Source organism: Cherax quadricarinatus, chromosome 9 (genome assembly GCF_038502225.1).
Source record: "Cherax quadricarinatus isolate ZL_2023a chromosome 9, ASM3850222v1, whole genome shotgun sequence".
Classification (NCBI taxonomy): domain Eukaryota; kingdom Metazoa; phylum Arthropoda; class Malacostraca; order Decapoda; family Parastacidae; genus Cherax; species Cherax quadricarinatus.
This window is the reverse complement of record NC_091300.1, coordinates 25,098,021-25,242,199: the sequence shown is the minus strand read 5'-3', so window position 1 is coordinate 25,242,199 and position 144,179 is coordinate 25,098,021. Positions and strand designations below refer to the sequence as shown.

At 39.1% G+C, this 144,179-nt stretch overlaps 1 protein-coding gene across 2 annotated transcripts; it reads right to left on the bottom strand.

Annotated features, from left to right (window-relative positions):
* Window positions 1–52,126: 52,126 nt before the first annotated feature.
* LOC128685963 (cyclin-dependent kinase 9) lies at window positions 52,127–120,450 on the bottom strand. Of its 2 annotated transcripts, XM_070083360.1 has the most exons (10): window positions 120,277–120,448; window positions 116,508–116,589; window positions 111,941–112,031; window positions 108,448–108,483; window positions 106,457–106,575; window positions 96,658–96,821; window positions 72,678–72,816; window positions 66,050–66,220; window positions 54,689–54,826; window positions 52,127–52,491 (listed from the first exon to the last, which is right to left on the bottom strand). In XM_070083360.1, exons 1-10 carry the CDS (start codon window positions 120,372–120,374, stop codon window positions 52,381–52,383), a joined length of 1,149 nt encoding a protein of 382 aa, XP_069939461.1. In that variant the 5' UTR covers window positions 120,375–120,448; the 3' UTR covers window positions 52,127–52,380. The 2 variants fall into 2 exon arrangements, with proteins under 2 accessions (XP_069939461.1, XP_069939462.1); XM_070083361.1 differs by lacking the exon at window positions 108,448–108,483 and having other exon boundaries at window positions 52,232–52,491; window positions 120,277–120,450.
* Window positions 120,451–144,179: the final 23,729 nt, after the last annotated feature.

Sequence of the window (144,179 nt, the reverse complement as noted above, 5' to 3'; positions counted from 1 at the left end):
CCATCATGACAGATGTGTTCAGTCCATCATGATTGATGTGTTCAGTCCATCATGACAGATGTGTTCAGTCCATCATGACAGATGTGTTCAGTCCATCATGATTGATGTGTTCAGTCCATCATGACAGATGTGTTCAGTCCATCATGATTGATGTGTTCAGTCCATCATGGCAGATGTGTTCAGTCCATCATGACAGATGTGTTCAGTCCATCATGATTGATGTGTTCAGTCCATCATGACAGATGTGTTCAGTCCATCATGATTGATACGTTCAGTCCATCCTGACAGATGTGTTCAGTCCATCATGATTGATGTGTTCAGCCCATCATGACAGATGTGTTCAGTCCATCACGACAGATGTGTTCAGTCCATCATGATTGATGTGTTCAGTCCATCATGACAGATGTGTTCAGTCCATCATGATTGATGTGTTCAGTCCATCATGACAGAGTGTTTAGTCCATCATGATTGATGTGTTCAGTCCATCATGACTGATGTGTTCAGTCCATCATGACAGAGTGTTTAGTCCATCATGACTGATGTGTTCAGTCCATCATGACAGATGTGTTCAGTCCATCATGACAGAGTGCTTAGTCCATCATGATTGATGTGTTCAGTCCATCATGACTGATGTGTTCAGTCCATCATGACAGAGTGTTTAGTCCATCATGATTGATGTGTTCAGTCCATCATGACAGATGTGTTCAGTCCATCATGACAGAGTGTTTAGTCCATCATGACTGATGTGTTCAGTCCATCATGACAGATGTGTTCAGTCCATCATGACAGATGTGTTCAGTCCATCATGACTGACGGACTGAACACATCGACTCAGTCTTCCTCAAACTCCTCCCCGGATATTCCATCTCCTCTGCACTGGACTAAAGAAGTCACTGGCTGGCGAAACGTCTCCAGTCTAATCATTTATCAACTTATCGGTTCTCTAAACCATTCATTCACGAAACATGTAACAAGTTCAATAACTTAGCAATGTTTAGTGTTCCATTACAACTTACTCTGAGGAAGATAAACATCGACATTCCTAGTATTCAATCTATACCATAGGAATAATCGGAAGAATATGTTCTGGTACTATGAATAATATAATGATCTTAGCACATAGCTCACTGAGTGGTCGCTGAATCATAACATCAGTTATATCAAGAAATTTTGAAGATGTATACATACATGCTATGTGTAGACTATAATGTCAAGTACCACACGAGCCGGGCTCAGAAAGTAGAGAAACTCTCGAAACTATTCAAAGGTTTCAAAGGTATATCAAAGGTATATGCTGTAGTCAAATATCTCAGGCCTAGAACATCGTTTGAGTAAAATATCTAAGTCACTTATAAGTTTGAAGCCTAATGTTGTAACAACATAGGTTTACACTTCACTCATCGGTTGTAACTACGAGAAAATTCGGTGTAATGATATAAGTTGCGTAAGATTACGATTTCGTATTATTTACTTTTTTTTTCAATTTTAGAGTTTTTTTTTTAATATATAAACAAAATGAACGTGTGGACTCGAGTAATGTTCTAGGTCAGATGTTGACTCCTGAACCTTCACATTCAATCCTCCTGATTCACAATACTTGATCCTTCTCCGTAACACTCGATCATCTTCCACAATACTCGATCCTCCTTCACAGTACTCGATCCTCTCCACAATACTCGATCCTCCTTCACAATACTCGATCCTCTCCACAATACTCGATCCTCCTTCACAATACTAGATCCTCCTCCACAATACTAGATCCTCCTCCACAATACTCGATCCTCCTCCACAATACTAGATCCTCCTCCACAATACTCGATCCTCCTCCACAATACTAGATCCTCCTCCACAATATTAGATCCTCCTCCATAATACTCGATCCTCCTCCACAATACTCGATCCTCCTTCACAATACTCGATCCTCCTCCACAATACTCGATCCTCTCCACAATACTCGATCCTCCTCCACAATACTAGATCCTCCTCCACAATACTCGATCCTCCTCCACAATACTCGATCCTCTCCACAATACTCGATCCTCCCCCACAATACTAGATCCTCCTCCACAATACTCGATCCTCCTCCACAATACTAGATCCTCCTCCACAATACTAGATCCTCCTCCACAATACTCGATCCTCTCCACAATACTAGATCCTCTTCCACAATACTCGATCCTCAACAATACTTGATCCTCCTCCACAATACTAGATCCTCCTCCACAATACTCGATCCTCCTCCACAATACTCGATCCTCCTTCACACTGATCTTGTGATGCTCAGACCCTCGAGTCTTCATCTTAGGACTACTTCAACGTTTATCTACCGACACTGAAAAACAAAACACTGCCTAAAGTGATGCTCTTGAGACCAACTAAAGGTTCCTCTAATGTCATGAATTATTGCAGATGAAAGTATTCATCACACTGAAGTTTTTTAATGTCCCTCACAAAACGTACTCTTTCTTCTATACCCAAAGCTCGATTTAAATCGAACAAAACTGGAAAAATGTAACTCTGAGTTAAATGAAACATTAGCCATGATGCAGCAAAACAAAAATATATGCACTTGTTAATGCCTTAGACTTGTATAAACGATATATATATATATATATATATATATATATATATATATATATATATATATATATATATATATATATATATATATATATATATATATATATATATATATATATATATATATATATTACACCATCTGCTTAGAAGAAAAGTAGCACGATAAATTAAGAAAATTATGATTTGCAAAATCAGTTTGACGTATGTCCATAACTTCACTTTAGTATGATTCAGATTTATATTAGACAGCATCTGCACGTCCTAAATAAGGCAGCCTTCTGGGCTCTCAAGCCTCTAAATTGCTACTCATTTACAAATGATTGGCTTGCTGTCACAAAAGTGACGAAAAAAATATATATCAATGTGCTCCTAAGTCACACCAAATTATTTGATAAATTCCATTTCAGAATCTTGAAGGATTTTGTGTGTAGATGAGACTAGAATCAGTACAGAACCCGTGCTGGTGTCCCGGTCAAGCAAATAGTTGTCTTCACCGGGGATGTAATGGCTGGTCTCCCGTGACATAGTGAATGCTCTCACTAGGAGTAAGATAACTGGCCTCCAGTAAGCTAGTGTTCGCTCCCACCGTGGATACGACTACCTTTAGTGACCTTGTTTGGCATCATTGGTGGACTATAGTAACCTGACCTCGCGTACACCGCCAGCGGGGACCTGGTGACTGATCTCGTTGTTAATATGTCTTGCTGTGTTCGTTAGTGATAGGCAAGGGTAACCCCTGTACAGTGGACACCGCTTTAACCCGACACGCTTGGTAGGAGTCACGTTAGTGCGGTAAAGCCGTACTCAGATATCTAATCATTTCTATTAGTGTGTAGGAAAGAAGGTGAGAGGCGCTTTTGACTCCCATACTGGTAGAGCTGCTCGCAACACGTTTTATACAATACAAGCGAGACATCTGGAAGCGGTGTCTCCTGTGCCATAGTCCAACCATCTACCTCGTCCACAACCCGGTACCTCATAGCCCAGATACAAGCCCAGTAGCCGAGTAGTGGGGTTACAACCAGTAGTTCCTTACTCAATACTATGATTCCTAATGTCTCCTGATGGCCCAGTCTAGCCTATAGCCTGCCATAGCCCAGTTCCCCTGGTAGTAAAAACAAGTTACCCCTCGCCCGCCTCCCAGTTGCCTCCACTAGTGTAGTCAGGGTCCAGCTGCGTCCCATTTAGTCAGACCAGCACACGGTCTGTACTCCAAACCAAACCTCAGCCAACCTTTGCCTTCCTAATTGTATCGTAATTTAAAACAAAGCAGCCAAGCTTCATTCATAGTGCCATATCTCATGCCTACTTCTGTTTATTCTTGGGTACCGTCTTGAACAAGAGTGCATTCATTAACATATTTTTCTCCCAGAGCATATCTTGGCCATCATCTCTAGTTCGTCTACAAACAGGAGTTGACTGACCCCCATGTATCATATATCATATTGTTCATAATCAATAGTCTTAATAGATTATTCAAGCCATATTATATCCTGCCTCAATAGTACATAGTTACAGAATCCATATACCAACTTTTATTACCAAGTAATATCCACATGAATCCAACGTCCACTGCCTCTCCCTTGTATTTTCCTAGTTACGATTTCTGAAATACCTGTAAATCGTCACTCAGTCACTATTTCTGCTATTGAAAAAACAACCAATCAAAGCTTAAAGAGTGAAAAAAGACACGTTTTGTGCTATTTTAGATTTCTGGTCTCAGTTACTTGCTGATTAAGCATTATCAGCTGAAAAACTAGATTTGGAAAGACTCATGTAACTGTGACTTGTTGTTTGATACTCGATGATAGCGGAACAACCGGGACACCAGCTTATACAAGTCAGTTGATAATAGGGTTATTCGCTGCCGATGGATCATTTGAGTGTGAAGTTGAACATTGTTGGAAAACGATGGGGTTAAACATTAGTCCGTGCAAGCTTGATGTTGGTAAATATATCACAGCTCCTGTTCTTTGGCCTTGTATTATATCACTATCACGAATTATCACAAACTTTTTCACTCTGTACTTGATTAAACTGTGATTATGAATAAATTTCTAAGTAAATTAACTTGACCTCAGATGACCAAAATGGCAGCATCAAGCAAATCCTTGATCCCTCCTGTGCTTGACCCTGTCTCCCCGTCCCATGGTGGCTCTCCTACCTCCCCGGCCCATGGTGGCCCTCCCACCTCCCCATCCCATGGTGGTACTCCCACTTCCTCGTCCCATGGTGGCCCTCCCACCTCCCCATCCCATGGTGGTACTCCCACTTCCTCGTTCCATGGTGGCCCTCCCACCTCCCCATCCCATGGTGGTACTCCCACTTCCTCGTCCCATGGTGGCACACCCACCTCCCCATCCCATGGTGGCACTCCCACTTCCTCGTCCCATGGTGTCACACCCACCTCCCCATCCCATGGTGGCACTCCCACTTCCTCGTCCCATGGTGGCACACCCACCTCCCCGCCCCATGGTGACCCTCCCCCCTCCTCGTCCCATGGTGGCCCTCCCTAAGTCCTTGTCCCGTGCTATTGTATAACTTCAACGAACCTTCAATAACATTTCTGATAATAGTTCCGTCCTAAGGCTTAAAATTATCTACTTTTGCCGTTCTGCACATCCTACCCTCTTCAGCAATCTCATGCATCTGATCTTACATTCACTCTACTTAATTAATAATTCATGTTCTATTCACAACCAAAGATTAATGAAAGCAAAAATTAGGGGAAATTCCATTATTTCTGCCTTTTATCGCCTTGGCTTATCACTTCACTGTTATTATTAAGTGCTAAACCCGTAAGGGTCACAGCGCTGCCCAACTATCAAGAGTAACAAAGTCATAGGTTTTTAACTGCTGGTCCTCTCGAGGAGCACCTTGATGCTGGTGAAGGCTCTTGATTCTAGGAAGTGGAGCTACCAGACCTTCCTCGGATCAAAACTGATTTCCTCCCATCCCCCAGGGGGCTCTAGGACGCTTACAGTTTAAAATACTTTCTTTCTGAATATGGTTAGTTATAATTGCTTAGTCTTCAGCACTTCCTTTATCCAATTCTTGTCATTTCCTTTAAAAATAATGATTATCAAAACTAAGCTCTAAATCTTCAAAAGATGCTTCAAGTTTTTTCAATTGCTATGTTTTTACCTTATTTTTACCTTCAGCACATTTTTTTTTTTTTGAGAAAATAGTAATAATCTATCGTTTTCATGGTCAATACTGAACCAAGTTTTTCTTTCTCCCCTGATATTCTTAATCATTTTTTAAAATAGCTCTACCCCCTCTACTCACCTCGATTACATCCATGTCTTGCCCCTGTCAACACACAACTATGGATAGCCTTGCCTATGGCCCATTATTTCCCTTTAAATTGAAAACAGCCTTCCCAAGACCCAACCAGTCCTGCTAAGACTACAATGTCTTCAGCTTGTAACCCTCGCCACCCATGTTCCCTTCCTTCTCAGCTCGCTGTATCATTTACTGTACCTGTGCACTTATTTCTCTATCGTGCGACGACTCTAGCTCCTCGTCGGTGCGTTGTATCGTGCCTCAGGTAGTTCAGTCAGCTGATGTGTAGCATTAAGGAAATGTAACAAAATTGGTGGTGAGAACGACCTGCGGCCACCGAGTGTGTTGGTCTTAAACGCCTGACTCTGCTTAGTTAAAATTCCTGCAAAGACTCATTGTCCGCGGGTAGCTGAACTGGTAAATTATTGATCGAGAATACACAAAAGCAGGCGAATTATGATTAACTCTGTCAGGGTTTAACACCAATGCAAGAATCTCAAAGAGTGAGCAGGTACTGCTTCACACTGATCGAAAAGTGACACGTAAAGTCCGGGTTCACCCTGTGATTGTGTAAAAGTTTAGATATTTATCAAAATTGTCTATTGCAATTGTAATTTCTAATTAACTTAGTCTCGAAGATAAATTAAGTAATAAATGGTACACATCCTAGACTCTACGTTCTTTTCAGCACAAATTAAAAAAAAAGTGTAACTAGACAAGACTCCAAGAGCCAGGCCCATAATTGTGTTAACAGGCTTCCAGTAGAGGGCCTACACAGGTTTAAGTCCTGTTTACTGCCTAAAACACTATGCACGTCACTCTTAGAGCAAGCAAACACCAATAATTTATATATATATATATATATATATATATATATATATATATATATATATATATATATATATATATATATATATATATATATATATATATATATATATATCACAAAACAACTGTAGACAGGAGATCTTAACAATGCAAAACAAGCCACAGGGGGTGGAAATCTTTAGCTCAAGTACTTTCACACTTTTCAGTGCATCATCAGGAGCTGTGCAATGTTGCAAGGGCAGCAAGAGGAGAAATAGGGTAAGCTTTTTCAGAGTACGGTAGCGCGGTGGCAACAGCCAATGTGACTCATATTGGCTGGTGCCACCGCACTACCAGACTCTGAAAAAACTTACCCTATTTCTCCTCTTGCTGCCCTTGCAAAATTGCATAGCTCTTGATGACGCACTGAGAAGTATGAAATTACTTGAGCTAAAGATTTCCACCCCTCGTGGCTTGTCTTGCATTGTTAACTTAAGATCGCCTGTCTATATATATATATATATATATATATATATATATATATATATATATATATATATATATATATATATATATATATATATATATATGCAATAAGATCACAGTAAACAGGTGATTTCAGAATATGCAAAACAACCACTCTGAAAGAATAGAGAAATTCCAAGCGCTTTCGTGACTACTCACATTATCAAGGAACTATGATAGTTCCTTGATAATGTGAGTAGTCACGAAAGCGCTTGGAATTTCTCTATTCTTTCAGAGTGGTTGTTTTGCATATATATATATATATATATATATATATATATATATATATATATATATATATATATATATATATATATATATATATTATAATGCCTACACCCATCATTCTTCTGTTTTCAGCAAACAGCATTAGATATTCATTATAATTAAAATACATGTAGTTTTCTTAGTTGCATATGGGTTGCCTTGTTACCTTGCAACTTCAACACAAATGTATCTATTAATGGGTATTGCTATAACATATTGAAATCATTATTCTAACGATGAATGTGGCATCAGGTAGACCAGTGGCATATGCTGTGTAGTTTTGTATGATCAGTGCTTCCACAAAATAAAGAAAATAATGTGATTAAATGTATTTTTAACCTCTGACAACAATACATGCATTCGATTCCATAGCATTTTTTGGGGGGGGGGGGAGAATAATTTAGTCAGCCCTTTTACATATTATTAAATTCAAAATTAAGTGTTAAACCCATAAGGGTCATACAGCACTGCAGGCTAGGGTGTGCTGTTCAAAAAGAAGCACTAAACCTACATGATGCTTGATCAGAGACTAGCGAGGGTGGAGAGTATAACAGAGGTAAGAGTTAGTATGGACAGAGAGGAGTGCTGAAACGAGTATAATCAAAGGTTGTGTAAAAAATCAGATGCTGACAAAGAGGGAGTCTGCCCTATTACATAATTATTATGATTATGGAGGAGTGCTAAACCCATAAGATTATACAGCGCATCTGGGGAGGATGGAAGGTATTCAGGCTCAATTCAAGGAACTGGAGCACAGATCCAGTTCCCTAGATAAAGAGCCCCTCACCAGTGTCAAGGAACCTCCCTCGAGGGGTTTACATAATAATGAATGTGACATGCTGGGTAAGAAGAGAAGTGTGCAGGGTGAGCTAGTATGCTAAAGAGGGATGATTATTGTGAGGAGCGCCAAACCCGTAGGGATTATACAACACCCATGGAGGGAGGATGGAAGGCATTCAGGAGTAGGAGGATACGCGCAAAAACCATGCTCTCAGGACCGACTAAACTCGGTCCTGCCCTCTAAAGGGTTCAGGGAAGTGAAGCACATTTCCAATTCCCTAGATCAAGAGCCCCTCACCAGCGTCAAGAATTATTATAATCAAAACTAAGCGCTGAACCCACTAGGGTCATATAGCACTACATAGCATCAAGGAACCTCCCTTGAGGGGCAAGAGATGGAAATAAAGGTTAGTGCAAAAGCCAATTTCATAAGTCAAGAAAGTCTGCACTGAAGGCAAACCTCTCACAGTAGGGCAGCCAGGGGTGACATTATCATAATGTTAAAGGAGAGGTCTGGAATATTCAATAAATCAATCACATAATACAATTAAGTTCATCGCTAAACCCAAAGGGGTTATACAGCAACACTGAATGACAGGATGTTAGTCAGAAATACTTGCCAGTTTTCACCGAGGCACTGGGCATGTATCCAGGAAATGATTGTGCGAGTCATGTGTCAGATATTTATGTGAAAGCAATGAGAGGTGATCAACCAGGAATGCATTTTACAGTTGGACTGAAATCAGTTTCTTGTTAATCACTAATTTAGTCTGACATTGCTGCCAGCGATCTGAAATGCACCTGGAACAGACCTGAAAAAGTCTGAAAAAGGCAACTCCTTGTGGGATTATTTTCCAGGTGCTGTGTCCTCTACAAGTTTAGCACTTCCCAGTGACTGAGAGAATGCCAGCATTGAATTTGAAAAAAAGATAGGATATGAGCTATCAAAGCTCTGTATTGCTTGTAATATAGTCTAGGAGTCTGAGACTATAACACATGGAGACAGTAGAAGCAGCTCGAATCATGAGTGCATACGTATATATAACTTAGATGTAAAAAATACCTGTACTGGCTATTTCAGATGTCCCCTGGACTATAATACAAAAAAAATGCCATGCATCCTACCCCTCATTGGAGAATTAGAAATAATCAGCATAGACAGTAGTACCATGTGAGTGGGAGCATGTGCCAAGAGCAAAGATGCAAGATTTCAGGAATAGAAGGGAGAAGGGCTGATTCAAGCTTCTGGGTCTTCCTAAAGTGAAAGGTGGAAAAGCAAATGACAGGCTTAATTCAGGGAAGTGGAGCACAGATCTAATTCTGTAGATCAAGAGCCCCTCACCAACATAGGTCTCAAGAGGACCATTTCATGAATTGGAACAGCTCAAAAATGGTTTACAAAGACCTTGACAGGAGTAGGCCCCAGTGTAGTATAGAGGTATCCTCAGTTGTTACTTCTAACACCATAGACTGAATTTTATTATCACGGGTGAACACTAAACCCGTAGGGATTATACAGTGCCTGTGGGGAAAGGGATTGAAGGTATTCATTCTCAGTTCAGGGAACTGGAACACAGATCTAATTCCCTAGATCAAGAGCCCCCCACCAACACCATAGACTGAGGGGCTGGCGACTACTAAATTTCCACAACTCTGGCACACGATGCTGCTGCATGCTGCTTCAACAGCCACATGACACAACAATCAGATGATCCCATGCCTTCACTTGAATATCACCTGTGACTTGCATTCTCCACTATACAAAGTACAGTGGACCCCCGGTTAACGATATTTTTTCACTCCAATAGTATGTTCAGGTGCCAGTACTGACCAAATTTGTTCCCATAAGGAATATTGTGAAGTAGATTAGTCCATTTCAGAGCCCCAAACATACACGTACAAACGCACTTACATAATTGGTCACATTCGGAGGTGATCGTTATGCGGGGGTCCACTGTATATACTTTGCTTTTTAATTCTCTTGTATCATTTGGAAAGATCAGAGTCCCTAGACCAAATTGTATCCATTAAAATATGTCCTAAATTATCTGTTGGTAATATTTTACCTTCTACCAATGTATTTTGATGACACAATACAGTACTTAAATGACAAACTCAATAAAATATTACAGTGGTAAACTATTGATACATGAATACATTCCTATATTCTTTTCACCATTACTATAATTAAAAAAAAAATGACTTATACAGAAATAATAAAAAAAGTTAAAGATGCAAGTACCAATTAGCATTGTAGGCAAGCTTAATATCAAATTTCTTGGAATTAAGCAAGTAAGGTAAACTAATGTGTATTTGACAGATTAAAATAATTTGTTTTTAACAAATTATTTTGCCCAAGTCAATGAAAAATCAATAATCTAATATATCATGATGGGATAATAAAACAAAGAATAAAATGCCAGATTTACTTAGACCCAACAAGAGTCACAAGTACAAAGGTCTTAATATGCTTTTGGTATCACAGATGTATATTTAGTGTGAATAAAAAAGTATATATTCTAATAATAATCCTAGATAATAAGAACACACTCAAGGCCAAAGAAATAATTTTCTTGTTGTCTATATGGCAAAATGCCATATTAGGACCTATGGACAAGAACAGATCTCAAAAATTAATCTCTTCAATATAAACATGTAGTAACGTGATGTATTCACATCTTAATCACAATTCATCATGACAACCAAGAATGTAAATAAACTTATTTATTTATGAATAATACGAGGCCTTATTTTCAACTGTGTGTGTGTGTCATACGCCCGCATGTGTGCACACACACAGTGTATGCACACTCACATAAAAATGTGTGCACACATGCAGACTTACAAATACAAACACTTTCAAGTACACACACACATGTATGCATGTATGCAGGCATGCACACAGTCACACACACAAAATAAAATATACATTATGGCAAAATGTTGAGCTCAAGCTAAATTTTCTACCACTATTACCCATGTTAAATATTCAGTATCACTACTACATTAGTTAAGGCTTGGATTATGCCAAATGACTTAAAAAGCTATACAGCACTTTTAAAGCATATGGTTAAAAAACATAACTTGAGATAAGATGAATAACTACCAGTTTTGCAAAATACTTATCCTTGAAAGTTTTAGAAATATTACTTGACAACAAATATGTCTTAATAATTTAAGATAATCGTTTTAATTTTTGCTAACAGTACAGTACAGAATCTTTAATATCTAAAACAAGTCCATTGGATACTTAATTGAACTTACAAATTTATTCAATTAAAAATTGTTTAAGTAAGCAAGAGAGTACATATATCTTTAGATGAAAGACCTGAATAAATGGAAGAAAAATGCAAAAAATTACATTTCATCTGCTAATTAATGTATAATCAAGTTGCTTTATGTAACTGAATTGTATAATACATGGTTATTCTTCACCTCAGTTCAAAATGTGTACTTTATAGACATAATGATGTCATTATCGTCAACAATGAACTAAACTTTATTTAAAGAAAATTCATTTTTTGTGAAGGTCTAGCAAGACCATCTAATACCAAGCCAATTACTGTATAAAAGTTTATGGAATGCAAGCAATGCATTATGATCAGTTCACTTTTACATTTTAAAACTAAAAATTCTTAAACTTTTCAGACCAACAAATATGCATCAATATGGTGAAAATCAGTATCACTGATGTGTGATATAAATGATTTTGAAAACCAACAAGTTGAAGAATGAGACTTTTGTGCAACATCTGGGAATCTTTATTGAGGAAATGTTTCTTCAGTAAAGATACCTAAACATTGCACAAGTGTCTCATTCATCAGTGATGTGTAGAAAAACAACGTAGGTAAAATTCCTATTACTTGCGATGAGGTAAGAGTGCAGCATTGTGGTAAATTTGTACATTGTGCCAAGATTTCCAGATGTCTTGTGATTGGTACCAAGTAATCAATAAATGAAATGAAATATTGTATTAAAATACCTAAAGCAGTGTTTCTCAGGCAATTTGCCTTACATTCAGTTAGTCATTTAAGGTTTACCCTGCTAACAATATCTAAGAAACACTGATGTGGGATGCATTAAATAACCCAGTGCATATCAAAAAAGCAAGGAATTACAAATTTTGATGAATACTATGTGGGTTAATCTCAGTAAATATTTCCATTCACACTATAGTCATTAATAATTATAAATATTCAAGCTGACAGTCTGCAACATTTTTGGATAGCAAAAGTGAAATGGCTTCTACAGCAGTATATCATTATAATATTGTATTCATGGGGAAGCGCTAAACCTATAAAGGTCATACAGCACCTTGGAAATAAATGGTAATCTTGACTGATGCAATTCCTTGGACCAGAAGCCCTTCATCAGCCTCAAGGTATCCCCTTAACTAGAATCAGTATGAAAAAATCAAATAGGAAACATATTCCTAATTGAAATAAGCAACACATGCAACAGTATAAAACGAGTCTTAAATTTTATAAGTGATATTCCAGCCAAACGATGAATATGCAAGTGCCGACACAATCAACATACAGTGTATAGAGACCACAGGTTAGTGATGAGGTGAGGAACTTTCTCTTTGAGCCCAAGTTAGTTTCATATGAACAATACTAATCTATGCCATCAGCATACAAGCACACAAAACAATGAAAAATTACACAGAGTAAGCACTCTTATGAAGCTCGGGTATGGTGTAATTTCTCATGTGAGTAAAGAAAAGCTCATAAAAAATTAAATAGCACTTGCTTTGAGGACTTCTCCATGCACTATTTAATTTTGGATCTACTTTTCCATTTGCATTTACCAAAAAATTCACACTGTATTGAGGAGCATTATAAGAGAGCTTACAATAAACATATTTTAATGTAATACAGTAGAGAATACTGAAGTATTGTAAATTTAAAACTTCATCTACAGAGCAAATTCAAGCTGGGCAATCCAGCTTTGCAACATTCACATAGAATGAACTTTGAGAGCATGAATGCATATACAGTATGTCATCTACAAATGTGATGATGAATTGAAACAAGTACATGACTAGACAAACCTCACATAAGAATGTTTTTTTTTTTTTCAGAAATATATCCAATGGATTTTCCTGACTCAAAATGTTGTCTTAACTTAATTTTCCACATGAATCTTAACATTAAGGCAATTTGAGCAATATTTAAAGAAATGCAGGCCTTCTCTTATGGGCTGGGATCACAATGTTCTGCTCAGGCTTACAAAGTGAATTGCTGCATTATCATACCTGGAGGAGGGAAGAGGGAAGCACGAAACCCAAAGGGGTAGTCCAGCACCTTTGAAATATGAGGCAATTAGGTTTGATCCAATGAAGAAGAGGATAAGTCATGTTAATGCTGTACCGTGAACCCACCCTATGAAAGAACAATGCACATATTTTTTTAAATATCACTCAAAATTAAAACCTGTCATGAAACCTTATAAGAATATGATCAATAAATTTACTGAATCTAATAAGGTTTGCTTTATAATGTTTTTATGAATGCCATTAATAAAAAAGCAGGAAAACTAATTTTTACTAGCAATAAACATTTGGTTCTGTTTCTTAAGTAATTTTCTTCTTACACTTTGCCCCACTGCACTCCTTATCATTCAACTTTTCAGAATTAATTTAGCATGCAAAGAAACAATTTAAATTATATAAGTGGTCCAAAACAAAGGTAACAAATCACTAGTAACTAATCCACTGAGATGGGTTGGCATCTGTTTCAAAACCAATAATAATGAACAAGTGTACAGTAGAGACTGGTGCAGCCAAAGTAAGAGCTGCAAGTCACTGTTGCCCCAGCAAGTGTTACAATGTAAGAAATTACATAAACCAAATCAAGCATTCATTGAACACATTGGTTCCCTAACATCTCACCTTTTGGCAAATTTTCATAAAGTGAGATTGTGAGGAGGGAACTGCTTTTATTGCACCTCACTGCTAAAGGGGGTGCTGTAGCATGTATGCATTTCAATCATTAGAATCTTCAAGAATATACACTATCATTATGGTAAAATTAACTAAATGCTTTTCTAGCCACATAGATCAGAAATAATGGAGAGCAAGAACTGCACAATTACCGAGACACCAATTCTATTGTTCACATATTCCTCCACACAATACAAAGCCTTTGCAACAGATATTGCCCATTAAAAACCAAACAGGTGACTACAAAGAAATTAAATAACCTAGGGCATCCTCAGGTCCACTGAGAAGCAGTACAGGTTAGGATCAATACCCAAAGAATTAGTCAAGAGATATTCTATTACATTTGCAAAGTTCATAAAGAAATAAGAACAGATATATTATACCAACAGATTCAGCCTTCATGAAGGAAATAAGAAAAAGAACTAGAAAACACTTTCTCAGATACTGGGTACTAGTAAGCTCACCAAATCCAAAGAAATAGTCCTAAATAAATCTAATGAACCCCCCTTCATGCCTTGGAGACAGCAAATATATTTAATGACTTCTTTTCAACTACTGGAACAAATTTAGACAGGAAAATTCCTAACTCCTCTGCCCAAATTAGAGATTACACCACTGATAACCACCCAGGCTTGCTGTACCTATCTCTACCTACTACAAAAATTTCCCCAACATACTCAAACCGGTAAGAGTTAAACCAATGTACAAAAGTACAGACCCAACAGAAGTTAATTATTACAGACCACTTTCAAACTTGCCACTGTCTAAAATTTTTGAAACTAAAAAAAAAAAAAAAAAACAGTAATATACAAACAAATATAAAAAATACAGTATGTAATTTATAAACAAATATGAGACTTCATAACTAGTGACAGTGATGAAGTACTGATGATGCCATAATAAAAATGTTTGGCTGAATCCATTCCTCTCTTGAAAATAAAAAATATCCATGGGCCACTTTATCAACCTTTAAAGCAGCATTCAATACATAAACAACAACATTCTGCTGCAAAAATTAGAAGATTATGGAATAAAACATGCTTTATCATACCTAAAATCTTACCTGAGGGACAGATATCAACATGTGACCATTAATGGCTGTTCTTCAGCAACCCAACTGATCAAAATAGGGGTTCCACAAGGTTGTGTCGTGGGCCCTCTGCTATTCCCTAACTACATCAATGACCCTCCTAATACTTCACAGGGACTTAAACCAATTCTCTTTGCAGAAGATACAACTTTTGTCACCTCAAATGCCGATCTAGCTGCACTTGACAATACTAGACACGGAACTTGCAAAAATACCTACAGCTAACAAACTCATTCTAAATATTAACAGGACCAAAGAAAACTAAGAATGTTCATATAAACATAAAGATTAATAACATGCCAATCGATAGACAGGATGAGGGTAAATTCTTGGGAATACAAGTGGACAGTAACTAAAATTCAACACATTCAGAATGTTGCTAAAAAAAAAAAATCCAAAACTAGACATTTTCTCAAAAATATGCTGTTATGTCCCCTAAGCATCCCCACTCACTTTGTACTACTCTATAAAGAACCCATACTTCACCTATGGTATCTGTGCATGGGAATCAACAACAGCTAATCATCTTAAACCAGTTGTCATTCAGCAAAAATCAACTCTCAAAATAATCATTCATTCAGGTTCCAGGCAACACACACTCCTTTATTTAACTCTTCCAGGGTTGCAACTCTCCGGGTCAAAAAAAAAAAAAAAAGATACAGAATCTTTTCCCGGTGGTAATGACATCAAAAGTAGGATATTTGATGGAAAACTTATGAAATTACACTCTTGCGAAGTTAGCGATATCGGCGATATTTACGCACTGGCAATTTCACCTACTATGAGCCCTGTTTTCAGCCAATTCCATTGTTCCAGTCGACTAAAATCAAAGCTACGTATTTCACTAGAACTCCATTTGGTCTATCGACTGAGTACAAGAAACCGCCCATTTACCGATTTCAACTACCCAATAAAGTGGTCAGAAATTGGCAATTTGGCCAATTTCACACAAATTAAAAAAAAAATACCAATATCAAAACAGGGTCCAAAATAAACAACAGACATTCCTGGCACTAAAATAACATTTTCTCTGTTCATTAGTCACGTTTCCAGGCCCCTCTTATATTACTCTTGTTTCCCATTTTGAACTTTTATTTTAAAAAAAAAAAAAAAAAAAAAAAAAAAAAGAAGATTTACTGTTATGCAGACTACTGCATTATTGTAAAAATGGTATAAATGATATCAGCGCACTTGTGAAAGAATATTAGACTCAACAGTTGACGTGTGTTGGATGCATGGCATGATTTGTTTACTTTTGAACATCGGCAAAAATCGAACATTTCCACTGCTTTGAGCTCAATTTCAAGGTACTTTTCATCGTGAAACCAATCAAAATCATTTCTATTTCTGTAATATATCTTCCATTCTACCAAATGAGACCAAGAAAACGAGAATACACCCATAAATAATATACAAAAATACACTGCAAATTTGCTGTTTTAAACCAAAAACACGGTCGGAGTTTTTTTCTCTCATTATGCACTGCGTGCTGCAGGATTTTTTTATACTTCGCACACTGACCACACAGACCCATTTTTTCATATGTAGGCCTACCAGCTTTCTTCTGCTCGATTTGAAGGTGCTAGAATCTTGGCGTATAAGTACGGCTCTCAAGCCATACATGTACGGCACTGACTCTGAAAGAGTTAAAAGTTCAGATTTGCTTCACATACACAGCATTCACATTTTCTACTGTACAAACTGTCTACAAGACTCTCAACATTAACTCAGAGCTTAAACTGTGCCTGGAGAGCTATGCTACAAGGAATTAGTATCTCTTCGACATTCCACGAGCATTTCTCAAACTTTTCAAAAACTCCATGCAAAAAAAGGCCTAAAAATTTTGAAGTCACTGCCTGAAAATACCAAAAGCCCCCATCTACCTATACATTTAATATGCTAAAAACCACCTGTTATATCTCACATAAACTGTCTGTAAATTCTCATGTTTTGATTTCAGCACCTCAGTTCAATCACTCCAGAAAATGGAGATCAATGAACTTATTGTAAATACGTATGTAATTTATTTGTACTTGGCCACCATGTCATTCACAACCTGTCTCATTGTATTTGTGAGCGTAGTGATTTACATAAGCTGTACTGATACCCAATGTCTTGCATGTTACACTAAGTGAGGGGTCCCCAAACTCTTCAGCTCAACGACACCATCATGTTTCAGATTGTCTATTGACCCCCAAACATTTATTACATGAAAATAATTTAATAAATAGTACTTTTAACCAATAGTATGTATTGCAAATAATATTGAGAGATGATAATAATGACCTCAAAAAATAGATAACATTTAACTTATGAAATATATAAGATTTAACATACCCTCTTTTTACTGAAACTGTTGATATCATTAATGGGAAGGAAGCATCTGATGAGCACCAACAAGGGTACTGATATTTGGTTGGAAATTGGTGAGTTTTAATTGTAAGTCAGCATGATCTTCAAGGTTCAGTCTGTCCCTCTGATTAGTGAAAACTGCATTTACATGGTTAAAACCAGATTCAATCATGTTTGAACTTGGGAAAACAAGTAAAAATGTACTGGCTCTCCAACAGTCTGAGGTGAGGGAGTACACTCGGTACGGGATGTGAACAGGACTACTACACATATGTAAATCCTTCCTGGGACAGGATAGACGAGAGACAAGTGGGAGGGTGGAAGGTCACAGATACACACCACAAAATACGTCCCAAGACATTTACTGACCCCCTTTTGACCCCTAGCCAAAAAGGTTAATATCAACCTGCACTAGGACTAGATTAAAGTGGTTTACTAAAAATGCAAAGAATAATCTTCTGTGGCTACGTCTGTATCAAACTGAATAACAATTTATATATAGTACAGTGGACCACCGGTTAACGATATTTTTTCACTCCAGAAGTATGTTCAGGTGCCAGTACTGACCGAATTTGTTCCCATAAGGAATATTGTGAAGTAGATTAGTCCATTTCAGACCCCCAAACATACACGTACAAACACACTTACATAAATACACTTACATAATTGGTCGCATTCGGAGGTGATCGTTATGCGGGGGTCCACTGTATATATATATATACATATATATATAATATATATATATATATATATATACATATATAATATATATATATATATATATATATATATATATATATATACAGTGGACCCCCGGTTAACGATTTTAATCCGTGCAAGAGGGCTCATCGTTATGCGAAATAATCGTTATGCGAATTAATTTTCCCCATAAGAAATAATGGAAATAAAATTAATCCGTGCAAGACGCCCAAAAGTATGAAAAAAAATTTTTTTTACCACATGAAATGTTAATTTTAATACACACAAACTGAAAAAGGCATGCACAATTACATGACACTTACTTTTATTGAAGATCTGGTGATGATTGATGGGATGGGAGGAGGGGAGAGCATTATCTTCTTACTGTTTAGAAGGGGAATCCCCTTCCATTAGGACTTGAGGTAGCAAGTCCTTTTCTGGGGTTACTTCCCTTCTTCTTTTAATGCCACTAGGACCAGCTTCAGAGTCACTGGACCTCTGTCGCACAACAAATCTGTCCATAGAGCTCTGTACCTCCCGTTTCTTCAAGACTTTCCTAAAATGGGCCATAACATTGTCATTGAAATAGTCACAAGCACGACTTGCAACAGCTGTGTCAGGGTGATTTTCATCTATAAAGGTTTGCAGTTCAAACCACTCTGCACACATTTCCTTAATCTTTGAAGTAGGCACAATGGATTCCACAACTGGCATAGGCTTCTCAGGGTTAGCCCCAATTCTCACCCTTTTTACCACAGGGTTGGCACTAGAAGCTTTCTTGGGGCCCATGGTCACTTATTTTCCAGAAACACCACCGAAAACACTGTAATAATACGAAATATTCCGAGTGTATGCTTGGATGTTACCGCGGAGGCTGGCTGGTAAACAATGGGACGGCCGGCACATGTGAGGGCACATTGGACGCGTCTCGGACGAAAATCGGTATGCGGGTTTTTAATCGGTATGCGGGGCAAAAATTTTGCGATAAAAGTAATCGTTATGCGGAAAAATCGCTATGCGATGCCATCGTTATGCGGGGGTCCACTGTATATATATAATATATATATACATATATATATAATATATATAAACATATATATATAATATATATATACATACATATATATATATATATATATATATACAGTGGTCCCTCGCTTTTCGTAGTTCTCGGCAATCGTAAATTTCGCCAATCATAGGGGTATTTTCGTATAAACATGGACTCGCTTTTCATAGGTTGACTCGCGAATAGTAGTTTGTCCGGGACGCGTAAGCACGGTGTGAGCCGGGGAGGCCTCCCTACCCAGCCAGTCTGGCATTGTTTACCAGTGAGTGAAGGTCCCCTCAAGTGCTCCTACGAAATATTTCATAATATTCCACTCATTTTAGTGCTTGCAAGTACTAAATAAGCTACCATGGCTCGAAAGAAAGCTCCTAGTGCCAAGCCTGTGGTAAAGAAGGTGAGAAATATGTACAGTGACAAAGTCTTGGGCCATTTTAGGGAAGTGTTAAAGAGACACCAGAAACAGAGCTCTCTCCACAGTTATTTTGCGAGACAGGACTCCAGTGACTCTCATGGTGGTCCTAGTGGCATTAAGAAACAGAGAAGAGAAGTAACCCCAGAAAAGCAATTGGTACCTGAGGTGTTGCTGGAAGGGGATTCCCCTTCCAAACTGTAAACAATCCAATCTCTCTCCTCCTCCTCCAGTCTCCCATACACTAAGAAGAATCTCCAATAAAGGTAAGCATTATGCTGTTAATGTTTCATTCATCATTTCCCATTGTATTGTTTATGTACTACATGTATATTTTATGTAAAAATTTTTTTTGTTTTAATACTTCTGGGTGTCAGGAACGGATTATTTGTATTTACATTATTTCTTATGGGGAAAATTGATTCGCAAATCGTAAATTTCGTTTATAGTAGCTCCTCCAGGAACGGATTAATTACGAAAAACGAGGGACCACTGTATTTATATATATATATATATACAGTGGACCCCCGCATAACGATTACCTCCGAATGCGACCAATTATGTAAGTGTATTTATGTAAGTGCGTTTGTAAGTGTATGTTTGGGGGTCTGAAATGGACTAATTCACAATATTTCTTATGGGAACAAATTCGGTCAGTACTGGCACCTGAACATACTTCTGGAGTGAAAAAATATCGTTAACCGGGGGTCCACTGTATGTATATATATATATATATATATATATATATATATATATATATATATATATATATATATATATATATATATATATATATATATATATATATATATATATATATATATAGTATATATATATAGTGGACCCCCGCATAACGCTATTAATCCGTTCCTGAGAGCTCAATGTTATGCGAAATTATCATTATGCGAATTAATTTTCCCCATAAGAAATAATGGAAATCAAATTAATCCGTGCAAGGCACCCAAAAGTATGAAAAAAAAAAATTTACCACATGAAATATTAATTTTAATACACACAAGCTTAAGAAAACATACACAGTTACATGACACTTACCTTTATTGAAGATGTGGTGATGATTGATGGGATGGGAGGAGGGGAGACTGGATGGTTTTAGTGTTTAGAAGGGGAATCCCCTTCCATTAGGACTTGAGGTGTCAAGTCCTTTTCCGGGGTTGCTTCCCTTCTTCTTTTAATGCCACTAGGACCAGCTTCAGAGTCACTGGACTTCTGTCGCACAACATATCTGTCCATAGTGGCCTGTACCTCTTGTTCCTTTATGACTTTCCTAAAGTGTTTCACAACAGTGTCAGTGTAAAAGTCACCAGCACGGCTTGCAATAGCTGTCTCAGGGTGATTTTCATCCATGAAGATTTGCACTTCAAGCCACTTTGCACAGATTTCCTTAATCTTTGAAGTAGGCAACTTCTTCAATTTCTCTCTCCCCTCCTCCGAAGCAATTTCCTCAGGTCTGGCCTCTTGCTGTTGAAGTTGATCTAGCAGCTCATCAGTGGTTAGTTCTTCATTGTCCTCCTCCACCAACTCTTCCACATCCTCCCAACTAACCTCCAACCCCAAGGACTTCCCCAATGCCACAATTGATTCCTCAACTGGCAAAGGATTCTCAGGGTTAGCCTCAAATCCTTCAGAATCCCTTTGGTCTACACATTCTGGCCACAGTTTCTTCCAAGCAGAGTTCAAGGTCCTCTTAGTCACTCCCTCCCAAGCCTTACCTATAAGGTTTACACAATTGAGGATATTAAAGTGCTCTCTCCAAAACTCTCTTAGAGTCAATTGAGTTTCTGAGGTCACTACAAAGCACCTTTCAAACAGAGCTTTTGTGTACAGTTTTTTGAAGTTTGCAATAACCTGCTGGTCCATGGGCTGCAGGAGAGGAATGGTATTACAAGGCAAAAACTTCACCTTAATGAAGCTTATGTCCCCACAAAGTCGCTCTGCCAAGTCTGTAGGATGACCAGGGGCACTGTCTAACACCAGGAGGCACTTAAGGACTAATTTCTTTTCAGTTAGGTAATTTTTCACAGTGGGGGCAAATGCTTGGTGTAACCAGTCATAGAAAAAGTCCCTAGTGACCCATGCCTTATTGTTTGCCCTCCACAGCACACACAAATTAGCCTTGAGGATATTCTTTTGCCTGAATGCTCTGGGAGTTTCAGAGTGATACACTAATAAAGGCTTCACTTTGCAATCACCACTAGCATTGGCACACATGAGAAGAGTAAGCCTGTCTTTCATAGGCTTATGTCCTGGGAGTGCCTTTTCCTCCTGAGAAATGTAGGTCCTGCTTGGCATTTTCTTTCAAAACAGGCCTGTTTCGTCACAATTAAACACTTGTTCAGGTTTGAGTCCTTCACTGTCTGTGTACTCCTTGAATTCATGCACATATTTTTCAGCCTCTTTTTGGTCCGAACTGGCAGCCTCACCATGCCTTATCACACTATGTATGCCACTACGCCTCTTAAATCTCTCAAACCAACCTTTGCTGGCCTTAAATTCACTCGCATCACCACTAGTTGCAGGCATTTTTCTAATTAAATCCTCGTGCAACTTCCTAGCCTTTTCACTTATGATCGCTTGAGAGATGCTATCGCCTGCTATCTGTTTTTCGTTTATCCACACCAATAAGTCTCTCAACCTCTTCTATCACTTGTGATCTCTGTTTCGAAAACACAGTTAAACCTTTGGCAAGAACAGCTTCCTTGATTGCCATTCTCTTGGACACAATAAAAGCGATGGTTGATTGGCGTTTACTATACAACCTGGCCAGCTCGGAGACACGCACTCCACTTTCATACTTAGCAATGATCTCTTTCTTCATCTCCATAGTAATTCTCACCCTTATTCCTGTAGGGTTGGCACTAGAAGCTTTCTTGGGGCCCATAGTCACTTATTTTTCAGGTGAAATCACTATAAAAAGGCTGTAATAATACGAAATGTTCCGATTGTATGCTTGAATGTTACCGCGGAGGCTGGCTTGTAAACAATGCCACTGGCAGAACAAGTGAGGTTGGCTCAGGCCGCATGGACGTGTCTCGGACGAATCGCGTTGAGCGAATTTTTTAGCACTATGCGAGGCAAAATTTTAGCGATAAAATGTATCGCTATGCGGATTTAACACTATGGGATGCCAACATTATGCGGGGGTCCACTGTATATACAGGTCTCCCTCAACATTCACGTTTTCAACTTTCACGGGCTTCATACATTCGCGAATTCCCAACCGCCAAATTCCCAGCCACCAAATTCCCAGCCGCCAAATCATATTTAAGTTTCCCGCCACCTGCGAGTCCCTACTACCCTCCCTCCGACCCCCACAACTGGCAACCAGCCCTCCCACCACTCAGTGTGGTGAATGTTTTGTTTGTTCATTATTTGCTATTAAACTACAGTATAAATAATGTAAACCCATTCATGACTGCATATTGGAATGGCTATTCGGACAGGTATTAGACGGTGACATCATGTGTTTACTCTTGAGCACTGCAAAGAATTAAACATTTCTGCTACAGCTAATAATAACAATAGTAATAATAATAATAATAATAATAATAATAATAATAATAATAATAATAATAATAATATGATATAATTGAAGAAGGAAATTGTACAAAAACACAAGGGAGTGGTTGACACATCGTCAGTGTGACTTTGAATATGCTGTAGTGAACATTAGTCTCCCTGCTCTTCCAAACATTTCACAATAATTCATTGTGTTTGGTGCTTGTAGATTGAGTGTGACTGGAGTGGTAGAGGCAGTGATTGAGGCAATGGTATTTAACCCTTTGAGGGTTTTGGTCGTACTAGTACGTTTTACGCGTAGGGGTTTTTGACGTACTAGTACTCATAAATTCTAGCGGCCTCAAATCTAGTGGGAGAAAGCTGGTAGGCCTTCATATGAAAGAATGGGTCTATGTGGTCAGTGTGCACAGTCTAAAAAAAATCCTGCAGCACACAGTGCATAATGAGAAAAAAAAACTTTGACCATTTTTTTTTAATAAATCGGCGACTTTGCAGTGTATTTTCGTATGGTATTTATTGTTGTATTCTAGTTTTCTTGGTCTCATTTTATAGAATGGAAGACATATTACAGAAATTGAGATGATTTTGACTGGTTTTACAATGAAAGGTGCCTTGAAATTGAGCTCAAAGTAGCAGAAATGTTTGATTTTTACCAAACTTCAAAAGTAAACAAATCGTGCCAAGCGTGCAATACACGTCAACTGGTGAGTCTAATATTCTTTTACAAGTGCACCAATAATATTTATACCATTTTTTACACTAATGCAGTAGTCTGCATAACAGTAAATCTTATATTTTTTGTGAGAATAAAAATTCAAAGTGGAAAGCAAAAGAATATAAGAGGGGCCTTGAGACGTGACTAATGACTAGAGGAAATGTCATTTTAGTGCCAGGAATGTCTTTCTTGTTTATTCTGGACCCTATTTGGAAATTGGCATCTTTTGAAATTTGTGTGAAATTGGTAAAATTGCTAAATTCTGACCACTGTACTGGATAGTTGAATTTATAAATGGGTGGTTTCTTGCACCCATTCGATAGAAAAAATGGAGTTCTAGCGAAATATTCATGTTTTTTGTCGACTAGTACAGTGAAATTGGCCGAAAATGGGGCTCAAAGTGGGCAAAATCGCCGATGCGTAAACGTCGCCGAGACCGCTAACTTTGCGAGAGCATAATTCCGTAAGTTTTCTATCAAATTTCAAACTTTTGGTGTCTTTATGATCGGGAAAAGATTCTCTATCTTTTCATAAGAGAAAATATTTTTTTTTTTTTTAAATTTGGCCGACCCTGAGAACGAGTTTCGGAGAGGGCCTGTCGACCCTCAAAGGGTTAATAACATACATGTTAATAATAATACATGCTATTAATAATATGTACTATTATTATTTATAACATATATGTTATTAAATACATACATGTTAATAATAATACATGTTATTAATAATAACATGTACTATTATTATTTATAGCATATATGTTATTAAATACCACTGCCTCAACCGCTGAATTATTGTGAAATGTTTGGAAGAGCAAGGAGACTAATGTTCACTCCAGCATAAACAAAGTCACACTGACGATGTGTCAACCACTCCCTTGTATTTTTGTACAATTTCCTTCTTCAATTATATCGCATTTATTATTATTATTATTATTATTATTATTATTATTACTATTGTTATTATTAGCAATAACAGAAATGTTCGATTCTTTGCTGTGTTCAAGAGTAAACACATGATGTCACCGTCTAATACCTTTCCTAATAGCCATTCCAATATGCAGTCATGAATGGGTTTACATTATTTATACTGTAGTTTAATAGCAAATAATGAACAAACAAAACACTCACCACACTGAGTGGTGGGAGGGCTGGCTGCCAGTTGTGGGGGTCGGAGGGAGGGTAGTAGGGACTCGCAGGTGGCGGGACTTCCAGCAAGCGTGCATGAGCGTGTTAGATAGGAGTGAATGGAGACGAATGATACTTGGGACCTGACGATCTGTTGGAGTGTGAGCAGGGTAATATTTATTGAAGGGATTCAGGGAAACCGGTTATTTTCATATAGTCGGACTTGAGTCCTGGAAATGGGAAGTACAGTGGACCCCCGCATAACGATATTAATCCGTTCCTGAGAGCTCATTGTTATGCGAAATTATCGTCATGCGAATGAATTTTCCCCATAAGAAATAATGGAAATCAAATTAATCCGTGCAAGACACCCAAATGTATGAAAAAAAAAATTTTTACCACATGAAATATACATTTTCCTACACACAAAGAGAAGGATACATGCACAATAGTAGAGCAGTACATGCACAATATATATTGTGCATGTACTACTCTACTAAATGAAGAATAAATGACACTTACCTTTATTGAAGATGCAGCAATGACTGATGAGACATTGTGTCCTGGGAGTGCCTTTTCCTCCTGAGTACTGTAGGTCCTGTTTGGCATTTTCTTCCAGAACAGGCCTTATCACACTGTGTATGCCACTACGATTCTTAAATCTCTCAAACCAACCTCTGCTGGCTTTAAATTCACCAATACGAGCACTAGTTCCAGGCATTTTTCCCTGTTCACCTGGGTGTTAGTCGACTGGTGTGAGTTGCATCCTGGGAGACAAGATTAAGGACCCCAATGGAAATAAGTTAGACAGTCTTCGATGACACTGACTTTTTTGGGTTATCCTGGGTGGCTAAACCTCTGGGGTTAATTGTTTCTTGGTATTCTCAATAAGCCACACCAGCAACGGTGCTACAGCAGCAGCAGCAGCAGCTAACAGTGCTGCAGCAGCAGCTGACAGTGCTACAGCAGCAGCAGACGGTGCTACAGCAGCAGCAGACAGTACTACAGCAGCAGCAGCAGCTGACGGTGGTACAGCAGCAGCAGCAGCTGACGGTGCTACAGCAGCAGCAGCTGACAGTGCTACAGCAGCAGCAGAAGCAGCTGACAGTGCAGCAGCAGCAGCAGCAGCAGCTGACAGTGCTACAGCAGCAGCAGAAGCAGCTGACAGTGTAGCAGCAGCAGCTGACAGTGCTACAGCAGCAGCAGACGGTGCTACAGCAGCAGCAGATGGTACTACAGCAGCAACAGCAGCTGATGGTGGTACAGCAGCAGCAGCAGCTGATGGTGCTACAGCAGCAGCAGCACCTGACAGTGCTACAGCAGCTGCAGATGGTGCTACAGCAGCAGCAGACGGTGCTACAGCAGCAGCAGACAGTACTACAGCAGCAGCAGCAGCTGACGGTGGTACAGCAGCAGCAGCAGCAGGTGATGGTGCTACAGCAGCAGCACCAGCTGACAGTGCTACAGCAGTAGCAGCATCAGCAGTTGACCATGGTACCACAGTATTTCGATAATATTTCTCACCCTTTTTACCACAGGGTTGGCACTAGAAGTTTTCTTGGGGCCCATGGTCACTTATTTTGCAGATAAAATCACCAAAAACGCTGTAATAATACGAAATGTTCCGATTGTATGCTTGGATGTTACCATGGAGGCTGGCTTGTAAACAATGCCACCGGTGGAACATGTGAGGCTGGCTCAGGCCGCACATTAGACGCGTCGTGGACGAATAGCATTGAGCGGGTTTTTTAGCGGTATGCGAGGCAAAATCTTAGCGATAAAATGTATCGGTATGCGGATTTAACGTTATGTGATGCCAACGGTATGCGGGGGTCCACTGTACAATGCCTGCACTTTAAAGGAGGGGTTTGGGATATTGGCAGTTTGGAGGGATATGTACATGCTTCTAAACTGCTGTATTCTGAGCACCTCTGCAAAAACAGTGATAATGTGTGAGTGTGGTGAAAGTGTTGAATGATGATGAAAGTATTTTCTTTTTGGGGATTTTCTTTCTTTTTTGGGTCGCCCTGCCTCGGTGAGAGACGGCCGACTTGTTAAATATATATATATATATATATATATATATATATATATATATATATATATATATATATATATATATATATATATATATATATATATATATATAAAGTGGACCCCCGGTTTACGATATTATTTCATTCCAGAAGTATGTTCAGGTGCCAGTACTGAACGAATTTGTTCCCATATGGAATATTGTGAATTAGATTAGTCCATTTCAGACCCCCAAACATACACGTACAAACGCACTTACATAAATACACTTACATAATTGGTCGCATTGGGAGCTGATCGTAAAGCGGGGGTCCACTGTATATATATATATTTTTTTATGGTAGCATATATATATATATATATATATATATATATATATATATATATATATATATATATATATAAATATACTATATATATATATATACATACATGTATATATATATATATATGTATCTCCTGCTAATTGTTTCTCGTTTATCCACACCAATAATAACTTATCAACATCTTCGAGTACTGGTGATCTCATTTTTGTCAGCATAGTTACCCCCTTTGATTTCCTTTTTCTTGGCCACTATGGAACATATGGTTGTGTAGGGTTTCTTATACATCCTGGCCAGGTCAGCCGCACTTGTGCCACTTTCATATTGTTCAATGATGTTTTTCTTTAATTCAATCGTATTTCTCACCTTCTTTACCACAGGCTTGGCACTAGGAGCTTTCTTTGGAGCCATGGTAGCTTATTTAGTACAGTGGACCCCCGGTTAACGAACTTTTTTCATTCCAGTAGTATGTTCAGGTGCCAGTACTGACCGAATTTTTTCCCATAAGGAATATTGTGAAGTAGATTAGTCCATTTCAGACCCCCAAACATACACGTACAAACGCACTTACATAAATACACTTACATAATTGGTCGCATTTGGAGGTGATCGTTAAGCGGGGGTCCACTGTACTTGCAAACACTAAAATGAGTGGAATATTATGAAATATTTCGTAGAAGCACGTGAGGGGACCTTCGCTCACTGGTAAACAATGCCAGACTGGCTGGGTAGGGAAGCCACCCCAGCTCACACCGTGCGTACGCGTCCCGGACGAACTACTATTTACGAGTCAACCTATGATTAGCGAGCCCATGTTTATACGAAAATATCCCTATGATTTCCGAAATCTATGATTCCTGAGAACTACAAAAAACGAGGGACCACTGTATATATACAGTGGTCCCTCAATAATCGTCCATAATCCGTTCCTGGAAGTGGGACTATTATCGAAATGGACGATTTACAAATCAATTTTCCCCATAAGAAATAATGTAAATTCAATTAATCCGTTCCTGACACCCAGAAGTATTAAAACAAAAAAATTTTTTACATGAAATATAGATGTAGTACATAAACAATACAGTGGCACATGATGAATTAAACATTAACAGAATAACACTTACCTTTATTGGCGATTCTTCTTTGTGTATGGAAGACTGGAGAAGGAGACTGATTGGATGAATTACTGTTTGGAAGGGGAATCCCCTTCCATCAACACCTCGGGTACCAATTGCTTTTCTGGGGTTACTTCTCTTCTCTGTTTCTTAATGCCACTAGGACCACCTTGAGAGTCACTGGAGTCCTGTCTCGCAAAAAAACTGTCCAGAGAGCTCTGTTTCTGGCGTCCCTTTAAAACTTCCCTAAAATGGGCCAAGACTCTGTCACTATACAAGTTGGCGATATGGCTTGCAACATCCTTCTCTGGGTGATGTTTCTCCATAAATCTTTACATCCTACCCCACATTTCAAAAATCTCCTTAATTTCTGAAGAAGGCACCTTCCTCCATCTCTCTTCCTCCTCCTCTGCAGCAAGATTCAGAGCTGCGATCTGTTGCTGTTCCTGTTGAAGCTCTTGCAGCTCCTCAGTGGTTAGCTCTTCATTGTGGTCCTCCACCAACTCTTCCACATCCTCCAGACTCACATCCAACCCCATGGAAGTCCCCAGTGCCACAATGGATTTAACAACTGACATAGTCTCATCAGGGTCAGCCCCAAACCCTTCAAAATCCCTCTTGTGGACACAATCTGGCCACAATTTTCTTCAAGCAGAGTTCAAAGTCCTGGTAGTCACTCCCTCCCAAGCCTTACCTATAAGGCTTACGCAATGGAGAATACTGAAATGTTCTTTCCAAAAATCAGTTACACAACCCAGGGCAACATGGGTTTAGAACAGGTCGCTCCTGTCTGTCTCAACTACTGGATCACTACGACAAGGTCCTAAATGCACTAGAAGACAAAAAGAATGCAGATGTAATATATACAGACTTTGCAAAAGCCTTCGACAAGTGTGACCATGGCGTAATAGCGCACAAAATGCGCGCTAAAGGAATAACAGGAAAAGTCGGTCGATGGATCTATAATTTCCTCACTAACAGAACACAGAGAGTAGTCGTCAACAGAGTAAAGTCCGAGGCAGCTACGGTGAAAAGCTCTGTCCCACAAGGCACAGTACTAGCTCCCATCTTGTTCCTCATCCTCATATCCGACATAGACAAGGATGTCAGCCACAGCACCGTGTCTTCCTTTGCAGATGACACCCGAATCTGCATGACAGTGTCTTCCATTGCAGACACTGCAAGGCTCCAGGCGGACATCAACCAAATCTTTCAGTGGGCTGCAGAAAACAATATGAAGTTCAACGATGAGAAATTTCAATTACTCAGATATGGTAAACATGAGGAAATTAAATCTTCATCAGAGTACAAAACAAATTCTGGCCACAAAATAGAGCGAAACACCAACGTCAAAGACCTAGGAGTGATTATGTCGGAGGATCTCACCTTCAAGGACCATAACATTGTATCAATCGCATCTGCTAGAAAAATGACAGGATGGATAATGAGAACCTTCAAAACTAGGGAGGCCAAGCCCATGATGACACTCTTCAGGTCACTTGTTCTATCTAGGCTGGAATATTGCTGCACTCTAACAGCACCTTTCAAGGCAGGTGAAATTGCCGACCTAGAAAATGTACAGAGAACTTTCACGGCGCGCATAACGGAGATAAAACACCTCAATTACTGGGAGCGCTTGAGGTTTCTAAACCTGTATTCCCTGGAACGCAGGAGGGAGAGATACATGATTATATACACCTGGAAAATCCTAGAGGGACTAGTACCAAACTTGCACACGAAAATCACTCACTACGAAAGCAAAAGACTTGGCAGACGATGCACCATCCCCCCAATGAAAAGCAGGGGTGTCACTAGCACGTTAAGAGACCATACAATAAGTGTCAGGGGCCCGAGACTGTTCAACTGCCTCCCAGCACACATAAGGGGGATTACCAACAGACCCCTGGCAGTCTTCAAGCTGGCACTGGACAAGCACCTAAAGACAGTTCCTGATCAGCCGGGCTGTGGCTCGTACGTTGGTTTGCGTGCAGCCTGCAGCAACAGCCTGGTTGATCAGGCGCTGATCCACCAGGAGGCCTGGTCACAGACCGGGCCGCGGGGGCGTTGACCCCCGAAACTCTCTCCAGGTAAACTCCAGGTAAGGTCAAGTGAGTGTCTGAGGTCACATTAAAGCACCTTTCAAACATTGCTTTGGTGTAGAGTTTTTTAAAGTTTGCAATGACCTGCTGATCCATGGGCTGGAGGAGAGGAGTGGTATTCGGGGGCAAGAACTTTACTGTGATGAACCCAAACTCCTTCAGAATTAGGTCATCCAAGTTTGGAGGATGAGCAGGTGCATTGTCCATTACTAGGAGGCACTTGAGATCCAATTTCTTTTCCAGGAGGTAATTCTTCACACTAGGGCCAAACACTTCATTGAACCACTCTACAAAAATTTCCCTCGTGACCCATGCCTTACTATTAGATTTCCAAAACACACACAATTTACTCTTCATAACATTGTTTTTCTTGAACACTCTGGGATTTTCAGAATGGTACACTAGTAACGGTTTCACTTTGAAATCCCCACTAGCATTAGCACAGAGCATTAGCATCAGTCTGTCTTTCATAGGCTTGTGTCCTGGTAGCGCCTTTTCTTCCTGAGTAATGTAGGTCCTCTTTGGCATTTTCTTCCAAAAGAGGCCTATTTCATCACAATTGAATACTTGTTCAGGTTTCAGTCCTTCATCCTCTATGTACTCCTGGAATTCATGCACATATTTTTCAGCCGCCTTGTGGTCCGGACTGGCAGCTTCACCATGCCTTACCACACTGTGTATGCCAGTACGCTTCTTAAATCTCTCAAACCATCCTTTGCTGGCCTTAAATTCACTCACATCATCACTAGTTGCAGGCAATTTCTTTACCAAATCGTCATGCAACTGCCTAGCCTTTTCACAAATAAGCAATGTCATAAGACTATCTCCTGCTAATTGTTTCTCATTTATCCACACCAATAATAACTTCTCAACATCTTCGAGTACTGGTGATCTCATTTTTGTCAGTATATTTACCCCCTTTGCAACAACAGCATCCTTGATTTCCTTTTTCTTGGCTATGATGGAAGATATGGTTGTACGGGATTTGTTATACATCCTGGCCAGTTCGCCCACACGTACGCCACTATCATATTGTTCAATGATGTTTTTCTTAAATTCAATCATATTTCTCACCTTCTTTACCAAAGGCTTGGCACTAGGAGCTTTCTTTGGAGCCATGGTAGCTTATTTAGCACTTAAATAACTTGCAAGCACTAAAATAAATTAAATATTATGAAATATTTCACTGGAGCACGTGAGGGGACCGTCGCTCACTGGTAAACAATGGCACACTGGCTGGGAAGGAAAGGCCGAGGCGGCTCGAGGCGGCTTAGACCGTGAGTACGTGTGCGGGACGAAGGACTATTAGCGAGTTACCGGACCATTTCCGAGCCAATATTTTGACGAAAAAACAGGACTATTTCCGAAATGGACGACTTTCAGGCCGGACGATTATTGAGGGACCACTGTATATATATATATATATATATATATATATATATATATATATATATATATATATATATATATATATATATATATAGATATATATATATATATATATATATATATATATATATATATATATATATATATATATATATATATATATATATATATATATATATATATATATATATATATATATATATATAATTTATTTATTTATTTATATTTTGTAACCCCTGTATGACTCTTAAATAAAAAAAAAATTAATATTTAAACTTTTAATTTGAATGTGAATGAAAATCAACCAAACAGGAACCAAGACGATGGTAAGGCTACGTCCAGCTACTTGCCTATTCGGATTCATTCTAACATTTGTAACTGATACACAAATCACACATTACCATATGTAGAGTATACATATTTATGTTATGTGCTATACTTTACATATGTATGTGTACACTTAAAATTAATTTTTTTTATGTAGTGTATTAAAACATATGAACTAGTACAGCAGGATATCTTTTATACAAAAACCCTATTGACCAAAACTCCCATCTGAGAGAAGAGTTCACAGGCTTCTATTTATGACTGTTTTACAATAAAAAAAAAAAAACCGGAACCACATTCGACACCCAATGCTGCACTGCAGCAGTCCCATGTCCCTTACTTGGCCTGGCTTTGTTTAAAATCCACAAGTAAGCAAGACAAACTGCTATAAGGAAAAGAGCACAAAAGTTCTTAAGACACTATTTATTTCCCTATGAGAAAAGTATTAGCTTCATATCTGAATGTTTACCATATATAAAATTTGAAAAATGATTACTATACTAAAGACACTTCTTCTTTTCTCTAACAAAACAATGTAAAGTTTGTATACAGTACTGGTATTACAGTACGTATTTAAAACTTTGTGTATATATTTACAATGAAGTAAATATCTCCCAAATCTCATGCAAGAGATATAAACTATAATTCCTGCACAGTAAGACTATAAACTACTTAAGTATACTGTACAGAATGTATTTTAATATATGTAATATTACCCTCCAAAATACCCTCGGGAAGAACTCCATACTGTCAATTTACTAAGTAAAATTTCACAGTGATTTGATGCAATGGATAACTTTCCAAGTGGTGATATTTTTACATCTCAGTGAATTTGTTGAAATGCAGTACAGTGCTATTTCTCTTTTTGGTCTTCAGTAACCAGATATAATTATGCAGGGATAATGCAGGGTTATTTTCTTTTCAAATTCATACAAACTTCTTTGGCATTGTTTGTTTAATTTAATCAAGAAATATTGTTAAAACACCTTGCTCCTCCTTAATTATATTTTATCTTAATGCACAATCATACACACAGCTTAATAAAAAACACTTATCTGAACAAGAGGTTTTGTTTTCCTGCTGAACGACATCATGAGCTGTTCAACTGCTAAAACTGTAATCTTAGATATTCCTGTGCACAAATTTATTACTTTATATATATAGTTTTACTGTATATTTTATTATAAAATACTGAGTGAGTTTATGAAAACTACAAGGAAAACATTTTTAATAAAATTCTAGACGAAACTAGAAATTCAAATTTGAAGATATTACAGTAGACCACCGTTTAACACGGTTTTGTCTGGAACGTTTTGGTTATAGCACGGTTGAAGAATTGTGGCACATTTTTGTATAACACTTTGTAAAATTAACTTAACACGGTTCGCGGGAGGGGAAAAAATTTTGAGCGCGTTGCCCACGGGATGTGTACCATCCTCTGCTAGGAGTTTTCATCTTTTTCTTGCCATATCTTAAATCTGCCAAGCAAGCATGGCACCCAGTACGCATACAAGTGTTGCTGAAAATGGCAAGAAAAGGTTTAAGCATTTAAGTCTTAGAATTAAATAGAAAATAGATGTTGGACAAGAGATAGCCAGTGGCCGTAATGAAGCATCTCTTTGTCCACATAAAAAGAATGAGGTAAATATGAGTTTGTGTGATGACTGACTGACTGACTGACTGACTGACTGACTGACTGACTGACTTGACTGGCTTACTGACCTGACTGACTTACTGACTTACTTGACTGACTTACTGACTGACTTAAAGTTAGATTTTTTCACTGAAGAGGACCCTGAAACAGTGTCTAGAGCAGCTGATGCTGTACCGTCAGTTGTATAATGTACTGCGAGGTAAAATAGAACAGAAATCCATTACAGAATTTATGCACACTCTAGTACAACCATCGACTTCAGTACCAGTACAGTGGACCCTCAGTTAATGACATTAATCCATTCCAGAGAGCTTGTCTTTAACCGATTCTGTCACTATCCGAATTAATTTTCCCCATACGAAATAATGGAAATCCAATTCATCCGTTCCAGACACCCAAAAGTATTAAACAAAATAATTTTTTACATGAAATATACATTTCCCTACACAGAAAACATTGAGACATGCAGAATAAACAATACTAAAATGACACTTACCTTCATTGAAGACTTATTGATGAGTGATGAGACGGGAGGAGAGGAGAGGATGGAGGTGTACTACTGCTTGGAAGGGGAATCCCCTTCCATAAGGACTTCAGGTACCAAGTCCTTTTCTGGGGTTACTTCCCTTCTTTGTTTTTTAATGCCACTAGGACCAGCTTGAGAGTCACTGCACACCTGTGGCACTAAATATCTGTCCAGAGAGCTCTGTTTCTGGTGTCTCTTTAAAATTTCCCTAAAATGGTATACAACACTGTCATTGTAGATGTTGCCAGCACGGCCTGCAACAGTGGTGTCAGGGTGATGTTCATCCATAAATGTTTGCATATAAGAAATCAGGAACAATGCAGCAGGCCTGTTGGCCCATACTAGGCAGGTCCTTTACAAACCATCCCACTAACAGAATCGTATTTGCCCAACCCAATTTTCATTGCTTCCCAAGCAATAAGCTTTGGGTACGGGAATTAATTCTTGGGTATTTTTGGGTAGAGGTCGTTTTGATAAGGACCTGCCCTGTATGGGCCAGTAGGCCTTCTGCAGTGTTCCTCCATTCTTATGTTCTAAATTTATTCACTCATGTGCAAGTCCCACTCAAATCAAATCATGTGTGTGGGGAAGTACCCTCACTGGTATGTGGGGAAGTACCCTGGCTGGTGTGTGGAGAAGTACCCCGGCTGGTGTGTGGGGAAGTACCCTGGCTGGTATGTGGGGAAGTACCCTGGCTGGTATGTGGGGAAGTACTCTGGCTGGTGTGTGGGGAAGTACCCTGGCTGGTATGTGGGGAAGTACCCTGGCTGGTATGTGGGGAAGTACCCTGGCTGGTGTGTGAGGAAGTACCCTGGCTGGTATGTGGGGAAGTACCCTGACTGGTGTGTGGGGAAGTACCCTGGCTGGTATGTGAGGAAATACCCTGGGTGGTGTGTGGGGAAGTACCCTGGCTGGAATAATACAAAATGCATTGCATTTTGTATTATTCCATTGTGAACGTGGAATTGTCCTCACTGGCTTGTAAATAATGGCACACTGGCTATACATGGAGTAGCCGGGCTGCTCAGGCCATGCGAATACGTTCGAGACGAATGACTTTAACCAAGTTCTTTGCCGTTAACCCTTTCAGGGTCCAGAAGCCAAATTTCAAAGTGTGCACCAGGGTCCAAGAATTTTCAAAAAAAAAAAAAAAAAAAAAAAAAATTCTCTTATGAAATGGTAGAGAATCTTTTTCTGAAGGTAATAAAGCAAAAAGTATGAAATTTGATGGAAAATTGACGAAATTATGCTCTTGCAAATTTTAGTGTGTCAGCAATATTTACAAATAAGCGATTTTGCCGACTTTGACTCCCATTTTAGGCCAATTAAGTTATTCCAGTTGACCAAATTCTTAGCTATTTCACTAGTATTACTTTTATTCTATCGATTGAACACAAGAAATCGCCAAGTCAACTGTCTCAACTACAAAATAAAGTGATCAGAAATTGGTAATTTGGCCAATTTAACACAAAGTTCAAAATACATTCCAATTTCAAAATAGGGTCCAGAATAAACAATGCAGGCATTCCTGGCATTAAACTAACATTTCCTCTATTCATTAGTTATGTTTTCAGGCTTTACAAATGAATTTCATTTTGATTTTTTATTCACATAATGAATTTTTATTCAAACCAAAAAATAATTTACTGTTATACAATACTGTAATAGTTGTATAAATAATATCACCACATTTGTGAATGTATATTAGACCCACCAGCTGGTGTGTATTAGACGTGTGAGGTCATTTGTTCCCTCTTGAACATCGGCAAAAATTTAACACATTCGCTACTTTGAGCTCAGTTTCAAGCCATTTCCAATATTAAAGCCAATCAAAATCATCTCTATTTCTGTAACATATCTTCCATTCTATCAAGTGAGCGCAAGAAATCACAAATACAACTATAAAAAACATACGAAAAAACACTGCAAAGTCACTGTTTTAATCGAAAATTACGATCTCAGTTTTTTTCTCTCATTACGCACTGTGTGCACACATACCACATAGACGTATTCTCTCATATCTAGGCCCAAATTTACTGCTCACAGCTCATGGCGTAGATCTACGGTTTGGACCCTCAACTCAAAGCCGTAGAACTACGGCACGGACCCTGAAAGGGTTAACTGAGCCAATATTTTGACGCAAAAACGTGTCGTTATCCGATTTTTATGTTATCCGATGATGTCGTTATCTGAGGGTCCACTGTACCTCTACCATCCACCTCAGCCCAGTAGGGTCACAGCATAACTCTCCACTCTAAACAATCATCCACAAACACCAGCACCCACAATTTAAGGTAATTATTATTATTATAATCAAAAAGAAGCGCTAAGCCACAAGGACTATACAGCACAATTTAAGGTAAGAAATACTATTATTTCTGTTGCATTTGTAATCTTAAGCAGTAAAAACAACATAATACATCACGACAATGAGCTACAATTACATATTCACTTTTATTTTTGTAAAATCTAGAGGTCTACAATAATGTTTGGTTTTTTGGGGGCTCCCAGGAATGTAACTCTATTTTTCCCACAAGTTCTTCAGTTTGTCTAATACGACTTTAACTAAAATTGAGTTTTTTAACTAAAATTGCATTTTTTGTATATACAGTATTTAAAAGCCCTGTCATGCAGAACATTTCAGGTAGACTAAAACCAGAATGTAAAACTACTTGACACTGTGTAGTTGAAGCAAGATTATCTGAATGCGATGTCGAATATGATTAAATTGTCCAAAGATAAAATTATTAAACATAATGATTAGTTTAAGTAACACAACATGACATATTAAAAGAGCAATACAGTGGACCCTCGACCAACAATATTCATCTGTTCCTGAGAGCTCAGCGTTAATCGAAATTATTGTTAGTTGAGTTAATTTTCCCCATAAGAAGTACAGTGGACCCTCAACCAGCGATGGCATCGATTAACGATAAATCTGACTAGCGATACATTTTAACGCAAAATTTTTGCCTCGACTAGCGCTTAAAAACCCGACCAGCGCTATTCGTTCCGTACCATACGCGTCCACTTTGGCCTGAGCGTGCCTCACTTGTCCCTTTGGTGCCAGTGTTTACAAGCCAGCCAGCCACCGCGGTCGCTTCCAAACATACAACTGGAACATTTCATAGTATCACAGCCTTTTTAGTGATTGAACCTGCAAAATAAGTCACCATGGGCCCCAAGAAAGCTTCTAGTGCCAACCCTACAGCAAAAAGGGTGAGAATTACTATGGAGATGAAGAAAGAGATCATTGATAAATATGAAAGTGGAGTGCGTATCTCTGAGCTGGTCAGGTTGTATAATAAACCCCAATCAACCATCGCTGCTACTGTGGGCAAGAAAACGGCAATCAAGGAAGCTGTTCTTGCCAAAGGTGCAACTATGTTTTCGAAACTGAGATCGCAAGTGATAGAAGATGTTGAGAGACTGTTATTGGTGTGGATAAACGAGAAACAGATAGCAGGAGACAGCATCTCTCAAGCGATCATATGTGAAAAGGCTAGGAAGTTGCATGACGATTTAATTAAAAAAATGCCAGCAACTAGTGATGTGAGTGAATTTAAGGCCAGCAAAGGTTGGTTTGAGAGATTTAACCCTTTCAGGGTCCAAGGCCCAAATCTGGAGTCACGCACCAGTGTCCAAGAATTTTCAAAAAAAAAATTTGTTATTTTTTCTTATGAAATCGTAGAGAATCTTTTTGTGAAGGTAATAAAACAAAAAGTACGAAATTTGGTGGAAAATTGACGAAATTATGCTCTCGCGAATTTTGATGTGTCAGCGATATTTACGAATCGGCGATTTTGCTGACTTTGACTCCCATTTTAGGCCAATTACATTATTCCAATCAACCAAATTCTTAGCTATTTCACTAGTATTACTTCTATTCTATCGATTGAGCACAAGAAATCGCCAAGTCAACTGTTTCAACTACAAAATAAAGTGATCGGAAATTGTTAATTTGGCCAATTTAACACAAAGTTCAAAATATTCCAATTTCAAAATAGGGTCCAGAATAAACAATGTAGGCATTCCTGGCACTAAACTAACATTTCCTCTGTTCATTAGTTATGTTTTGAGGCTTTACAAATAAATTCCATTTTGATTTTTTATTCACATAATGAATTTTTATTCACACCAAAAAATAGAAGATTTACTGTTATGCAATACTGTAATAATTGTATAAATATCATCACCATATTTGTGAAAGTATATTAGACCCACCAGCTGACGTGTATTAGACGTGTGAGGTCGTTTGTTTACTCTTGAATATCGGCAAAAATTTAACATTTCCGCTACTTTGAGCTCAGTTTCAAGCCATTTCCAGTGCTAAAACCAATCAAAATCATCTCTATTTCTGTAATATGTCTTCCATTCTATCAAATGAGACCAAGAAATCGCAAATACAACTATAAAAAAACATACGAAAAAACACTGCAAAGTTGCTGTTTTAATCGAAAAATCATGATTTCAGTTTTTTTCTCTCATTATACACAGCGTGCTGCAGGATCTGTTTTATGTGGTGCACACATACCACATAGATGTATTCTCTCATATCTAGGCCCAAATGTACCACTCACAGTTTATCAGAGTGAGCTGAGCTCATGGCGTAGATCTACGGTTTGGACACTCACCGTAAAGCCGTAGATCTACGAGACGGACCGTGAAAGGGTTAAGAAGCGTAGTGGCATTCATAGTGTGATAAGGCATGGTGAGGCTGCCAGTTCGGACCACAAATCGGCTGAAAAATATGTGCAGGACTTCAAGGAGTACATAGACAGTGAAGGACTGAAACCTGAACAAGTGTTTAATTGTGACGAAACAGGCCAGTTTTGGAAGAAAATGCCAAGCACCACCTACATTACTCAGGAGGAAAAGGAACTCCCAGGACATAAGCCTATGAAAGACAGGCTTACTCTGTTGATGTGTGCCAATGCTAGTGGTGATTGCAAAGTGAAGCCTTTATTGGTGTATCACTCTGAAACCCCCAGAGTGTTCAGGAAAAACAATGTCCTCAAGGCTAATTTGTGTGCTGTGGAGGGCAAACAGTAAGGCATGGGTTACTAGGGACTTTTTCTATGACTGGTTACACCATGCATTTGCCCCCAATGTGAAAAATTACCTAATTGAAAAGAAATTAGACCTTAAGTGCCTCCTGGTATTAGACAATGCCCCTGGTCATCCTACAGATGTGGCAGAGCGACTTTCTAGGGACATGAGCTTCATTAAGGTGAAGTTTTTGCCTCCTAATACCACTCCTCTCCTGCAGCCCATGGACCAGCAGGTTATTTCCAACTTCAAGAAACTGTACACAAAAGCTATGTTTGAAAGGTGCTTTGTAGTGACCTCAGAAACTCAATTGACTCTGAGAGAGTTTTGGAAAGATCATTTTACCATCCGCAATTGTGTAAACATTATAGGTAAGGCTTGGGAGGAAGTGACTAAGAGGACATTGAACTCTGCTTGGAAAAAACTGTGGCCAGAATGTGTAGACAAAAGGGATTTTGAAGGGTTTGAGGCTAACCCTGAGAATCCTATGCCAGTTGAGGAATCCATTGTGGCATTGGGGAAGTCCTTGGGGTTGGAGGTTAGTGGGGAGGATGTGGAAGAGTTGGTGGTGGAGGACAGTGAAGAACTAACCACTGATGAGCTGCTAGATCATCTTGAACAGCAAGAGGGTAGACCTGAGGAAACTGCTTCGGAGGAGGGGAGAGAGAAATTGAAGAAGTTGCCTACTTCTAAGATAAAGGAAATGTGTGCAAAGTGGCTTGAAGTGCAAACCTTTTTTGATGAAAATCACCCTGACACAGCTACTGCAAGCCGTGTTGGCAACCCGTACACTGACAATGTTGTGAACCACTTTAGGAAAGTCATAAAGGAACGAGAGGTACAGGTATCTATGGACAGATATGTTGTGCGACAGAAGTCCAGTGACTCTGAAGCTGGTCCTAGTGGCATTAAAAGAACAAGGGAAGTAACCCCAGAAAAAGACTTGCTGCCTCAAGTGCTAATGGAAGGGGATTCCCCTTCTATACACTAACACCTCTCCCCTCCTCCCATCCCATCAATCATCACCAGATCTTCAATAAAGGTAAGTGTCATGTAACTGTGCATGTAATCTTCAGTTTGTGTGTATTAAAATTAATATTTCATGTGGTAAAATTTTTTTTTTTTCAATACTTTTGGGTGTCTTGCACGGATTAATTTGATTTCCATTATTTCTTATGGGGAAAATTAACTTGACTAACGATAATTTTGACTAACGATGAGCTCTCAGGAACGGATTAATATCGCTGGTTGAGGGTCCACTGTAATGGAAATCAAATTAATCCGTGCAAGACACCCAAAAGTATTGAAAAAAAAAATTTTTACTACATGAAATATTAATTTTAATACACACAAACTGAAGAAGACATGTACAATTACATGACACTTACCTTTATTGAAGATCTGGTGATGATTGATGGGATGGGAGGAGGGGAGTGTGTGGATGGTGTTAGTGTTTAGAAGGGGAATCCCCTTCCATTAGGACTTGAGGTGTCAAGTCCTTTTCCGGGGTTACTTCCCTTCTTCTTTTAATGCCACTAGGACCAGCTTGAGTCACTGGACCTCTGTCGCACAACATATCTGTCCACAGAGGCCTGTACCTCCCGTTCCTTTATGACATTCCTAAAGTGTTTCACAACATTGTCAGTGTCACAATTAAACACTTGTTCAGGTTTCAATTCTTCACTGTCTATGTACTCCTTGAATTCCTGCACATATTTTTCAGCTGCTTTCTGGTCCAAACTGGCAGCCTCACCATGCCTTATCACACTATGTATGCCACTACGATTCTTAAATCTTTCAAACCAACCTTTGCTGGCCTTACACATCACCACTAGTTGCAGGCATTTTTCTAATTAAATCCTCATGCAACTTCCTAGCCTTTTCACATATGATCGCTTGAGAGATGCTATCTCCTGCTATCTGTTTTTCGTTTATCCACACCAATAACAGTCTCTCAACATCTTCTATCACTTGCGATCTCTGTTTCGAAAACATAGTTGCACCTTTGGCAAGAACAGCTTCCTTGATTGCCGTTTTCTTGGCCACAATAGTAGCGATGGTTGATTGGGGTTTTGTGTACAACCTGGCCAACTCGGAGACACACACTCCACTTTCATACTTAGCAATGATCTCTTTCTTCATATCCATAGTAATTCTCACCCTTTTTGCTGTAGGGTTGGCACTAGAAGCTTTCTTGGGGCCCATGGTGACTTATTTTGCAGGTGCAATCACTAAAAACGCTGTGATAATATTAAATGTTCCAATTGTATGTTTGGATGGGACCGCGGTGGCTGGCTGGCTTGTAAACACTGGCCACAAGTGGACGCGTCTCAGACAGAACGAATTGTGTTGGTCGAGTTTTTTAGCGCTAGTCGAGGCAAAATTTTTGCGTTAAAATGTATCGCTAGTCGGATTTAACGTTAGACGATGCCATCATTGGTCGAGGGTCCACTGTATTAATCTAAAGATAGTAATACAAAACAGTATTGATAATTTTAGTTTTAATTATTACTGGGGTAGAAATATAGTGGTGATAATAAGTGTATGAGTATGAATGCTGATTAGAATCTGGATAAGCAAGTTGTATTAGATATATTGAACATTTATATTCAATTTATGCAAATTTACATCAAATTCAGGTGTTTTCTTAACAGTATTTTTGAGCAGTTGGCAGAATATTCTGGTAAAAATTTTTATATGTTTGGTTCTTTTATTCACACGGAATTTCTCCTCAGTCGAGTCAAACATGTAGGGTATTAACCCTTTGCCTGTCGCGGCCGTATATATGTCTTACGAGGTACCGTGTTTGACGTATATATACTCATAAATTCTAGCGGCTTCAAATCAAGCAGGAGAAAGCTGGTAGGCCCACATGTGAGAGAATGGGTCTGTGTGGTCAGTGTGCACCATATAAAAAAAATCCTGGAGCATGCAGTGCATAATGAGAAAAAAAAATCCGACCATTTTTTTAATCAAAATGCCGACTTTGTGGTTTATTTTCGTATAGTATTTATGGATGTATTCTCATTTTCTTGGTCTCATTTGATAGAATGGAAAACATATTATAGAAGTAGAGGTGATTTTGATTGCTTTTACTATAAAAAGAACCTTGAAATGGAGCTCAAAGTAGGGGAAATGTTTGATTTTTGCCAATGTTCAAAAGTAAACAAATGATGTCATTGTCCAATAAATGTCCAACTAGCCATTCTAATATGCAGCCATGAATGGGTTGATGTTATTTATACAATTATTACAGTATTGCAGTAGTCTGCATAATAGTAAGTCTTCTATTTTTTGTTTGAATAAAAATTCAAAATAGAAAGCAAGAGTAATATCAGAGGGGCCTGGAGACATGACTGATGAACAAAGAAAATGTTATTTTAGAGCCAGGAATGTCTGCATTGTTCATTCTGGACCTTATTTTGAAATTGTCATATTTTTTAATTTTCGTGAAATTGGCCAAATTGCAAATTTCTGACCACATTATTGGGTAGTTGAAATCGGTAAATGGGCAGTTTCTTGTACTCAATCGATAGAAAAAATGGAGTTCTAAAGAAATAGCTATGAGTTTGGTTGACTGGAACAATGGAATTAGCCGAAAATAGGGCTCAAAGTGGGCAAAATCGCCGATCTGTAAATATCGCCGAGGTCGCTAACTTCGCGAGAGCATAATTCCATCAGTTTTCCATCAAATTTCGTTTTTTTGGTGTCATTACAATTGGGAAAAGATTCTCTATCATTTCATAAGAAAAAATAATTTTTTTTTTTTTTAAATTTTGCGACACCAGGAGACACCTCAGGATTGGGGGTTGCGACAGTCAAAGGGTTAGAGAGTTGCTTTTTGAATTATGTTTATGCACTGGACCGTGGCTCTCCATGAGGAGGTTAGGACTGGATTAATATTGATATTGAGTGTCCTGTATATAAAGTATACACAGTAGTAGGTGTGAATGTTTGCCATGTCGAGTTATTTAAATTTTTAAAACAGTGAGGTGGTGAGAATTGTCTGAAACCTCAATGAGCGATCAGTCTAGTAGCAGATTTTTGAGCTACAAGGGGTTTAGGTGATTTGCTATTGTAGATTTCCATGCAGTAATATTACAAGTCAGGTAAGGATAGATTAGAGAATAACTGAGAAAGAGAAATGATGTCCAAGATACATAGTAATGTACTTTGAAAGAATACCTACTGAATTAGAAATTTTCTTTGATACTGTATATGCTTGATGCAAATGTTGAAGTTAAGCTTGATGCAGGTGTTGAAGTTAAGCTTGATGCAAGGGCTGAAGTTAAGCTTGATGCAAGTGTTGAAGCTAAGCTTGATGCAAGGGCTGAAGTTAAGCTTGCTATCACATTGTATACTTAAGAATTGCCATCATCTGCCTATCAGAACGTGTACTGTTCACTTCTATGATCAATTTAATACTTTTAAAACACTATTTAGGTCTCATGAATATTGAGTGAGAGTTTGTTAGTTCTCATCCATAGTTGTCATCCAAGTAGATATGTTTAACAGCTTGTCACTAACAGTGTTGTTGATTTGGATTTGAGATGACAAAAGTTGTGTCAACTGGATGCTGCCCAATGGCACTTCTGTGATGATAGGTTGAGTTTATGAAATATTGTTATTACTGGTCAAATTATTGACTCTTAGTGGATGACATATGTATGTGAAAGAACAGCCTGCAAATCCATAATGTTTTAATTTAAGCAGCAAGATATAGTGGTCAACTGTATTTAAAGTTTTTTCTAAGATAAATAAACAGGTCCATTAGATATTCATTATTTCCTAGACAAGGACTGAGTCAAGCATTTTTTTTTTGTCACACGATTCCTACTTTTCCTGGCCTGAAACCAAACTAGTAAGGGTTAGGTTATGAATGCATACATTTGTTTAACCACACTTAGGTACTGGAGGTAGGAAGTATAGCACCTGCTCTCTAAAGGAGGGGTGGGGATATTTGCTGTTTGGAGGGTTATCTGAACTGTTGCATCTGCATCCCTCTGGCAAGACAGTGTTAAGTGTGAATTATGGCAAAATGATGGCCATCTCCCACCTATTTCGGTGGGAGACAGCCAGTGTTAAAAAAAAAAAAAAAAAAAAAAAAAAAAAAAAAAAAAAAAAAAAAAAAGGATATTGGTGTGATTGATGATTTACTGGATCTTCATTTCTGTGGAAAGGCATAACTCTTGCCAGCTTTAAGTATGTTTGGGAAAGTTGTGGATTTATAAATTTGTTGAGCAATGCTGATTTGGTAGGTGACAGCACATGAACAGATTTCTTATTCATATACACCTACCATCCGACTTACGACCGAGTTCGGTTCCAAGAAACCGGTCGTAAGTCGAAATGGTCGTAAGTCGAATTTTACTACTGAATATCAACAAAACATTTTTGTAATGACTTTATTTTATTGTTTTATTTTGGTATTTCATGTTTTACTTTACTTTTTATGCTGTTAGTACTGTATTTTATACTGTAAGGATTAGGATAAACATTGTATACAACACAAATAGTTGTTTATTTCCCAGAAATTTGGCATAAAAAACACGGTCGTAAGTCGAGTGGTCATAAGTCGAGCAGGTCGTAAGTCGGATGGTAGGTGTAATTGGCACCACAGTATAGTGGTACCTCAGGATACGAACAGCTCAAAACTCAAACAGTTATGCAAGTGTATTTATGTAAGTGCTTTTGTAAGTGTATTTTTGGGGGTCTGAAACGGATTAATCTAATTTACATTATTCCTTATGGGAACAAATTTGCTCGGTATTGGCACTCAAACAGCCTTCTGGGAATGAATTAAGTTCATATCCCGAGGTACCACTGTATATTGGCTTTGCTTCCTGCATTTTCAGCTAATTTATTATTGAAGTTACCTTTGTAGAATTAGGTGGGTAATTATCAGAGATGTAATCTCTGGTGCGTGGGAGTCTGGGATTTTGCTGGCTAAGTTTGATAAGACTGTCAAGAAGTTAATTAGTTTATTTACTGCTTCAGTGATTGAAGCAGCAGATTAATTTGATTTAGTCAGTATAATTTCTTTGATTAAAGGTAGTAGGTTGGTAAACAGCAACCACCCAGGGAGGTACTACCGTCCTGCCAAGCGAGTGTAAAACGGAAACCTGTAATTGTTTTACATGATGGTAGGATTGCTGGTGTCTTTTTTCTGTCTCATAAACATGCAAGATTTCAGGTATGTCTTGCTACTTCTACTTACACTTAGGTCACACTACATATACATGTACAAGCAAATATATACACACCCATCTGGGTTTTCTTTTATCTTCTTTCTAGGTCTTGTTCATGTTTATTTCCTCTTATCTCCAGGGGAAAGTGGAACAGAATTCTTCCTCCGTAAACCATGCATGTTGTAAGAGGCGACTAAAATGCCGGGAACAAGGGGCTAGTAACCCCTTCTCCTGTATATATATTACTAAATGTAAAAGGAGAAACTTTCGTTTTTCCTTTTGGGCCACCCTGCCTTGGTGGGATACGGCCAGTGTGTTGAAAGAAAGAATTTCTTTGAGCTTAGCAAATTTACTTGAAGCAGTATATGAATATTATCCAGGTATTTTGTATCACCATTTGTTTCATTAAACCTGTTAGCATAGCAGCTTTTGGGATTAAGTACTTTATTAGCTAGGCGATATGATTGACCATACTACAGAGAAGGAAAATCATGCATAAATTCTTTGTCTTTAATAATCTAAACACTTGCTACTAATGCTATAGAAAAAGCAGAGTACATATCCATATGATGACCTTTATTTGCTGATTTCTAAAACAAAATGAATTAAACATGAATATAGTTTCTTTATTAGATGAATTAAAACATCCTCTGATTTTCAGTTTGTTTACACAATTTTCTCAACCCACACTGCAAGTTTCATACTCAAAATTACACAACACTGCACACTGTTGGGAAGAAATGTGGGGGGCTATATTTTTTTATACAGTAGACCCTCATATTACACGGATTTATTTGGCATGTTTTGGTTATTACACTACTGAAAAACTGTGGCATAATTTTATACAACAGTTTGTAAAATTAACTTAACACTGTTTGGTTTGCGGGAGGGAAAAAAATTTGGAGCGTCGCCCACATGGTATGTCCCTAGCTCAGGCTGCCGCCTGGCTGTGAGTGAGACCACTGTTTCTGGGTGAGGCCACTGTCTCCAGAGGGCTGCACCAGGCTTCAAGGCAGCAAAGGATCACTTTACCTTACTCCTTTGCGGTAATGTGTCAGGTGATTTCGAGTGTAAGTCCATGGTTATTTACCGCTCTAAGAATCCTCGTGCTTAGAAAGGTATAGATAAAAGCACCTTACCAGTAATTTGGAGGTCAAACCAGTCAGCATGGATGACAGAGGAAATATTAGCTGGTTTAAGCATCACTATTCCTGAAGTCAAGTTTTACCTGCACAGCAAGAACTTTGCATTCAAGGCTCTCTTTATTCTTGATAATTCTCATACTCATCCAGAAGCTTTGCTGGATGTGACCCCACATGTAAAAGTTGTATTTTTACCTCCAAATACTACATCTTTAATACAACCACTGGATGGGGGAGTTATTATGTCATTCAAGAGTAACTACACAAGAAAAGTGATGAAAAAATTAGCTGCATCAGTGGACTCTGACCGGGCAGTACCAAGCTTCTGGGATAATGTATAATGTACTGCAGGGTAAAAGAAGCCAGAGTCCATTACAGAACTTATGCACACTCCAATGCAACCATTGACTTTAGTACCAGAACCTCAACCATCCACTTCTGCTGACAACCAACAACCATCCCCCTCAGGCCAGTAGAGCCACACCATGCATCTTCACTCTCTTCACAATCACTGACATACATCAGCAACCACAATTTAGGGTAAATAATATTATTTCTGTTGCATTTGTAGTCTTAAGCAACTAAAACATCATTTTTATTTTTGTAAGATCTGGATGTCGTAAAAAGAAAGTGGTTTGGCTTTTGGGGGGGGAAGCCCAGCAACATAACCCTATTTTTCCCACAAGTTCTTCAGTTTATATAACAGATTTATCTAACACAGCATTTTCAGTGTTGCAACCCCTGAATGGGTTGCAATGATTATTATGTATATATATAATTATTACCTTTTCATATAATTTTATATTGCTTATATTTGCGATAATAGCTAAATCGTAAATGTATTGCTTTATATTGTTATTTGACTTAGTTATGTTGTTAGGTAGGATGTAACATATGTGCTCACTTCAAGTCTTGATTGTCTAACTACTGTAATTATCGCTCCTTGCTCGTTACTCTGCCGGCTTCTGTTTGTGCTCCAGCTGTCCACGGAGCTATCACGTGATCGAGGGGGGGGTGTCCTCACCTCGCCTGAAGTATTCAGTCTGCTCTAGACTCGCTGGGTGGTTGGACGTATTCCAAAGTGCCTAAATCTCCCTTATAGGCCCTTGTTGGAAGACCGTCTCTTGTCTTATTATTGTTAGTTCTGCGAGACTCTGTTCACAGAACACTGTATAGACTTAGTGATTTTCAACGTTGTACTGAGGTTGTGTGTCTCATAGACACTCTGAGTAACTCATGTCCTGAGCTGTAGCTTCTGACCTAACTTGTACTGGTATCTGTGTATTATCACAGTTAGGGATTTTCTTATGCTGAACTTAGCTTCAGTAGTATGGGAGTTTTGTGACTTTTGTGGAGGATCTGCTGATGGTCCCTACTTAGTGTCGTTATATTATCTCCTTGTTCCTGATTCTGTGTCGCAGTTGCTTGTTATATTGCTATTGGGCTTAGCATTCTTTTTGTTGTTCAAGCAGACTGTTCTGATTGCCAGTTGGTCAAGAAGTTAGTTTATTTGAGGACTATGTCAGTCACTTGTTTAAGTCTAGTCGAGTCGTGAGACATAGCGAACTACTTAGAGCACTTACACACATACTTACGAACTTACTTGTACATACTTGTAATGTATTATTAAATGTTAATGTACCAGATGGTACTTAAGAATTATAAATGTGATATGTGCTTTCAGCACTATAATACTGTAAACGAGAGAAGTGATTATTATTTTGATTACTGTGATTTATTTAATTTAATTTGATATACGCCTAGACAACTTAATAAATGTATTAAATTTTATTTTCTCTAGTTAGCAGCCTACCAGACGTAATCCTGAAGCACTATTGAATCATACTGAATTCTAATGGATAATTGGACAAGGATACTGACTACTTGTTACGAAAACCCAGTAACAGGCTGGAAGCTAGAAGGGCAGTCCTTTCTAGTATTCACTGGAGATCTCTAAGCTTTTAGAATCGCGTTTTTTGTAACATTCAGGAACGTAACTACCATGTAATATGAGGGTCTACTGTACTTGTCAAACTTTTGAAAAAGCTGAATCCTCAAATTCACTGAGAGAACTGCTAAACCATAAAAGCTTCTTTGTTGCTGCTAGATGCATACTGTATTTATCTGCTAGCAATTTTTTTTGTCACCCTCTACTCTAGTGAGAAAGTGTTAAAAACTTTATTACTATCATTCTCACTGTACCATGGCTTCCTTTTTTTTTTTTTTCAACATGCTGGCCATCTCCCATCAAAGCAGGGTGACCCAAAATAAGAAACACTTTCAACATTATTCGCACATAATCACCGTCTTTGTAGAGGCACCTAGATACGACAGTTTAGATGTCACTCCAAAGAGCCAATATTCCAAACCCCTCCTTTAAAGTGCAGCGTTGTACTTCCCACCTCCAGGACTCAAGTCTGGCTAACCAGTTTCTCTGAATCCCTTCACAAAATATTACCCTGCTCACACTCCAAAAACTCATCAGTTATTAATATAATTATTATTTTACTATATTATTAAAGTGCTGATAAATATTATGACTGTCTCCACTGCCACTTATGTTTATTATGCAAATATAAATCAAGATTAATATCTCCTTATATATATATATTTAAACAATAATTTATATACAAATATTTATTAATAAAGTTTTATAAATATTATTATTTAGGTATACTATCTAGATCTGTTCATACATTATTGCTTTATTTTTTTCCCTTTTGTATGACACCTCTTTAAGTTATGATGTGCTGCCACAGCACTTTATTTACAAAACATTTCTGTATATTATGTGTAATACTCTGCATCTAAAATTTAAATCAATGCCAAAATATTGAATATACTGGTTTGCCTACCAAAAATATATTGAAAGCTCCACTTATTAAAAAATAGGCACCTTTACAGTAGGTGTAAACTAGTGGAAAATGGTAGCAAGGATGTCGAGAGGTAGCAATGTGGAAGGAGATAAGCCAGACAGTGAGTGTGAACTATGAGGAAACATGGCAGTACTGAGGGTGTCGAACCAGGTAAGAACCAGAAATAATGGATTTAAGTTGGATAAATTTAGATTTAGAAAGGACATAGGTAAGTACTGGTTTTCTAACAGAGTTGTAGATGCATGGAACAGTCTTCCCAGTGGGGTGATAGAGACTAGGACCTTGGGTAGATTTCAGAAGAGACTGGACAAATATATGAGTGGGAGGGGCTGGGTTTGATTGGTGTCATTGGGTACGGGAGTTATTTCTTGGGTAGCTTAAGGTAGAGGTCGTTTTGATAAGGACCTGCCTCGCATGGGCCAGTAGGCCTTCTGTAGTGTTCCTCCATTCTTATGTTCTTATGGCAGATGATCATGCACAGTAGTGGCACAGTATTCATATCAAACAAAAATGTAGTCAATTAGGCTTATGAGAGTCCTGTGATGAAGTTCTGAAATACTGTAAGCAGCAGTGTTCATAGCACTCGCCTATTTCAATTATTGCATTTCAGTACGTCAAATTTAAATTCAGATATGTATTTAAACTCTCCATGGGGAAGTGGAAAAGAATTCTTCCTATGTAAGCCATACGTGTTGTAAGAGGCGATTAAAATGCCGGGAGAAAGGGGTTAGTAACCCCTTCTCCTACATAAATTACTAAATTTAAGAACAACTTTTGTTTTTCTTGTGGGATACGGCTGGTTTGTTAAAAAAAACAAGTATTTAAACATTTTCCTCAGGAAACAATGTTCATCAAAAAAGAAAATTTTGCCCTGATAGGGGTACAGTAGTTTACAGTGACATTATTAATCTTCATGAAGGCTAGACTTCTTCATGCAATGACGTCTTTACTTTAAAAAATAAGTGTACTCATTGAAGTTTTCATTACTAAGTGACATCTGAGCCGAGACCCTGCCAGAGCTGATTATTTCATTATTTCATTGTAGAAGACCAATATATACATAGAATTTTTTTTCAAGTTGACTTACCATAAAATGTTGCATATTCTAACATGCATTGATATTTTTGGATTAGTGTATGGTATTTGTGACTATCTGCTGGTCCAGGAGAAGATTAAAAGGGTTGGGTGATGATCTACAAAGATCTTTTAAATAAATATATTAAAAATAAAAAATAATCCCTATATATGATACTGACCAAAGACTTGCTATGGAATGTATTCCATTCTGGACTCCATCAGCCCAATCAATTTTAACCTTTATTATCTTTGGTTTAGTTATCACCACTTTTGTAACAACACTACTTCATGAAGTATTTAACAAGGCATCATTATTATTATTTTATTATCAGTTAAGATCTTCAAAGGAATGCACTAATTTTGAAACAGCACTAGACAGGGTACTAACTGAACGTAATTTAAAAAACTGACAGCACCTAACCTACTACTGTAACTGCGAATGTAACTTTTTGAGAAATGTCTTGTCTTGCATAGCACATGTTAAATTTCTGAACTATGCCACCACCTTCATCAGTTAACTGCTTGTTTCATAAACTTTTAACTGGTATTCCCAACCATAAAAGGTACCAGATAGCTGAAGTGTTACTGGAACACCAATAACAAACACTTCACTTCATCTAATGCTTGCCATTGGTGCTCATTCAAGTGCATAAGTAAAAACATTTAAACATACCATAAAGTGTGAGCAACTGAGAAGTTAAGAAAAACTTTTAACAATAAATAACAAAAAACTTTCTCACAGAACAAGACTATATTAATGTTTATATATGAGACCAACAACAGATATTTCTAGCTGATGCTACCAAAATAATATAATAGTTTTCCCCATTTTCTCTGCTAAATAATCTTTCACAGTTAGTCAATGATAAAAAAAAATTTCTTCAAGATTTCATAATTATAAGCAGCTCATTTTGGAGACAATTTAAGAAAGTTTGCAAACCCTTAATGAGACCTACTTTCCACAATTTAAATGCATTGTGATTTCAAATTAATTAATACTATGTTCACAGCAAACCAAGATGTTATGCAATAAATACAAAAACTTAATGACTCAAAGTATCTTTAAATTCAATTGTTAACTCTTATTTCATGTCCAGTTATTGAATCAAACTATTTACCATCAAAGCATAAAAACCCAAGAGACAAAAAAAAAAAAAAAATCCCCTCGCACACATTTTTCTTTAATTCAACAAATGTCAAATTTTTATAAATACCTTATATACTGCACGGAGAGGTAAGCTTTAACGATGTTTAGTAAATGACTACAAGTCAAATGGATAATTATGCACGTTATCTATGAACAACAATACTAACTGTCCATAAGCTGATATATATTGTACAGTACAAAATATAACATTAAAAATCTATTTAGACTAATTCCAAAGCTGAATCTCCTCCTTAATATACACGTTCTTGATAAGATGACACATTGTCTGGTTGTCGTGGCTGAATCACAGGTCTATTTGAAGCTCCTGGTCTTCTTGCTGGTGCTAAATACTCAAACATACTCTGCAAGAAAGAAAAAATTAATAGCAACAAATATCTAGATGTGGTTTGACTGCATTAAGCCTAATGAGGAAGGTATATTACCCCAGTCTCCCATCTCAGTAAAATACCCATACAATTTTTATTACAAAAATTGGTAGCAACTTTAATAAGGCTAAGATATATTGGATTTAAGAATAAATTAGAAAGTGAACATTACAATTACCCCCAACAATTATACTCAAAACTAAAGAATCCTGTCCTGTGTATTCTCCCTGGTTATTCAACTACATTGTTAATAGTGCTTTATATAACAACCTTTGCACTTATACTAAGCACTCCAATATTAAAATATGTAGCTAATTTTGTCGTATTTTTTAACACACAGGCCATCTCCCCACCAAGACAGAGTAACTAAGCAAAGGAAATACCCTCACCATCATTCATTCAATATCCCCACCTCTCCTTCACTGTGCAGGCACTGTACTTCCCACCTCCAAGACCTAAGTCTGGCTAATTAATTTCCCTGAATCCCAGACTGAGTCCTTGAGGCAGGAGGTATATCGCCTGCACACTGAGGAAGAGGAGCTGTTGCAGTTCATATGTTTATTTTTCATACTTATATTTCTAAAAGTAGGTCTTAGACAGGGATGTGTAATGTCACCATGGTTGTTTAATATATTTATAGATGGGGTTGTAAAATAAGTAAATGCTAGGGTGTTCGGGAGAGGGGTGGGATTAAATTATGGGGAATCAAATTCAAAATGGGAATTGACACAGTTACTTTTTGCTGATGATACTGTGCTTATGGGAGATTCTAAAGAAAAATTGCAAAGGTTAGTGGATGAGTTTGAGAATGTGTGTAAAGGTAGAAAGTTGAAAGTGAACATAGAAAAGAGTAAGGTGATGAGGGTATCAAATGATTTAGATAAAGAAAAATTGGATATCAAATTGGGGAGGAGGAGTATGGAAGAAGTGAATGTTTTCAGATACTTGGGAGTTGACGTGTCGGCGGATGGATTTATGAAGGATGAGGTTAATCATAGAATTGATGAGGGAAAAAAGGTGAGTGGTGCGTTGAGGTATATGTGGAGTCAAAAAACGCTTTCTATGGAGGCAAAAAAGGGAATGTATGTAAGTACGTATAGTGGTACCAACACTCTTATATGGATGTGAAGCTTGGGTGGTAAATGCAGCAGCGAGGAGATGGTTGGAGGCAGTGGAGATGTCCTGTCTAAGGGCAATGTGTGGTGTAAATATTATGCAGAAAATTCGGAGTGTGGAAATTAGGAGAAGGTGTGGAGTTAATAAAAGCATTAGTCAGAGGGCAGAAGAGGGTTTGTTGAGGTGGTTTGGTCATTTAGAGAGAATGGATCAAAGTAGAATGACATGGAAAGCATATAAATCTATAGGGGAAGGAAGGAGGGGTTGGAGAGAGGGGGTAAAGGAGGTTTTGTGGGAGAGGGGATTGGACTTCCAGCAAGCGTGCGTGAGCATGTTAGATAGGAGTGAATGGAGACGAATGATACTTGGGACCTGACGATCTGTTGGAGTGTGAGCAGGGTAATATTTAGTGAAGGGATTCAGGGAAACCGGTTATTTTCATATAGTCGGACTTGAGTCCTGGAAATGGGAAGTACAATGCCTGCACTTTAAAGGAGGGGTTTGGGATATTGGCAGTTTGAAGGGATATGTTGTGTATCTTTATACGTACATGCTTCTAAATTGTTGTATTCTGAGCACCTCTGCAAAAACAGTGATAATGTGTGAGTGTGGTGAAAGTGTTGAATGATGATGAAAGCATTTTCTTTTTGGGGATTTTCTTTCTTTTTTGGGTCACCCTGCCTCGGTGGGAGACGGCCGACTTGTTGGAAAAAAAAAAAAAAAAAAAAAAAATTATAGAAAGAGCAATACAGACCCAGTGAGAAACAAAAGCATGCAGTCCTAAATAACTGGTTGAATACTAAAATCTTTGAAATACACACGTATAACTGGTTGAATACTAAAATCTCTGAAATACACACGTAAAAAAACTGGAAGCCAAGATAGCGCTTTATGCCAGAAATTATGGTTAACCTAATTCAAGTGTATACACTGTACTAAAGCTTTTTCTTTTTTATTACACAGGCCTTCTTCCACTGAGGTAAGGTGACCTTGAAAAAGAAAGCTCATTTGCTAAATTATCACATAAAATTTCAAGAATATAATGAATGCACAATACCTGAGTGTGTTGCGACAGCATCTTGGATAAATCGCCTGGCATTGGGTCTGTCCAGAAGAAATCATGATCCAAGGCAGAGGAAGAATCTGTTCTCTTACTAGGATCTAAGGTGAGAAGTTTATCTAACAAATCTAATGCCTGTGAAAGATATTACGGATTTCCACTGTAGAAAATTAAAGCGTTATTACATCAATTTATCATTATCTCTTAACATATAGAGTAGAACCCCATACCTGAGGATTCTGTTTCCATGGTTTCAGTTATCTGCTGTTTAACATGGCTCAGAAATAACCCTTAATTCTGGCCCTAAAGCACAAAAGCAGTAATGGTGGCAGTTCTTCAAAACCTAAGAGAAGCCGTGAAATGCTTCCCATCATTGAAAAAGTGATAATTTTTGACTTCCTGTGCATAATTTATGAATTTAACTTATTAGAGGCATGTATGTAAACAAAAAACAGCTTATATATAGGGTTCACTAGTATCCACATTTTTGAGTATCCTCTGTAGGTCTTGGAATTTATCCCCCATGGATACGAAGAGACTACTGTACCTATAATTTTTTAAGCAATTTAGGTAATAACCAAAATTTCATGATCCACCATCCCTCAATATGTAATGCAAATGAATCTTTTCTTAATGTAATAAAAACAGAAGCGATATCCGTCAATGAAAACTATCTGACTTACGACCTGCTCGACATACATCCACTCGACTTACGACCATGCATCTGGCAGCTGGGCTGGGTCGGATGATGCATACCGCTGTACAATATTTGACGATACCCGCGGCGGCAATGTGCCATGCAGGCAGCATCAGTTTGAGTTACCCTGCCCTATCAGCAGCATCATACTGCATTAACTGGACAGTAAATTTCACCATGGCCATTAAGAGGAAGTCTGAATCTTGCACTGGAAATTGTGGCAAGAAGGCAAGAGAGGCTCTTACTCTCAAACTCTCTCTATTTGTTTTCACTGTTGCACGTAAACCTATCTGTATCTGTCTGTCTGTTTGTATATGTATCTGTCTGTCTGTATCTGTCTGTCTGTATGTCTGTCTATCTGTCTGTCTGCTTATCTGTCTTTATGTCTTCCTGTGTGTCCGTCTTTCTGTCTGCTTGTCTCTCTGTCTCAGAGCCGCTTATGAACCAACAGGTATTACACACGAAGCAGAGTCATCACATCTTCAACATGACGCTAATATTGCTCTACGGCTTATTTATCTATCACAATTCATCTAATATGACATAATAAACACTATGACATAAAAACCTGATATACACTCTAGAATGAATAAAATATGAACTTAACTGCTTTAAACTCCACATCTTGTGCCTGTGCTGGCATGCAGGTGCACATTAAAATCATTAAGAGTGTGTTATTGGTCTTGAAGACACCATATTAATAATGATAATGAATAAAATGTTAATATAGACATTTTGCTTAATCCATCTATTTTTGAGTATCCACTGTAGGTCTTGGAATATATCCTCCATGGATACAAAGAGACTACTGTACCTATAATTTTTTAAGCAATTTAGGTAATAACCAAAATTTCATGATCCACCATCCCTCAATAAGCAATGCAAATTAATCTTTTCTTAATGTAATAAAAACAGAAGTGATATCTGTCAATGAAAACTATCCGACTTACGGCCTGCTCGACATACATCCACTCGACTTACGACCATGCAGCTGGGCTGGGTCGGCTGATGCATACCGCTGTACAATATTTGACGATACTCGCGGCGGCAATGTGCCATGCAGGCAGCATCAGTTTGAGTTACCCTGCCCTATCAGCAGCATCATACTGCATTAACTGGACAGTAAATTTCACCATGGCCCCTATGAGGAAGTCTGAATCTTGCACTGGAAATTGTGGCAAGGCAGGAGAGGCTCTTACTCTCAAACTCTCTCTATTTGTTTTCCATTGGCATCGAGGGCTCAACATCGCCGACACGGCAGGTTGTGTAGCAGGCTAGCTGCGGGATTTTCAAGGATAGCTCCTGGTCAAAGAGGCTGACCAGGTCCCTACTTAACAGAACTCAGTGTGAATGCTTTGAGAAGATACCAGAGCAGCGAACGGACATCCCAGTGCATCGTTTCAGCGTAAACAGTTGAAGTGTTGTGCAGTTTCAGAGGATTTGGTGTTGTCGAGTCAGGACCAGTCAGCGCCTCCCCCCCTCTCCGCTGGGGGGGGGAGGGGGAGGGCGTGTGTAGTAAACAGTGACCCTCTCATAACGCCTCACCCCTGCGCGTCTCCCCCGCCTCACCCACCCAACTCCCAGCGCCACCACATCTGTAGAGGGTACTTCTCCCCTAACCCACGATGTCAGCGATGGCACTGCAGGGAGTGCCGGGCTCACAGGAACTTCCACTACAGGGACAGCATCGTGGAGTTCGACCGCAAGGCAGCTGTCAGGTGTGCCACAGGCAGTGTGTACTCAGTTCCTCAAGCTTCAACATCCGTGCACACGAGGGCCTGGGATCTTCAATCAACTTGGCGTCCACCAGGATGCTGACATGTCCCTAGGGGAGCTCTCCATCGGGCTGCTAACGGAGTCACTGGCTTCTTGGACCTCTTGGGGAGGGTTGATGGTGCTCGTGCAAGCAGCAGATCCCGGGGCAACTTGCTGCTGTTTGCAATGGCTGTCTACCGAGGAGAGACAGGCACCTAGCAACATTTGTTGTTGGGGCAATGGATGAATTCCCTGCTATGTTTGTTAACTGCTCATTACTCTGTAATTTGTCTATGATTGTAATCATGTGATAACGTGTTTATCATTCATTACCTTTGAAACTTGTCATGATTTTGACCAGCTCTACCTGGAGCTCATTACCTTTGTAAATTCTCATGATTAATGTGTTTATGATTCATTACCTTTGCAATTATTCATGAGTGTGACCAGCTCTACCTGGAGCTCATTACCTTTGTAACTTGTCATGATTATGACCAGATCTAGTTCATTACCTTTGTAACTTGCTCAGCTATCAAAACTTTGGAGTCCAGTCCCTGGACCAATTATATACCTCTGTAATCTTTTGACTACCGCCCACAGGATGGGTATGGGGTGCATAATAAACATATTAAACTTAAACTATTTGTTTTCACTGTTGCACGTAAACCTATCTGTATCTGTCTGTCTGTTTGTATCTGTGTCTGTATCTGTCTGTCTGTATCTGTCTGTCTGTCTGCTTATCTGTCTTTATGTCTTCCTGTGTGTCTGTCTTTCTGTCTGCTTGTCTCTCTGTCTCAGAGCTGCTTATGAACCAACAGGTATTACACACGAAGCAGAGTCATCACATCTTCAACATGACGCTAATATTGCTCTACGGCTTATTTATCTATCACAATTCATCTAATATGACATAATAAACAATATGACATAAAAACCTGATATACACTCTAGAATGAATAAAATATGAACTTAACTGCTTTAAACTCCACATCTTGTGCCTGTGCTGGCATGCAAGTGCACATTAAAATCATTAAGAATGTGTTATTGGTCTTGAAGACACCATATTAATAATGATAATAACAATAATAATCACTCTGAGGCCCATTAAATATGTATAAAATGTTAATATAGACATTTTGCTTAATCCATCTATTTTTTTTTTCAAAATTATATAATAAGCATGCTACGTAGCACATAAACATATAAATTAACAAATATGAGATTTTTTTCAGTTGGCTTGACAGAGTGAACAAAAACTATCTGTGTCCGGGCTGGTAACAACAAAAACAACAACTAGTTTGTTTACAAAACTTGCAAACATTCTACACTCTCATTCTCTCTCTCATTTATTCATTTAATCTTGTTTACTCACCTCTCACTCTACATTAAGATTACAGATATTTTAAGGTAAGTAATGAGTAAACACTATATTATATTATATTTTAATAATATTATTATTATTATTAATACATACGTATTGTAATAATAATAATAATAATAATAATAATAATAATAATAATTATTATTATTATTATTAATTTAGGGAACTGAAGCACAGATCCACTATATAGCACTTCGTCTGGATTTTTTGGGTTATCCTAGGTAATTTACACTATGTATGATAACTTTACTTATGAGTACCTGTGAGAGAAAGACAAAGACAGAGACAGATACAGATGGAGAAAGAGCCAAATTCAGTCAGCCAGACAGCCAACCAACCACCCACCCACCTGGCCGGCCTGCTCGCCAGCTGAATATGTATTACACATGTTTCAGAATCGTTTCTCTTTACTTAGGGCATAGGTTATAGGACATTCTGGCAGGATGACACTACGGTGGTATTCTCCCATTCCACTGTGTTGATAATACTTAAAGAAAACAGTAACATACGATACTGTATCAGATGTAAAATTTACAATACAGTTCACTACCATATACAGTGGACCCCCACATAACGCTGGCATCGCATAGTGTTAAATCCGCATAGCGATACATTTTATCGCTAAAATTTTGCCTCGCATAGTGCTAAAAAATTCGCTCAACGCGATTCGTCCGAGACACGTCCATGCGGCCTGAGCCAGCCTCACTTGTTCTGCCATTGGCATTGTTTACAAGCCAGCCTCCGCGGTAACATTCAAGCATACAATCGGAACATTTCGTATTATTACAGCCTTTTTATAGTGATTTCGCCTGAAAAATAAGTGACCATGGGCCCCAAGAAAGCTTCTAGTGCCAACCCTACAGGAATAAGGGTGAGAATTACTATGGAGATGAAGAAAGAGATCATTGCTAAGTATGAGAGCGGAGTGCGTGTCTCCGAGCTGGCCAGGTTGTATAGTAAACCCCAATCAACCATCGTTTCTATTGTGTCTTATTGGTGTGGATAAACGAAAAACAGATAGCAGGTGATAGCATCTCTCAAGCGATCATAAGTGAAAAGGCTAGGAAGTTGCACGAGGATTTAATTAGAAAAATGCCTGCAACTAGTGGTGATGCGAGTGAATTTAAGGCCAGCAAAGGTTGGTTTGAGAGATTTAAGAGGCGTAGTGGCATACATAGTGTGATAAGGCATGGTGAGGCTGCCAGTTTGGACCAAAAAGCAGCTGAAAAATATGTGCATGAATTCTAGGAGTGCATAGACAGTGAAGGACTGAAACCTGAACAAGTGTTTAATTGTGACGAAACAGGCCTGTTTTGGAAGAAAATGCCAAGCAGGACCTGCATTACTCAGGAGGAAAAGGCACTCCCAGGACACAAGCCTATGAAAGACAGGCTTACTCTTCTCATGTGTGCCAATGCTAGTGGTGATTGCAAAGTGAAGCCTTTATTAGTGTATCACTCTGAAACTCCCAGAGCATTAAGGCAAAAGAATATCCTCAAGGCTAATTTGTGTGTGCTGTGGAGGGCAAACAATAAGGCATGGGTCACTAGGGACTTTTTCTATGACTGGTTACACCAAGCATTTGCCCCCACTGTGAAAAATTACCTAACTGAAAAGAAATTAGACCTTAAGTGCCTCCTGGTATTAGACAATGCCCCTGGTCATCGTACAGACTTGGCAGACCGACTTTGTGGGGACATGAGCTTCATTAAGGTGAAGTTTTTGCCTCCTAATACCACTCCTCTCCTGCAGCCCATGGACCAGCAGGTTACTGCAAACTTCAAAAAATTGTACACAAAAGCTCTGTTTGAAAGGTGCTTTGTAGTGACCTCAGAAACTCAATTGACTCTTAGAGAGTTTTGGAGAGAGCACTTTAATATCCTCAATTGTGTAAACCTTATAGGTAAGGCTTGGGAGGGAGTGACTAAGAGAACCTTGAACTCTGCGTAGACCAAAGGGGTTTTGAAGGATTTGAGGCTAACCCTGAGAATCCTATGCCAGTTGAGGAATCAATTGTGGCATTGGGTGAAGTCCTTGGGGTTGGAGGTTAGTGGGGAGGATGTGGAAGAGTTGGTGGAGGAGGACAATGAAGAACTAACCACTGATGAGCTGCTAGATCAACTTCAACAGCAAGAGGCCACACCTGAGGAAATTGCTTCGGAGGAGGGGAGAGAGAAATTGAAGAAGTTGCCTACTTCAAAGATTAAGGAAATCTGTGCAAAGTGGCTTGAAGTGCAAACCTTCATGGGTGAAAATCACCCTCAGACAGCTATTGCAAGCTGTGCTGGTGACTATTACACTGACACTGTTGTGAAACACTTTAGGAAAGTCATAAAGGAACGAGAGGTACAGGCCACTATGGACAGATATGTTGTGCGACAGAAGTCCAGTGACTCTGAAGCTGGTCCTAGTGGCATTAAAAGAAGAAGGGAAGCAACCCCGGAAAAGGACTTGACACCTCAAGTCCTAATGAAAGGGGATTCCCCCCCCCTTTTTTTTTCTTCAACAAGTCGGTCGTCTCCCACCGAGGCAGGGTGACCCAAAAAAAGAAAGAAAATCCCCAAAAAGAAAATACTTTCATCATCATTCAACACTTTCACCACACTCACACATTATCACTGCTTTTGCAGAGGTGCTCAGAATACAACAGCTTAGAAGCATATACGTATAAAGATACACAACATATCCCTCCAAACTGCCAATATCCCAAACCCCTCCTTTAGAGTGCAGGCATTGTACTTCCCATTTCCAGGACTCAAGTCCGACTATATGAAAATAACCGGTTTCCCTGAATCCCTTCACTAAATATTACCCTGCTCACACTCCAACAGATCGTCAGGTCCCAAGTATCATTTGTCTCCATTCACTCCTATCTAACACGCTCATGCACGCTTGCTGGAAGTCCAAGCCCCTCACCCACAAAACCTCCTTTACCCCCTCTTTCCAACCCTTTCGAGGACGACCCCTACCCCTCTTTCCTTCCCCTATAGATTTATATGCTTTCCATGTCATTCTACTTTCATCCATTCTCTCTAAATGACCAAACCACCTCAACAACCCCTCTTCTGCCCTCTGACTAATGCTTTTATTAACTCCACACCTTCTCCTAATTTCCACACTCCGAATTTTCTGCATAATATTTACACTACACATTGCCCTTAGACAGGACATCTCCACTGCCTCCAACCATCTCCTCGCTGCTGCATTTACCACCCAAGCTTCACATCCATATAAGAGTGTTGGTACTACTATACTTTCATACATTCCCTTCTTTGCCTCCATAGATAACGTTTTTTGACTCCACATATACCTCAACGCACCACTCACCTTTTTTACCTCATCAATTCTATGATTAACCTCATCCTTCATAAATCCATCCGCTGACACTTCAACTCCCAAGTATCTGAAAACATTCACTTCTTCCATACTCCTCCTCCCCAATTTGATATCCAATTTTTCTTTATCTAAATCATTTGATACCCTCATCACCTTACTCTTTTCTATGTTCACTTTCAACTTTCTACCTTTACACACATTCTCAAACTCATCCACTAACCTTTCCAATTTTTCTTTAGAATCTCCCATAAGCACAGTATCATCAGCAAAAAGTAACTGTGTCAATTCCCATTTTGAATTTGATTCCCCATAATTTAATCCCACCCCTCTCCCGAACACCCTAGCATTTACTTCTTTTACAACCCCATCTATAAATATATTAAACAACCATGGTGACATTACACATCCCTGTCTAAGACCTACTTTTACCGGGAAGTATTCTCCCTCTCTTCTACATACCCTAACCTGAGCCTCACTATCCTCATAAAAGCTCTTTACAGCATTTAGTAACTTACCACCTATTCCATATACTTGCAACATCTGCCACATTGCTCCTCTATCCACTCTATCATATTTTTTTTTTTTTTCAACAAGTCGGCCGTCTCCCACCGAGGCAGGGTGACCCAAAAAAAAGAAAGAAAATCCCCAAAAAGAAAATACTTTCATCATCCTTCAACACTTTCACCACACTCACACACCATCACTGCTTTTGCAGAGGTGCTCAGAACACAACAGCTCAGAAGCACATACGTATAGAGATACACAACATATCCCTCCAAACTGCCTTTTCTAAATCCATAAATGCAATAAAAACTTCCCTACCTTTATCTAAATACTGTTCACATATATGCTTCAATGTAAACACTTGATCTACACATCTAAACACTAAAACCATCCAGTCTCCCCTCCTCCCATCCCATCAATCATCACCATATCTTCAATAAAGGTAAGTGTCATGTAACTGTGTATGTTTTCTTAAGTTTGTGAATATTAAAATTAATATTTCATGTGGTAAATTTTTTTTTTTTTTCATACTTTTGGGTGTCTTGCACGGATTAATTTGATTTCCATTATTTCTTATGAGGAAAATTAATTCGCATAACGATAATTTCGCATAACATTGAGCTCTCAGGACCGGATTAATAGCGTTATGCGGGGGTCCACTGTACATGTATACATAATATACAGTACATAAATGATTCCTAGGTAGTAGGTTGGTAGACAGCAACCGCCCAGGGTGGTACTACTGTCCTGCCAAGTGAGTGTAAAACCAAAGCCTGTAATTGTTTTACATGATGGTAGAATTGCTGGTGTCCTTTTTTCTGTCTCATAAACATGCAAGATTTCAGGTATGTCTTGCTACTTCTACTTATACTTAGGTCACACTACACATACATGTTTTTTTGTTTTGTTTTTTTTTCAACAAGTCGGCCGTCTCCCACCGAGGCAGGGTGACCCAAAAAAGAAAGAAAATCCCCAAAAAGAAAATACTTTCATCATCATTCAACACTTTCACCACACTCACACATTATCACTGTTTTTGCAGAGGTGCTCAGAATACAACAGTTTAGAAGCATATACGTATAAAGATACACAACATATCCCTCCAAACTGCCAATATATACACATCCCTCTGGGTTTTCTTCTATTTTCTTTCTAATTCTTGTTCTTGTTTATTTCCTCTTATCTCCATGGGGAAGTGGAACAGAATTCTTCCTCTGTAAGCCATGCGTGTTGTAAGAGACGACTCAAATGCCAGGAGCAAGGAGCCAGTAACCCCTTCTCCCGTATAAATTACCAAATTTAAAAAGAGAAACTTTCGTTTTTCTTTTTGGGCCACCATGCCTTGGTGGGATACGGCCAGTTTGTTGGAAAAAAAAAAAAAAAAAAAAAAAAACATAAATGATTAAAATATCAAGAGTACATTATGGTAAAAAGAATGAAATAATGAATGTACATTACATTACAGTACTATGTAGGTAGTTTATATAGCAAAGGTTTGATATTATGCCCTACCCAGTATGTCGGCAATTTTCGAAGATTCGACTTACGTCCATTTTGACTTACAACCAGTTAGTCGGAACCATGCTCGGTCATAAGTCGGATGGTACTTGTAATAATTAATGAGGTATTAGTTTAATCTTCTCAAAATTTATACATAAGACACATACAATACAGTGTACTGTGTGTCTGTATGTACTGTACAGTGTACTGTATGTATTAGAGTACAGAATTATTTATCCTTTCACTGTCTCTCAAATAGATCCACGTCACTGATGCCAGTGTCACTCAAGTAGATCTACGTTTTGAGATCAATGCAATGAAAACTTCCCTACATTTAGCTAAATATTGTTCATTTATATTCTTCAATGTAAACACTTGGTCTACACATCCCCTACCCATTCTAAAGCCTCCTTGTTTATCTGCAATCCTGCTCTCTGTCTTACCTCTGTTTCTTTTAATAATAACCTTACCATACACTTTACCTGGTATATTCAGTAGGCTTATTTATTTCACTCTCTTTTTTCCCCCTTCCCTTTATATAAAGGAACTATGCACACACACTGCCAGTCCTCAGGTACCTTCCTCTCTTTCCTACATTTACTGAACAAAAGTACCAACCACTACAAAACTATATCCACACCTGCTTTTAACATTCCGGACATGATAATAATTCAAGAGAATTATTGCCAAAACCTAACCAAATACAGCAATAATTATTAGTGCATGGAATTATAATTATAAGGAAAGAGTGGATGGCAGACAAGATGAAATTGCACAATACTAAAGGAGTGTATTGTTGTGAAAGCCCTAAAAATTATGTTAAGAAATTTGGCTACTAAAGCAGTCATTTAAGATTAACACCCCAACACAATATTTCATTTTAACACCCAAAAATAGTACTTTACTATGAGTTAATTTAATATTTTTTATTATTTAAGAATGAGAAAAAATTGAAAAAAATAAAACAATATTAATAAAAAAAGTAACACAAGATATTAATCCTTAATTAACGCTTACAAAACTACATCCTTAACCCTTTGAGGGTTTTCGTCGTACTAGTACGTCTTACGCGTAGGGGTTTTTGACGTACTAGTACTCATAAATTCTAGCGACCTCAAATCTAGTGGGAGAAAGCTGGTAGGCCTTCATATGAAAGAATGGGTCTATGTGGTCAGTGTGCACAGTATAAAAAAAATCCTGCAGCACACGGTGCATAATGAGAAAAAAAAAACTTTTTCCATTTTTTTTTAATAAATCAGCGACTTTGCAGTGTATTTTCGTATAGTATTTATTGTTGTATTCTAGTTTTCTTGGTCTCATTTTATAGAATGGAAGACATATTACTGAAATTGAGATGATTTTGACTGGTTTTACAATGAAAGGTGCCTTGAAATTGAGCTCAAAGTAGCAGAAATGTTCGATTTTTACCAAACTTCAAAAGTAAACAAATCGTGCCAAGCGTGCAATACACGTCAACTGGTGAGTCTAATATTCTTTCACAAGTGCACCAATAATATTTATACCATTTTTTACACTAATGCAGTAGTCTGCATAACAGTAAATCTTATATTTTTTGTGAGAATAAAAATTCAAAGTGGAAAGCAAAAGAATATAAGAGGGGCCTTGAGACGTGACTAATGACTAGAGGAAATGTCATTTTAGTGCCAGGAATGTCTTTCTTGTTTATTCTGGACCCTATTCCGAAATTGGCATCTTTTGAAATTTGTGTGAAATTGGCAAAATTGCTAAATTCTGACCACTGTACTGGATAGTTGAATTTATAAATGGGTGGTTTCTTGCACCCATTCGATAGAAAAAATGGAGTTCTAGCGAAATATTCATGTTTTTTGTCGACTAGTACAGTGAAATTGGCCGAAAATGGGGCTCAAAGTGGGCAAAATCGCCGATCCGTAAACATCGCCGAGACCGCTAACTTTGCGAGAGCATAATTCCGTAAGTTTTCTATCAAATTTCAAACTTTTGGTGTCGTTATGATCGGGAAAAGATTCTCTATCTTTTCATAAGAGAAAATAATTTTTTTTTTTTTTAAATTTGGCCGACCCTGAGAACGAGTTTCGGAGAGGGCCTGTCGACCCTCAAAGGGTTAAAAGAAATACTTGTATCTCCTGATAAATAAATTGCAGTGCAATATTTCAATTAATTCAATCAAATCAAAGCCATTTACCTGACTATCTCTGACGTAATGCTTCAGTCTTTCACACACACGCCGTTGCTGCCCCTTCACTAAATCCATCTTGTTGAACAGTTCATAATTTTCTACTGATGGCCAAACATCTGGTGTAATGGAGCCACAAAGTTTAGTGATGAGAGCCAACTGATGCTGTTCTGTACTCCCCTGTTGACAAAAAAAAAAAATCAGAATAAATTATCCACATTAGAGCTGGAAATTAAAAAAAAAAAAAAAAGCCCAGAAAAGATATCCATAGAATACTATATGTGAGTAAAATATTTATAAAGATTTTGCAAGTAAGTGACACTGGAGATGAAAGACTTCATATAGTATTTATCTCCAATTTTGTGTGATAGATGTGAATTAGTTTAACTGCAGCATTGTGACTTTTATTCTTTTCAGACACAGGAAAACATTAAGGTAAACTTACTTATAAAGCTTACTAATGATGAATAGTCTCCAGAAATAGAAACACATATGCATGTGATATGTTCCACAAGTTTCATCAAAAAATGAAGCCAAAGAAATTTCATACTAGTTAGGATAAGGTGTGAAATGACATACTAGGTAACATGGTGATGTGGATCTTCAAGATGACAACAGACTGTCACTGTCAAAGAGACTTTCATTGTCAAACATTTACAGTATTTTTTTTTTTAACACAGTCTCAAATAATTATGATTCATATACCTAAATCTTAATTTATTAAGTATTTCTCTCTGAAAGACTTAAGGTAGAGGCACCATGATACTGGTGAAGGGCTCATGATTCAAGAAATTAAAGATACCTTTCCCTTCACTGGATCAATCCTGTTAACCTTCCATTTCCCAGTCACTGTATCACCCCTGAACATTTATCACTTCCCCATGAAATATATAATAATCCTTTTCAAGGTCAGAAATTTTACAGTATACTGTATATACAAAATTGGTTAAAACATACTAACAGTGTTTTTAAAATAAAATCTTTCTGTAAAGACTTTATAGAGAAGCAGGAAAAGGCAACCCTTTATCCAAACTAGTTCACTGAACAATAATATTTCTGAGGTGTACCTAGTTTTTCCCTCTCCCATTCATGAGACAAAAGTATGTTCCAAGAGCAGCCATAATGAGGCTTTTCCATGCTTAACCCTTTCACTGTCAAGATCTCTGATCACAAACCTGCTCTCAGTGGTGAAAAATATTCGAAAAAAAAAAATTTTTCTTACTACAGTCTTAAGAATATTTTTCTGATTGTTAAAAAAAAAAATTGTGATAGTACTTACCAAGATATAGAGGCATGAAGTTGACAGAAAGTGAACTGCTTATGGCAACATCGGCGATTGCCTCTCACTCAGTAAAATTAATTTTACTCTTATTCTATGTTTTTCTTTTTTTCTAATATTTTATTTTTTTCAAGTAACTTTTGTGGCCTGTGAGACCAATATTATGCATAATGTATATATATCCACTTGTTGTATGCAACACAATAACTGTACAAACATTGTTATCATTATTCTTTCTTTCAACACACTGGCCGTATCCCACCGAGGCGGGGTGGCCCAAAAGGAAAAACGAAAGATTCTCCTTTTACATTTAGTAATATATACAGGAGAAGGGGTTACTAGCCCCTTGCTCCCGGCATTTTAGTCGCATCTTACAACACACATGGCTTACGGAGGAAGAATTCTGTTCCACTTCCCCATGGAGGTAAGCAGAAATAAACAAGAACAAGAACTAGAAAGAAAATAGAAGAAAACCCAGAGAAGTGTGTATATATATGCTTGTACATGTATGTGTAGTGTGACCTAAGTGTAAGTAGAAGTAGCAAGACATACCTGAAATCTTGCACGTGTATGAGACAGAAAAAAAAGACACCAGCAATCCTACCATCGTGTACAACAATTACAGGCTTCCGTTTTACACTCACTTGGCAGGACGGTAGTACCTCCCTGGGCGGTTGCTGTCTACCAACCTACTACCTAGGTGTTATCATTATTTATTTATTTATTATCACACTGGCCGATTCCCACCAAGGCAGGGTGGCCCGAAAAAGAAAAACCTTCACCATCATTCACTCCATCACTGTCTTGCCAGAAGGGTGCTTTACACTACAGTTTTTAAACTGCAACATTAACACCCCTCCTTCAGAGTGCAGGCACTGTACTTCCCATCTCCAGGACTCAAGTCCGGCCTGCCGGTTTCCCTGAACCCCTTCATAAATGTTACTTTGCTCACACTCCAACAGCACGTCAAGTATTAAAAACCATTTGTCTCCATTCACTCCTATCAAACACGCTCACGCATGCCTGCTGGAAGTCCAAGCCCCTCGCACACAAAACCTCCTTTACCCCCTCCCTCCAACCTTTCCTAGGCCGACCCCTACCCCGCCTTCCTTCCACTACAGACTGATACACTCTTGAAGTTATTCTGTTTCGCTCCATTCTCTCCACATGTCCGAACCACCTCAACAACCCTTCCTCAGCCCTCTGGACAACAGTTTTGGTAATCCCGCACCTCCTCCTAACTTCCAAACTACGAATTCTCTGCATTATATTCACACCACACATTGCTCTCAGACATGACATCTCCACTGCCTCCAGCCTTCTCCTCGCTGCAACATTCATCACCCATGCTTCACACCCATATAAGAGCGTTGGTAAAACTATACTCTCATACATTCCCCTCTTTGCCTCCATGGACAAAGTTCTTTGTCTCCACAGACTCCTAAGTGCACCACTCACCCTTTTCCCCTCATCAATTCTATGATTCACCTCATCTTTCATAGACCCATCCGCTGACACGTCCACTCCCAAATATCTGAATACATTCACCTCCTCCATACTCTCTCCCTCCAATCTGATATCCAATCTTTCATCACCTAATCTTTTTGTTATCCTCATAACCTTACTCTTTCCTGTATTCACTTTCAATTTTCTTCTTTTGCACACCCTACCAAATTCATCCACCAATCTCTGCAACTTCTCTTCAGAATCTCCCAAGAGCACAGTGTCATCAGCAAAGAGCAACTGTGACAACTCCCACTTTATGTGTGATTCTTTATCTTTTAACTCCACGCCTCTTGTCAAGACCCTCGCATTTACTTCTCTTACAACCCCATCTATAAATATATTAAACAACCACGGTGACATCACACATCCTTGTCTAAGGCCTACTTTTACTGGGAAATAATTTCCCTCTTTCCTACATACTCTAACTTGAGCCTCACTATCCTCGTAAAAACTCTTCACTGCTTTCAGTAACCTACCTCCTACACCATACACCTGCAACATCTGCCACATTGCCCCCCTATCCACCCTGTCATATGCCTTTTCCAAATCCATAAATGCCACAAAGACCTCTTTAGCCTTATCTAGATACTGTTCACTTATATGTTTCACTGTAAACACCTGGTCCACACACCCCCTACCTTTCCTAAAGCCTCCTTGTTCATCTGCTATCCTATTCTCCGTCTTACTCTTAATTCTTTCAATAATAACTCTACCATACACTTTGCCAGTTATACTCAACAGACTTATCCCCCTATAATTTTTGCACTCTCTTTTATCCCCTTTGCCTTTATACAAAGGAACTATGCATGCTCTCTGCCAATCCCTAGGTACCTTACCCTCTTCCATACATTTATTAAATAATTGCACCAACCACTCCAAAACTATATCCCCACCTGCTTTTAACATTTCTATCTTTATCCCATCAATCCCGGCTGCCTTACCCCCTTTCATTTTACCTACTGCCTCACGAACTTCCCCCACACTCACAACTGGCTCTTCCTCACTCCTACAAGATGTTGTTCCTCCTTGCCCTATACACGAAATCACAGCTTCCCTATCTTCATCAACATTTAACAATTCCTCAAAATATTCCCTCCATCTTCCCAATACCTCTAACTCTCCATTTAATAACTCTCCTCTCCTATTTTTAACTGACAAATCCATTTGTTCTCTAGGCTTTCTTAACTTGTTAATCTCACTCCAAAACTTTTTCTTATTTTCAACAAAATTTGTTGATAACATCTCACCCACTCTCTCATTTGCTCTCTTTTTACATTGCTTCACCACTCTCTTAGCCTCTCTCTTTTTCTCCATATACTCTTCCCTCCTTGCATCACTTCTACTTTGTAAAAACTTCTCATATGCTAACTTTTTCTCCCTTACTACTCTCTTCACATCATCATTCCACCAATCACTCCTCTTCCCTCCCGCACCCACTTTCCTGTAACCACAAACTTCTGCTGAACACTCTAACACTACATTTTTAAACCTACCCCATACCTCTTCGACCCCATTGCCTATGCTCTCATTAGCCCATCTATCCTCCAATAGCTGTTTATATCTTACCCTAACTGCCTCCTCTTTTAGTTTATAAACCTTCACCTCTCTCTTCCCTGATGCTTCTATTCTCCTTGTATCCCATCTACCTTTTACTCTCAGTGTAGCTACAACTAGAAAGTGATCTGATATATCTGTGGCCCCTCTATAAACATGTACATCCTGAAGTCTACTCAACAGTCTTTTATCTACCAATACATAATCCAACAAACTACTGTCATTTCGCCCAACATCATATCTTGTATACTTATTTATCCTCTTTTTCTTAAAATATGTATTACCTATAACTAAACCCCTTTCTATACAAAGTTCAATCAAAGGGCTCCCATTATCATTTACACCTGGCACCCCAAACTTACCTACCACACCCTCTCTAAAAGTTTTTCCTACTTTAGCATTCAGGTCCCCTACCACAATTACTCTCTCACTTGGTTCAAAGGCTCCTATACATTCACTTAACATCTCCCAAAATCTCTCTCTCTCCTCTGCATTCCTCTCTTCTCCAGGTGCATACACGCTTATTATGACCCACTTCTCGCATCCAACCTTTACTTTAATCCACATAATTCTTGAATTTACACATTCATATTCTCTTTTCTCCTTCCATAACTGATCATTCAACATTACTGCTACCCCTTCCTTTGCTCTAACTCTCTCAGATACTCCAGATTTAATCCCATTTATTTCCCCCCACCGAAACTCCCCTACCCCCTTCAGCTTTGTTTCGCTTAGGGCCAGGACATCCAACTTCTTTTCATTCATAACATCAGCAATCATCTGTTTCTTGTCATCCGCACTACATCCACGCACATTTAAGCATCCCAGTTTTATAAAGTTTTTCTTCTTCTCTTTTTTAGTAAATTTCTACAGGAGAAGGGGTTACTAGCCCATTGCTCCCGGCATTTTAGTCGCCTCATACGACACGCATGGCTTACGGAGGAAAGATTCTTTTCCACTTCCCCATGGACAATAGAAGAAATAAAGAGGAACAAGAGCTACTTAGAAAAAGGAGAAAAACCTAGATGTATGTATATATATATGCATGTGCGTGTCTGTGAAGTGTGACCAAAGTGTAAGTAGGAGTAGCAAGATATCCCTGTTATCTAGCGTGTTTATGAGACAGAAAAAGAAACCAGCAATCCTCCCATCATGCAAAACAGTTACAGGTTTCTGTTTCACAGTCATCTGGCAGGACGGTAGTACTTCCCTGGGTGGTTGCTGTCTACCAACCTACTACCTACATTATCATTATATTGTTATCATTATATTGTTTACAAAACTTTGTTTACACAAACCCACACTGCCTTCCCCACCCACACCATGTTCTCTACTACTTACACTGTCTTCCCCACCACCCATGCTGGAAATACATCACTTTGACTTTTTTGTGTTATCCTAGGTTCTCTACACAAGTTGCAATGTATGATAATCTATGTAATTGTATTTGTGTACAACTGAATAAACTTATTTACACACCATCTTCCCAACCACTCACACCATCTTTCCCACCATCCACGCTCTCTTCTCCACCATCCAAGCTGCCTTCCCCAACACCCAAGCTGCCTTCCCCAACACCCAAGCTGCCTTCCCCACCACCCAAGCTGCCTTCCCTTTTCACTATCTGTATCTGGCATCCTAGGCATTGCTTTCAGTCGCAAACTCCTCAAAACCATGAAATTCAAATTCACTGGCATTTCCATCTGCATTAGAACTATCACTTGGGAAGAGAAGAGTCCCAAATTCGCTGAGGATTCAGATATTTCTTACTGCTAGGCATGCTGAACAAGGACTACTGAAATGGCAGTCCCAATATGCACCACTGGCTGCCTGATTTTGTAATACTGCACACACTGACCATGCAAACCCATTCTCTCAGATGTAGGCCAACCAGTTTTCTCCTGCTAGGTTTGAAGCTGCTAGAATTTTGGTGTAGTACTACGGCACCAACACTGGCTCGTAAGCCGTAGTACTATGGCACCAACACTGGGTCATAAGCCATAGTACTATGGCATCAACACTGGCTCGTAAGCCGTAGTACTACGGCACCAACAGTGAAAGGATTAATTAATTATATAAAAGGCTTCTTATTGACTGCAGGTGTAATGTCCCTGTCAAGCCCACTAGGTATGATGGCTATCAAGATACATCAAATATGAAGTCAATTTGCTTATGTATTTTCATTAAAATTAATAAATGGGAAGTACGTAAAAGCAAAATAACCAGCAAGATCACAAGTTTTTCTCTTATGGGAATATACATCAATAACACTTTGGCAAATACACATGGTATCCTTACCTGTAGTATTGGTGTGCGAGTCCACATTTCAGCCATTATGCAGCCAGCACCCCACATGTCAACTGGAGGTCCATAGTTTCTTTCTCCTAGGAGAAGCTCTGGTGGTCGGTACCAGAGTGTAACTACACGATTTGTATATCTGTAAATTGAAATGTACATTAACTTAAAATATTAGAATATAAGTAAAGAAAAAGACAAACTACGTATCCTTTAAAGTTGGTCTGATAAAGAATGATTACAAAAGGTTTCCCTGTCACCTTACCACATACATAAATACTATCTCTATTAATACTATCACACTCCATCAGCATTATATTTAATAAATCAATATAATGGCTGTATGGGTTACCATAATGTTCTAGCAAAACTATTTGTCCAACGTTTCAAGATTAAAATTTAATTTGCAGTAGTTCTTCGAGTGCTGTATAGCAACATTCGTGTCATTTTACTGTAAAAGCAAAGCTGCTCACATATACACATTTAAACCTCTATTTAAAAGACTTCAGTTTAACGGCTTTTGGATTAAACAAAGTCTGTTGTTTCCAGAACTGTAAGTTACTGTTACAATCCAATGGGAAACAGTTTTTAGAAACAACAAAATCCATTGTTTCCAGAAGTGTGTTTTTGTTATGACCACAACAAAACAGTCTTGATATTCAGATTTAATGGACAAACAGTATTACCAGATACCCTCTCTGATAATGCCATTATATTGAGATTTCCATCCAAAGACGGATGTATGCCTACCTGTCTTACTATGTTAGTGATAATTACTGCAGAGCTATATTCACCAAGAGTAGGAACCTTTGTCCTTATTAGTGGCCTAAGACAGTTAAAAATGTTATTTCTGATCCACCCTGTTAAAAATGCTCTTGTTTCTTTGCCACCAAGGTAAGGAAGCATGCTGGTGCACTGATATTATTCAAATGACCCTCCTAATCACAGTCCTGAAGACTTTTAGTACTATCCCTATTTAAAAGGTTTCTCGTTCTCCTAATTAAGTTTTATCCACACTGTAAGCTCAATCTTCCCTTCAAAAACACTATCTCCTACAAAGCCATTTTCCAAACAAAAATATGATCTCCCTTAAAAAATGTAATTTTGTATCTACAGAGGTTATGTCTACATTAAAGGTTCTACTTCACCAACAAAAGACCACATTCTGAATGTCTTCTCTCTTAAATAAGAAATTTTTTACAGCTCTTAACATCTACACTGTTTCTAATGTGCAAGCGTCATCACCACAACATACGTCATTAATCAACAATTCAGATATAATATTGTTCAAGTATCTGACTGAAGGGGTGAGAGAAGAAGGGTGGTGAATAATCAAATTTCCAATTAATGGGGTTGGGCAGCTGGATTTGAGAAATGTCAATTTTGTCTCAAGAAAAATAAAAGAACTTTTGCCCAGATTACAAAGTTAATCTCAAAATATATACAGTATACACAGTATGCAGCATTGTTTATGTACAATATACAGTACATGACAAAAATTCACAAGTTCCATTTAAAGAGAGTATCAAAGCACCCTCTAAAATGAAAAAATTGTTGGCAGAAGATATGCCCTCCACCATTACTTACATGCACAAGCTTTTCTTAGAGAATGAGAATTTTTTTTAACACGTTGACCGTCTTCCACCAAGGCATGGTGGCCCAAAAGAAAGAAAAACCCAAAAAGAAAAAACTTTCATTATCAGTCAACACTTTCACCATCACTCATACATAATCATTGTCTTTGCAGAGGCGCCCAGATACGACAGTTTAGATAGTCACTCCAAACTGCCAATATCCCAAACCCTTCCATTAAAGTGCAGGCATTGTACTTCCCATTTCCAGGACTCAAGTCTAGCTAACTTGTTTCCCTGAATCCTTTCACAAAATATTACCCTGCTCACACTCTAACAGCTCGTCAAGTCCCAAAAACCATTCGTCTCCATTCATTCCTATCTAACACATTCATGCATGCTTGCTGGAAATCCAAACCCCTTGCCCACAAAGCCACCTTTACCCTCTCCCTCCAACCTTTTTGAGGATGACTCCTACCCCGCCTTCCTTCCTTCCCCTACAGATTTATATGTTCTCCAAGTCATTCTTTGTTCCATTCTCTCTAAATAACCAAACCATCTCAACAACCCCTCTTCAGCCCTCTGACTAATACTTTTAGTAATTCCACACCTCCTAATTTCCACACTACGAATTCTCTGCAAATATTTACATCACACATTGCCCTTAGACAGGACATCTCCACTGCCTCCAGCTGCCTCCTTGCTGCAGCATTTACAACCCAAGCTTCACACCCATATAAGTGTGTTGGTACCACTATACTTTCGTACATTCCCTTCCACAGATACTTCGACGCACCACTCACCTTATTTTCCTTCATCAATTCTATGGTTAATCTCATCCTTCATAAACACATCCGCTGACAAGTCAACTCCCATATATCTGACAACATTCAATTCTTCCATACTCCCTTCCTTTCAAAGATCAAAGAGGCTTGATCTTTTCATTAATTTAGTTAACACAACTTTTAACGTGACATTGCAGTTTTACTATGAATTTTTAAGAACTGAAAAAACTGATCCTTGAGCAGCTCCAGATTATTATTATATTCATAGGAAAGCGGAAAAACCCACAAGCGATCATGCAGCACCAAAGGAATGGGAGGAAATCAAGTTTGATCAAGTCAGATCTTGTGACTCCTCACTAGAATCAGGGACTTCATTTCCCTTGAAGGATACAGCAGCTCTGGACATAAAGACAACTGAAAATGGATAAGGGTAACAAATGGAGTATTCAAGAATCAGCACCAAGAGCACCACCACTTCTGATCTACATAAATTATTTGCTATAGCTAATAAAGTGATACTTATGTTTAATCAAAGGTTACTGTAGTAACAATAAGCTACCAATGGGAATAGGACTCCAGGTAGACTTGGACAAATGGCAAGATTGATCAACCAAGTAGCTACCCGAGTTCAATCCAAATAAGCATAAGAAAAAACAAGATACCAGAGAAGTCCAGGAGGAGACCTTAAAAAAGCTATAAAACAGGAGGACCTGGGAATGAACATTACACCAAACATAGCATAAGCAGTGCACATCTACCTAACTTGTGCAACATATGTGAAGCTGGTGAACATCAAGATAGATGTTCACAGAATTTCTTAAGACATTATACAAGATATACATCAAATCAATCATAGAACAGGAAACTGACATGTCTAGAAGCTTGAAAATGGCAAGCAGTTTACAATCAGAATAATCCCAAAAGCAAGGAGAGTGCACAAGACTAAAGGAGCTGAGTCTGAAGACCTTGAAAGAGAAGAGGACTAGGAAAGAAACAACACAGATGAAACATTAAGAAATATATTACTTCATCCATATGATAGAAAGTAAGTGCATTACATTATATGAGGTACTGGCAGTGGCAAACTCTATAGAAAGTGTCTAGACCTAGGAAGACAGAGGTCAGTAATGCAAGTCAGTTTTGTTTAAAAGTCAGAACCAGGAGCAGAGACTCAACCTCTGCAAACAAGTCTAACAATGATTGGAAATATTTTTAAAATTAAATCTTGCATGCTATTTAAGTCAGTAGCTGAAGAGTAATGTATGTGAACACACAACATTTACTTCTATATTTTTGAACAAGTCAGTAGTAGCATATCCTAGACAATAATGTTCAATAATCACTGTTTTAGTCTGTCCATTCCCCTTTCACTGTTTATAGGGGTTCTCTCAGGTATCTTGCTATAAGTTGTAATCTCTGCTCCTTACATAAGAAAAGCAATATAGTATTTTCCCGGACAATTATAGGATTATGAAGCAACATGAAAACTTTTATGACAATCCAGTACTTACAGTTTTTAAACTGCAACATTAACACCCCTCCTTCAGAGTGCAGGCACTGTACTTCCCATCTCCAGGACTCAAGTCCGGCCTGCCGGTTTCCCTGAATCCCTTCATAAATGTTACTTTGCTCACACTCCAACAGCACGTCAAGTATTAAAAACCATTTGTCTCCATTAACTCCTATCAAACACGCTCACGCACGCCTGCTGGAAGTCACTGCAAATTTAGTGTCATCAACGTCCTTTCCCCCATGATTCTCATGTTTGATCTAATTTATATTAAGCAGTATCAGAAATGAAGACGAAATACTTAAGGGAAGCAATAACTATTGCAAGAACAAGAATTTTTTATAATACAAGTGCTAGATTTCACTCCAATATTTTTTTGTTATGCTTCTTGAAAAATTAAATGATCTACCACCCAGCTTCATCGATACTGCATTCCCTTTTTCTACATTGTGTTCTACTGAGAGCTAAATTCAGTAAGCCTTCATAGTGTTAATTAAATTCATAGACTGTGATGGCTATTTAGGTTTGTGGGCCACTGCCAGCAAAAGCCTGGTTAATCAATGGTCAACAAGGAAGACTGACCTTAGGGAGGGCCCTCAAAAATAGGTCATTGGTATACCTGGAGTATACCTGGAGTATACCTGGAGGGGGTTTCAGGGTCAATGCCCCCACAGCCTGGTCCGTGACCAGGCCTCACAGGAGATCAGGGCCTGATCAACCAACAAGGATGTAACTGTTGGCCACATGTAAACTGACATACGAACCACAGCCCAGCTGGTCAGGTACTAACTTTAGGTACCTTTTCAGCTCCTTCTTGAAGATAGCCAAGAGTCTACTGGTAATTCCTCTTATGTATGCTGGGAGGCAGTTGAACATTCTTGGGCCCCTGATACTTAACCCTTTGAGGGTTTCGGACGTACTAGTACGTCTTACGAGCAGGGGTTTTTGACGTACTAGTACGCATAAATTCTAGCGCCGTCAAATCTCGCGGGAAAAGGCTGGTAGGCCTCCATATGAAAGAATGGGTCTATGTGGTCAGTGTGCACAGTATAAAAAAAATCCTGCAGCACACAGTGTATAATGAGAAAAAAAAAACTCACCGTTTTCTTGGCATAAAACAGCGACTTTGCACTGTATTTTCGTATGGTATTTATTGTTGTATTCTAGTTTTCTTGGTCTCATTTTATAGAATGGAATGCATATCACAGAAATTGAGATGATTTTCACTGGTTTTACAATGAAAAGTACCTTGAAATTGAGCTCAAAGTAGCAGAAATGTTCGATTTTTACCAAAGTTCAAAAGTAAACAAATCATGCCAAGCGTCCAATACACGTCAACTGGTGAGTCTAACATTCTTTTGCAAGTGCGCCAATATGATTTATACCATTTTTTACACTAATGCAGTAGTCTGCATAACAGTAAATCTTCTATTTTTCGTGAGAATAAAAATTCAAAGTGGAAAGCAAAAGAATGTAAGAGGGGCCTTGAGACGTGACTAATGAACAGAAGAAATGTCATTTTAGTGCCAGGAATGTATTTCTTGTTTGTTCTGGACCCTATTCGGAAATTGGCATTTTTTGAAATTTGTGTGAAATTGGCAAAATTGCTAAATTCTGACCACTGTATTGGATAGTTGAAAATGGTAAATGGGTGGTTTCTTGCCTTCATTCAATAGAAAAAATGTAGTTCTAGTGAAATATTCATGTTTTTTGTCGACTAGTACAGAGGAATTGGCCGAAAATGGGGCTCAAATTGGGCAAAATCGCCGATGCGTAAACATCGCCGAGACCGCTAACTTCGCGAGAGCATAATTCCGTAAGTTTTCCATCAAATCTCATAATTTTGGTGTCATTATGATCAGGAAAAGATTCTCTATCTTTTCATAAGAAAAAATTATTTATTTTTTTTTTTTAAATTTGGCCGACCCTGAGAATGAGTTTCTGAGAGGGCCTGTCGACCCTCAAAGGGTTAATGTGTTGTCTCTTAGCATACTCATGGCACCCCTGCATTTCATTGGGGGGATGTTGCATAGCCTGCCGAGTCTTTTGCTTTTCACAAGGAGTGATTTTCATGTGCAGATTTGGAACTAGTCTCTAGTACTTTCCAAGTGTATATTATCATGTATCTTTCTCACCTGTATTCCAGGGAGTACAAATCAAAGGACTTCAACTATTCCCAGTAATTTAGGTATTTGATCATACTCACGAGAGCCATGAAAGTTTACTGCATATTCTCAAGGTCTGGAATTTCGCCTGCCTTGAAAGGGACCATTAGTGTACCTCAAAATTCTTCCCATAGCAATCAAAGTTTTGATATACTATTAATGTTCTTAATAAATCCCATGTTAATGCTAAAGTTCCTTAATTTCAATGTTCTGCTTTTGTTTTCAGTTTTTTAATGTTCTGCTTTGTTTTCAGTTTTTTAATGTTCCATTAATTTACATGTATCCATATCATTCCTCAAACTTTGAACCCTTGTTAGCATTTTCCGAGAAAACAGAACACAGGTTGGTTGGGCTTTTCCCAGGACTTTGATGTGTCATTCAAGAATTAATGACTTAGTAATATTTTTTTGTTTCTTCATAGTGATTGGTGCATTTATCATTTTTTGAAGAGAATAACTAATGTTTAAGGCAGTACATAATTCTGGTAGTATTTAAATGAAAATTTTGATAAATCCTTGTATTGCTTATGCTCTTTGCCCTTTTGTACACCTAGGGTGTTAAACAACACAGTAAATTTTCACACAATATTTACCCTTCTCAGCTGAGAGAGATTTGTACATGTAAGTCTTATCACTTACCTTTTCTAGCAACAGAATTACCTTTAGTGTACAGTTTCTGTTCTCACTCAACTTGACAATGGTTCAGAATGAACCCAAACATTGTTTAGTTTCCATTTCCAATTTGCAGATTACCTAGGTGTGAGTAGCTTATGACAGTACCAGTATGAGGTGGCAATACAATGGTTAAAATACCACACAAGCTTATGAAGAGTATTGAATTTAGTAACAAATCTGACCAGAAACTGAAGAAGCTCTAGTAAGAGACAAAATGAGCTCCCTGATGATCTGGATTAAAGTAGAGCTCCTGTTTCTGGGTCAACTACCAAAGGAAAGTCTGAAGACATTTCTAATTTAAAACAAATTGGAACCAGTTAAAGAGGTTTCAACAAACAATCCAACACATTACCTACTGTCAAGACATCACAATACCTGCCCCCTAACCAAACTAAAATTACCTAAATGATCAGATGGCTAGACTGACCAGTTCCAATAGGAAGCTCCATATTATGATTATATATAAGCATTTCAAGCATAATTCAAAGAGCCATTTCAAGAAGTTCAGAAATGAATAAGTGGTGGAAAAACTTAATGAAACAATACTGGGTTCAAGAGATTGTTTTTATTTTTAAAGAAAATACACAAAAGACAGTAGTGTGTTCAGTACCAGCTTACTGCAGTGAACTTGATACTCAGTTCCCAGGAACACAAAACTAATGGAGGCAAAAATGTCGCCATTTCGTAACATTAACTCCCTAGCATGTAAATAGGGTAGCCGTGAACTACTGATGTACCCAACTGTTCAAAAATAACTCCAATATAAAGATACTCTGTAATACAGGTAGCAAGTGCAGCTTACCCAACCATTCTTGCTGCCTTCTGTCTGCTGGGAGGGGGGAGGGGGGTGAATGAATGTCTAATGATTTTAACCAAATAATAACTACCAACCTAATTTTTCATATCTGTAATTGGTTGATTATTACAGATACTACTAATTAATACTATTAATATCAAATTTCTTGCAAGCGATGTACCAGCATAGCCAAAGCTGGCTAGCAATTGCAGCAATGGAAACAAAAGTATTGTTCTAAACAATGTTTCTTCACCTCTGCTGATGGTTACCCTTTGGCAAATTGAAGTGTATTTTCTGAAGATACTCACCCTTCTTCATTACTTTTTTTTCCTTTCCCTACCTTCACTTTCTATTCAAATAGTGTCACTGAAATTGAGTGCTTTGGCTTAATTTATGCATCTTCCTTTATATGTAGAACAACCACTGTGAAAAAATAGTGAAATTCCAAGCATTTTCATGATTTCTCACATTATCATGAAAGCACTTGGAATTTCACTATTTTTTCACAGTGGTTGTGCTGCATATTGTGATATCACCTGTTTACTCTGATCTTATTGCATCTTCCTTTATATCTTCAAGATATCTGTAAATTATCTTTAAATCCCAACATCTATACCTCAAATTTGAATATCTTCCTACTGTAATGTGCTTAATGCAAAGTATTAAAGATTAAGTGCTATTTATAATATTCTTTGCACTTCGATGAAATATAGTCATTCTGTACTCTTGACTTATTATCAAAAGTGATCATAAAACATAGTGTCCGAATGCAATTTAATTTTGAATAAAATTATCAATCTGGCATCACTTTTAGAATAATCATTAACGTACTTTTTAATATACAGGTCTCCCTCAACATTCGCGAGAGTTAGGGGATCAAGAGCCTCGCGAATGTTGAAAAACCGTGAATGTTTGGTGCCCCAATATATTGTAGGGAAATATATTACATACTGCTTCCTTAACTTGTTGAACCATGAATAATCATAAAATACATGAAAACGTCGTAAATTGTACTAAATATATACATGTTATGCTTTAATAACGTATGTTATTTAATAACAATTATGTTAATAACATGTATGTTATTAAATACCAGACTCCACCACTGCCTCCGCCAATGCCTCCACCACTGCGAGTCCCTACTACCCTCCCTCCGACCCCCGCAACTGGCAGCCAGCCCTCCCACCACTCAGTGTGGCAAGTGTTTTGTTTGTTCATTATTTGCTATTAAACTACAGTATAAATAATGTAAACCCATTCATGACTGCATATTGGAATGGCTATTTGGACAGGTATTAGACGGTGACATCATGTGTTTACTCTTGAACACAGCAAAGAATCGAACATTTCTGCTATTGCTAATAATAACAATAGTAGTAATAATAATAATAATAATAATAATAATAATAATAATAATAATAATAATAATAATAATAATAATAAATACGATATAACTGAAGAAGGAAATTGTACTAAAATATGAGGGAGTGGTTGACACATCATCAGTGTGACTTTGTTTATGCTGGAGTGAACATTAGTCTCCCTGCTCTTCCAAACATTTCACAATAATTCAGCGGATGAGGCAGTGGTATTTAATAACATATATGTTATAAATAATAATAGCACATGTTATTGTTAATAACATGTATAATTATTAACATGTATGTTATTAAATACCATTGCCTCAATCACTGCCTCTACCACTCCAGTCACACTCAATCTACAAGCACCAAACACAATGAATTATTGTGAAATGTTTGGAAGAGCAGGGAGACTAATGTTCACTCCAGCATAAACAAAGTCACACTGACAATGTGTCAACCACTCCCTCGTATTTTTGTACAATTTCCTTCTTCAATTATATCATATTTATTATTATTATTATTATTATTATTATTATTATTATTATTATTATTATTATTATTATTATTATTATTATTACTATTGTTATTATTAGCTGTAGCAGAAATGTTTAATTCTTTGCAGTGTTCAAGAGTAAACACATGATGTCACCGTCTAATACCTTTCCTAATAGCCATTCCAATATGCAGTCATGAATGGGTTTACATTATTTATACTGTAGTTTAATAGCAAATAATGAACAAACAAAACACTCACCACACTGAGTGGTGGGAGGGCTGGCTGCCAGTTGCGGGGGTCGGAGGGAGGGTAGTAGGGACTCGCAGGTGGCGGGAAACTTAAATATGATTTGGCGGCTGGGAATTTGGTGGCTGGGAATTTGGCGGTTGGGAATTTGGGAATGTGTGAAGCCCGTGAAAGTTGAAAACATGAATGTTGAGGGAGACCTGTATGTCATAACCATGCACAAACTGCATACTTAAATTTATATATGAAAGAAAATTCTAATTAACTAATTAGCTGTAAGTTTATTGTAAAAAATTCTGTACAGTACTGTATTTTCTCAACTACTGTATCATAACTAAAGAATTAAGTACCGTACTATACATATTAATACCTCTCAGCTTTAGTAACTTACAATTATCTGCAGTGTTATTATACAGAAATTTTTGTACTAAGTTCCTAATGCAGACATGTATATACCACTACCAGTTTAAGGATTAATTAAAAGAACATAATAAAAACGAATGACAATGAAAGCTACTGAATTTTCTAACATATGAGAATTTTACAAGTCTTTGGATTATGAACATTATGGAAACTAATAAAATAACAGAGGAAATGGAAGAGATTTGTAAGTTATCTCTCAAAGGGAATTACTGGAGGACCCCTACATTAATTATTAATAGCTTAAAAACAAGCTCCAAGCCCATATAAGATATATAGCACAAAAGTAATTTAAGTTGGAAGGGTACCTGGTAGTGAAGTTGTGGGTTGGTGATGGTGTAAAATTAACATCATAGTTGGTGAAACAGGTTAATTTCTGTTAAAAAGTCACGAGGGAGTACGTGTCACTGGTAGAATTCTCGGAGAGGGCAGATTGAGCATGTCATGGCACTGAAGATGTTGATGATGGATAAGAGTTGTGTACAGCAAATTGTAAATTAGTGAGTATGGTTTTCCCATGCCTGACAGCAATGACAAGATGGCCAAGAGACTAATAACACTTTGATAGGTACTAGAATACTGCATTTTACAGTTCAAAAAAGGGACTGCCCTATGGCAGACTGAATACCAGACTGAGCAGCAGAGTCTGTATTCTTTACCTGAATGTCAGCATGTCCATAGACCCAGCATAAAATGACTGCTTTATGATTGCTAGAAATTTGACAGCCTCTGTTGTACACAAGGTACAATGAGATGTAGGCAAGTTATTTCTGAATGGTATGTAAAAGCACTTTGGATCTGCAACAACCTCAAATGAGGAAGATATGGTTGCAATGTGTATGATAGCAAAGAGTATGAATTATAACTCTGCTGCAAAAAATACTGGCCAACTCTAGTAAATAGACTTGGATTACTCTACTTGGAAAGATACCCACATACCCTACTCTTGAGAATTTGGAGGTACAATGCCATAGCATGGGAATGTAATCTCTCCCATAAAAAAAAGCAGCTGTAATACAGCACAATGTCATAATGTGTTTCCAAATCAATTACAGCAAATGCTCATGTTATATGACCTTATTTTGCACTGTTTCATTATTGCACATCCCATAATTTATAACTGAAAAATTATAAAAGTATTATAAAACTTGGCATAAATTTTCAAGTCAAGGGAGAAATATGGGTACAATTCTCCTGTTTTTAATCTGCCCTAATATTATACATCTGGGAGGCCAAACACAATGTCCCACAACCCTTCCTGCCTGAGAGTTTCATGTGTCTAGTCATGTCCACTAGACACCTGTTATTTTTTTAATTAACACACTGGCTGTCTCTCACCGAGGCAGGGTGCCTCCCCCCCCCCCCCCAACAAAAAACTTTCACTGTCATTCACACTATCATTGTCTTTCCTAAAGGCCCACAGATACAACAGTTTAGATGTCACCCTAAACAGGAAACATCCCAAACCCCTCCTTTAAAGTGCAGGCATTGTACTTCCCACCTTCAGGACTAAGTCCGGCTAACTTGTTACATAAATATTTTTTCAAACCTTGTATCAAATTGATACAAGGTTTATATAGAACACCTATATTAAAACACCTGAAAGAGAATAATGTGCAATAACAGCTAACCTAGCATCTGTGAGTGTAAAATATCACACATTACACTTTAATTATACATTTCCATGCATTTTATGGTGATGCCTACTCTGGATAACTTTACAGCTGTTGTACATGTTGGTGACTCATAATATTGTAAAAAAAAAAAAAAACTGTGTGAAACTAGAAAAGTGTTCTGGAGGGATACTGTTTGCAGAAAGGACACTTGACTTCTAGGGCTTGTGTATGTACAGTATTTAATAATAAATACATGTACCTCTTACTTAATGCACACTTTTATAATTTTCTCAAATTTTTCTTTCACATATGATGCTTAAATTACAGTACATGTATATAAAACACCTGTATCAAAACAGTTGGAAGAGGGAAAATATAGAATGAATGACTGGAAGACAGTACAGAGTGATATGCCTGCCAGTCAGTTGTTTGCCCCAACACAGCAGGATATTTATGTTTGGAGGATCCCTGCACCTTGACAGGTAAGGCAAAGTAGTGTTTCTCTAATTGGCAGTCCAACAGAAAAACGGAACAAGATGTCTGAGCAAGTCTCCTTACAGATGCTGCTGCTGTTCTTCTAGAAATGAACAGCAAAAGACACACTACCTCACCCACAGTTTCTCAAACTTGACTGCTAACTCTGACTTAAGCTCCACCAACAATGCAAGTCTTCATGAATTGTGCTAACACTATCATATCTCTGAATTGTCTGTAAAACATATATATTTTTTTTATCTCAATGGCCCTCTCTCACCAAGGAATGGTGATCCAAAGACAATGCATTCACCATCATTCATTTAATCACTGTCTTTTCAGAAGTGAGCTGGTATCACCCTCTGACTGCAGCATCAACATCCATCCATCAGAGAGCAGACACTGCCATTCCCACCTCCAGGCTTCCTAATGGAGTGTTTAGTGGATGAGCAAGGAGGAACTCTGCTATACTACACTTTCAATTCTACAAGAGCACACGTAAAACAACAAAACCACCAGTTAGTTCTACTCAGTTTACTTTTCTCATGTCCTGAGCTAGCTGTGAATTACTTAAAATTTCCATACTCATAGAGGGGCCAATGAAATCTCCATTAACCCTCTGGCTGTTTCAGCCATAAATATACGTCTTACGAGCCAGTGTTTCAGACGTAGTATATACAGAATTCTTCCTCCATAAGCCATGCGTGTCGTAAGAGGCGACTAAAATGCTGGGAGCGAGGGGCTAGTAACCCCTTCTCCTGTATATATTACTAAATTTAAAAAGAGAAACTTTCATTTTTCTTTTTGGGCCACCCTGTCTTGGTGGGATACGGCCAGTTTGTTGGAGAAAAAAAAAACTCTAGTGGCTTCTTCAAATCAAGCAGGAGAAAGCTGATAGGCCCACATGTGAGAGAATGGGTCTGTGTGCACTGTATAAAAAAAATCCTGCCGCACGCAGTTCATAATGAGAGAAAAAAACTCCATGTTTTTGAATTAAAACGCCGAATTTGAGGTGTATTTTCCTATAGTATTTATGGTTGTATTCTCGTTTTCTAGATCTCATTTGATAGAATGGAAAAATATTACAGAAATAGAGATGATTTTGATTAGTTTCACGATGAAAACGACCTTGAAATTGAGCTAAAAATAGCGGAACTGTTCGATTTTTTCCAATGTTCAAGAGTAAGCAAATCACTCCACACGTCTGATACACGTCAACTGGGGAGTCTAATATTCTTTCACTAGTGCACTGATATTATTTATACCATTTTTACAATAATGCAGTAGTCTGCATAACAGTAAATCTTCTATTTTTTGTGTGAATAAAAAATCAATATAGAAAGTAAGAGTTATATAAGAGGGGCCTGGAGATGTGACTAATGAACAGAGGATATGTTATTTTAGTGCCAAGAATGTCTGCATTGTTTATTCTGGACCCTATTTTGAAAGTGGCATCTTTTTTAATTTGCATGAAATTGGCCAAATTGCCAAATTCTGACCACTTTATTGGGTAGTTGAAATCGGTAAATGGGTGGTTTCTTGTGCTCAATTGATAGAAAAATGGAGTTCTAAAGAAATTGCTATGAGTTTGGTCGACTGAAACAATGGAATTGGCTGAAAACAGGGCTCAAAGTCGACGAAATCGCCGATGCGTACGTATCGCTGAGTTCGCTAACTTCGTGGGAGCATAATTTCATAAGTTTTCAATCAAATTTCATACTTTTGGTGTCATTGCCATCGGGAAAAGATTATCTATCATTTCATAAGAAATTTTTTTTTTTCCAAAAATTTTTCGACACCAATAACAACAAGATAAAGTGGGACCAATTAAACAAAGTCCTAAACGATATAAGCTGGTAAGATAGACTAAGCAACACAGACCCCAACTTATGCCTAGAACAGATTAACTCTGTGGCATTCAATGTATGCTCAAGGCATACGAGACAGGCGCTCCGTTTACAGGCGACGGAAAAGAATAACAGAGCGGCTAAAAGAGGCCAATATATCTGCAATGCGTAGGGAGACACTGGTCAGAGAAATAGCAAACATCGAACTTAAGCTAAAGGAATCTTATAGGAGTCAGGAATCGCAGGAAGAACTAAAAGCCATAAATGAAATCAAAAGAAACCCGAAGTATTTCTTTTCTTACGCCAAATCAAAGTCGAGAACCACATCCAGTATTTGGCCCCTACTTAAACAAAATGAGTCCTACGCAGATGACAACAAGGAAATGAGTGAGCTACTCAAGTCCCAATATGACTCAGTTGTTAGCAAGCCACTAACCAGACTGAGAGTCGAAGATCTAAATTAATTTTTTATGAAAGAGCCACAAAATTTGGTAAACACAAGCCTATCTGATGTTATCCTGACACCAAATGACTTCGAACAGGTGATAAATGACATGCCCATGCACTCTGCCCCAGGGCCAGACTCATGAAACTCTGTGTTCATCAAGAACTGCAAGAAGCCCCTATCACGTGCTTTTAACATCCTATGGAGAGGGAGCATGGACACTGGGGTCGTCCCACAGTTACTAAAAACAACAGACATAGCCCCACTCCACAAAGGGGGCAGTAAAGCAATAGCAAAGAACTACAGACCAATAGCGCTAACATCCCATATCATAAAAGTCTTTGAATGGGTCCTAAGAAGCAAGATTGCCACCCATCTAGATACCCATCAATTACACAACCCAGCAGGGCACAGTACTTGCTCCCATCTTGTTTCTCATCCTCATATCTGACATAGACAAGGCTGTCAGCCACAGCACCGTGTCTTCCTTTGCAGATGACACCCGAATCTGCATGGTCTTCCATTGCAGACACTGCAAGGCTCCAGGCGGACATCACCCAAATCTTTCAATGGGCTGCAGAAAACAATATGAAGTTCAACGATGAGAAATTTCAATTACTCCAATATGGTAAATATGAGGAAATTACAACTTCATCAGAGTATAAAACAAATTCCAGCCACACAGCAGAGCGAAAAACTAACGTCAAAGACCTGGAAGTGATCATGTCAGAGGATCTCACCTTCAAGGACCATAACATTGTATCAATCGCATCTGCTAGAAAAATGACAGGATGGATAATGAGAGCCTTCAAAACTAGGGATGCCAAGCCCATGATGACACTCTTCAGGTCACTTGTTCTATCTAGGCTGGAATATTGCTGTACACTAACAGCACCTTTCAAGGCAGGTGAAATTGCTGACCTAGAAAATGTACAGAGAACCTTCACTGCACGCATAAGAGATAAAACACCTCAATTACTGAGAGCACTTGAAGCTCCTGAACCTGTACTCCAGGTGTATACATGATTGTATACACCTGGAAAATCCTAGAGGGACTAGTACTGAACTTGCACACGAAAATCACTATGAAAGCAAAAGACTTGGCAGACGATGCAACATCCCCCCCAATGAAAAGCAGGGGTGTCGCTAGGACGTTAAGAGACAACACAATAAGTGTCAGGGGCCCAAGACTGTTCAACTGCCTCCCAGCATACATAAGGGGGATTACCAATAGACCCCTGGCTGTCTTCAAGCAGGCACTGGACAAGTACCTAAAGTCGGTACCTGACCAGTCGGGCTGTGGCTCGTACGTTGGATTGCGTGCAGCCAAAAGTAACAGCCTGGTTGATCAGGCCCTGATCCACCATTAGACCTGGTCACAGACCGGGCCGCGGGGGCGTTGACCTCCGGAACTCTCTCCAGGTAAGATAAAATAAGATTTCGTTCGGATTTTTAACCCCAGAGGGTTAGCCACCCAGGATAACCCAAGAAAGTCAGTGCGTCATCGAGGACTGTAACTTATTTCCATTGGGGTTCTTAATCTTGTCCCCCAGGATGCGACTGTTATGCGCCCCTACTTCACTCCATTATATACAAAAATAAAAGGCCTGGTTAAAATAAGTTCTGTAATAATATATCGCGAACCACTTTATTACTAGCTAGATAAAGCAGGTTCGACTATATATTATTATCGGGTACAGTATGAATCATCAAAAGTACTCTCTTTGTATTATATTGTATTATATTATATCTTTCCCCATGATTATTATAACTATAATATTATATTATATTATTATTAGGTTAGGTATTACGAATGTGTAACCACTACTGTAGTGACCAATTGGTGGTTCTAGAATTGACGCCACGCGTCGCCTTCTGGCAGAGCTGAAGTCATACTATGAAGTAGTTGAGTGAGTCAGTCAGCTCCTAGCTCTGACTCGGTACGGGTCTTCAACCCAAAGCTCCTAGCTTAAACTAAAACTTTATACCAAGTCTTGCCTTTGCCATTAGTCTGGTAATTCATGTCACTTATGAAAGATAACTATTTCGTTACCCTAGACCTTTCTAAAAGAGTAGATTATTAATTGAAATTATTGTATCATACTCTGTTAATGAGAATTTGAACGTAAGATTGGGTTTCTTGCTGTATAGTGTTTCATTTATAATTGCTTGTGGTTATTTTAATTCACTAACCAAATACCAATGAAGCTAAATGATTGGTAATAAAATAAAACTAACAAAAAAAATGGAGTTATTTGTGCCCCTATTGTTACGGTGAAGATTAAGTCATAACAAATGGGTTGTCTGTCCAGGAGCTACTTACCCTGAAGTACATATTTGTTTTGCATTAAAATTAAGCTCCCTTGCGAGAATTAAGAAAATGGATCCAGAAATTAAGTCATTATTAGATGAATTAACAGAGGCTGCTCTTGACACTTTAAAATTACAGACGTGTTGGCAAATAGCTAGACAGTTAGATATACCTTATAATAGATACCATAGCGCAGAGACTCTTAGGTCCCTAATTAAGGATAGATTATTTCCGAAAACCCAAGCAATGCCAGAACTAGATTCGGAAGATAGTTTTATTTCTCAGTTTGAGGAAGTAGAAATCCCACGGACGGGAACTGCCTTAAATAATGAAGTTGAACCAGGGTTTACAAGGCCTTACTACTCAGTCCAGTCTCAAAGCTCTCCCCCGTTCATTTCCCCGGAGTATGTATCGGTGGTTGGAACGAACCCTCAGTCAAATGACGGGGATAATTTTAGGACTGGTGCTCGTCCCAAAATACTTCCGGAGAAGATGCCCGAATTCCCTTCGGTGTCATTACCTCTTGGGAATTTCACGTCCGAACAACTAGAGATAATAGAACGCATATTACTATTACAAAACTCTCAAATCGAAGCTAGAAGACGTCTAAACGAGGAAGAATTTAGGCGTGAAAGGTTTCGTTTTGAAACAAAGCAGAAGGGAGTTCCGGAAAAAAGAGACGTGAAGAGCACGGTAACCGGGTTTGACTTGCATAAAGCAGCTCTAATGGTACCTAAGTTTAACGAAACAGACTTAGATGAATTCTTTGAAATTTTTGAGAATCAGGCACGTTCAATGGGCTGGCCCAAAGACAAATGGGCCACATTGCTGCACACATCTCTATATGGAAAGGCGCAGTCTAGTGTCGCCTCCTTACCATATGAGTTTTATGTCCAGTACGACGTAGTAAAGAGAACTATTTTAGAAGCATATGACATGCTCCCTATTAGTTACCAAATAGCTTTTCGTTCCATGAAACGGCAAACAGGACAAACTTATTTAGATTTTGCCCGAGGGAAAGCAGTGGCGTTTGAACGTTGGTGTCGAGCTTCTCGGGTCACGACTTTAAAAGATCTATCACAATTAATGTTACTAGAAGATTTGTATGCAAATTTTCCAGAGGGAGGTCGCCAGTATCTTGTTGGCCATCCGCAAACGACGTTGTTAGAGACTGCCGCGCTGGCAGACAACTTCGAGATTTCCCAGAGGTTGGTACAATCTGAAAGCAGCCAGGTTATCAAACCAGCAACGAGACCCAAACCTGCGAAGCCTTTCGGTAAGCGACCTACCCAACCCGTTCACTCCCGTGTAACAAGTAAACCCGAAGTAAAACACCAAATTCAATCGAGCCCATCCTATAGACCAGATAGGTCATGGGAAAAAATTAAATGTTCGTACTGTTCGAAGCTGGGACATTTTAAATCACAATGCTTTAAGCGTGATAGGGACCAGGGAAGGAGTCCATCCTATAGATTGCCCACACAAATCATATCCTCTACGACTCATCCAAGGAAGTCCGAGCCAAGAGTAGACGCTCTGTCCCAAGGAAAAGGAACAGATCCTCCTAGTTGACTAAGCAGAATATGGGTATCATCGTCAAACTTGTCAAGAGCTATGAGTCCTTACTTTTCCAAAAGCAAAGTAGGAATTACCGATAGCCAGTTGTTGCAAGTAAATTCCTTTAGGGATACGGGGTCCTACTTAACATTATTAAGAGAAGGACTGTTATCATTCCCCGCCAGATCATATACGGGTTTCGACGCTCTGTTGGAAGCTTATGGTGGCTCCACTACGCGAGTACCCCTGTACAAGTTATATGTTGAAACTCCTATTTTTACAGGCTGGACGTCAATCGGAGTGTCTCCAACTAACTTCCCCATAAAAGACGTAGACCTATTGATTGGGAACGACTTAGCGGAAGAAGGAATATGGAAAGAGCCCATAGTTATGGAAAATCCAACCGAGGAAAATTACGTCATCGAAGCCCGACGAACGGAACCTACCCTCTTTCCTCTGAGCGTAGTAACCCGGGCGATGACCAAACAGTCGCGTTCTCAGTTGGTATCGGAGGAAGTCATGGACGACGTCGACGTAGGAGTAAGAGACATATTCAACGAAAGCTCGAGTGTAGAGCCAACAATCCACCCAGAACCGATACCAGTTCCTAAGTCGGTGGTTTCCGAAATAGATTTATTCTCGAAGGAGGATCTAGTAAGAGAACTCCGAATAGACCCCTCCTTAAGTGACCTCAGGAAGCTTGCTGTGTTGGGAGAAGCCCTTAAAAGTGACAGCTCTTACTATTGGGAGAAGGACTTACTGAAAAAGAAACTAGGATCTCTTAAAAGTGATCATCTAGTGGTCTTGCCTACCCCGTTTAGAAATTTAGCATGTAAGTTTGCTCATGACAGTCCTCAAGGTGGACATCTGGGACAAAAGAAGACTTTTAGAAAAATTGCTAAGCACTTCACATGGCCAAAAATGAAGGAAGAAGTGGAACGGTATGTAAGAAGCTGTTCCGTGTGTCAACTAGTAGGCAAACCTGCACATAATCCACCACCTGCGCCGTTGAACCCTATACAAGTAACAGGCGAACCCTTTTCACGTCTGGTGATCGACTGTGTCGGCCCGCTACCCAAGACTCGGCAGGGCAACCAGTTCCTGTTCACTATCATGGACACAGTCACCAGGTACCCGGAAGCAGTTCCTCTCAGGAGGATTAATGCTCGCCTAATAGTGAGAGCACTGATTAAGTTCTTCTCTCACTTTGGATTTCCAAGAGAAGTTCAATCGGATCAAGGGTCGAATTTTACTTCAAAATTTTTCCGTGAAGCCTTGGCTCAGTTAGGGGTCAAGACGGTTTACGCGACGGCCTATCGACCCCAATCACAAGGCGTGGTGGAAAGGTTCCATCAAACTTTGAAGATTATGATGAGGTCCTATTGTTTACAGTATTCCAAAGATTGGGATGAAGGTATTCCACTACTCTTGTTTGCCCTAAGAGAAAGCGAACAAGACAACTTGAAGTTTTCGCCATTTGAGTTAATATATGGGCATCAAATTAGAGGACCAGTACAGGTTCTCAAAGAAGCTTGGACCGGGGAAGAAACGCCGACTTTTAGGAGCTCTCATACCTTAATGAAAGAACGCCTGAGCCTAGCTAGAGAATTGGCCGCCGAAAACTTACGACAAGCACAGAGTAAGATGAAAGAGGAATACGATCGTCGAACTAAACTTCGTTCATTTGAACCAAAAGATCAAGTTCTGGTTCAACGATTTCATCAGGGACATGCTCTACAGCCCAAATTTGAAGGTCCTTTAGAAATCGTGAAGCGCCTAAGTGACGTGAACTACTTGGTAAGGACGCCGAAGAAGAGGAACTCACAACGGACGTATCACATTAACCAACTTAAACCCTATTCAGGAATCGTTTCACCAGTTTCTACTATAACTCCTCTGAACCAAGAACGGGTTCCAGTAAGTTCGGATGAAATGATAGGAATACCAGTTCTTCTGAACAATTCGACAGCCTTAAAGAATTTAAATTCTCTACTGATAAATCTGGAAGTGGACAAAGGACACGAAATAAAATCCCTGATTAAGGCAAATCTCCACCTATTCAATGACGTCCCAAAACCGTGTACGTTGGGTGTGCACGATGTTACTCTCAGAGAACCTACTCCAATCAAGCAATCTCCCTACAGAGTGAGTCCCAAGAAACAAGGTGAGCTAGAGGCAGAGGTGAACTTCTTACTCTCACACGGGTTGATAAAACCAAGTAACAGTCCTTGGGCATCCCCGTGCATTCTAGTCCCCAAACCAGATGGGACCTCCCGTATGTGCACGGATTTTAGAAAAGTCAATGCTGTAACAGTACCTGATGGGTTTCCAATACCCAGAATTGACGACTTAATAGACAAGGTCTCCAGAGCTAAGCATATCAGTAAATTGGACTTGTTAAGAGGGTATTACCAAGTCCCGTTGTCACCAAGAGCACAAGAGATATCGGCTTTTATGATACCTGGTGGCCTATACAAGTATTGCGTTATGCCCTTCGGCTTCTGTAACGCGGCCTCTACGTTCCAGCGTATTATGAACATACTTACGGGCGGATTGGACGGAGTAGAAGCTTACTTAGACGACTTAGTCGTATACAGCGACAGTTGGCCCCAACACCTTAGACAGCTTAAAGCCTTGTTTGACGCCTTAAGTAAACATAATTTTACAGTGAATTTGTCCAAGTGTGAGTTTGGCCAGACGAAAATTAAATACTTAGGATTTCGGATTGGACAAGGTGAAGTCGCTCCTTTGAACGCCAAAGTAAAGGCCCTCTTAGAATTTCCTACCCCTAAGGATAGGAAAAGCGTATCAAGATTTTTAGGAGTTGCCGGTTACTACCGTCGGTTCTGTCCGAATTTTGCACAGGTAGCTTTTCCCCTAACTGAATTAACAAGTCCAAAAACAAAGTTTTCACGGACTCAGGACTGTGAAATTGCTTTTAATCGTTTAAAAAGATTACTATCCTCTTCCCCAGTATTGCTAAGTCCTGATTTTAATAAACCATTCCACTTACAAATAGATGCCAGTGCGTATGCTTTGGGAGCCGCATTGTTACAGAAGGCTACAAATTCTGACCTATTACAACCTGTTTTTTATTTTTCTTCTAAGTTAAAGAAACACCGAATTAATTATTCAACTATAGAAAAAGAAGCCTTAGCTCTCGTTGTATGCCTAGAGAATTTTGATGTATATTTAGGATCTTCTACCCATCAGATATCGGTGTACTCCAATCATAATCCTTTGACCTTCATAAATTCTATGAAATCGAAGAACGCCAGAATACTTCGTTGGGCTTTGAGAATTCAACCCTTCTCTATTACCATTTCCCATATAAAAGGAAAACATAATCTCATTGCTGATGCCCTCTCTAGGCCTTGAAATTTTATTAATATACCTTTATTTTAACAGTATGAGTCGGTACTTTTATGACCATCTATGTTGTGGAGAAAGCTGGAGATGATGTAGGACTGCTGTCTATGTTACAACCTCTGCTACTATGACAGATGCTACCCACCACAGAGAGTACAAGTCAATGGCGACCGTCAGTCACGAGGGGGGAGGTGTTACGCGCCCCTACTTCACTCCATTATATACAAAAATAAAAGGCCTGGTTAAAATAAGTTCTGTAATAATATATCGCGAACCACTTTATTACTAGCTAGATAAAGCAGGTTCGACTATATATTATTATCGGGTACAGTATGAATCATCAAAAGTACTCTCTTTGTATTATATTGTATTATATTATATCTTTCCCCATGATTATTATAACTATAATATTATATTATATTATTATTAGGTTAGGTACTACGAATGTGTAACCACTACTGTAGTGACCAATTGGTGGTTCTAGAATTGACGCCACGCGTCGCCTTCTGGCCGAGCTGAAGTCATACTATGAAGTAGTTGAGTGAGTCAGTCAGCTCCTAGCTCTGACTCGGTACGGGTCTTCAACCCAAAGCTCCTAGCTTAAACTAAAACTTTATACCAAGTCTTGCCTTTGCCATTAGTCTGGTAATTCATGTCACTTATGAAAGATAACTATTTCGTTACCCTAGACCTTTCTAAAAGAGTAGATTATTAATTGAAATTATTGTATCATACTCTGTTAATGAGAATTTGAACGTAAGATTGGGTTTCTTGCTGTATAGTGTTTCATTTATAATTGCTTGTGGTTATTTTAAATCACTAACCAAATACCAATGAAGCTAAATGATTGGTAATAAAATAAAACTAACAAAAAAAATGGAGTTATTTGTGCCCCTATTGTTACGGTGAAGATTAAGTCGTAACAGCGACCCACACCAGTCGACTAACACCCAGGTACCTATTTGCTGCTAGGTGAACAGGACAACAGGTGTAAGGAAGTGTGTCGAAATGTTTCCACCCGCCGGGAATCAAACCCGGGCCCTCCGTGTGTGAAGCGGGAGCTCTAGCCACCAGGCCACCAGACACTTCAGGATTTGGGGTTGCGACAATCAAAGGATTAAATACAGCATTAATCCATTACAGGGAAGCAAGCTGTGAAGTAGTCAAATCTATATAATGTTATACATATTTCTTTGAAAAATAATGGGACACAAAAACAGGGGGCCACCACCTACTGAAGGACAAGAGGACTGACCACAGGTTGAAATGGGAGTTTTGTATTCCCAGGATGTTTCCCTACAGTGGAGCTCCTCCATGATCTGAATGTTTGTGCATGCTGGTACAAGGACCCCATCTCCCAAGTACCATAGTTCAAACACCAATCATCCAACATAAACAACTTCAAGTTCTACAAAGTTCTACATTAGTGACAGCAGTTAGTCTGGCTTTACCAACAGTCACAGCAACATTCTCCCTATTACCAAAGAATGCTTGCCGACAGTATGCTGAGTATTCCCCTCTGCGACAAGGTTACTTCCTTCTAGGTTAAGATGTGAAAAGAAAACCACAACACATGGGAAAGCTTTTATCAGGGACAAAGCTTCACTCAGGACAAGCAAAACACTGTTTCTTTGCAATTGTATCATTACGATCTCATGAGTCAAAACACTGTCTATAATGTAAGCTCTTTAATGCCAAGGTTGCCTTCAGAACTTTTTTTTTTTAACACGTCGGCAGCTTCCCACCGAGGTAGGGTGACCCAAAAAGAAAGAAAAAACTTTCATCATCATTCAAGACTTTCACCATTATTCATACATAATCACTGTCTTTGTAGAACTTATAATACTGTAACCCAACTCCAGCCATCAAAGTCTACAAGCCAACTGACCTCTGATTTTAAGGATTATTGTTTAACCAAGTGGTTAGTGTAGGCAATGACTATCCCTAATGTAAAAGAAAAAAAAATATGCATATATATAAATACAGCATGCCATAAGGAGCTTCTATACTGTTTAATTAACATAGGCATGGGTTTCAAAGTTGCCGAGTAATACAGCTGCTGATAGCAAGGTCATGAAATAAGCTTTACTCAAGCTTTCAAGCAGATGAATCAACAAGTCAAGTGGAATGGGTTTTAGGAAGTGTAGTACAGTATTAAAATTAATTAATTAGTAATTCTATAAAAATAAGAACAAACTCAATATTTTATATACAATACTGTAATGATGAAAATCTAATTCATGCAGATATAATAAAGTACAGTACACAATAAAAAATATATATACACCTGTATATATAAATGGGCCAATGTACAAGTATCTGTAATTAATAACACACCTATTTGGTCCTTGTCTGCTAGTACTAAATGCACGGGCCAGACCAAAATCGGCCAATTTCAAGATTCCATTTTTTGTGATAAGAACATTTGAAGCTTTGAGATCTCGGTGGAGAATCTTGTTGGAATGAATGTAGTAAAGTCCATTGAGCAACTGCTGCATTACCTGCATTCAAAGGACAAACAAATTAGTAAATGTTAAATACACTAATTAACTACATATTCAATCTGCAGTAAATTAAACTTATAAATAAAAAATAAATTTAGTTTCATTTGCCTGTTAACCCTTCGAGGCTCGGCTTTGAAGCCTGGGTCAGTCCCGTAGTTCTACGCCACGAGCTCACTCAGATAAGCTGTGAGCGGTAAATTTGGGCCTAGATACGAGAGAATAGGTCTATGTGGCAAGTGTGCACCATATAAAAAAAATTCTGCAGCAAGCAGTGCACAATGGGAATAAAAAACTTTGACCGTGTTTTTGGTTTAAAACACCAACTTTGAGGTGTACGGTAGAACCAAGTTTTTTGGCCATTTTGTTTATTGGCCAATTCATATTTAGGCCAGTTTTTTGGCGGAAATTTTGCTCTGTATTTCAGCCGTTGCCTCATGTATCGGCCGTATTAGAAATGTTAGCCTGCCTCTCCCGCTGGGATGCTGGGCTTTAGTGAGTCAGTCTCCCTTTGTCTATTGGCGAGTGAGCATATACTCCCCGCATTCATCCAAACATTTCCTTAAAATCCATTGTTTTTGTATTTAAGTGTGACTGTGAAATAAGTAACCATGGGCCCCAAGAAAGTTCCTAGTAAAGTTCCTTTGGTAAAGAAACTAAGAAACATGATGGAATTTAAGAAGGAAGTAATAGAAAAATATGAGAGTGGTGTACAGGTGCTGGAACTTGCCAGGATGTATGGCAAAAACAAATCAACAATCACTTCTATCCTCTCAAAGAAAGAACAAATCAAGGAAGCTGATGTGGCAAAAGGGGGTAAACCTGTTAACAAAAAAGAGATCACAAACAAATGAAGATGTTGAGAAGTTGTTGTTGTTGATCAGGAAAAACAGTTAGCAGGAGATAGTGTTTCAGCGATAATCATTTGTGAAAAGGCAAGGCAGCTGCATGCGGATTTTGTAAAGAAAATGCCTGGTGCTCATGATGATGTTAGTGAATTTAAGGCCAGCAGAGGCTGGTTTGAGAGATTTAAGAAGCGTAGTAGCATACACAGTGTTGTAAGGCATGGGGAGGCTGCAAGTTCTGACAAATGTGCCCTCCCTCTCTCCTCCTCCTCCCTGTCTTCCATAAGCCAACAAGAATCTTCAATAAAGGTATGTAACAGTAGTGATTTAAATGGTAATTTAATTTATTTAGTTCTCACTGTTTTGTGTATGTAAAACTATAATTAATCTTTAAAAAATTTATTTTTTTGTGAATATTTTTGGGTGTCTGGAATGGATTAATTGTATTTACATTAATTCTTATGGGAAATATAGTTTCGAATTAAGGCCCTTTCGAATTCAGGCCGACCTACTGGAACAGATTACAGCCAAAAAGAGAGATTCCACTGTATTTTCATGTGGTTTTTATAGTGGTATTCTAGGTTTCTTGGTCTCATATGGTATAATGGAAGATATATTACAGAAATAGAGATGATTCTGATTGCTTTCAGGACTGAAAGTAGTTTGAAATTGAGCTCAAAGTAGCAGAATGTTCTATTTTTGATGATATTCGAGAGTACTCAAATGATGTCACTCATTCAAAATGCATAAATCTGGCCAGTCTAATACACATTTATGAATGCACTGACATTATTTATACAAATATTACAATAATGCGGTAGTCTGCGTAATAGTTAATATTCCATTTTTTGTCTGAATAAAAATTCTAAATGGAATTAATGTGTAATATTGGGGAGGTCTGGGGACATAACTAATGAACTGAAAAAAATGTTATTTTAGTGCCAGGAATGTCTTCATTATGTATTCAGGATCCTATTTCGAAATTAACATTCCTTGAATTTTATGTGAAACTGGCCAAATTACCAATTTCTGATCACTTTATTGGGTAGTTGAAATAGTTGAATGGACAGTTTCTTGTGCTCAATCGAAAGAATGGAAGGCTTACTAGAGAAACAGCTAAAAATTTGGTCGCCTGGAGCAATGTATTTGGCCTAAAATTGGACTCAAGGTGGGTAAAATCACTGATGCATAAATATCGCTGACACAGCAAAATTTGCGAGAGTTATTTTGTCAGCTTTTGATCAAATTTTGTACTTTTTGTTTTATTACCTTCAGAAAAAGATTCTCAACCATTTGTTGTTAGGATAATAGAAATTTTTGAATTATCCAAATTTTGAGTTTAGAATCATAAAAAATTCATTTAGACTGTCGACCCATAGTCTGATTAATGGCTCACTAAATGCCGAGTCATACTGGAACATCAGTATCTCACTCATTTTTTGGTTGTCATCTGTGTAAGTCCCATCTCTTTTAAGCAGGGGTCCGATACTGGATGTTGTTTTTGCCCTAGATTTGGCATAAAAAAAAAGAAGTACATGTATTTTGCTTTTATTTTTCAATTTCAATTATGGCTTTAGATTCTTCCTGTGTTTCTTGTCTCCTAAATGATTCTTTAAGCTTAAATAACAAAAAAAAAAAAAAAAAAAAGGCATAATACCATGACTGGAACGATACACAAATAACCCGCACATGATGGAGGAGGAGGAGGAGCAGCAAGCAGGAGCAAGCAGGAGCAGGAGCAAGCAGGAGCAGGAGCAGCAGCAGCAGCAGCAGCAGCAGCAGGAGCAGCAGCAGCAGCAGCAGCAGCAGCAGCAGCAGCAGCAGCAGCAGCAGCACCACCACCACCACCACCACCACCACCACCACCACCAGCAGCACCAGCACCACCAGCACCAGCACCACCACCAGCACCACCAGCAGCAGCAGCAGCAGCAGCAGCAGCACCAGCAGCAGCAGCACCACCAGCACCACCAGCAGCACCACCAGCAGCAGCACCACCAGCAGCAGCACCACCAGCACCAGCACCACCAGCACCAGCAGCACCAGCACCAGCAGTACCAGCAGCACCAGCACCAGCACCAGCAGCACCAGCACCAGCAGCAGCAATGCAGCAGCATCAGCACCACCAGCACCACCAGCAGCACCAGCAGCACCAGCACCAGCTACCTTTCCCATTTCATAGACTCTGCCTTCTCACGAGCTAAACGTAATTTCTTCTCTCCTAAACTCTCTACTCCTGGGAACTCTTCTGTCCTCTGCCTTCCCTACATTTCCGGTCTTTCTAATCTCTACAATTCTCTCCGTCCCTTAGACATCAAGCTTACTTTCCGCCAGACTAACACTCTTCGCACTAATCTCGTTCATACCTCTCTTCCCTCTACAGATGTTCCTGGTGTCTACTCTAGTTCTTGCTCCTCCTGCCCTCTTCAATACTTTGGAGAAACTGGCCGATCTCTTTCTGACAGACTTAGGGAGCACAAAAATAGTGTTAGGCTTACCGACACTAACAATGCTCTTTTCTGTCACGTCAGAGATCACAGCCATCCTATAGACTGGTCTTCTGCTAAAACTGTCTTCCCTACTTCCAACTTTAACAGCCGCTGTCTTGTTGAATCCTCTCTAATACACAACTTTCCTTGTATGAATCTTAGTCCTGGCTTCATCTCTGCAAATGCCTTCCTCTCCCACTACATTGTAAAATGCTCCAAACTTAAGAACACCCGTGACTTAACCTGATTCCTCATTTTTTCTTCTTCTCCCTCTTCCCCTTTCTTTTTTTTTTTTTTTTTTGTCTTTCTTCTGTCATGTGTTTCTGTTCCTCCCTTTTTTTATTTCATCACTTCCCCTTCCCCCCACCTCTGTGCACTTGCTCTCCCTCTGTGGGCACCTAGCTCCCTTGCAGTGCTCCCCTTTCTTTATATTTGACTGGCCCGGTGGCCTGGTGGCTAAAGCTCCCGCTTCACACACGGAGGGCCCAGGTTCGATTCCCGGCGGGTGGAAACATTTCGACACGTTTCCTTACACCTGTTGTCCTGTTCACCTAGCAGTAAATAGGTACCTGGGTGTTAGTCGACTGGTGTGGGTCACATCCTGGGGGACAAGATTGAGGACCCCAATGGAAATAAGTTAGACAGTCCTCGATGACGCACTGACTTTCTTGGGTTATCCTGGGTGGCTAACCCTCTGGGGTTAAAAATCCGAACGAAATCTTATCTCTTATCTTAGTTCCCCACTACTTCCACTACTACTACTACTACTACTACCACTACTACTACTACTACTACTACCACCACCACTACCACTACCTCTTCCTGCCTATATATAGCCGTCCTGCTCCACTTCTGGTTTGTGAGAGTTTGTAAATGGTCCAAGTCGGACCGAAACGTCGTCGTAAGCTCCTCTCTTCTATGTGCGGGTTATTTGTGTATCCTTAAGCTTAAGTTCGATATTTGCTATTTCTCTGACTAGTGCCTCCTTTCGTATTTCAGATATATTGGTCTCTTTCAGTATATCTTGCTCACATTCCAAGAGCACATGAAACCCCAAAAGCCACTTGTCATTACTCACTCCAATCCGTCATGCTCACAAGCACCTGCTAAATGCTCAATACTCTACAACCTTACTCCATCCCTTCCAGGGATGACCCCTACCCATCTTTCCCTCACCCTGGATTTAGCACAGTATACACCCTCTGTCATCTAATTTTGCTCCATTCTTATTAAATGGCCAAAACACTTCAAAGCCCAGTTACCGTGGAGCCAAATACATACATATACAGTGGACCCCCGCATAACGATTACCTCCAAATGCGACCAATTATGTAAGTGTATTTATGTAAGTGCGTTTGTACGTGTATGTTTGGGAGTCTGAAAGGAATAATCTACTTCACAATATTCCTTATGGGAATAAATTCGGTCAGTACTGGCACCTGAACATACTTATGGAGTGAAAAAATATCGTTAACCAGGGGTCCACTGTATTGTACTAGTAATTCTAATTTGGCCAGCCTATTCATAAACATGGATGTTACATGATCAATTACAACAATGACACAGCAAAAGGAAGGCATTTTAAGTAAAATCCCATTGTGCTAAGGGATCTCTTGTGAGGAAGAGCCAGTCCTAAAACTATAGCAGGCCAATTCAAATGCCAGGGATTAAGGGAAGACAAAAACAAACTCTTATTGATTGATGCATGATTGCAACAGCATGAATGATGTTCAGCAGAACAAGGTTTGATACTAGACTTATTTGGTACTGTAGTAAAAAGATGAGTTCATTAACAGTAGCCTTATTACTAAAGAACTAGTTTCTTTTGAGATAAAAGAAATTTGTGTGTAAAATACAGTACTTTGTAAATGTTGCATATAACTTCTTGTAATGAACTTGATTTTCTATGATTTTTTTTTTTTTTTCTCAACAAGTCGGTCGTCTCCCACCGAGGCAGGGTGACCCAAAAAAGAAAGAAAATCCCCAAAAAGAAAATACTTTCATCATCATTCAACACTTTCACCACACTCACACATTATCACTGCTTTTGCAGAGGTGCCCAGAATACAACAGTTTAGAAGCATATACATATAAAGATACACAACATATCCCTCCAAACTGCCAATATCCTAAACCACTCCTTTAAAGTGCAGGCATTGTACTTCCCATTTCCAGGACTCAAGTCCGACTATATGAAAATAACCGGTTTCCCTGAATCCCTTCACTAAATATTACTCTGCTCACACTCCAACAGATCATCAGGTCCCAAGTATCATTCGTCTCCATTCACTCCTATCTAACACGCTCATGCACGCTTGCTGGAAGTCCAAGCCCCTCGCCCACAAAACCTCCTTTACCCCCTTTTTCCAACCCTTTTGAGGATGACCCCTACCCCTCTTTCCTTCCCCTATAGATTTATATGCTTTCCATGTCATTCTACTTTGATCCATTCTCTCTAAATGACCAAACCACCTCAACAACCCCTCTTCTGCCCTCTGACTAATGCTTTTATTAACTCCACACCTTCTCCTAATTTCCACACTCCGAATTTTCTGCATAATATTTACACCACACATTGCCCTTAGACAGGACATCTCCACTGCCTCCAACCGTCTCCTCGCTGCTGCATTTACCACCCAAGCTTCACATCCATATAAGAGTGTTGGTACTACTATACTTTCATACATTCCCTTCTTTGCCTCCATAGATAACGTTTTTTGACTCCACATATACCTCAACGCACCACTCACCTTTTTTCCCTCATCAATTCTATGATTAACCTCATCCTTCATAAATCCATCCGCCGACACGTCAACTCCCAAGTATCTGAAAACATTCACTTCTTCCATACTCCTCCTCCCCAATTTGATATCCAATTTTTCTTTATCTAAATCATTTGATACCCTCATCACCTTACTCTTTTCTATGTTCACTTTCAACTTTCTACCTTTACACACATTCTCAAACTCATCCACTAACCTTTGCAATTTTTCTTTAGAATCACCCATAAGCACAGTATCATCAGCAAAAAGTAACTGTCAATTCCCATTTTGAATTTGATTCCCCATAATTTAATCCTACCCCTCTCCCGAACACCCTAGCATTTACTTCTTTTACAACCCCATCTATAAATATATTAAACAACCATGGTGACATTACACATCCCTGTCAAAGACCTACTTTTACCGGGAAGTATTCTCCCTCTCTTCTACACACCCTAACCTGAGCCTCACTATCCTCATAAAAGATCTTTACAGCATTTAGTAACTTACCACCTATTCCATAAACTTGCAACATCTGCCACATTGCTCCTCTATCCACTCTATCATATGCCTTTTCTAAATCCATAAATGCAATAAAAACTTCCCTACCTTTATCTAAATACTGTTCACATATGTGCTTCAATGTAAACACTTGATCTACACATCCCCTACCCACTCTGAAGCCTCCTTGCTCATCCGCAATTCTACATTCTGTCTTACTTCTAATTCTTTCAATTATAACCCTACCGTATACTTTTCCTGGTATACTCAGTAAACTTATTCCTCTATAATTTTTACAATCTCTTTTGTCCCCTTTCCCTTTATATAAAGGGACTATACATGTTCTCTGCCAATCCCTAGGTACCTTCCCCTCTTTCATACATTTATTAAACAAAAGTACCAACCACTCCAACACTATATCCCCCCTGTTTTTAACATTTCTGTCATGATCCCATCAGTTCCAGCTGCTTTACCCCCTTTCATTCTACGTAATGCCTCACGTACCTCCACCACACTTACATTCTGCTCTTCTTCACTCCTAAAAGATGGTATACCTCCCTGGCCAGTGCATGAAATTACCGCCTCCCTTTCTTCCTCAACATTTAAAAGTTCCTCAAAATATTCTCAAAATATTCAAAATATTCTATGATATAATCCTAAAAAAATACTTCTCTCCTACATGTGTAAATAGCAACAAAATAGAACTGACAGGTCACAGACAAACAATACTGGTTTCTTACATCTCTTATCTCACTTGGAATGAGCAACATAATAAAAATACAAGGTCTCGACAAGCTGTAAATTGCAATATTTCACCATAAATATGCACATACAAACAAATCACACTGAAAACAAGACTGTTTATAATAATAACAATAACAATAATATATTTCTACATGTGCAAGGTATACAGGCCTAGCTGACATCAATGACATACTACAATGTATACAGAAAGTCGCTTGTTATGCAGAACATTTTGGGCAAATTAGGCCACTTTTGTCCCAGGATGAGACCCACACCAGTCGACTAACACCCAGGTACCCATTTTACTGAGAGATGAACAAGGACAGCAGGTGCCTCAAGGAAACATGTTCTAATGTTTCCACCCATGCCAGGGATCGACCCCCGAACCTCAGTGTGTGAGCTGAGTGCACTAGCAATCGAGCTACCATAACCAATTCCATGTACTGACCAGTATGCAGGAAACATTTGTTAGTTTTCCTGTGACTCATGGTGATAAACAATTTTTATATAAACGGTGTATACTTTGATGGTCCTATAAACTTCAAACACAAATATTTATAGTGGCAGTGCCACAAGATTATCCCATCACTTTTTCATTTAGAGTATTTTTCACACTTTATTATCCATCACTAACACATTTAACACTTGTACAAATACAATTAGGGTAAGTGAATGATTGTTAAGGCACAATAATGTGTAGTTACAGTGAAATTATTGGTTACTAGCCTTCCTGTACCAGCTATTAGCTATTTTTTTCCTAAATTTACACAGTCATACAAAAAATCATGTCACCATGATTGAAAAAATGCCACTCTCTCAACAGTCTTGTAGCAAAACTAAATATCCTAATAGACAACATCTTAAATCAAAGGTCTACTCTATACATACAAACGTACACAGTAGGCTTCATAAATATGCACATGCATACAATTCACATGGAAAGTGAGACTGCTCCCCATAATCTATAGTTTTAAATATATAATACTGAAATACGAATGCAGTCCTCACCTAAACTAGTATTTAGTAAGATTACTCTTCCTCTTAATGCAGGATAGAAAAGTCAATACCCTCCCACTCGAGATTTTGGATCAAAGTACACGTCTATGCCACAAAGCTTTCGTTTAATAAGTTTAAAGACGTTCTCTACTGGACTGAAATCCAGCAAATTTTCAGGCCAGTTATTCAAGTGTGGAAAAATTACAATAATTTAGTCAATTCTTAATGTATTGGCAGTTTGGCAAAGGGCACTGTCTTCCATACAAAAGTTGCCCTGGCACTTCTAGAATGTGTCAGGCAAAGTTTGCTAAAGGTGTACTTTTGGGAGTGCATATTTATTATGTCTACTGTAGGCAAAGTATTTTCCCAGGAAGGATTGGAGGAAGAGAGTTAAAGAGGTTTGAGTGCTTGAGGCTTGAGCATCCAGCATGTTTGTGTGATTATGTTAGATCAGAGTGAATGGAGAAGAGTGGTTTTTATTTCTAGAAAAGCTATTGGAGTGCAAGCAACAAATCATTTATAAGGAATTCAAGTCTTGGAGGTGGGAAATAGTGCCCACACAGTTTGGATGGTCATCTGAAATGTAACGTCTGCACACTTCTGGTAAGATGGCTAATGAATGAGTGATGGTAAATGCATTACCCTGTTTGGGTTACTCTACCTCAATGGAAGGTACAGAGTCTGAAGAAATTAGCTAGAATGGAAGTTAAAGGATAAAAACCTGGATAAATAGCATCAGTCATTTATATATTACAGTGTTCAAAGTACAAGAACAAAACAGTATAACTCATCAGCATGGATAATAACTACTCCATTATAACTGAAACCTACTCAAAAAGATTAAATTTGCACTTATTGTATTATTACTAATTAAAAAACATTATGTATATATTCCAGATAAAAAAATATATACAGGCTGCTTAAGAAGTGTCATACTTTACTTCCTAAGAATGTGGCAAGTTGCTAGAATGATGATAAAAGGGAAGAAACATCAAACTATTTCTTCCACAAAAGTACTTAGAGGCAAACAAAAAAATTACCCCAAAATAAGGGTAAACAAGTAAGTAATTTTAATAGGAAACCAAATGTAGTACTAATATAGCAATTAGAGCAATACATTCTATGATGCACAGAACTGAATTCATCTATAATAAACTGGGCACTGGTTCCTTTCATATCAACTTTTGAGAGGCATGTAAGTTCCTCCATCTACTAATAACATGTTCATTTTTCCACTATAATCTACCTAATCATGCCCTGTAGATCTAATAAAAAAGATTGACAATTTTTCTCCTTACCTTTTTAATTTCTCCAAGATTAAATTTTACGTTAACATTGGAGAGCAAGCCAGCCAGGTCGTGTTCACAAAATTCAAACACCAAGAAGAAAGTAGAAAGACTGGACATGTGTGGTGTTGCTGGCGAGGACAAGAAATTACCAGTAACACTATGTAAATTGATGATGCTTAATTTACCAATAATTCATGTTAAAATAAACATATATATATACGGTAAGACTCCCATATCTGCGGGGGATACATTCCAAGGACCTGCCATGGATACCAAAACCAGGGATGGTAGCCAACTCTATAGTATATAAGTCCTATAAGTCCCTATTATAAAGTTTAATTGATAAATTACACACAGTATGTGGAGAATTATCACTTTTCCACTGATGGGAAACACTTCCAGCTTCACTCAGGCCTTGAAGAACTAGTTTTGCACTCTGAGGCCATTATTAAGCAAAATTAAGGGTTATTTTGGAGCCACGATAAACCTAAGATAACTGAAACGGTGGATACCAGACCCGCGAATACAGGGGTCCTACTGTATATGCAAATATCCCTAATTTTACACAAAGACCAACACAAATGAAAGTCATGGTAAGTATCCAAAAAAAAGCTAATACAGTATAAATATCAAGTATGACACTGATGGGCTAAAAGCAATATTGTGAAAATCATCCTAGATCTGTGAAAGATAAAAAAAAAAATAGAGAAATTTCTGGTAATTTACTAAAACCTACATACTGTTTTTCTGCAGCGAGATATCTGCTGATTTGAAGCTTAAGGCAAGAGTTAAGAGACTGCCAGAAAAAGCAACAAGGCAGAAATAGTAAACAGATTTGGAGGCAAGGGGAGGGAGGATACCGACTGTGCTATACAGGGTTTACACATGATTTGAGAACAGAAAGAGTATGTGGCAAATGAATAAAAATTTTATATACCGTGCCTCGAAAAAGTCTAAATAAAAATGGGAAATAGGTTAGGACTATGGATAATTATTATTTTACACACACACACACACACACACACACACACACACACACACACACACACACACACACTGCACACACTGCACACACACTGCACACACACTGCACACACACTGCACACACACTGCACACACACTGCACACACACTGCACACACACTGCACACACACTGCACACACACGTGACCACACACGTGACCACACACGTGACCACACACGTGACCACACACGTGACCACACATGTGCACACACACACACAAAAGAGCTGGGTGAATTTTTTATATTACATTTTGTACCAAAAATTACATAATATTCTGGCAATGTTCTTAGTTATTTCTCTTCTGTTATAGCTCCTTAAGAAGAAATTACATTTATCTCACTATTCTAGCCATAATAGTCCTAGAGATACAGTCTGGAGAAGTTTATGGCAAAGGTCAAAGGTGAAAATAGCACTGAGTAGGTTTACTAAAGTGGATGTGGCATCTAATCTAATTAAAACCCACGAAAATTCTCATTGGAGTCTGAAATAGTCATGTAGATTAATCTACATTTAGTGAGTGAGAAAAATGTACATTGTGCATTTTGAAATTTTTCAGGTCTAAGGTCACAAAAAAAGTCATTTTTTTTTTTAACCTCTGAAGTCAAAAATGATCTAAATAATAGTTTTAGAACTACTCTTTAGCTTCAGGTCTGTGGGTACCATACAAGGGCAGATATTTTAATTCAAAATTTCACATGACCTGCCAAAAATGACCTTTCAGTCAAAGTTCTGTGACCTGTATCTCCAGAACTGTTAGGACAAAAACCAATCTCATTTTCTCACTGAAATCTACAAGAGTGCCAATTCTGAGGACAACTGGAGATGTGCTATGAAAAAATTACAAAATTTTGGTTGAATTGACATGGAATGTCCCAAATGTGGTTTCATCAGCCAAAAACACTGGCTTAAGCTTTTAGGTGCTATTTGGTGAGTGACTGATGTATAGGCATTTTGAAAGGACCTAATAAATAACCTACCTTTTGCAGGCTTCTGAAGCCCTGGGGGTGGTGGACCTAGAAGAAAGCAAAGAACCACAAAAATTATATAAGATCAAACAAAATTGTATACAGCCACTCCTCACTTAACAACGGAGATATGGGCCTAAGACCCCATCAGTAAACGAATTCGTCGCTAATCAAGGAATCACCCCTTACTGACACTTCAAAAGTGTCACCACCCAAAATTAAAACATTCACTTTTATGTTTGCTGGGAAATTCCTTTCAATCTGTTTATTATTAATGGTAATACAACATAAAATAGGTCAATGACTTACTTCCAAGATATTCCAGGAAACGTGTGCATAGCTGATTAGTACTACTTGGTAAATTTTTTTTCCGAGAAAATCGCACTTTTTTCAGTCTTTGCATAACATAAGAATGAACTATAGTTACCTTACAGGCGCATAGCGTGTAAAGTTTTCTGGTCTATAACAAAAGAAAATAGGGTTTACATCAGGGGAAACACTCGTAGATCACTCGTCTTAAGAAACAATGCAAAAATAGCATTTATTATTTATTGGACTTCCAGCAAGCGTGCGTGAGCGTGTTAGATATAAGTGAATGGACACGAATGGTATTTGGGACCTGACGAGCTGCTGGAGTGTGAGCAGGGTAATATTTAGTGAAGGGATTCAGGGAAACCGGTTATTTTCATATAACCGGACTTGAGTCCTGGAAATGGGAAGTACAATGCCTGCACTTTAAAGGAGGGGTATGTTGTGTATCTTTATACGTATATGCTTCTAAACTGCGGTATTCTGAGCACCTCTGCAAAAACAGTAATTGTGTGTGAGTGAGGTGAAAGTGTTGAATGATGATGAAGGTATTTTCTTTTTGGGGATTTTCTTTCTTTTTGGGTCACCCTGCCTCAGTGGGAGACAGCCGACTTGTTAAAAAAAAAAAATAATACAGTAATAATTTATAATAATTTTTTATAATAATAATATATAAATAATCAATCTGGAGCACTTCAAATGTCATAAGTATTTCATATAGGTTTGGTAGCTGACATTTAAAGCACTCCAGAGCAATTATTACTATTAATTATTATTACTATAGATATACCTTGTTCACCAAGTTTAATAATCTCTTAAGCTGCCACGATACACCAAGAATGTAAACACACATACGAACACACCAGCTAACCCCCTTTACTGTGAACTTCTTTTGTACTTCTTCCATTTTCCTCTTGTTTTTCCCTTCCAAGTGCTGCTGCACTTCTAACTCTATCTTCTATGTACAATGGGATGTACAGTAAGGTACAAGTTTATAGACAAAATATGTAGTCTTGGAGATTGCTTGATGCTCAGATGCATCATTAACCCCTTTACAACAAACTTCTTCTGTACTTCTTCCATTTTCCTCTTGTTTTTCCTCTTCTAAGAGAAAAAGCAACAGGAAATTTGTACAAATATGTAGTCTTAGAGACTGTGACAGCTAGAGTACTGAGTGGTTGTAGGAAGGAGATTCAGAAGCTTGATGCTGAGACGCTGCGCTGCCTGTTCACGACCCAAGTTCTCGTACAGTAGATAATAACAATTCGTCAGAGAGCCCACCGCAAATCTGAGTTGTCAGTAAACGAGTATATTGGTAAGCGAGGAGAGGCTGTATTTGTACCTAAATCATGGTGCAACAGATAACGAAATAAAGTAAAAAAGCTATGTTTTACTTGCCAAATTTTACCAAAAACTAAAGTCTTTCCATCTCTAATATTATCAAAATAAATCACAGAACAGGTGGGCATTTGAACCCATGGCAGACAAGTCCTAAAACTTATAGGCCAGTTCTTTGATTTGTTTGCAATCAACGCCTGTTATTGCAATTTCACAAGTCATTATCAAAATGACTGTTCCACGAGTTTTTTTTAATTTAATAAGAAAATGCTCTTTTTTATTCCTCATATCCAGTGGTGGGCACAGCTAACCAAAAAGTTAGCTTCACTAACCGCTAATCCACTAAAAAATTAGCTCCATTAACACTAAACTGCTAAACAGCCAAAAAAATTTGGTGAAGCTAACTCTAAGCATTAATTTTTTCACATGAATTCAGATTCGGTTTAGTTTTCTGGTCTTTTACTTTTAAGACTTTTAGAACAGACCTGGAGAGCTTCCTCATAAGATACAGAATGCCAAGGTCATATGATGATCAAGTGCAAAAATAGCGATTGTTTAATTTTGTGACGTAACACGAGCGACCAACAAGGACACACTTGTCGCTGTACTGAAGCCCCATAGCATTCAAACAGATTGAGTTAGCTTATTTGACTGTTTTCTTCATTAGTTCCAGTTACTTATTGTATTCATTCATTTTATTCTGTTTCTGTTCATGTTTAGATTTTGACCCAATAAACTACAAGTAAGTAGTTGAAAATCATGCATAAAGTTGAAACCTTGAAGCCAACTTATTGCTGCACCAGCAATACAGCCATACATGTGTACACAAATAGTTAAATGAACAAATGAAATCAAACATCAGTTTAAATCCAACACACACAAAATGCATAGCATGGGTATCATGCCAAGCTCGGATGATGGCTGAGCTGATTACTACTCTGGCTGGGCCTTCTCCATCGCTTTGATGTGATGCTGGTTGCCCTTCATGAGCTGCTCCTGCTAGTGGCACTGCCACAAGAAGATTGCCTGTTTTCCACGGGAAGATCCGGTCTTGATTCTCTCCTCAAATTTGATGGTATGCCCTGGGTGTTTCCTCTTAACGTGCAACTTCAAGTTGTAGAGGCTCGCTGCCTGTCCCTTGATGATGGTCTCCTTGGGCTGGCACATGATGCACAGGAAGTACAAAGTATTAGCATTCTTCATATCCCTTGAGTTGAGGACAAAATAGTCATCCAGGTGGTGCCATGGGTTCTGCAACTCCTGGCCCTCAACCTGAGTGGCCTCTGCTTCAACCACAGCCACTCCTCAACAACACCCTCAGGCAGAACAGAAACGTCTCCCCTGTTCATAACGATAAGTGACAACTCACCCATGTGATCACTGACACTGTAAGACTATAACAATGTTGCTCAGATGATGTTGCTGCTGCACTGACAGGTCACGTTCACACGTAGTCAGCAAATAGTGTGCCTGACTGACTGTTAGAAAAATGCCCACACACAACAGACGGGAACAAACACATGAGCCATTGAAAAGACATTGCTTTCTGACTACCAACAACATATGAATTTTTTTTAAGCGGACTCTAAGTTAGCAGAAGCTAATTGGTCCACTAATGGTTTCCAAAGTTAGCGGAAACGCTAATCCGCTAAACAAAAAGTTAGTTCCGCTAATTAGCGGTTAGTGGATTAGCAGAACTGTGCCCACCAGTGCTCATATCTATGCTTAATGTTCATAAACATGTTGCTAAATTCTTTGAATGTGGAAGTACATTACAGTAAAGCTTCATAACCTTCAGAAGATACTTGCATACATGGACTTTGTTACCTGATCATACAATTCTTATTTGGAAACTAACCTTTTGTGCGAGCAATTTCCAGCAAGTTTACTACGTTGTCATGTCTTAGTAACTTCAAGATCCTGATCTCTCGTAGTGCTGTGATGGGAAACTGAAAGAAAGTTTTTATTTTTTTTTTACCACCATGGTAGGGTTACCCAGAAAAAGGAAACACATTCACCATCATTCATTAACTGTAAAAAAAAGCAAAGAGTTATTTTGTTATAAACAGTATATATAATAACATGGGATCAATAATAGGTCTTGCCATGAGTCAAAATCATAAAAAGTGTTTGAAATATTTACTACTGTGCTCAGTAGAAATCAAACTATGTTTTTGTACAATGTTGCAACATTTCTCATTTGTACATTGTTATAACTCCTCCCAGTATGTTACCCTACAATGCTTTTAGCCTATGCTCACCTAAACTCTTGCACTCTATATACCTGTTCTAATATCTATTAGGAATGAAAACGCCACTCGAGGCAAAAAGTTTCCTCAATAAATGTTTTGAGCACACACACACACACACACACACACACACACACACACACACACACACACACACACACACACACACTCACACGCTCTCTCACACTCACACGCTCTCACACACTCACACACTCTCACACATTCACTCTCACACACACTCTCACTCACACACACACTCTCACACACACTCTCACTCTCACTCTCACACTCTCACTCTCACTCTCACACTCTCACTCTCACACTCTCACTCTCACACTCTCACTCTCACACTCACACTCACACTCTCACACTCACACTCTCACACTCTCACTCTCACTCTCACTCTCACACACTCTCACACATTCACTCTCACACACACACTCACTCACACACACTCTCACTCTCACACTCTCACTCTCACACTCTCACTCTCACACTCTCACACACTCTCACTCTCACACTCTCACACTCTCACTCTCACACTCTCACACTCTCACACTCTCACACTCTCACACTCTCACTCTCACACTCTCACACTCTCACACTCTCACACTCTCACACTCACTCACTCACTCTCTCACTCTCACTCTCTCACTCTCTCACTCTCTCACTCTCTCACTCTCTCACTCTCACACTCTCACACTCTCACTCTCACTCTCACACACTCACTCTCACTCTCACACTCTCACTCTCACTCTCTCACTCTCACACTCTCACTCTCACACTCTCACTCTCACTCTCACACTCTCACTCTCACACTCTCACTCTCACACTCTCTCTCACTCTCTCACTCTCACACTCTCTCTCTCACACTCTCACTCTCACACTCTCTCTCACACTCTCACTCTCACACTCTCTCTCACACTCTCACTCTCACACTCTCACTCTCACACTCTCACTCTCACACTCTCACTCTCACACTCTCACTCTCACACTCTCACTCTCACACTCTCACTCTCACACTCTCACTCTCACACTCTCACTCTCACACTCACACTCTCACACTCACACTCTCACACTCTCACACTCTCACTCTCACACTCTCACTCTCACACTCTCACTCTCACACTCTCACTCTCACACTCTCACTCTCACACTCTCACTCTCACACTCTCACTCTCACACTCTCACTCTCACACTCTCACTCTCACACTCTCACTCTCACACTCTCACTCTCACACTCTCACTCTCACACTCTCACACTCTCACTCTCACACTCTCACTCTCACACTCTCACTCTCACACTCTCACTCTCACACTCTCACTCTCACACTCTTGTGATGTAGTCCAGCTGGGCTTGTGAGGTCTCTGGGGAGACCTAATTTAACCAATTATATGGTCACACCTTGCCTTGGCAAACGTCTGTCAGCCACGCCCACGTCTGAGGTCTTTTGTTCTTGACGGCGTCAGACCTAGGCGTCAGGTCGTACACGTGGTTGTGGGGTGTGCTTGGACCACCATATAAACCCAAGGAACAGCTGAGCAGAGGAGATTCGAGCGGAGCTCTGGCCTGTGAGCAGAGCTGAGCTGGAGAGTCTCGGGAGGAGAGACTGTTGGAGACATTGGGCAGAGAACTGGCTTGGAGCAGTACTCATGCTGTATAGGTCTTGGGACCTGTGGCTTAGTTCCTGTGATGAACTGTCCTCTGAACTATATTGTAAGTTATATTCATTTTGGTCAAGTTAATTGTATTTCCCTGTCTCACTGCTTATGTGTACCACCCCATTTATCTAAACCCCAATTATGTACTCCGGTTCCCAAATATATTATTGTACAAGGACTTAATAATAAACTGTGTTTGAGTAGAATAGTAATATTCACTGTCCTCGTTATTTGTTATTCCTATTTCTTATATTTTATTATGTTTAGTTAAAGCAGTGAGAGGGTGAGTAGTGTGGAGTGTAGAGTAATGAGAGGTGAAGATGTAGTCACCAGTGACCTCACATTACCTACCTACCTCCGCTAATCATCTCTCCTACCACCTCGCCTGCCTGTCCCCTGCCTACTGACTCCCTCCGCTTACCCCCATATTCCCCTAATCATTATCCCCCTACATGACACTCTCACACTCACACACTCACACACTCACACACACTCACACACACACTCTCTCCCTCTCTCTCTCACACTCTCACACTTTCTCACTCTCACACACTCATGCTCTCTCTCACTCTCATGCTCTATCTCTATGTCTTTTAATGCCACTAGGAGTCACTTGAGAGTCACTGGACCCCTGTCACACAAAATAACTGTCAAGAGTACTCTGTTTCTGGTGTCTCTTAAGATTTCCCTGAAGTGGGACAAAGTTTTGTCACTGAACATGTTGCAGATATGGCAACATGTTCACGAGGTCACTTCAAAGCACTTTTCAAACACTGCTTTTCTGTAGAGTTTTTTGAAGTTAGAAATGACCTGCTGGTCCATGGGTTGGAGTAGAGGAGTGGTGTTAGGAGGCAAGAACTTCACTGTTATATAACTGAAGTCCCTAGACAAGAGGTCTACCAAGTTTGGAGGATGAGCAGGAGCAATGTTCATTACCAGGAGGCACTAGAGTGGCAAATTATTTTCCAGGAGGTATTCTTTCCCACTGGGGTCAAACACTTCACGGACCCACTCTTTGAAAATTTGCCTCGTGGCTCATACCTATGATTAGCTTTCCACAACACACACAATTTACTTTTGACAACATTGTTTTTCTTGAACACTCTGGGATTTTCTGAGTGATACACCAGTAAAGGCTTCACTTTAAAATCCCCATTAGTGTTAGCACAGATCAAAAGAGTAAGCCTGTCTTTCATAGGCTTGTGTCCTGGCAGTGCCTTTTTCTCCTCAGTAATGTAGGTCCTTTTTGGCATTTTCTTCCAAAAGAGGCCTGTTTCTTCACAAATGAACACTTGTTGGGGTTTGAATTCTTCAGCCTCAATGTACCCCTTGAATTCATGCACACATTTTTCTGCCGCCAATTTGTCAGAACTGGCAGCCTCACCATGCCTTACAACACTGTGTATGCCACTACGCTTCTTATATCTGTCAAACCAGCCTCTACTGGCCTTAAATTCACTAAAATCAGCACTGGTTCCAGGCATTTTCTTTACAAGATCGGCATGCAACTGCCTTGCCTTTAAACAAATGATCGACTCTGAAACACCATCACCTGCTATCTGTTTAGTGTTGATCCACACCACCAACAACTTCTCAACCTCTTCGACTGTTTGTGTTCTATTTTTGGTTAACATGTCAACATCTTTCACAACATCAGCTTCCTTGAGTTCTTTTCTCTTGGCCAGAATAAAGTGATTGTTGATTTGTTTTTGCTGTATATCCTGGCAAGCTCGCCCACATGTATGACACTTGTATTTTTGTACTATCTCCTCCTTCACTTCTATGGTGTTTCTCACTTTCTTTACCAAAGGGCTGCCACTATGAAGTTTCTTTGGGCCCATGGTGGTTTATTTCACAGTCACAATCAATAAACAAGCACAATGAATTTATTGTGAAATGTTCAGATGAGCATGCAGGGTAATGTTCACTTGAGGATAAACAAAGCTAGACTGGCTCACGATGCCTGCGCAGGGAGGCGCGCAGGCACAGGCAGGCAGACAGGTCTCGTATACCAGCCAAAACACGGGGCAATGGCTGAAAAATTTAGCCTAAAAAAGCGGTTGAAACTAGAAGCGACCGATACTCAAGGCAGCCGAGACTCGAGGTTCCACTGTACTTGCTCTCCAGTAACCACCTAATTACATAGAGGACACGGAAACAACAGCTCCCAAGTTAGCTAGTTCAATTAATTTTTGTATATTATGGATTATTTATTGTTATATCATGCTTCAAGTTATGGTAACTGATTTGCCACTGATATGTTAATTATAGTATAAACTTCAATAAATTCTCAAAGAAGTCTAAGTCTTTACCCCCTTGCTATGAATTATATTTCTTCAATTTCAATCATCTATAAATTTATAATACACATTTATAACAAACAAAGCAAAAACACACGCACATACTTGTTTATATTTATACCACTGTACATAATGCTATATAATTTTGTTTAAATATACTGCATGGCAAGAATCCCTCTGTGATTTTATAAAATTAGTCACTAGCCAGACTCACCCCTTCTTTCTCATTTTCCATGAGAATCTTTTTGAGTGCCACAACTTTGCCTGTCCTTCTGTCTCGAGCTTTGAATACTTCACTGAAATGATGAAAAAACATACATGTAGTAGTAATGTACAAATTTAACATATCTGCTTTCACAAGAATTTTTAATATGTACTTCATAATAATATACGTATACACAAAGTACACCAGGAGGGCAAATGCTCCTGGATGCATCACAGACAGTACTGTGCAATTCATCTGTAAAAAATTTAGGGTAAAAATAGTAAATAATGTTAAGTAACATTTATGCAAAAATAATGAGCTGTAAATTCCTTGGTACTGTTCTGATGAACAATGGTTACCGTATAAACTCAGCAAAATTATACAGCAGGTCTCCAACTCATAACCCCAATGCATTCCTGAAACTCATATATCATTCCAAATAAAACAAACAACTTTACTTGTATAAAGAACAGTAACAATTGACATAGGATTAATGGACATGTATAAATCCCTTGGTATGCAGAGCATTTCAGGCAGCCTTAAAATCAACTTATAATTACTGAACAGTTGTACAATTAGGTTAGTTTACTAGAATGCAATGGTTTGCAACAAAAGGAATACCAATATACTGTATTCAGAGTATTCAGTAGTCAGAACCTATTTTTCCATATACATCAATGTTATGTTGTTAGGTAAGACACACATGCAACAGTTAGGTATCTTTATTTCGAAACGTTTCGCCTACACTGTTGCATATGTGTCTTACCTAACAACTTGTTGGTATTTTATACCATTTCGATGTTCATCAATGTTATAATCAGAGATGCATTACTCAGCCATTATACTCTACCCAATTTCATTTATTTTTAACAATGAAAATTAAAAATGTACAGAACTCACATGAGCTTCTCTCTTCTTTTTCTCTCTCTCTCATATTTCCTTTCTTCCCTCATTTATATTTCTTCTTCTGTTCCTTTACCTCCCTTATTTTTTCCTTACATTCCCTCCCCTCCACCTCCTTAACCTCCCTCTTCCTTCCAGACTCGAAGTACACATTTCACAACGCTACACAGGCAGCAGGAACTGTGACTATCTCCCCTTTCCCATTGTATCTTGACACAACATTATTTATAAATGCTCTCTATAAACATACTGTTATTTTGAGGGTTTTAGATGCCTTTAGGAAGGTAGTGGTGAGGGATATTGCAAGCCCGTGTTGTGTAGTGGGGTCGGGTGAGTGGTAGAGTAAGATGATCTGAGCATCCTCTCTTCAGTCACTGACTATGTACTGAATATTACAACCCGACACTCTCCACTTCTGGCAAACTTAACTTTCAAATCTACAGTTCTTGACCAATCTCTACTGAAGAAACTCCCCCCATTTAAAACTATTTATTAAGTATAAGAACCAAGCATCTTTGCTTGGTAACTTCTACATCAGGCTCAGGAATGTTTCTACAAATTGCTGCAGATCCTTTAAAACTGATTTTGCCTCATGTGTTGGGAAGAAATCATTTGCAGAAAGAGCATTCCCTTGTATAGCTTCCAGACTGTATAACAGGTTACCAGCATTTGTAAAGTCTGGAGCCTGTGTTTTCAAGTCTCAGTTGAAAGTACACCTCTTTTCTAGAGTTTATGTTCCTGACGATCATACTCTCACTCTTGATTATATGATTTGATGTGCATGTGGTTGTGATTTTTTTTAAAGAACAGGCACTCAAGTAGGCCTCCATGATTGTTTAATACAGTTACTGATGGAGCTATAAGAGAAGTGAATGAAGGGGTGTTGGGGTTCAATCCTGGCCAGGGGTATGGTTTGATAAAGAATAACACAAAGTGTGAGTTGTCACAGATGCTTTTTGCTGATGACAATGTGCTTCTGGGAGATTCTGAAGAGAAGTTGCAAAGGTTGGATGAATTTGGGAGGGTATGTGAAAGAAGGAAATTAAAAGTAAACATTGGAAAGAGCAAGGTCATGAAGGTAACAAAAAAAATGAAGGCAATGAAAGACTGAATATCAGACTGGATGGAGGGAGTATGGAGGAAGTGAACACATTCAGATATTTCAGAGTGGACTTAGTCAGCAGTTGGGTCTATGAAAGATGAGGTGAACCATATAACTGATGAGGGAAAAAAAAGGTGAGTGGTGCACTGAGGCATCTGTGGAGACAAAGAATGTTGTTAGGTAAGACACATATGCAACAGTTAGGTATCTTTTATGAAACGTTTTGCCTACACAGTAGGCTTCTTCAGACAAGTACAGAAAAGTTGATAGAAGCAGAAGATACTTGAAGACGATGTAATCAGTCCATCACCCTTAAAGTTTTGAGGTGGTCAGTCCCTCAGTCTGGAGAAGAGCATTGTTCCATTGTATGAAACATGCTCTTCTCCAGACTGAGGGACTGACCACCTCAAAACTTTAAGGGTGATGGACTGATTACATCGTCTTCAAGTATCTTCTGCTTCTATCAACTTTTCTGTACTTGTCTGAAGAAGCCTACTGTGTAGGCGAAACGTTTCATAATAAAGATACCTAACTGTTGCATATGTGTCTTACCTAACAACCTGTCGGTATTTTATACCATTTTAATGTTCACAAAGAATGTTATCCATGGAAGCAAAATGGGAAATGTATTTGAGTACAGTGGTACAATGCTCTTATATGGGTGTGAAGCATGGGTTGTGAATGTTGCAGCAAAGAGGAGGTTGGAGACAGTGGAAATGTTGTGTCTTATAATAATATCCTCCTTTAAGGGGATATTATTATTATCAGGAGTTAGTGTGCTAAATCCATAGAGGTCAAACAGTGAATGAGGAGGCTTTGAACTGTCAGTCACAGCAGACACAAAACTTGATCCATCACTTTATAGTAATAGTTAATGGAAAATAAAATGGAAGGGGTCAAATTTTGGTTATATTGTAGTTACTGACTACTACTCAGCAGAGCTATGATTCTCATGATTATTTCTTGTGCAGATTGTTAATTTGGAAAATATTAGCCAAAATAACTTGTTAATTTAGGTTGTGCAGTACATCTGGGCCAAAATTGTGTTAAGTGAGATTTTTTAGGTTACATTTTTTATCATTTGTACAACAAAATGTATCCAGTGTAAAAACAATGTTGCACAATTCAAACTACCGCTATGAGTAATGGTTAAAATCCACTCATTATAAAGTAGAGCAACAGATTTCATTTGTATTATGATAAATAGCTTCTTAAAACTAATAATTCAATGTACTGTGAAAATAAAGAATAAAAAGGCACAATACCATGACTGGAACAATACACAAATAACCCATACATAGAAAATGCACTTAAGACGATGTTTTGGTCCCATTTAGGTCATTAAATAGCAGGACCGAAACGTCGTCATAAGTTTCAGTCTCTTATGTGCGGGTTATTTATATACAAATATTTATTATTTTCAGAACTTGTGCTGGATCATTCAATAACAACACAATGAAGTATGTCTTGGAGCTAATTAAGTCGTACAATTACGAGTCAAAATAAGAAAATATTGTACTTGTTTTTGCTAATTTTATTACACTTCATACTTAACTTAGAACATGGCACCAGGGTGTAGCTCAATCACAATTCCCTATGGAATTTTCCTCGACACCCCAGGCACCTCTTAATAACCTCATCTTCTAACTGACAAGTATGGAATAATCTTTAATGAAGCATTTGCAGGCGAGACATGAGTAATATGGTCACGAGGGAAGTGCGCATAGATACACTCACCTTCCAACACACACACTCAACCCACTCTATACATACCCAAAAGTCCCCTGCCCGATTTTAGCCAGTTTCTCGTATTTAATAACATCGTCACAGAAGGGAAACTCTAGGTCGTCGTGGTAGGAGAGCTTGCTCATCGTACTGTGTGTACTTCTGTGTTCACTCTGCTTGTAAACAGCTGGACCACACTTGTTCCTTCCCGTCCATTATCTTCTATTAACAGCCTCAAACCAACGCTTTCTGTCGAAAGTAGCAAGATAAGTTAGATTTTTCCCGCATCATATAACATCGGTGTAATTTCTGACGTGAAGTTTATAATGAGATATTTTGTAATGATTGCAGTAATTTGATTAGAAGCCAGAGCCACTGACACGAACAAAAATGAGCTTCAATAAGCGTAGTTTGTCAAGAAGACCATTAATAATATATTAAATAAGTTAGTCTTTATTTACGCCTTATAACTAATTTGAAACTTTTAAAACTTTTGGTCGGTAATGAGGTCATGATCTGGTATGAGGTCAGGCCCTGGTGTGAGGTCATGCCCTGGTATGAGGTCATGTCCTGGTGTGAGGCCATGCCCTGGTGTGAGGTCATGTCCTGGTACGAGGTCATGCCCTTGTGTGAGGTCATGTCCTGGTGTGAGGTCATGTCCTGGTACGAGGTCATGTCCTGGTGTGAGGTCATGTCCTGGTGTGAGGTCATGATCTGGTATAAGGTCATGCCCTGGTGTGAGGTCATGTCCTGGTGTGAGGCCATGCCCTGGTGTGAGGCCATGTCCTGGTACGAGGTCATGCCCTGGTGTGAGGTCATGCCCTGGTGTAAGGTCATGCCCTGGTACGAGGTCATGCCCTGGTGTGAGGTCATGTCCTGGTATGAGGTCATGTCCTGGTGTGAGGCCATGCCCTGGTGTGAGGTCATGTCCTGGTGTGAGGCCATGCCCTGGTGTGAGGTCATGTCCTGGTACGAGGTCATGCCCTGGTGTGAGGTCATGCCCTGGTGTGAGGTCATGCCCTGGTACGAGGTCATGTCCTGGTGTGAGGTCATGTCCTGGTGTGAGGTCATGATCTGGTATGAGGTCATGCCCTGGTGTGAGGTCATGTCCTGGTGTGAGGCCATGCCCTGGTGTGAGGTCATGTCCTAGTACGAGGTCATGCCCTGGTGTGAGGTCATGCCCTGGTGTAAGGTCATGCCCTGGTACGAGGTCATGCCCTGGTGTGAGGTCATGCCCTGGTGTGAGGTCATGCCCTGGTACGAGGTCATGTCCTGGTGTGAGGTCATGTCCTGGTGTGAGGTCATGTCCTGGTGTGAGGTCATGTCCTGGTACGAGGTCATGCCCTGGTGTGAGGTCATGCCCTGGTGTGAGGCCATGCCCTGGTGTGAGGTCATGTCCTGGTGGGAGGTCATGCCCTGGTGTGAGGTCATGTCCTGGTACGAGGTCATGCCCTGGTGTGAGGTCATGCCCTGGTGTGAGGTCATGCCCTGGTGTGAGGTCATGCCCTGGTGTGAGGCCATGCCCTGGTGTGAGGTCATGCCCTGGTACGAGGTCATGCCCTGGTGTGAGGTCATGCCCTGGTACGAGGTCATGCCCTGGTGTGAGGTCATGCCCTGGTACGAGGTCATGCCCAGGTGTGAGGTCATGTCCTGGTACGAGGTCATGCCCTGGTGTGAGGTCATGCCCTGGTACGAGGTCATGCCCTGGTGTGAGGTCATGTCCTGGTACGAGGTCATGCCCTGGTGTGAGGTCATGTCCTGGTACGAGGTCATGCCCTGGTGTGAGGTCATGTCCTGGTACGAGGTCATGCCCTGGTGTGAGGTCATGCCCTGGTACGAGGTCATGCCCTGGCGTGAGGTCATGTCCTGGTACGAGGTCATGCCCTGGTGTGAGGTCATGTCCTGGTACGAGGTCATGCCCTGGTGTGAGGTCATGTCCTGGTACGAGGTCATGCCCTGGTGTGAGGTCATGTCCTGGTACGAGGTCATGCCCTGGTGTGAGGTCATGTCCTGGTACGAGGTCATGCCCTGGTACGAGGTCATGTCCTGGTATGAGTTGACTAATAATTCATATATTGTAATAAATTTATTGTAAGTGATTTTCACACAGTTGAGTTACTGAGCGGTTTTAATTTCTGAAGGTTTTTAACAACAATAAGATAAACTTAATGTAAATAAGTCACTTTGTCTGACTTTTTTAGGTTACCCTAGGCAATTTACACATATCTTACCGTGTATGGTAATTGCAGTGACCTAAATCTGCTTAACTGTGCTGATCTCACCTTCAAAGACCACAACAATGTATCTACCTCATCTGCTAGAAAAATGACAGGATGGATAATGAGAACCTTCAGAGCTAGGGACGCCAAGCCCATGATGATTCTCTTCAAATCCCTTGTTCTCTCTAGGCTGGAATACTGCTGTACACTAACTGCCCCCTTGAAGGCAGGCGAAATTGCTGACCTGGAGAGTGTACATAGAACTTTCAAGGCACACATAACTGCGATAAGGCACCTAAATTACTGGGAACGGTTTAAGGCCCTTGATTTGTATTCCCTGGAACGCAAGCGAGAAAGATACATGATAATATACACTTGGAAAATTCTAGAGGGATTAGTACCAACCTTGCACACGAAAATTACTCCCTATGAAAGCAAAAGACTCTGCAGGAGATACAATATTCCCCCAGTGCAAAGCAGGGGCGCCACGAGTGCACTGAGAGACAACACAATAAGTGTCAGGGGCCCAAGATTGTTCAACTGCTTCCCAGCATACATAAGGGAGATTACTAATAGACCCCTGGCTGTCTTCAGGGAGGCACTGAACAGGCACCTAAAGTCAGTACCTGATCAACCGGGCTGTGGTTCGTACGTCAGTTTGCGTGCGGCCAACAGTAACAGCCTGGTTGATCAGACCCTGATTCACCACGAGGCCTGGTCTCAGGCCGAGCCGCGGGGGCGTTGACCCCCGAAACCCTCTCCAGGTATGTGTAACAGTACCCAAATAAACTTACCTAAATGTCCAAAATAAGGTGGATTATGTGAGTTGGGTGGATTTATTCTGCTGAAATGGCATGAAAAGAAACCTAATATAAGGAAAGCCAACGAAAGGTACCTGAAGGATGTTTTCGGGGGTTAACGCCCCTGCGTCCCGCTCCCAGACCAGACCTCCGCCAGCGGTAGATATGGGAATGGTGCGTTTTTGTTTACGTCGCTCTGATTGGCTAGACGTGTTATACGATTGACTCTGACGTGCCGCTCGTACTTAAATAACTGTTATTTTTGCTAATATATCCCAAAATAAAATTTGCATAAAAAATAAAATATGTTGCCATGGTGTACATAGCAGGTTTTTTTTTTTACATAATAATATAATGTAAGTTCTGGTCAGGTCCTAAACTCTATTTTGACCCAATTTTTATTCTTATACTTCACGGAGAGGCACTAAACCCAAAGGGGTCAGACAGCGCCTCTCCTAATCAGAGTCGACCCAAGAAAAGGGAGGGTAGCTCCCGTTCCTTGGATCAAGAACTCTTCATTGGCTTCAAGAAACTTTTCTTGAAGGGATATATTATTATTATTATTATTATTATTATTATTATTATTATTATTATTATTATTATTATTATTATTAAGTGGTTATAATTATATTTATGGGGAAGCGGTAAATTTGTATGATTCATACAGCCCTTTGGTGAGGGAATATTGCTTTATACAACACAGTACTGTATGCATGACTTTCTTGAGTTACGATAGGTTAAATCTTCATAATTTATCCCGACATTATACAGTAGTGCATGTGCACCGAGATATGTGTATCTCAGTGTATATACCTTGAGAGTTTAATTGTATTTAGGGACTAAGAACAAACTTGATGTTAGTGTACTGGTGGATTGCAGCATAATGACTACCATACATCGCCTGACCCAACTTGAATTTACTCTGGGACTGATAAAGCCCTTGGCGGGGAAAACATATCTTCAGTAAAGACACCCACGTGTTATATACGTGTCTTATTCATCAGTTTGCTGGTATTATACAGCTTTGAGCTGATGATGCTAGTCTGACACAGCAACAGCATGCAATCTCGGTATAGAGGATATCTTTTATAACTTCGATGCAACATCTGACCCAGTTTAAGGGCATAATCTCTTCCCAATTTCCACTTATGGGTTCTTCCCACTTTTTAAACTGTCCTCAACTGTTACACCTCACCATTTCTTCCACCTGCTCCAGTATAAAATTGTCTGTCTCAAACCTATGCATTAGATGCATCATGGGTTTTTGATACATGATATTTTCTACAACCTCATTACTAAAATATGTCCCACTTTATGAGAATGACCCATTTTCACTAGTTGGTCCCGCCCACTTGTGACGATGCCTTAAACCTCTTCACCTCGCCTTTTTTTCCTCTGAATCCAGTGTTAAAGTCTGTCTCCATAACTATTGCGACCCCTGAATGGGTCACAATGTATATAATGTATATTACCTGTTCATATAATTTTATATTGCTGATATCTGGGATATTAGCTAAATCGTAAATATATTGCTTTATATTATTTTTTGACTTAGTTATATTATTAGGTAGGATGTAACATTTACATCTTATTAAGTGTTCATTGCTCGAGAGTGTTAAGTAGCTGCCGCATTGTCTAACTACTGTAACTACCACTCCGCTTGTTTCGCTGCCGGCTTCTCTGTAGTTAATGGGCAGCAACAGTCCATGGAGAGTCAAATGATCAGGGTGGGGTGATCACACCTCACATAGGTAAGAGGACTGCATTGCCTGGGACTAGCTCTCTCTCTCTGTTTGATGGTGATTCCAACAACACCTCCCTCTCAGCTCTCCCTTGCTGGCCCTTGTTGGAGCATCATCTCTGTCACTCTCTCGTTGTTAGTTCTGTGTAACTCTGTTCACAGAGCATAGCCTAGACTTAGTGATTTTCGACGTTTTACTGAGGCTGTGTGTCACACTGACACTCTGATAAACTCAGGTCCTGAGCTGTAGCTTCTGACCTAATTTGTACTGGTATCTGTGCACTGTCACAGTCGGGGATTTTCTTATGCTGAACTTAGATTCAGTAGTATGGGAGTTTTGTGACTTTTGTGGAGGATCTGCAGATGGTCCCTACTTTGGGTAGTTATGTTAGGTCCTTGTCCCTGATTCTGTGTTACTGCTGCTTGTTATATTGCTGTTCGGCGAATCGGTCATTTTACTGTTCAAGCAAACTGTTCTGATTGCCAGGTTGGTCAAGAAGTTACTTTACGTGAGGACTTTTAGTCAGTCACTAGTTAAGTTTAGTCGAGTCTTGAGACATAGCGAACTACTTAGAGCACTTACACACATACTCACTTGTAAATATTAGTATTATGTTCTTAAATGCTGACAATGTACCAGACGGTACTTAAAAGCCATAAAGATATATGTGCCTTCAGCACAATACTACTGTACAGGAGAGAAGTGTAGCAACTTGTATCCTATATTATGTTAAATTGATTACTTTGATTTACTTTGATATTGTCCACCTAGACAACTTTATCTTTATTAATAAACTTCTTAAACTTTAATTTCTTTAGTTAGTAGCCTACCAGTTGTAATCCTGAAGCACTATTAAATCTTACTGAATTCTAATGGATAATTGGACCAGGATACTGACTACTTGTTACAAAACCCAGCAACAGGCTGGATGCTAGAGGGGCAGACCTTTCTAGTATTCACTGGAGATCAATATCATTATTAGATATTGCGTTTTTTGTAACAATAACTTTGTTTTATACTGAGAAAAAGCTTTTTCCCAGGCGTAACGTCTCTCCACTAAATATACTCAAGTGTTCCGCACGTAGCTTTTTCATCAACAATTTATCTACACGAGCTCTCTTTCGCCATGAAACAGAAGCACCGAGACCTGGGATCAAATTCAGCACTATATCACACATAAAACAAAATGAAACTCAACCTAATAACCAAGAATTACAGCTAAAGGAATGGTGCTTTTCAGAAACGATTTAACCAAGGTTTAGTCACCCCCACCCTAGCTGAGCCAACATACCTGGAGATTACTGGAGAGAGTTCCGGGGGTCAACGCCCCTGCGGCCCGGTCTGTGACCAGGCCTCATGGTGAATCAGGGCCTGATGAACCAGGCTGTTACTGCTGGCTGCACGCAATCCAACGTACGAACCACAGCCCGGCTGGTCAGGTACCGACTTTAGGTGCTTGTCCAGTGCCTGCTTGAAGACAGCCAGGGGTCTATTGGTAATCCCCCTTATGTATGCTGGGAGGCAGTTGAACAGTCTTGGGCCCCGGGCACTTATTGTGTTGTCTCTTAACGTGCTAGTGACACCCCTGCTTTTCATTGGGGGGATGTTGCATCGTCTGCCGAGTCTTTTGCTTTCATAAGGAGTGATTCTCGTGTGCAAGTTTGGTACTAGTCCCTCTAGGAGTTTCCAGGTGTATATAATCATATATCTCTCCCGCCTGCGTTCCAGGGAGTACAGGTTCAGGAACCTCAAGCGCTCCCAGTAATTGAGGTGTTTTATCTCAGTTATGCGCGCCGTGAAGGTTCTCTGTACATTTTTTAGTTCAGTAATTTCTCCTGCCTTGAAAGGCGCTGTTAGTGTGCAGCAATATTCCAGCCTAGATAGAACAAGTGACCTGAAGAGTGTCATCATGGGCTTGGCAGCCCTAGTTTTAAAGGTTCTCATTATCCATCCTGTCATTTTTCTAGCAGATGCGATTGATACGATGTTATGGTCCTTGAAGGTGAGATCCTCCGACATGATCACTCCCAGACCATTCTTGAAAGCTTGGCCAAGGATGAGTTTGTCACTAACCAACGCTGGCAAGGGAGGTGGAGTGGTGATTTTGAACACTAACAGCTACAGGAAGGATATAGGAAAGCACTGGTTTGGTAACAGAGTTGTGGATGAGTGGAACAAACTCCCGAGTACAGTTATAGAGGCTAAAACGTTGTGTAGTTTTAAAAATAGGTTAGATAAATACATGAGTGGGTGTGAGTTGGACCTTACTAGCTTGTGCCACTAGGTCTGATTCCTTACTCCTTCCTTAAGTGGAAGTGACCTGACTAGGTGGGTCATTGGGCTAATTGGCGGGGGAACATGGACCTGCTTCGCATGGGTCAGTAGGCCTGTTGCAGTGTTCCTTCTTTCTTATGTTCTTATCCCCACTAGTGGCGATCTACTACGTGCTAGAGACACCTACCAATCTTTCTCTACACCCTCACAAAACACGACTAATCTTAAAAGACATAGAACAAGAAGAAACCGGCTCTGCTTACTGCCCAACACAAGACCAGCACGTAGCGAGCAGTGAATAGGCGGGGCCAGGAACTATGAATCGACCCCTGCAACCACAATTAGGTGAGTATGTATGGATTACCCCAAACCCATAAACCAAGAGTTCCCCTTCGACCAATATTTTAGGACACTGGTAGTCTGCCACACAGACTAGCAGGAACCTTGGCACAACACCTCTTCGAACTCAGGTGATATATTACGCCAGGATTAGGAGCACCAGCGTCAACAAAAAATGCGGTACAAACCTTGGTAAATGTGATACCGACGAGTGATTCGAAAAGCCAGGCGAGCAACACTAGAACATATATTAGAAAACATTTATGTCCTGGGACCTTGATCACTTCTGAAAATGATCACATCTAGAAGTGGTCAAGGTCACGGAAACATTTTCTAATATGTGATTATATGTCCTATTGTTTGCTTCTGTGTCTTTTAAAACCAATAGGAAACACGTCAGTTATAACGTCACATCTATGTTCCCCAGGGTTCCCATCACTGTCATTGCCCTCATCAGTCAGGTTTCTTCTCTCAACTAAAAATTTCGTGTAATATTCCTAATGGTTAAGATTAATAAGCATGATTTTTAAAGAGGTGGACCGTTAAGACAACGGAAGTCCTCAGTCAAATGACCAAAAGCTCCAGCTATGGGTCATCATATGACTAAGACCCGGGTCAGGAAATGCTTGTCCTGTTTCCTGACAAGCATTAACCTACCTTCGTCGACATTACTAAGCAATGCATCGTCTTCAACTGCTTCTAGCTTGGGGAGCACTAAACATGTAGGGATCATAGAGCGTTTGGGAAGTTAGGAGGGGAGGGGTTATCAGGGTTGATCCAGGGAAGGGTAGAAAAAGTAAAATTTTTATATCAAAAAATCTTCACTAGCGTCAATGCACCCAACCTAGAATGGCCATGGAAGAGAAGAGTAACTTCAATTTCTTGTACCAAGAGCCCTTCACCAGCATTAGGTCATCCATCCTTGTAGGGCCAAGGAGGGCGAAGGACGACTCCAATTCCTTGGATCATGACGAGAGCCCTGGAAAGGAGTACATGATGAGTGGATGAATGAAATGGATGAGTAGGACCTGCGCTGCTGGATGCCTCAGTTCCCTGGCAGCTGCCGTCGAGGGTACACGTGCAGTAGTTGCTGCACCTCCCATCACCTTCCTCATAGGTTGATTCACTGCCTCAGCTGATCATATTCCATCCTCACAACCGTCCAGCATAATACGTAAGTACATCTCAATCTGTACATTTAAGCTGATATTTGAAGTAATAAATGCAAATAGAATGGCGAATTTTTTTTTTCTCAAAGTTTCGGGAAGATTTATTTGAAATACATATTCTCCCTGCTCGTAATTTGTGATGGGGTTCCTTGATGCTGGTGAAAGGCTCTTGATCCGATGAGCTGGAGTTACCCTTCCCTTCGATCAAACCTATTATCTCCCATTATCACGAGGCTGCATGACCCTTACGGGTTTAGCGCTTTCTCACGAATGTACTAGACTTCAGATTAGTTAGTTACACATTGTCTGCACATAACAGAAGCAAGACCTAATTCCCAAAATGCTGATCATGAATTGCTGTTACTCTAAGCAACGACACCTAATGTAACGTAACCTTTCTTAACGTAGCCTAACCAAAATCTAACATAAACCTAACGTAAAGTAACCTAATTAACTTATCCTCCCATTCTGACCTAACCCTAACCCAAGCTAACCTAACAACCTATCGTAACGTAACCTCTCCTATCCTAACATAGTCTGTTCTATCCTATCCTAACCTAACCTAATCAATCGAACCTAACCATCCTAATCCTAACCCAAGCTAACCTAACAGAACCTGTCGTAACCTAACCTACTCTAACCTCACGTATTCTTTTCTATCCTAACATAACCTGAGTCAATTTAATCTAAAAACTTAACGTAACCTAGCAACCTACAGTAATCTAGTCCAACTAATTTACTATAAGTGAACATGAACGGCACAGGTATAAGACTTGACATGCGGTTCTTGGAAATCACAAGCATGGTATTAGATGTACGATTTTAAACACTTAATTTGTTTTCGCATACTGGAGTCAACCACCAAAATCGATACCACAGTTGCAGCTGTTGGCATAGTATTTATGGATTAGAAAAGTAACTTAATGTACGTGATGTTGACTAGTCACGAGAAAACAAGTTTCAGATAGTGGCTCCGTGAAGCTTTCAAAAGTGGAAACGTAATAGATATTAATTATTGGGTCGCTGGAGGATTCTGTTAATTGCAGGTGCCTTGAAGGGACGTAATCTACCAAAATTTGAGTTGTGACTAATATAATATATATATATATATATATATATATATATATATATATATATATATATGTGTATATATATATATATATATATATATATATATATATATATATATATATATATATATATATATATATATATAATTATATATATATATATATATAGTGGCTTACTTTTGTCCTTAACAATGTTTTATTGCATGTAAACTACATCATATTTGTACCGCATAAAAATAAATAAAAATTTGTATTTCAATTTGAATAAAAAAATCACTATATAGTGGGCAACAATGACCGTTACTTTTTGAGTCATGCTCGCCGGTGCGACTTGATCTGCATTTTTTTTATTTCTTGATCCTATTTGCAGAAGTGAGTAATTTGTTTACCTATTTTTATTTTTTTATTTATTTTATTTATTTAGTAATTTAAGCATACATACAGAGGTACAAAAAATACAGGTAAGAGCAGCATGCCAAAGCCACTTATATGCATAGCATTACGGGCTGGCTTAAAATTAACTTAAGATTAACTAAGCAATGATGAAATCAGTGATAAAACATTATTGTAAACAGATAACTATAAAGCACAAATGAGTATTACAAAGACAGGTCATATGATTGCATGCATTGCTGTACATTCAGTCGAATGGAGTATTCTGTTAGGTTTTACCTGGAGTTTACCTGGAGAGAGTTTCGGGGGTCAACGCCCCCGCGGCCCGGTCTGTGACCAGGCCTCCTGGTGGATCAGCGCCTGATCAACCAGGCTGTTGCTGCTGGCTGCACGCAAACCAACGTACGAGCCACAGCCCGGCTGATCAGGAACTGACTTTAGTTGCTTGTCCAGTGCCAGCTTGAAGACTGCCAGGGGTCTGTTGGTAATCCCCCTTATGTGTGCTGGGAGGCAGTTGAACAGTCTCGGGCCCCTGACACTTATTGTATGGTCTCTTAACGTGCTAGTGACACCCCTGCTTTTCATTGGGGGGATGGTGCATCGTCTGCCAAGTCTTTTGCTTTCGTAGTGAGTGATTTTCGGTAGTGTATTTAAAAAAATAACAAAGTTAGATTGGGGCCTAGGTTTAACATTTGTGTGATATAATTGTGAGGACATGTAGGATATACAATTTATAAGGTTCAGTTATTCAGTATTTATTTGGTTTAGAGTGAGTAAGTGATCTTTGAGAAGAGACTTGAATTTAAAAACAGGTAGTGTTTCTTTTATATTTACATTCATGTTTGGTCAGAGTTAATGCATAGAGTGGGAATGAGGGGTAACGGAAGAGCTGACACAAGCTCACTTTGACTTTTTGGGGGGTTAGCCTAGGTAATTTACACATGTTACTATATAATAATCTTTGTAATTGTATTTATTTGTACCTGTACGTAAGTAAACTTACCTCTAGTAACGTACAATATTTCACTTTAAAATAAAGATATGTCCTCTATTTTAAACAATGAAAATTTAATTACTGTTGCAACCACCATTTCATTATATATCTTTCCCTCTTTACCCTCAGTAACTTTGGAATCCTCAGGGCCCTTCACGGGAAGTTGTCTTGCTGCTGAAGGGTTCTTTATCTGAGGAATTGGAGCCATTATCCCTTCTGATCAATTACCCTCCCCCCCTTCCCCCGTTCCCTAGGCGCTATATTACCACTATGGGCTTAGCGCTTCCCCATGAATACACTAATAATAATAATTAATAATAATAACAATAACTAATTAAATAATAATAATTAATTAAATAATAACTAATTAAATAATAAATAATAAAAGCAACTGCCCCAAAGGCTTTCCTTGTAGCCAAAAAAAAAATATATATTTTATTTGTTACGCTGGTATATGTCTGGACGATATAAGATGACAACTTAGGAGTGACTCGCTTCTGTCTAATATGTACATTGGAAACTACGATGGTCGACTTGGGGAAAGGTGGGGATTATATCTTAAGCAGTGATACATCCGCAATGATAGTCTTGGTTTTTGGCAAAGCGATGGTGGTGGTGGTGGTTGGTCTAATTGCAGGTGCTGAACACTTGTCACACTAGTACATAAATTTACCTTACAGTCTCCGTATTTTGTGCTTCCGGCGCGCACGTGATCTCACGCACCGATAGTAGGAACTACTCCAGTTTTAGACTGGTGAGAAGAGGAAGGAGCTAGATGTGGGAAGCAACTTTTATACCCCAGTTCAAGTGTAAATATGATAAAATCCATAGTGGTCTGATATGAGAGAATCCATACCGGTCGATTGTGGGTGGAGAGGCGAGCCCAGAGGCTGAGACCTGAACCTTGATGGCCCAACAACTGAGTACAACTTGGGAAAGCTTAAAGTGGACAGGGTGACACTGTACTAACTATAACTATGGTATATAGAAGGTTGATGTATGTAACTGAATTAAAGAGGTCAGACGATGATGAAGAATAAATTTAAATTTTACAATAAAATGAGCCAAGAAGTTAGATATTTGAAGGAGTACATTCAGCGTGAGGGGGAAGGAAGTGATACAGGAAAACCACATACATTAATAAAGAGAAGGAAAGGTGACGAACAGTGAGTCCAGCAGCAGGGGGGGGGGAAGGTGAAGAACAAGAACCACAGAGAGGTGGTGTGAAGAACAGGAGAGAGCACAGAGAAGGGTGGGTGAGGAGCATTGGAGATGACTGGGTTTGGAACAAAAATAAGAGAGCAGATGGTTACGAGACACACCTGCTGCATACGTTTTTCTTTAGAGTACATAAAATATTTTGTCACGTATAGGTGCAGTGCCTGCGTATGTGAGTTCACTTGTCCCAGTATGGAGCCCATGTATATATCTTATACTAACGTATGTTACCTCATTTGCATCTGTCTGGAACTTGTATATTAAGGTTTTGCAATCACGTTACTTTTGTCAGCTTGTTTACATTTGTCAACCATATTGGGGTCTCTCCGATTGAACTTGCATTGATAAGCGTATGCAATAAACTCGTTGATTTATTTCATTACGTGGTGAACAATGTCTCCCTAAACCGGTAAGGATCTGAAATCCTCCAAAAGACTATCAGTACTTGCCACAACATTTCAGTCATAATTACATGAACAAATATTGTGGTACAACAATAATACTGTATGACCTTGCAGGTTCAGTGCTTCGTTTAATAATAATATTTTTATTAAATGGTTATAATCATAACCATAATTTTAAAGGGGTGGGCCGGTAAGCCAGGGGAAGGCCTCGGTCAGATGACCAAAATCTCCAGCCATGGGTCATCATATGACTAAGACCCACATCAGGAAACACTTGTCCTCTTCCTGACAAACTTTACCTAACCTAACCTAATAATAATAGTAATAATAATAAGAGGTAATAAAAATACTTATGCCTTATCAATTTTAAGTAGTTTCAAGGTATAGTTGTCTTTTTCATTACTCGCCTATGTGTAGTTGCATGGGTCGAGTCACATGGTATGTATATTTTCTTAATGCATTGTAAGATGCAGAAATTCTTAAAAATAATAATAATTATATAGTTTCTACCAAAATGTGCTTAAATTGATTAAAAACTATACAGTTCCTATCATAATTAATAAACAGGATATACTATACACTTTGGTATATATATGTGTGTGTGTGTGTGTGCGAGCAGAGTGTAATCCTTATTTTCTGGGTTAAAGCATTCTTGACTACTGGTGAACAGGTTACATGCGCCTTTGTGGCTCTTAATATAATTGATGGGCTTTAATCTTATTAACCAATCAATTAATTTGCTAACAAAGCATAATTATAAACATTTGCAGAGCCAGGTACCAACCATTAAATATTTGCGACACAGAGGGCTGTTTATTATTATTATTATTATTATTATTATTATTATTATTATTATTATTATTATTATGGGAAGCTAAATCCGTAGTTATCATACAGCTCCGGGGTAAGGGAGAGAATGTGGTTTGCTCCGAGGTAAAGGAGGATAGCTTCAAATCGAGCACATGCTGACAATTCCCGACTATTTCGACAGTTCTTCACTGAGAATGATGAACATTTTGAACGTTTGCTGTTACACACAAAAGTTAGATGACTGTCAAAGGGAAACTTCCTGAGACGTTTCTATTCACTTTTTAAAACAGTTGTTAACTCTTCCAAGACTCCAATTCTGGTCTGTGTGATGAATGAAGAAACATTAAGCATGACGTTGCTAATTTGTCAAACATATTCACAAAGTTCAACGAAGTTAATTTGCAATTGCAAGGAAATGAGGTTAATCTTATCGAAGTCAAATCAGACCTTTTCACTTTTCTGGCCAGGTTACAGTCATTCAAACGTAACATAGCCCGTCGAGGGCTCTTCCAGTTTCCGAGAATTTGAGAAAAGCATACCAGACGATGACCTTCAAGTGTATTGTGCACACCTGAATGACCTGCACAGACATGTCTGATAGATTTCAGGATCTTTTTTTTATATGCTTAAAATACCAGACTGGGTGATCAATCCATTCCTAGATATCAGCAGTGAGGACAGGAATGGTAGAGAATGAACTGATTTTACTCCAAAATGACATTGAGCTCTGAGGCCAAAGTTTAAAAAAATATCAAGAGTTAGTTAAAAAACTTTTCTGACTGCTACTCTACACTTTGGAACAAAGTCGAGATGTACTTTATTACCTTCCCAACATCGTATTTAGTAGAGCGAGGCTGCAGTGCAGTCGCCAAGCTTCTTTCCAAACAAAAAAACAGACTGAAAATTACTGAACGCGGTGATCTAAAACTACTACTTAGTACCTTCAAGCCTGATGTTGAGACGCAGATTTCCTTGCACCAAGCACATCCATCTCATTAAAATTGTGAAGACAATGTTGTTAAAGATGAAATGTAAATTTACCCTTTTATATTGTCAAATTTAATTTACTATGTTAATTTTTATTTGTGAAATAAATACGCTTGTTTGTAGTGTTAGATTAGTTGTTGCTTTGAATTTGCAGTAAGCCTAATACCAAGCAAGAGGTGTGTTTGCATCTGTGGGGGGGGGGGGGTTGCTAGGGATGTAGCCTATGTAGGAACCAACGGGGCGGTAGCCTGAAAAAGTTTGGGAACCACTGATCTAGCCGATTATTACATCCAACGAGAGTACAAGCAGTAACTGTCGTATAGACTTAGAATAATACAATTACCAACACAAGCAGTAACCATTGTAGACTTAGATTACTACACCCACCAATAGCACAAGCAGTAACTGTTATAGAGGCTTAGATTACTACAAGTACCAACACAGTATGCAGTAACTGTCGTAGAGGCTTAGATTACTACATCCAGCAACAGCACAAGAAGCGGAAGCCATCATAGAGGTTTGGAAAGATGAGACAAATCTCACTTAGATGTTCTATGTAAAGTTCTAAAAAAAAGCGGAATGTTCTCTTGTGAAAGTTTGTTCATCAGTGCGTACATATTTAAACTTGTCACAAGCCGTCCTTCGAACTCCTTTGATAACACACTAGTCAATATTGCACCACTTGGTGGACCCCACCAAGATTTAATGTCATCTGCAAGAATGTGATGGAGTATAGGCACGTACATCTACATTTATTTGTGTTTCTTGCACTTGTAGTTTCCTAGAAACGAAATCACATTTTATTACGTGACCTTCGCTTGCCAAGTTCAACTTCCTTCAAGTATGCTTTTCGTCGTAGTGACTCGTGTCTCCTTCAGAGAATCTCGGGAAGTTTTAAGTCTTAGTCTTGAATGAAATTTTTATTAGGGGAGATTACTGGTGCGGGGGGGGGGGGGCACGTAGTGTGTCGCAATCACTTATTTGCAGCTACAGGATTGTAGCTATGCTTTTGGGGAACCGTTTCAGTGTTACTTAACGCTGTCATGTATTTGTTTACAATTTCCAGTGGATGTAGCAGTTTCCTACTTCCTCTTGTATACCATTTCAGTTTTCTACAGCTTCATGTAAAATAGTAGCATTCCTTCAACACCAGTTTTTAAATTTACAACTGTGTAGCCCCTTCCGGGGGGTAAGGGGAGGTGTCGTGAAGGACTTTTCATCAAAGAGTTAAAGATATAGTTTCCCCTTCTTCAGAACTTGCTAAGGAGAACTAATAAATTATCGAATCCTCCTCTTCCTCAGAGCAAACCTGACTACCTTCCATTCTCCGAGAGCTCTATAACCCCTAAGAACTTACGAATTTCCCATGAATATAATAATAATATAACTATTTGTGTGTTATACACGAGTATTGAAGGAGTGTAGCAAGAACTCTGTGATGACTTTGATATATCCCCACCCGTTATAGCCTGTGTATACCTGTGTGTTTTATACATGAGTAAAGGCGTATATCAAGAGCTCAGTGATGACCTTGATATATATATCCACCTGTTGTAAACTAACACCCCTCACATACCTCTCACGCACGCAAGGCCACTTGAAAATATGTGAACAAGGTGAAATTGGTTTTAGTGTTGTGCTGAGTCTAAAGTTTTCGTGAGATTAGAGGTAGTGGTGAAGGAAGTGAGAGTAGCTGATGTGACGACGTAAGTGGAGGTGGAGGTAATAGAGGTGGTAGTGTTGTATGTGGTAATGAAGGAGAGAAAGAGGTGAAGTTGGAGTGGGAGAGGTGCAGTGAATGCGTAGGTGATGACCTGATCAGTCAGGCTGTTGGTGCTAACGGAACGCAGTCTAACGTAAGTACCATAGCCCAGCTGATCATGAACTGATTCGAGGAACTTATCAGTTTCGCTCTTGAAGACAGGGGTCTTTTAGAAATTCCTCATGTATGTGAAGGGAGGGTATTGAAAAATTCTGGGTATTTTACGCCTATGGATGATAATGACGGTGTAGGTTATGTTGATGATGGAGATAGGGCTGATATGGTGATGATGGAGGTAAGGAAATAATGGAATTTAGATGGTGGTGATGGAGGTTGGGGTAATGATGGTGCTTGTGGAATTTTTTTACACAATTTCCTAAATGAATAAGATAATAATTGCGTATTAAACTGTGATGCTATTTGGATCCTTCTAGAAATTTCGAGTGAGGGGGAGGCAGAACATCCAGGGGAGCGACGCCACAGAGACACCATAATGAATTTAATGTGTGAACACTGGTCTGAATTGTGTAATGTAATCAGGCGTTCTCGAAGGTCAGTTAGTGCATATCAGCCTCAATCCGTAATTTAGAAATTGCTGAAACGTTCCTACTGAAGAATTGGGATAAATAGTGTGGAAAACCCTGGTGGCCTGGTGGCTAAAGCGGGGTGGAAACATTTCGACGTGTTTCCTTACGCCTGTTGTCATGTTCACCTAGCAGCAAATAGATACCTGGGTGTTAGTCGACTGGTGTGGGTCGCATCCTGGGGGACAAGATTGAGGACCCCAATGGAAATAAGTTAGACAGTCCTCGATGACGCGCTGATTTTCTTGGGTTATCCTGGGTGGCTAACCCTCTGAGGTTAAAAATCCGTAGAAAATCTTATCTTAATTCGGCAACAAGGACAGAAAACTAAAAGACGCCATTTGTAATTTGTGAGCACTGGTTGTTGTGGAAATTCTGCTAATAATTCGGCGTCTTCCAAGCCAAATGGGGGGGAGGGGGGTTCAGTCTGAATTTGTAATAGGAACCCCTGTTAATGTCCCCTGCTGAAGAATTGGGACAGGAAATTTCCAGGACCTCAAGAATTATGTGTGTATGGCGGAAGATAAGAGATATAACCATCACTCACAAGGAAGTGCGTCATTAATCCTTGCATTTAAATCTCTAACTGGCCAGTGTAGGGTCTAGGTGTTAGGCAGATGTGGTGTGATCCATCTACAGTAATTAAATGGTAAGTGGTAATACGAATTTCTTTCGTGTACCCAGCAAGCCCAATCATATACAATCCACATTATTTTATAATTTACCATTATTGGTGTTAATGTTTAATATTATAATTATCAATTTAATGCCAGGTCTAGCCTTTTGTAAGAGTGGTGAAGAAGTGGGCATTAAGGGAGTTACAGTTCGGTGACCTACTGTGACTTAAGTCACACTTATCTCACCCAAATTACTTGACTGTAATAATTCAGGCAATACCCTGTAAACCTCATGCAGATAATTTGCTGGTTTAGAAAGACACGTAAGCAAACACTATAACATATTTATTAGAAAACGTTTCGGTCCTGGGACCTTGATCACTTCAGAAGTGATCAAGGTCCCAGGACCCAAACGTTTTCTAATAAATATGTTATAGTGTTTGCTTACGTGTCTTTCTAAACCAACTTGTCGGTATTTATTACCAAGGTTTGTACCAGATAATTTGCTCACATAATAATTCCTAATGCTTCTGGACGTGGTGATTTTTGTTAGATGATGGAGGTAAGGTGGTGATCAATGTAAATTTATGTGGGTGGTGATGGATGGGGAAGGTGTTGATATAATTGGTGGTGAAAGTAGGTGGAGGGAGGATTAGTGGTTGGTAATGATAATAAAGTTGGTGAGGATGAAGTGGTTAAGGTCTGTTACTCAGGCACAGCTGATCCAGGCATCAATGACCCCCTTCCCCCTCCCCCCAGTCTGGATCATTAACGCATAACGTGCTGCATTATGCCATACTCTGATGCTTATCGTTTAACACTCTCATAAATTAGGAAAAATGCTCTGATAACACGCTCTTCCTCCCCCTTTTTCTTTCGTTTGGTTGGTTTGTTAGGTTTAAGCCTATCACTGTACTAGGGTCATTAACATTGCTTAGGACCTGTGCACCAGAAGTCAAGAATGTATTAATTCCCAATGTATATAGATTAAAATATACAATATTTATACATTGAAAGGTGTATATCTCTCAGTTTATATGCACTTTTTGTCGTTTACAGTACTATATGACCCTGGTGGATTTAGCGCTTAGTTTTGATTATACAAATAATAATGTGTTGTATTTCCTTGCTTTTCCAATTTTGAAATGGTGTAAACTGTAGCTGGTTCATTTTTTCGGCTGATTCATTTGTGTCAGATTTATCCACCTTTATTAGGGCAGTGTTTTTAGCATTTTAATTTAAAGTGCGAGGATATCTTACAATAAATGATGTGGCAATACACGGCCTAAATCATGTCACTTTAAAAACAGCGACAAGAGTAGACAGCGATCTAGACGAGTGTTTCAGTTAATATATTTTTAGCTGTGTGTCGTTCATTCAACGAACTAGTCTAGTAAGGAAGGCCAGCGAAACAAATCGGCAGGTTTTGTTCATAGGATAGAGGGAGATACTGGTGGTGGTGATGAGTCATGCAGGGAGGTGGAACAAGTGTGTGGAGGAGGGTGAGGGTGGGGCAGTTGCCCCTCAGGGAGGTTCCTTGATGATGGTGAGGGGCTCTTAATGCAAAGAATTGGACATGTCCTTCCATTTCATGGATCGAACCTGATTGCTTTTAACTCCTTCAGGCGCTGTATGACCCCCAACAAGTTTAGCGCTTCCCCTAAAGTAAATTTTTAATGAGGACTGTGAGAGATGGAGGACGACAGGGCGAACTGAAATGAATAAAAGTATAGGGAGAACAGAGTGATGTAGTGAAAGGAGTGGGGAAGCAGAGGGAGGGAGGAAATAAACGGAGGGATGAGAGAGAAATTTGAAATAATGGCTGTGCTAGTTTTCGAAGACTTCTTTTAAGTGGTTGATATTTCTTTTCTTCAAGGTTTTCGTGTATGAAAGGTTCCTTTATTTTTATCAAGAGTCGTTGTCTTTCCATTCTTACATTAGCTTATGTTCATCAGTGTCCCTTTCTTACTGATTCAATGTTCTCTCATGCTTTTTTCAGCATGTCCCTATTTTCTTGATCCAATGTTCTCTCATGCTTTTTTCACTGTATCCCAGTCTTACTGATCCTATGTCCTGTCATGTTTTATTTATCTTGCCTTATCAGATAAACTAGGCCATTACAGAGTATAATTTATTTTAATCTCTCAGGTCTAGCACAAATGTCCTCGTACGAGAGTACAAGCACTAGCTAGTAACATCAGGAGTCAGTGCTGAAGATTATAATTACTGAGACTATAAAAGACGCTAATATGAATTTAGGGGGAGGGAAGAAGTTTATTATGGGAGGTGTGATCGGTTGGAGGTGTGAAACGTGTAATATGAAAGGTGTTACTCAATTTTGGGGTGAGAAACGCGTCAAATGAGAGATGTTACCCATTTTGGGGAGTAGGAAACGCGTTATATGAGAGATACTACCCATTTTGGGGGTGAGAAGCATGTTATATGAGAGGCGTTATCAAATTGTAGTGGGGAGTGGGAGACTCGTTATATAAGAGGTGTGACCTGTTTACAGCACACCACCACGCCCATTGTCAACATGTTGGCTTTTCCTGACCACCCCCTTTCCCTCGTCATGCCCTCATGCTCTAATGACCTTTTCTCCCTCAACTCCCCTCCCTCCATCCACTCTCCTTCACTCCCTCCCTCCCTCCCTTCTCGTGCTTTTCTCTTCTTTTGTGATTCATATTTTCTATATATTTCCTCATCTCTTCGGTTTTTCCTCTTTTCGTTCTCTTCCTCCTTAGACTCAAATTCGTGTTTTCCCACATCCAAGATATTTTCAGTGCCTCGAGTCACTTGTTTTTGTCCAGGGCGGATATGATATGTTTTAGTGCTCACTGCCGGAATGTTATTATCCATAAGCACGGGTTACTACTGCAGTGTCGCAATGTTTCAATGCTCCGAGTCGTAATGTTTCAGTGACCATAGGTACTTGTGTTTGTCCAGTGCCGCAATGTTTCAGTCCTCCAGATCCATGTGTAGTTTGCCTATTATCTCATATGCCCACAGTCGTGATGTTTTTGTGGCCAGATCCACGTTGTTCCGTTTCATGGGCTCTTCCTCACTCCCCACCTCACCTTTCTATCACCTTCCCCCCGTGCCATGCTTCTCTACCCCTTGCCTCCCACTACACTGCCGGATCCATTTCCCTCCTATCTCCCTCCTCCCACCGAGGGTAAGGTCCTGCAACATTAGACATATTACAGGTGGGTTCATACACTGGAGTCGCTTGACTTTGTAAGGTAGAGGCAGTGGAAACTTTTACCTGGTGATGTACCACAGGCTGATTTTCAGGATATCTTAATCATAAGATAAGATAAGATTTCGTTCGGATTTTTAACCCCGGAGGGTTAGCCACCCAGGATAACCCAAGAAAGTCAGTGCGTCATCGAGGACTGTCTAACTTATTTCCATTGGGGTCCTTAATCTTGTCCCCCAGGATTCGACCCACACCAGTCGTCTAACACCCAGGTACCTATTTGCTGCTAGGTGAACAGGACAACAGGTGTAACGAAATGTGTCGAAATATTTTCCACCCGCCGGGAATTGAACCCGGGCCCTCCGTGTGTGAAGCGGGAGCTTTAGCAAAACTATTTTTTCAAGGTTGATAGACTGTTCACATCATTAAATATCCATTGATGCTACCTCCAAATTTTAGTAACCGGAAATAAAGATACTGAAGTATTGCACGTGTGTTATGCGTCAGCTTATCTGTAATATACACCATTATTATAATGACACTAGACTGTTGTTATGAACGGTCCGCTGGGTACTGCCTTCACAACCTGGTTGATCTGGCACTTCCTGAAGATGGTGGGTTGGTCTCCGCTTGAAAATTTCTTTTAATAAGGCAGTGACTTACCTGGCAATTGCTATCATATTCATGGGGAAGCGCAAAATCCGTTGAGGTGATACAGCGCTGTGACCAGTTTCAGGAATTATACTCTCGACACTATTCGAGGCGAGCAGACTTGCTACGAGCTACCAGTAGGCCTGTATAACCTTCAAAACTTAACTGATCTGGTACTTATGCCAGTAATTATATAGGTTCAGGTTGAAGACGTGTATCTTTGGTAATACAGTCGTAGAATATACCAACAGCATTGTAAACAATACACATTGTACCAGTTATGACATTTTATTATGAAGACGTTTCGTCCACAAGATGACTATCAATTTATTAAATTGGTGGAGATGAGTGGTATAAAATACTAACACGAGGCAATAAGACATGCTGATGCTGTATAATGCGACCCTTGGTTGACATCCTTTCGCTCAGGCGGTGGGCTTTATCAAATTACAAACAGATCTACCGGAGAAGGAGGAAGAGTCTGTATTTCATTATACTTCTTATATTTATTTATTTATTTATTTAGTAATTTAAGCATACAAACAGAGGTACAAAAAATACAGGTAAGAGCAGCATGCCAAAGCCACTTATATGCATAGCATTACGGGCTGGCTTAAAATTAACTTAAGATTAACTAAGCAATGATGAAATCAGTGATAAAACATTATTGTAAACAGATAACTATAAAGCACAAATGAGTATTACAAAGACAGGTCATATGGTTGCTTGCATTGCTGTACATTCAGTCGAATGGAGTATTCTGTTAGGTAGTGTATTTAAAAAAATAATAAAGTTAGATTGGGTCCTAGGTTTAACATTTGTGTGATATAATTGTGAGTAACACATAGGATATACAATTTATAAGGTTCAGTTATTCAGTATTTATTTGGTTTTGAGTGAGTAAGTGATCTTTGAGAAGAGACTTGAATTTATAAACAGGTAGTGTTTCTTTTATATTTACAGGTAATGAATTCCAGATTTTAGGGCCTTTATGTGCATTGAGTTTTTGCATAGCGTGAGATGGACACGAGGAACATCAAAGAGTGATCTGTGCCTTGTGTTATGGTCATGTGTTCTGTTGAGGTTGGCAAGGAGATGTTTGAGGGGAGGGTTAATATCAGAGTTAAGTGTTCTATGTATGTAATAGGTGCAATAATAAGTATGGATGTTTTGTATGGTGAGTAGGTTGAGTGTTTTGAATATTGGTGGAGTGTGTTGCCTGTAGTGAGAATTTGTTATCATTCTAACTGCAGCCTTTTGTTGGGTAATTAGTGGTCTGAGATGGTTAATTGTTGTTGAGCCCCATGCACAAATTCCAATGGTGAGATAGGGGTAAATAAGAGAGTGATAAAGGGCCAGGAGGGCTGACTGTGGAACATAGTACCGTATCTTCGATAGTATGCCTACAGTCTTGGAGATTTTCTTAGAAATTTGTTGTATATGTGTATGAAATTTGAGTCTATTATCGAGGTGGATTCCTAGGAATTTTCCCTCTGTTAGCTTTGTGATAGGTGATCCGTTTATTGTTATGTTAAGAGGTACATCTGTAGCTCTGTTACCAAACTGAATGAAGTAGGTTTTGTCAATGTTTAGTGTAAGTTTGTTAGTCCTCATCCAGGTAGATATTTTCTGTAATTCGGTGTTTACAGTATTGGCTAGCGTGACTGGGCTCGGGTGAGAGAAGACGTATGTAGTGTCATCTGCAAAAAGTGTGGGTTTGAGTAATTGCGAAGCATTTGGTAGGTCATTTATGTATAGGAGAAAGAGAAGAGGGCCAAGGACACTTCCCTGTGGGACACCAACTGTAATTGGTTGTGCGGAAGAGCTTGCCCCATTTGCGTACACATATTGGCTTCTGTTGCTGAGGTAAGACTTGAGGTAGTTGAGGGAGTGCCCTCTAATACCATAGTGTGACAATTTTACGTGGAGCAAGTCATGGTCAACTGTATCAAAAGCTTTACGTAAGTCAATGAAGATCCCCAGTGGGACTTCTTTTTTCTCTATTGCAGTGTATATATGTTCTAGCATGTGTATAATAGCATCATTAGTATTTTTATTAGGCCTGAATCCAAATTGGCAGGGGTTGAGAATGTTTTGGGAGATGAGGTAGGAGTAGATTCGTTTATGAATTAATTTTTCGAAGATTTTTGAGAGAGGGTGTAAATTGGATATTGGCCTATAGTTATTCAACTCTGTTTGGTTTCCTCCTTTATGGATCGGGGTGACCCTTGCTATTTTGAGAACTGTAGGGAAGGTGGAGGATTCAATGGATTTGTTAAAGAGTGTTGCAATGATTGGTGATAGTACTTGTGACGCTTTTTTGTATATAAAGGGTGGTAAGGTATTTAAATCTCCTGCCTTGTTTTTCAGTGCGTTGATAATAAGGGAGACTTCGTATGGGTTAGTCGGAGCTAGGAACAGTGTGTTCGGGTAGTTGCCAGTGAGGTAGTCATTTGGTGGGGTATCTGAGCTTGGGATTTTATTGGCAAGGTTTTGACCTATAGTGGAGAAGAAATCATTGAGTCTGTTTGCTGTTTCTGTTGGTGGGAGTTGGGGTTCATCTGATTTTGCTAATTTTATTTCGCTATGTCGTGATATCTTTTTTGTTCCCAGAATTTCTGATAGGGTCTTCCAGGTCTTTTTTATATCACCTCGTAAGTTGGATAATCTGTTCTCATAATACAATTTTTTTGCCCTTCTTATCAGGCTGGTTAGGATT

What these genes read in the sequence shown, in the direction of transcription:
- LOC128685963 (XM_070083360.1), bottom strand. Translation starts at nt 120,374, where the DNA reads ATGAGCAAGCTCTCCTACCACGACGACCTAGAGTTTCCCTTCTGTGAC. An exon ending in ATCGGGCAGGGGACTTTTGG is followed by an intron (nt 116,590 to 120,276) that starts GTATGTATAGAG and finishes TCATCATTTCAG; the next exon opens with TGAAGTATTCAAAGCTCGAG. An exon ending in GGAAATTGCTCGCACAAAAG is followed by an intron (nt 108,484 to 111,940) that starts GTTAGTTTCCAA and finishes GCTTTCTTCTAG; the next exon opens with GTCCACCACCCCCAGGGCTT.